We start from the raw sequence: 102,013 nt of genomic DNA on the forward strand, positions 1-102,013 counted from the left end.
TTTATATATCAGAATATACCTAGCTTTAGAGTTTATCACTTTTAAAACTATCATACATAAATTTTTTACTCTAAAAACTAGAGTAAAAAATATATATCTAAATAAAAAATATATCTCTAAATAAAAAATAATAATACACCCCTCTTACTAGTAATACTATTCATACAGATATACCAATAGAAGAATATACTATTACTAATATAAAACTTCTTATAAAAACTGGTGTTAGGGATCTAATTAATGCTATTAGGATAAGACAATACATAATTGGTTTGTCTCGAGATAAAAAATAAGAGTCTGGCAGTTCTTTGTACCAAATAGAATAAATATTATAATTAATTTATGCAAAGTGGATAATGATACAAAGAACCCTCTTATTTTTAACCTTGGACAAACCAATTATAACTTTTGCTAATTTTTCTTATAAATTTTTGCTTATAGTTATATATTCTATAGATTTTTGAAAAAAGAGCGAGATGGAGAGAGGGGGGAGTATAGGGATAAATTTTTTATTAGCTTAAAATGATATTTATTAAAAGAGACAAATTTGCTATGGGGGTATATTTCCCTCCCCACCTTGGTTACCTCTACTCCTAACCAAATCTGGTATATTTTTAGACGATTTTATCAAAATTTATTTTAAAATGGTTTGTTAACCAACATGACTTTGTTCAGTTGAACTTACTTTTCTTTTTAAAAATTATAATACCATATAACAAACTATATACATGCTAATAATTATTATAAAATTTTAAGATAAAGAAAATTTGGATCAAGTAGATTTCAAGATTTCAGAAGATCAATATGAAAATTTAAAATCTGCTATAGGATTTCTAAAGAAATCTGATGTTAATATTACCGAGGCAATAAGCAAAATGCAAAATTTAATGATAAAATTTTAAACCGATAAAGCTTTATACTATTTTATTTAGCATGCTTAACATAGATATCATATTTTTTTATATGTATATTAATTATGATTATTTTTATATTATAATGACTTATTATTCTAAGGCATTTTTCATTTACTTTTTTCTAATATCCTCTCTCTGGTTCTAGTTTTAACCTCCTCGAATGTTTTCTAATCACATTGGCTCATAAGCCTCTTTTCGCTTTCCCGCCATTTTTTTTGCAGTAAGACTGCTTTTCATGTGCAAAACAAGATTTATATGCCCCTCAAGATGTTCTTTGATATTTGAAAATTTAAATTTTCATTTATGTTATCCATTCTTTGGAGTGTAATATATGCATCTAAGGTAGTGCTAAATATTTTATAAAATATTTTACGCAAGCCTGAAGATTTTCTTATATATAACTCAAAGGTTCAGGCATCTATTATCGAAATCTCGATGCGAAGGCAGTATTTTTTAGGTTAAAATATTGAGTTAGCCGTTTTTAAAAATCAGTTCAAATTGAATCGTTTAACAACACTACATCTAGGCATCCTCATTTCCATCATTCAAGGCCATTCTCTCACCTTTAACCTTTGAGGCAGAGCCCTAGCGCAAACCACAAAAGACAAGAATCCTTGTAGGCCCTTCCCATAATTCAAATTTTATTGAGAAAAATTTTATGCAAGTCTAAAGATTATGCTCATAGATATCACAGATGTTTGGGCATTTATGCGAAATCTCGGTGTTTAGGAAATATTTTTCTGGAGTTACCGTTGGCCCAAATTGAGCCGCTTATATCTAAGCATCCTCATTTCCATCATTCAAGGTCATTCTTTTGCTTTAGTCTCTTGACTCATTCTAGCCCTTTTGGGGTCTCTCGAGGTCCTTGTCTCTGCTGCAATTGGGTCCTCCTGCACTGCGGGGTTGTCTATTATGCTACTGTTCTGAGATGAACCATTAAAAAACAGTCATATATTTTTAGATATTTTATTATATTTAGAGGTATTTATTAATCTATCAACACATCCCCCCCCCCTCCCATTCTCCCCTAATCTCCTCTAATGTATTTAATATGCTTTCTTTTTCAAATCTCCTCGAATGCTACCGAATGCAACACCGAGACAAAATACTTATACGTTTATACCGATTTAGTTTCCTAGTCTCACAACTGCAAAACATCATGCATGCCCCCCCCTCTCTCATAGTTAGATTAACATAAGACTGATTTTCACACCCTCCACATAATCTATGAATACCGTTATCATAAACTTCATACATCGCGATTAGGGTTATCAGGTTCACTATATTATTAAGCATAATTATATTCCTGATTATATGAATTATGAGTAAACAAATGGAAAGATACTAAATAATAAATAAATATATTAATCAGGGATAGGTATAGGGGAATGAATGAGGGTGGTCTAAATGTCTTATTTTTAAGAACCTAGCAACAATAATCGCGGTAATTCATTGATTGCTTCAAGAAAAATTTAGTTAGTCCCTGATAAACTGATTATCACAAAAATTTTCTAGATATTCCCTAATCAGTGGAACATTATTTACATGTATAGCTATTACTTTAAATATGTAATAATTCCTAATTACAATTAAAATTGTGATTAATTATAATTACTAATTCCTTTCCTAAAAACGGTAATTAGTTACTATTTATATGTTATTGATTCTACAATTTCTTCTTAATTCATAAGAAAAAATGAGATTAGGGTTTGATTATAAAATCATAAAATATAATGAGTAACTTTATTAATGGGATAAATATATTATTTTACTCTTTATTATAATTTGTATATTTATTTTTGAAAATTATAAAGGTTACAACATAAACTACAATTTTAAATAATTTGTAATCTATAACATCAGCTATAAATTTAATATTTGTATCTAATAGGTTGACCAGATATCCAGGATTTTCTTATGAGGTGGAAAATTTTTGTAGGACTTCTTCCCTCCCCCCTAACCCACTTTAGATGGCCTTCGATCATCTTTTACCTAGCGTTCGGCCAGGTAACAGGTTTAATATATTTGGGGCACAAATAATAGCACTTCAAAGATCAAATCGGGGTATAAGACCTATCGCATTTTATTCAGGAGAATAATCTCCAAAATAATTTACAAACGATTGATATCTGATATTTTAGCACCAAATCAATTAAGATTCTGAATTGAAGGTGGATGAGAAACCGAAAGCCATGAAGCTAGAATCACTCTGCAGAATTACCTTCAGATTATATATTTATCAAGTTTGATATATTAAATACTTTCAACTCATTAAACCGCAGCAATATTATAATCCTAAATTTTTATGAAAATATTCCAGAATTCTTTAATTACACACAATCTGGAACACCATCAATAATTACGTTACCAAAAACAAAATTTCGTCAGCGAAAGGACTTCAGCGGGGTTCCCTAGGTCCACCCCTGTTCTGCTTAGCAATAAATAAAACAATTTACGATATTAAGATAAATTGTGATTTCAAACTAAATGTTTAGTATTTGGATAGTGCTATACTCTCATACCCTATAAACAAAATAAATTAAGCACTCATTTTCACTCTTAGCGTTTAAAAACTAAATTTATTATAAAATTATAAATTTATTCAAGAATAAAATACACTTCTTCCATCATAGACCTTATTACTCTTATGACCATAACGAAATCTGTATTTATGAGTAGGCGGCTCAGATGTATCCAAACATTTCTAGAAAGTGTAACTCTATAATTTAACATCGAAGCAAAATATTCATAAATCTTGCCTTCACCCTTTTATAAGATAAAAAAACTTCAAAATTTCCAAAATTTTTACTGCTTCAGAAAATCAGGGATATTCCTATTTTTAAAATCCCACGAAATTACAATCAAATCTATTTTGGAGAATATTTAATCTAAAATTTTGTCAGAAAGCATGTCCACAAATTATTCTTCCTGCAAAATCTGGGGGACTAAAGCTATTATCCCTACTAATCGTATCATTCATATCTTCCATTCGTAACCATGAACTTATTCTATCTAACAAATTACCCAATATATTGTTACTTTCTTGCGTTACCTAGTTAATCAACAAACATAACAGAGGAGATATCCCACAAGCTCACAAAAGGATAGGAATGCGGCTATCGTGTAACGCTCCGTTGATTATTTACTTTCTAACAATGACACAGACACGGGCGCAGCCAGGATTTTCATAGGGGGGGATTAATAAATTTCTGGTGGACTTCGCCCTCATGATCTCCTCTTTGCCCTGCTTTTTCCCTAGCATCGACCTAGTTCCTTAGACCATGTAGGGCTAGAAAATACTTTTATAGAGTAGGAGTTTAATTTTGATAAAACAACTTATATTATCATTATTTAAAATGTACGAAATTGGTTACCAATAGATGGAATCTAAAATAAGCTGTCTAGAACAAATAGGAAATATATTTTTATTAGTTTGTATAAAATATAATGAAATCCATATATATAATATATACATTAATACAAAACATTTTCCTAAATAATATTTTGGTTTATATTTTTTTTTGTTTTTTTTCCAAAAAAAAAGAATTATGTCATTAATTTTAGTTTAAAAAATTATTAACTATTACATTCTTTCTTTAAAATTATTGTTTAAGATATATGTTAACATTTTTGATGGACCAGGGGTGAAGAGGGGGCTAAAATGGATATTTTTTATTAGCTTAAAATAAAATAATATATATTCACAAAAAGTGGCATATTTCAGAAGGGGGATTTCCCTTGCCCCCTGCCACGCCTAGAGAAGCTTGAAAATCTTCATTGAGTTAGGACAAGTCCAATGTTAGAGGCCTTTCCAATCAAAACTACAATATCGCTTCTTACAGACACCGACTTGGTTATACAGGGGCTATCAGGTTAGGGGAATGCCAAAGATGGTAAGCACATGTAGATTAAAAAACAAGACATCCCCATTGTCTTTTTTAAAACATTAGGAATAAAATAATTCAAGATTCATAATCTAAAGGAATTCTTTCACTAGAACCGCGAAATACCTTAGTTATCAATAATTCACGGCCTGATGGCCATACTTTAATTCACTGGGATATTAGGAAACACGTGTTTTGGTACCTGCATAGAGCCCCCTCTAATAATAATCAAGAAAAGAAAACCACAAAATTATTAACAACTATTCGAAAAACAATTTATTCATACCAATCATATCAATAAACTCTTTATCCGGAAAACAGGCTAAATCCCTTGTCAAACAAAACAATCAGAAGAGCTTTTTTAAATTATACTTTTTTTAATGTAAGTTAAGAAAATTTTATATGTTTAAATTATATTTCTAATATGGTTTTTTAATACATAGTTTACAAGTTATTTTTAATTACTTTATATATTATACAAAAAAATACTTTATGCTCTGCGCTTAACGCCTATTTTTACATATCTTATTTCTCTCAGTATTTATGAAGAATAAATGAAAATATTTTGAATATAAAATTCAATAATACAACATGGGCTCAAGTTTCATTATCCACCAAAAGTGGTTGTTTAAGGGTTAGATCTCCCATCGATATTGCTCTCACTGCCTTTATTTCAAGCATTCCTACTTTCAAACCCCATAATCAGGTCCCACAAAATGACTTTTCCTTAGATGATGCTATCCTGCTATGAAGGACACACGTTGACGATGACCCATCCCGAATCCAATAGTCAAAAAGATTGGGACAGGACAGTTGTAGTATGCTGCATTAAATTCCTATTATCTAGCACCCAAAAGTCCGTTCTCTCTTTACTTCTTTACTTAATAGAATCAGGCATTAATTTTTGGAAGTCATTCCTTCCAAAAATATTCAATTCCTACTAACAATTAGCTAACCCACGTAAAAGGAATCCTCCTAAATTGTACAATAACCTTTCCTCACTTCTGCTCTGGCTGCAGAATCACCATAGACTGCAAGGGAAGACACAGCTTACATTGCAGATCGAGCAAAGAACGAATCCTCAGGCACACTCAATGCAATTCTTGATCCTGCGAGCAATGAAATCCCCGCTATACTCGAACCACCAGGACTTTTTAGATCATGGAAGTAGCCTGACAGAATTACCCTGATCCCATGGAAACGGGGCCAATTTCTGGTTTGGGACTATTCTTGTATAGAACCATTAGATTTATCCAACCAAACTCCAAACCTACTTGAGCAAAAAGAACACATAAAATTGAAATATCAGAAGATCACATCTTTATCGCAATAATATCCGACACCTTAACCTCCTTTGGTAAGCTTGATTTATCCTTCTTCAAGAATTTAAGATCTCACATCCGCAAGCATATTGGCTGTAACATTTTGAAAAATTAAAATAAGAATTGGAAGATTATAATCGTTGTTAAATAAGAAAGGTTAGAATAAAAGATACTAAATCTTTATTAAATAATAAGTTAAAAATATAATCAAACTAAATTAATTAAAAAAAATTAAAATAATAAAAAATTAAAATTAAAAATTATAATTAAATTCGTAAAATCATGATCTATTATTTATACAAATATCCTCGAATATATATATACTTTTCTATAATTCATTTACATAATGTTTTACAAACAAACTGAAAAAAATCTTGAACTTTCTTTAATTTGAATAATCATTCTTTTTTATTCCTCTTTCTTTAAATCATTTGCATTCGAAATTTAATTCTTTTTTCTTGAGTAGATTTGAATATCCTTCGGCTTTGTAATTTGGTTTAACAATTACAACACTGGCAATCCGCGAGCCTCAGTCAGAGATTGGCTCTAGCTATCCTTAAAACGAATTATCAGAGTTTCAATCGCAGACTACCTTTTTCTCCCTTTCATTTTTTTCAAAAAATTTCGTTTACAATATTCGATTAGTACAATAAAACCTAAGTGTTAATCATATAGTGTAATTCTCATGTTTATTTATTAATTAATATCCAAATTTTATTGACATATATAATACACCAACGAATTTTGACAAAAGGATAAAAATATAATATTAAAACTGAAATTAAAATAATAAGTTGGTTATATATAATAAATTATGAATATAGAGGTATATTCAAGTTAACGACTCAAGTTCATAGAATTATTCGTCCTCTATGTATATAGATGTGAGTTCACGACTCGAGTCGACTTAAGTTCACGATCCGAGTTTACGACTTGAGTTAGTTGACTAATTCGACTAAAGACTAGAGAATCTGACGGAGTCGGGTGAACTCGACTTTTTAACAAAATTAGTTATATGTATAGATTCATGAATATATACATTTAAATGGTATAGATTATTAAGCTAACTAAGATTATTTAGTTTTTATATGAAATAAGTCGATACATTATATTTATTTGGTTAATTCGTGTGTAAAGGCATTTATTAATACCTATTTCAAAATATGTTTTGGAGAAGTAATAGCCATCTCCATAGTTCATATTTTAATCTACCAACTCCATCATCGATCTCTTTATCTATGTGTCATTTAGCTTGTATATTTTCGTTATCGTATCCCTATTTCCATGATAAACATGGAAAGTTAATTTTGATATATAAAAAAAAATATAACAACTCATCCAATAATTTTACTAGACGTTAATTCCCAATCCTTAAAAAAATATCTGACTAAATCAATGTAATCTTTGTCAGGTTTAAAAATCTTATTAATTATTAGGGGGAGTGGGAGTATCCTAAACAATATCTGTGCTATAATATATAGTTTATTTCGGCATCTTTAATTTCTAAACATATAAAAAAGAAAAAGAAAGGTGCCGTAATTTTATATCATATTTATTTTAACTTTATTTTATTAATCCAAAATATAACAATATTAAATATTTTCACCAATAAATTTTAATATTCTACATTAATTTTTAGTGTTAATATTTGTTTTGGTATCGGCCCAAAAAATGAAATTGGCCTATGTAACCATAAATAATCTATTGCTTTAAAGGATTTCAGTTGTAATATTATATTTATTATTCTTTTGTCGAAATTCATTGGTGTATTTAATATATTATCAATAAAATTTGGTTATTGATAAATAACATGAGAATTACACTATATGATTTACACTTGCGTTTTTATTACAATTATCCTATTTAATCAGTTTAATATTCTTATATTGTTAATTAAAAATCACCATATAAGAATATGATGGAAATAATATTTATTTTTAAAGAGCCTGTTGTCTAAATATCTCAGTATTTAGCAAAGATAGAAGCCTTAATTATTAAATATAAAAGGATTACTGCGTTATATAAATTTAATATTATTAATTTTATTAATTTTGTAGATTTTTAAATTTTTATACATTAAATTATTTAATTTAAGGAAATAACCTATTTGTGATTTTGACATATATATTTATTAAAAATAGCCCTATTTTAGCTAAGATTATCGAAAAAAATTCTTTCATTCATTCTATCGGCTATATATTGCAACTCTGTAATTATATGCTACAATTTATCGGCTGCAAAATTAAAATATATCCAAGATAGAAAATACTAATCTTAATTTTTCCTCATTTTAATACGCTTATTTTATCTAAACTTTAAGTGAGTTATTTCATCTATTTCTAAAAATATCTGTAATATCTATAAAGAAAATATTTAAAAAAAATAATTATGAAAACCTAAATAAAAATAGAGATATATATTAATTATCAAACTACAAATTTTACTGCACAAATATATTTTTAATTAATTTTTTTTTAAACTATAATACATATCGATATGTCCAGCATTAGATTGCAAATTTTACGGTCTTAAAATCTTTATAAATATTTTCTTAATTAATCAGAAATTTTTTTTAAAAACTAATTATTATATATCGATATATACAACATTAAAGTGCAAATTTGATGGTGATTCTGCTGAATATATATATAAATTAATCTATAAAAAATTTTAAAAAATAAATATTATATATGGGCATATCAATTTAATGAGGATTCTAAATATGTAAATATATATACCTTTATTAATTAATTAAATATGTTTAATAATATAATTTCGATCTTTGCTCAGAAACTGGAAGTTATCAACAATATATATTTTTTAATTTTCGTTGGCCAAGTATTTTCTATAATTCTTTTTTCATTTTATTGTTTTTGGCCAAATATTTTCTATATTTTTTTTTATATTTACGTAATTTTCTCCATTTTCGTGATTTCCAAAAGTATTTTTTTACATTTTCGTGATTTTGGTCAAAACGTTAATCATCAATTTTCGATTTTGGGCAACACGCTTAATTACACCTAATAATGATAATTTTGTAATTCCTCATTTTCTTGCTAACACAATACGGATTTAATCTAGAGAACATTTTTCTATGATTTCTAAATTTTTCTACAAAAAAAGAAGAGAATACATTTATAATATTTAATTTATTAAATCAGTATAGGATTGGCGACTATTTTTGCTAAAAAAAATAAATAATTTTTATTATCATACCACTATACTATTATTTATAAAATCATTGACGATGTATAATTATAGTATAAATATCATTATGAAGTATTCTACTATAATCATCTATTAAATAATAATTATTAGAGAAAATTATATAAATTATATCATTTATCACATCACATCACATTATTACCTATTTATTACCTCTTTAAAACATTTAGTTATAATATATCGATGTATAAAAAAATTACGTTTTAAACGCTGATAGTAAAAGGTAGCCAAAAAAAATAAATAAACATAAGGTCGTTTTATAACATTAGATTATATATCCAAAAAAATATTTTTTTTCAGAATATTTTAATTTATTGCATAAATTTTAGAAAATCCAAAATCAAGCTCTTCAAACAGAAAATAAATATTGTAATTGTAATAATAACAAGGGGTTTTAAGAGCATCATATAATGTTACGTTCCGCTAAAAAAAAAATTCGTATAAAATTTTATGTCTATTATTATTTATCATCATTATGATACCATCCATACTACATAACAGAAATATTATAAATTAATAATTATCGCTACGCTATTATATTGTAAGATAGACAATGATGAACCTTTATATCATCTTTCTCCTTCGCTTTATGCATAAATTTAATTGGCAGGTGCAAAAAGTTATCAAACTTATATATACCTATGTTTTTTTTAAATAGTTCATTTTTTTTTAATTATCAAGTTAAAACCAAAATTATAATTATGTCCAAAATAATATCTGCTAAAGATAATATTTATTTCATTTTTTTTAAATTAGGGATTTTTAAGGGGGTTGTATCTGTTTAGTTATATATATTTAATTTATTCTTTGATACTCGGAGAACAATATAATTTTCTTTATTTTAATAAAAAAAATTAAGTGTATATAATGACGCGTGTCGGTTCACAGCTCAAAAGGTGTTTTAAAAATGTGTTTTTCCATTGTTAAAAATTTTAATTTTTAATTCGTTTTTAACTTATATTCTTTCAATATTGATGATGTTAATGATTTATTTTTAAAAAAAGAATATATTTTATTATATAAGTATATGATTTTTTGATTTATGAATAATTTCATAATTTCTACAATTATATTAATCTAGGGTCAAGATATTAATGACTAATGGGCATCACTATCAACTCATCTTTCTACTTAAAATTATTATTTTTTTAAATTAATATTTATTTTAATTAATATATATTTTAATTTTTGGAAAATAAATTTATTTGCCAAATATTTAAATTAAATCGAAAGAAAAAAGGAATATACAACTTACATTATTATTATAATTAACCTGGGAAAGTTTTTAAAAAAGTAATAGAATTCATTTAGGTGACTTATTTTTTTTTTTACTTACACAATAATTTGTTCATCTTTATCATGTTATATAATATTTATTTAATTTAATGTGGCCTAAACGATTGGAATTCAAATAATCATTTATTTACTCTTCACACACACAAAAAAAAGATGTCATAAGAAAATTTACTTATAAAACAAAATTTAATATTATTATTGATTTTCACTTCTTCTAAAAATACATATTCCTATTACTTTAAAGAATGTGAGAATTTTATTTTTAAATGTAAAAGATGTAATTACCCACGATATCATAACAACTTAGAAATTTTTAGGCAAGGAAACAATTTTGTGTAATAATTTTATATAATATAATATGTAATAATTTGACATTATGACATTATTATTACCCCCTCTTTTTTTTAAACTTCTTCTTACTACAATTTATGGTGGTGAAATAAGACAAATATAAAACAGAGATTTATGCTTCTGTATAATATAAAAAAAATTGTTATGACTATTATAATTACACGTCAATCTAATGTTAGATTAGAATAAGTAAATAATAGTCAATAAAAAATTTTAAAGTTGTTTTTACTTTAATATGACAAATAAGTTTATTGTGCTCAATTAGCGAGTTTCTAAATATTAGTGATGGTAATTCCATCGTTTAGAATGAGAAAAACGCCCATTCAGCAGTCCAGAGCACCTAAAATAATATATATTATAATATATTTGGCAAAAAAAATTTTTTTGAGCTCTTTTAAATAAAAGTTGTGGATTCAATAAAATGAAAATAACGCAATTTTATCACACCTTCAAAATGATCTTGTCCTTTTTATTAACGATTATATAAAAAAAATTCCTAGCTCACTGAAATTGATTGCTGAAGGATTTGTAATGTTGAATTGATAGAATAAGCTAACCAAGAAACACCAACCATAATATAATATAACTCATGAATTTTATTGGGTGAAAAATATAATATATATATATATACTCAGTTATTGGGATATAGATATTTGAATTCATTTTATTAAAATCAATATTTTTGAGTTATATTGATGATCAGGCGCTTACGCAGATGGAAGGAGAGAAGCAAATCCCCTCCTAAGCCAAAAAATTTAGATAATGGCTAAAATATTTTTCAAAGATATTTTTCAAAGATATTATTGTTTTATGATTGTTAATTTGTGTTTTATAATAATTACTTTTACTTCTTATCGCATAAATATTCTAATTTACAATCATATCTATTTGAAATTTTCCTTGGCAATATATTATCTACTATTTTAAAATTTCCCATCAATTCATTTGAAACTCTTTCCTGAAAAATTAAAAATATTTTAAAAAAATAACATCGATTTGATTAAGGCTATGAGAACTGTAAGCATTATATTGAAACTAAATTTGGGCGAATTTTGATGACGAATTTTATAAATTATATGCCACTTATGGAGTCATAAACAGATCTCTTTGAATTGATATTTTATCTCGACTCGCTTCAAGGTAAGCCTTAAAATATTAATATAGGTTCAGTCGAAAAATAGTATAAAATATATATCTTTACCCCCCCCCCCCACCCTCTTGGATACATTTTAATTTAAGCTCAAATGAATGAAAGGTTCTTAAATAATTAGTAGATATATCTGCAAATATTATGTCGTAGAATCCTTCGAATACAATTTCCATCTTTTTAAAACCTAAATGAATGTTACATTTTGTTCTTTGAATGGTATTTATAATTTGCATCTATGTCGTAAGTAAACAGGTTTTTGGCTAGTGGCCTTTTACCACATATGTCTCCCTCCTGGTATTTATTACTGGGATTGAAAATAATGAAAACTTAACATATACGTTGATTATGCCAAATAGAATCGTTGGGCTTATAATTTAAATCACATAATTGAGTTTTTAACCCGTTAAAACGATAGAAGTTCTAAGCTCTTCATTTATGCTATTTTAATAGCTTCTGAGTATGTTTAGTAATTTTATCATTTAATAAAATTGAATAAATTATCAAGCAAAAATTAATAACACAAATATTATACTAATATTAGTTATATATGTTTTAGCATAGTTTAAGTGTATATGTAACTTGTAAAGATGTGAAGGTGTCTAGAATTATCGTGTTATTATATTATTGTTAGCCTCAGCGCACGAATAATAACTAATATAACATTAATGATACCATGTATAAACTATACAATAAATAATGACTTGATGAAATTGAATAAAAAATTTCCTAAATCAGATATAATATATTATAATATGATTTAACCAATCCATGTCAAAATTCTTAATATAATATAAATATATATTTTATAAAATGTATTTTTTAATATATTATATACTATATTACATATAATAAAAATATTGTTCCATTTTGTATTATCTTGAATTAAAACAAAGAACAAAATTTTGCCAGATAATCGAGTCACGGAAAGGAATCGCGTGTTTAATTTTATCATTTTTATACAAAAGAACTAGGAAGAATTAAAATTCAATTCGTTGGCAAGATTTATTATCAATTTTTTAGAGATTCTATAAAGATTTATTTTAAAATAATATCATCAATTAAATAGATTTGGAATATATTTTTTTAGAATAGATATTATATAATTGGGACAAAAGTTATTCTTAAAAAAAAACTAGAAATATAGAGTATAAATGTTTAGTAAATTGGCTAAACCCATCATTTTATACTTAGTCTTATCATCTTTAAAAGATTATTAATATATTATATATATATATATATCAATTTTCATGTTCAAAATATATTTCAAATTTAAAATATAAAAGCATATAACAAAGTAGTATAAATTATAATATCTAACTATTTTTCATAATTATTTATTAAAACATAAAGCCAGCACTGTTAAAAAGGCAGATCCGAGTCGATCTTGCCCGATTAAGATTATAACCAAAATAAAATTATGTAGAATTTGACATAATGTCAAAGATTTTGTTCATAGCTGGCAGAAATGTTTGGACATTTATTTGCCAAATCTCGATGGTGGCATAATTTAGCTAAAAATCTTAGTCGGACCGTTTTGAAAAATCGACCAAAATTGGGCTTTTTAACAACAATAGTCAGCTCATAATTTATATAAGGGAAAAAAGCAAATTCCTAGATAAATAATATAAAGGTGAATATAGTGTAAAATGATAAGAATAAGGAAGATATGTTGAGAGAAGACTGTCATTGAAACTTTGATAAAAAATTATGAACTTTTTTGAAATATTAATATTTTAATTATGGGAGCGGATTCGAGCTAATTCGGAATAAATTTACTTCTATAAGAATGTTTCTCATTTATTAATCAATACATTAACGATAATATTTATTAAACAATATATTATTAAGAATAAGAAAAGATATTTTTTGAAAAATAACAGTTCTTCATATCTTAACTATCGGTTAATATATTTTTCAACTTTGTTGTTCGTATTATTCTAGATTCCCTTTTCCATTTATCAGTAGAAAAATACTCTTTTAATGTCAAGGAAACCGGAACCTGAACTGAACCAACATTTGATAAAGTTCTGATCCCTCAACAATCCCCTAGCCACAAGGGGGGCATACCCTCCTGCCCAACGTTAAAATTTTTGCTCCCACAAATAGTCCCAAATAGTTCCAGCCCTCAAATTTAAAAAAAATATTAGTTATTGAAACTCGCCATTAACAATGAAATCTAAATGAAAAAACAAAATTCTTAGGAAAATTTTAGTTACTAAAATTTTATCTCGCCATATTATTTGGATAAACAAGAAAATACCTATAAAGGAATTAGTTATAAAATATTCGTTCCATTCATTTATTAACCATTAAATGAAAAGGCAAACAAGCAATATCCGCCTCTTTTTATTCCCCGGCAAAAATACAATAGTGTCGGTGAATTCGTCAGTGCCCGTGGTGATCTCAACCTCTATTGTGGTTAATCAATCGAGGTTAGCGTGATTTAATTAATTAAACAATTGAGATAAATTATAGATATTGCAAACTATTTCCTGCTTATCACACGATGATATTTAAACGTTATTTAGAATAGAACATAACAATTCTGGGGAATTCCGTGAAGGCTTTTCTTAAGGCAGAGGATAGAAATGGCCATACTTATGGAAATTATATTTGCTTCATTAATTCGGTCTCTCCTGATAATTAGGGTTTTTTTCTACTCCTAAAGACGACGTCGCACCTTTTAAATATCTTTGTGCTATCAATTTCTTAAATTAAACTGTATTTTATTATTTCTGTGATACATAATACTTTGATGAATATTATAATTTATTGTAAATTATTTTTTCACAAATTTCAATATTAATATAATATTTTTTTTTTTTAAAAAAGGACAAATATTTTTACATGAAGAATACGGATACTTTTTCTAAGTATATATTTTCATAGTGGAGCTTAAGATATCAAAAAATAGCAAACTACTTTCTGCATATCACCCGATCATCCTTAAATGTTAATTATAGATCAATACATATATTTAAATAATATGTAAAAAATTTAAAGAGGACGAAGATTTTTATAAAGTTAACGAATCTTTAAAATGCCAATTTTTGAAGTGAAGCAAAACTGAACACCGAGCGGTACGGCACACACCTTATATTATAATTACTATTTACATAATATTTGAATATAACGTAAGTTATTCGATATTTTCATTTTTAACATTGTACTTCAAATTGTTTAGAGAGTCAATAAAAGATAGACAAAAATAAATTTAGTTTTAATGGCATATGAAAAAAAATAACCCAAAATTGAACTTTTATTTCATTTATGTTAAAATTTAAGAATCAAAATCGTTGCATTATATTTCCAATAAAATAACAAAAAATTTCTGAGTGCCTAATTATTTATTTTATTTCAAAAAAATACCGGCTCTCCCAAATAAAAAATCCTTCCCACTGAAAATTCCTGGCTACGAGCCTGCCCCTGCATGCAACAGTAACCTAAACTTTTAACTATAAAAAAAGAAATACCATATACATTTCAGATAAATGCAATTTTCAATTTTTTTTGTAATTATTTATTATTACCAAAAATTTATGGGTGGAAAAAAAACTTAAAAATATATTATAAATTATTAATCAATAACTCGTATAAGGTTCGGTTTACTTTACAATATAATTTTATATTTATAATGAATTAAATTTGCAATTTTTATTATTTTTCTCTAATAAATATAAAAATATATAATATAATTGGCAAGTCATTTTTATTAAAAAAAAAAAATAATTATACAATTAAAATTTTTTTTGATTTCATATTATAGTATATTAATAACGAATTGATCATTTATATAATTATATATAAATTATATATTAAATATAATAATTTTTTTAAAAAATGAGATGGGATCATATGATTTTTATGATTCAAAAAAAAACTATAAATTTAAAAATCTATTACCCCAATGATAACATTAGCTTAGTACGAGTTTCATTCAGATAGTATTTATCCTGTGTTCTATCTACTCACCTCTAGTTCATTTTACGAAGGCTCGAAAAAGGATAATTTTGATTTTCGATAAATATGAGATTATTAATTAAATAATGAATAGTATTATACTATACCAATTACTTATATAATATAGGGTCTATAAAAATTCGGTTGCTAAAGTAGAAAATTTAAAAGCTATGTGTATTGAGAATCGGACAATCGTTATAATAAATTATTTATGTGCAATTTTTTTTTACATCTTGTTATAATCATAAATTATTAAAATAAAATGGTTCAGAATAAATTAAAGCATTTCTAAAAAAAATACTTTTTTGGCAGGAATTGACCAATCTTGGACATTTTGTAGAGGTGGCCTTATTTTTTGAACTTTCATTGTGTACATTTGTTTTAAGGAAACAACGGTTCCGTATTAATTTATTTTTTTAAATTTGATTCTCATTTTGAAGTGTAAGATAAAAAGAATAAGATTGATGATTTTTAAATAACACGATTTTTTTTAAAAAAAAATCATTTATTTAAAATTTTAGTCTCATTAGCATAATAGGCAAAATGATAGTTTAAATATAATTTTGTAAAAAAAATTTATAAATATCTAAAAATGAATTATGTCTATCAAATCCCATTTTGTCACACTGCCTCCATTGACCATAATACGAACATTGATACATTTTTGGTATGAATTGTGTAAGATCGTATCAGATAAATACTCATGATCAGAACTAATGAAATATTCGATTAGAGCCAAATTTCCTAAAATATAAAATTAAATTAACATTCTTATAAAAGATCCATAAAAAAATCTGAATTCGTTGCGAGTTTTGAAAAGGCCAAAATTTATAATTTATTCATTTTATAATGCTTATAAATATATTAAAACCCCCCCCCCCCCTCAAATAAAAATATTTAGGGTATCAATTCTGATGGATTTTTTTCAAAGTATCTATTGATTTAATTTAAAATACCTTAAACAAAATAGAAAAGATGAGCTTTACCCTAGGTAATGTTGAGCATGGGCCTCCAGAAAATAGAATAAAAAAATATCCGCGATTAGAAATAGTTAGTATTAAACGAGTCAAATACTTGTATATTAGTATTTGTATTATTTGATATACAACATGTAAGAAAAAATTTAAACATTATAATAAATAAAAATTACATACGTTAAATAATTTTGTAAAAAAAATGCAAAATTTCAGCTTTGGTTTTCCTATGTTTCTCCAGAAACATAAAATTTTTGATATTCACATTTGAACCTATATAAATAATATTTATATTTGGTTTTTGGACATTTTAAACAAAAACCATCACAATAAAAAAATTAAAACTGCAAATGCCAGAAAAAAAGATGTTTAACTTATAGTGGCTTTAATTTTAAAAGAAATTATAATTTAATTACGAGTATTTGCATATGATTCATAAATTGACGGAGAGGGGAAACCGGGGTAAAACGATAAATATTTTGCATTTTTGCATTAAAAATTTAAAACAAAAGCAAAACAGAACAGATTATAAATCTATGTGTATCCCTCACCTATAAAAAAAATAAAGTGTAGCTATCAACCTATGAATCTTTAGGAACTATGATTAAAATTTAAAGTGTGTCATTTTTGCTATTTTCCTCAAACCCAGGGCAAACTGGATAAGAACCAAGTTAAAGTTGTTAAAATAAAATTGAACACAATTTTATTGTTTTATTGGACGAAATATTAGTAATTTTGGCCTCTGATTATTACTTTTCATTATAATAACTAATCAATGCAATTAAGGGAATTTATAGAAATTTATAGAAATTATCAAAATTAGCATATTTTGAGTGAGTTATTTTAGGCTCATCGTACATTTCAATTATTCTTCATCTTTGCGAAAATTTTTCTTTATAACATTCAAACTCTTTATTACTTTTCCTTTTGATCAAATATTTCTTTTTATATGATCTAGACGTTAATATTTTATAATTCTTTCTTACTACTTTAATTAGATTGAAAATTTAAACCATTTTAACCATATAGAATATTGCACAAAAATATTATTAAGAATTATTGCATGTATATAAGCTTACAAAGTTTGAATTCATGAAAAGAATATGATGAATTTTAAAAAAAACGGGGAAAAATATAATTAAGGAGCATATTATGAATATATATTGTAAAATTCATCTCTAGAATTTAGTTAATTAGAATTTAGTTAATTTTTTAATGATTTCATCAGCGCTTGGTGTCAACTACCTATGCAAATTAAAATGACCCATTCAATCGATTTTCAGAAGTGGTGCTTCTCAGTTATGTTTCTATACTTCTTAAAGAAGAAAATGTTCTTTCATTGGTAGAAGTACTAATAGATAACATTGGCAAAATATATAATAATTTTAATATTATTAGTAAAATAGTCTAAATGTGTTTGAAATTATGCCAAGCATATCTAATAGCATTTTTTAATAAATTATCACCTTAGTTGACCTTTTATACCATAGTTTGCATTCAGCTAGTAATGCAGCATTACATTTACCCTAATTTCCTTGAGTACCTATATAATGCTTTCAGCTTTTCTCATAGTCTCAAGCAAATCGATTTCATTTTAAAATATACATTAGAAACATGTGTAATTCAATAATATATTAATACATTCGAATGTAAAAAAAATTTGCCTATAGTATTATATCCAAATATCAGTCCTTCTTCAGAGTGCATAGAATAATTAACTATGAAATGCTATAAATATGTTCAACAGGTTAAGCTTCAAAAAACTTATTAAAGATATGTATATTGTTGAATAAATACTGTAAAGAGTGAACATAAGAAATGGTTATCATAAGCCCTTGAAGAGAAACCTTTTATATTATATTATCCTCCAATTTTAAAAATATATTATAAGATGAATTAGTCGAAGCATGATAATAAACTTATTGGAAATAATGGAAGATATGATAAGCAAAATTTCCTTACATGTTCTCATATGAAACAAAGTCAAGAATTTAAAAAAAAATATCCAGATATTAATTTTCAGAAATAATGATTTATTCTAATAAAATAATGAATTAATTTTTCAATTCTCTAAGCCTTAAACAATAATGAATACATATTACTAAGTCTTCATCAAATGCATTTAAAAGTGACCATGCATCGGAGTCAGCTGTTATCGCCCTTTTATGTTTTGCACGTTGATTTAATGACATTAATATGCATTTACATAATGAAATTAAAAATAATTATTTGAAAAACAAATAGCAAAATTACTCAGCAGCAGACTCTTGTGTATGAACACTTGTAATTAATAAATCGCTAATCTGAAGTATATATGCATCATTGGCCTAAATTATAAAACTATGTAATTTTTTAGACCTAAGGTGCCATTAATGTCATCATGAAAAATAAAATTGGCCTTACCATTCAATGTATTTAAGACCAAATTAATGATCAAACGAATTTAAACATGACCTACCTGGAGTCATGAAATTAAGTTCCAAAAATGTAATTGTTAAATAAAATAGATCATGTAACAAAAATTTTTAAAATTTTGATTTGAAAAAGAAGGGCTAGGGGAGACCGGGGAGCATGCGAACCCTAAAAGGCAAACAATAAAATTATAACCAACTTGATAATATTAAATAAATAATATCTCATTTTATTCCACATATTCACTATTATGGTAATTCAAAAAATTATTTTTTTAAAAAATATACTTTTTCAACAATATTAATTTTTCCACAAAAAAATATTTAGGAAAGGATGAGCTTTCCTAAGAGGCGCTTTTGAACTGCTAATATTGATTATTTTTTAAAATAATTATGATATATATATTATTGCAACTCTTTATTAATAAAAATAATCCATAATGAAAAATAATCATAAAATTAGTGAAAAAAATGGATTAAAATTGTAAGAGAATCCATTAACCCAAAAGATCATTTACTAATATATTTTCTTTTACTTACTTGAATATTTGTATTGATGTAGACAATTTTAAATCTTGTTTCATTTATCTCGTTTATTAATGACTTAATTATATATTAGTTGTTTCTTCTTTCTAATATGATTTCTCACTAAACCTATGAAAAGTAGCCCCAGACCTTCAATATCTTTTAAATGTAATCTTATGGATCAAACATATTTTTTGTTCAAATAAATAATAATATATATGATAGTTATTGGCTAATTAAAACCTTTATTATTTTTTATTTTTGATAAATTGCAGCATTCAAAAAATTACTTTTGAGGGTATAAATCAAATATTGTGTTATAAAAATTATATATGTGATCCGATATTTAAAAAAAATTATAGGCTGTCTGGTTAAAAAAAGTAACCATTAGAGTTGAATATTCTAGAGGAACACCTCAAGGTATGCAAGCTCATAAGATCCCGGTCTCCCCTATTAATGAAATGAAAATTGCTAAATTTGTAATTTATGATTAAAAATTTTAATAAAATTGGATAAATTTACAATTTTTTGGCATAAACATGCTATATAAAATGTGACAACGTTTGCCCCATGTAGTCCTGCTTTTTAACAGTCTTTAAAAATATCGTGAAATAGCTTATAGAATATGGAAGGCCTACCTGTGATATCAGTCATAATTTTGTATAATTACTTTGGCATAATCATGATCTCCTGGTTGGAATCGAGGATGATTAGTTAGATTCGTTTATTTTATTCATTCATTTTGCACGCTGTACGACCAGTTTTTTAAGAATTTAGTTTTTGTAACCCAGGTAAGAATAATAATAGGGAGGGTATTAAAAAATCATTTACTAGTTGCTTAAATTTTTATAAAAATTGAATTTAATATTGTATAAAATGTAAAGAAAAAATAACTTGACTTCTAAAATGGAATATTTAGAAATTAATAAAATTTAAAGGAAGACGATAATATAATTTACAAAAATCTCAAAATTTCGAATCGACCAACCTCGATTAAATTTAAACAGGGATGAGTTTTTTTTTCTATTTACGACAAAACGCTCTTATCCACAATGTTTGATTATAAAAAAAATCACGAAAAAAACGTCCATCTTAAAATTGACACAAATGAGGGGAAAAAAATAATTATTGTAAAAATATATCACTTTTTTATAATTTGATTTGATAGAATATAATTGTCATCTTCATATGATATATTTTTTAAACACATTTTTATATAATATTATTTTATTTTTAAAAAAATTTAATAAGCATTTTATGTTTTTGTGTTATTTTTAAAAAATATAAATTTAAAATTTTATTTTTTTAAAAAAGGTTATTTTTATTTTGAGAAATTTTATATTTTAAATTAAAAATAAAAAAAATTTTTGACTTTCAAAAACAAATTTTTTTGAAAAAAAAATGAACAAAATAATAAATTTAATATTTTTAAAGATGTTATATATACTTTTTCCGAAATTAAAATTACATTCGTGCATTATATTCCTCCTGCAAAATAAAAATAATATTTTTAAAATAATTCTTTATACGAGGTTCTAACATTTCGTGTTGAATTAAAAATATTCTTAATATATTATTATACCTAATTTAATCTGAAAACCTGCCTTTATCAAGTCACTGAATAATAGATTATATACACGATATTAGAAAAAAAATTATTGAATTATTTTTATATATTACGATAATTTTTTGAAAATAAAAAATAAAAAAATTAAATATTTAAGACATGCAAACAAAATTAATATTTTATTAGAAAGTGACAAAAAAAATAACTATTTTAATAACCACGAAACCCGACCACGACATTGATTTCATAAATTATGACAATAAAGATTCGTATCAACATTTCCGCTCACAGAAAATTATGATAATGATTAATCATTATTTATAATATTTTTAAAAAAAATTGACTAATTCTGTTTTCTCCAGAGCTGATAGACGTGAGAAAGGATATTCGATGCACGGAAATGTATATATATTTTTTTGGTTTATCCAAATTATATCACGAATATGAAAAGGAACACTATAATAAAATGAGAAAAAAAGTTAGGAAAAAATTATATGAAATTTATATAACCTTTTTTAAATCTGAGTGGGAGTGGGGGGGGGGGGGGATGTGGTGTGTGGTTTATGATATATTTAAAAATCAGCAAAAATGATAAGATTTAATGATTAGAAAATTTAAATAAAATTAATAAGTGATCTTTTTTTAAAATATTAAAATTTTTACATATATAATGATGTAGTGTATATATATAGGGGAGACAGGGGTTAGGTAACCCCCGGGCTTGGCAAACCACTTAATATCATTTTAAAATTAAATAAACTAGAAGGTTTAAATTTTATCCTAATGTAGCTTTTATTAGTAGATATCTATTGGCGAATTGAAATAATTATTAAATTATTTAAGAAATAAAATATTAATGTAATATTCTAAAGATTTTTTTTACATGATTGAATTTTAATTTTTATTAAATTATATAATCATTTATAAATAAATTAAATTTTATAACAAAGTTTTAACCCTCTTTTATGATTGGGAAATTTTATAGCATTTATTTTATCTAGATAATATAATCATGATTAATCAATTTAAAGCTAGCGGGACTTGCTAATTATGGCAGCTAATAATGAAAAAAATTCCAAAATCTTGGAAAGAAAATTTCATGGCTTATATGATTGATATTCTTAAGATCCTTATTTTATGTACAAAATGTTTATTAAATCAACCAAAATTAAGTTTCAAAATTTATATATAATTCGCTTCAATTTAAAAGTATTATAATATTTTGAACAATAAAATGATAAAATTATGGGCGTATCATTATTAATAAAAAAAATGCTATTCAATACTATAGCATAAAAAAAACTAATGGTTGCCTTTGCAGTTGTTCGCCTAACCCTTCTATTGGGCTTATTGTGCAAAATTTCACCTTGTGCAAAAAATAAAATTTGAAAAATATGATTATATTTTTATAAATATTTATAAAGCACCTTTGTAGAGTATAGTTATAGCTATCAATTCATATATTGTTCTTTTTAGTTCTAAAATAGAATTTCTCTACTATATCCGAGTTTACAATACCTAGGTTATATAATAGGTATGACTTGAGACCGGAGTTAGTCCGATACTCTATACACTATTCCTAGAAAACCTAATTATGGTAGTTAAAACTCTTAATCTGACATTAAGAAATATGTACATTATGCACAAAATAAAATAACGTACTAAGCTATAATTGTAAGTTACCATAAAAAACAAGATTGGTCATCTCATTTAAAATTATTTTTTTAGTGGATATAAACTAATAATATTTTTTAAAGTTTATTTATTGTAAATATTGACTGATAATGTAATATTTATTACCATTATAAGCACATGATAACAAAAAATTTTCCTTTACCCAAATATTTGATATGGGATTTTAAGACTTTTTTTTCACCTAATTTTTATATTTTAATTTAAACTTGGGAATTTTTTGTATAGAGATTTTAAAATGAGGAAGTTAAAGTTTTTCTTTATATATTTAGATACTACAAGTTTCATTTTTAAATGTCACAACGATAGTCGACTCTTTAATTTTTCATTTTAAATAAAAAAAATTTATTTAATGTAGGTGAATGTTATTGTGTCAAATCAAACATTAATTAATAATAAGTCAATCTGATTGTTTAAATGTTCAAAGATTTAACACCGTACACATCTATGAAAGTATAAATTGTTCATAGTTGTTTATAATACACTTGCAAAAAATTTAAGCTAATGGAGTAAAATCATATCCAGCATCATCCTCTAAGAGATGTCTGTAGAGTTAGACCCAAAAATTGCGTTAGAAATATGCCACTTTAATGTCGCATGCCTTTCTATTCAATGTTTTCTGCCAGGTTTACTTTATTTTGTCCGATGTTTTCTGCCCAATTTACTTTTTTAATCGGATACGAAGCTTTCTGCTTTCATATTTTTGTCCGATTATTCAATCCAATATTTCATACATTTTTGTTAGATAGTAGCTAATCTGGTAATAAAAGCTTTAAAGATTTGTAAAATTCTAAATTTTAATTTAGCAGAATCATAAATTTATCAATAAATTGTTTGGCCTATATGCTAACAAGTTAATATATAAAAGTTTAATCAATCTAAAAATTCTCTATATTTATAATGGTGGTTAATTTTTAAATCACTATCAATGCTGTTGGATTACACAATTATAATTATGTAGCGTTTTTTCAGGCAATGCGTTATTTTTTCAACTTTTAATCATTCTCGAGTGAGTTTTTTTTTAGTTTTTTTGATTTTACTGATGTTTGAAGCATGTTTATATTAGTCCCAGAAATTTTCTACAATTTTGCTTGTAACAATTTAGTAATTTAAAATTTAAAGATCTATCATAAAAACTAATATAAATTATATTAAATCCAAGATCGAGTATATTTATGGTGAAATAAGATTTTAAAATTAGAAAACTGCTTAAAAAATGATTTGAAGGAAAAAAAAATACACATTGATTGAAAAATACATATTGACGCTAGCTAACATATATATTAACCTTTACAGTTAAGGAAACCATTTGTTAGCAATTGTAATACAATCATTCTGCCAGATTGTATTACTAATACTATTCATTCTGCCAGATTGTATTACTAATACTATTTGGTGTATTTGTCAAGAAATTATATATAGTTGATAAGTGTAATTTTTGTGTAACAAAACCATCCCCATAATTGGCCATTATTACTTATGTGGACAGTTACTTGATATGTTTTTATCTTATAAATTTGTAATTTCCTGTAATATAAACTCTTTAAGATACTATTATTTATGAATATAGGAAATTCTATTCGGGAAGGGGGGGCGGGTGGTTAGACCTAAAATTATCGCTGAGATTGAAATGGGATCACTGCTGTATAAGTAGGGAACACCAAGGTACATTGGTTGGATCTAGGAGCAAGGATCCTAATTATCAGTCTCAAATTTTAATCCTCTGATAGATTTTTATTTGCCTTATGTCAACTCATTATAATTTTATATTAATTTTATATCCTAAAATAACTTTATTTATTTTCTAACTTTTCTCACCTATAATTTTAATAATTATCTCAAGTATACCATTATCATTATATCAAATCCAAGCTTAAACCTAATTCTCTCAGATGTGTGAGTTTTAGACAAAATTAGCCAGTATATTCAGACTGAGGCACGTAGAACCATTTATATAAATAAAAATATAACTTTTAACCCTTTAAAGTCCTCCGAGCTAATTTGACATCCTAAGAAAGCTTAATGATTTAATTTGACATTACAATATAATTATATAATAATTTCAATTTTATTTTATTAATTCTCAGGCTAATAATATAAGCTTTTGCTTGTATATTTTATTACGTTTTAACTTTTCCTCATTTTTATGTTCCGATTTTGAACAAATGATAAACATTCTATTTCTTTTAGTTTTTATGATATACCTTCTATTGCTAATGGATTACACATAGAATCTGACAAAATTTATAAGCTAGCATTTTTATATTCTTAAGAATATAATTTTTGTACTTAGACGCCCATAGATGCTATATGGAATCATTATTTTTTTTATAAATATATTTAAATTAGAAATATAAAAAAATTTTTTTTACTCATTAATAGAAGTCGGACTAAATTATTAGGTCATAAAATTTTAGATTTTAATATTATTTCATTACTGAAGTATAATTTTTAAAAATGGGGTTCTAATACCCCGCAACTATATCCTCTATGTCTTACCGTGTAACTATGTCCTATCCTTATTTTTTTAGAAAATTGAAATATATTAAAAACCCTAATTTATATTATAAAAAAATATTATAGTTTAAGATATTAAGTATTTTATAAAATCAGGATTAGAAAGTAATAATTACCCAATGATCATATATAATTGATTATTTTCAGCATACAATATAATAAATTTCTATGTATTTTTGACCCCCCCCCCCTTCCTTAACTCGCAGAAATAAATGAAATTTAATAAGGAACATCCTAGCAACTATATACCTCCTATATATTCGCTTTCTACAATAGCAAAATCAAATAGCACAAATCCAAGTAAACGCCACCGGGAAAGATTAAACACCGAATTGGATCGACTGTCAATTATTCTACCCTTCGATACAACCATCATATCCAAATTAGATAAATTGTCAATTTTACGATTAGCTGTTAGTTACATCAGGATCAAGGCATATTTTCATGGTGTTTTATTATTTCTATTCGATAATATTTACTTTGATTTACTATTTTTTAATTCTTCTTCTTCTGAATACAGATATAATATAATAAACCTTATACAGCATTTTATCGGTAAAATAAAATCTACCAGCCGGTAGTAGAATTTTAAAAATGTTTGTATGAAGTAAAGAAAAATGTAGTGTAACCAATGCTTTTATCAAGAACATATTTTAAAATAGCAATAACTATATTTACATGAAAAAAAACGTAGTAGATATTTATAAAGGGATTATAATAAAGCCGTGTATAAGAAAATAATGTATATTTATACTACTTACTAGGTTAGCGATTCGTTAATTAAAAGTGTCCATATATAAGAACTAGCTGAATCGCTATTTTGTGATTTGCACTGTTACTAATTTTATTTATTCATTATCTTAGGCTGAACGGAATCCGAATTTTAGCATTTCGATTTTTAAGCAGTGGAAAAAGATTCGGACAGATTTGTCGACCTATAAAAACTTTTGGACCGGATTTATCAAAATAAATTTTGATGCAAGGCTCTAGATTTATATTTTATAGATTCATTTTTTAATTTGATAAATTAATTTCAGGTATTTATTTTCTGGTATTATGATACATTCCGCAAATTAATATAATGTAATTCTCCTTCATTGTTATTAACGTCGCCGACTGTTATGCAAAATTTAAAGATACCCTTTTAAATTTTAATAGTTATACAATAGCAAAATAATAAGTCCCAATCAATAACATATGATATTTACCTAGACTGAAAATAATTCATTAAAATATAAATCAGCTGGTGACATGCCATTTTAATTTTGTTTCCAATATAATTTAATTTAGTTTATTATAAAATAAAACTATTTTTTCTATAAAAAAAGGATTAAGTTTTCTTAAATAAAAGTAAATTATTTATTACGAGATTTCAAAATGACGTGTCTACCAGTAGATTTGTATTGATACTCATTTAAATGAGTAAATTTGCCAGGCTTGGTATTATGACATTGGTCCCAATATAAATACATTGTATCTTAAAGACTGGGGCAAAAGAGCTTTTATTATAGGATTTATTAGGTCATTAATAAGTTCCACTATGCACAATTATTTTAGGTAATAATAGAGAGTAAAAATATAATATATTATGAAAATAAGACCTCCTCCTTTCTAAAATATGTACTAGTTAGCATTGCTTAATAATTAGTAAGGTTCTTATATAAGTATGATTTAGTAGATTCATGGCTATAATTTCATTTGGCGCAAAATTTTTAATCATTCATTGTCGCTCCTTTTTTTTTAATTTTGAAAGATCTGATTTTGCCAGCTATATTGCCATAGATTTTTGCATATTAATTAATAAGATGAATTCCTGAAATTCCTAGGTCCAGGCCTGGATAAAAAGATTTTCGGGTCGGATAACTTGGGAAATAATATTTTTCGGACGGGTCAAATTCTAATAAAAAAAATTATATGAGACCGGTGCAAAATTTCTTTTTTATGCCTTAGAATAGAATTAGGCAAATGTATATCTTCCTTTCTTCATAAAATAAATTATCATGCGCCGGGCTGGAAAACTTCTACATAAATATTTAAGGGGCCGGGCCTGGCTAATATTGCCTTCTAAAAATCTTCACGAGCCAATTGGGGTCGGCGCCTTCCTCTGGACATACTGTACATATATTGAAAAATTCTTGCATCATCAGGCCCGTTCAATATTTTTAAAGCGTGCGCTATGAATGGCTTATTAAAAATTAGACCCGGGTTTGTGGATACATATACATGAAATCACTTAAACTTTAGGAACATATTTTATACTAGTTAGTTATATGATTTTAATTGTTAAAAAGTAGAGATAATTATCAACTAAGTTCCAATAACCTATTACAACTTCGATTGACTAAAAACTCCATCTTCCATCATTTTCTAGGTGTCCAGATAAATCAAGCGCTCAAACACAATAATACTAAACTATACAATAACTACGAACTTTACAGCGGTTATAAGGAAAATATGGGATTGTTTTTAAATAATACTATGGAGACCGAAAAAGATTTATTAAATCAAGTAATATAAAGATTTTTTGTTTTTTGGCATAGTAATAGCAATTATTATGATTTTATATACACCCTGCCCTAATAAATATTTTTTTTTTGATTAAGTTTGATCAAATAAAACTTAACCAATTTTTGAAAAATGTAGCATGACTGAATAATATTTTATAAATGTCCATATTATATATGTGAAATGCGAATTCCCAATTTTAAGTCATTTTTATTATTTTTTATATATAATAATTAAGCGTGATAAAGAAGAAAAAAAAGGCATATTTTGTCTATTTTAGTAAAACGTTTTATTTTTGAGCAAGACAAATCAAAAAAAAGTTAAACTATTTTACAGATACCTGCAGGCCCAGGTACACGGGCCGAGCCGTATTTTAATTTTTTAAATATACCCGGGCAGGGCCTAAAAAAAATTTTTTAATATCCGGGCCGGGTTGTATATTTTAAAATCGAATATTTTAAATCGCCCATTATTAGCTATAAAAATAAATGAAATATATTTTTTAAAAATCCAGGCCGAGCCGATAAATGTTTTTCAAAAAAAATACAGGCTGGGCCGAAAAATATTTTTTTTTAATCAAGTGCAAGTGGTACATCTGCATGCCCTTGCTATTTTAAATTGTTTTTATGCTAATTAATTTTCTCGGATACTGTTGTTGTAGGATGTTCTTTATAAATGTAGGGATATAGTACCAAATTAAAAATAAATATATTGTTAAAATGAAAGGTATACGTCTCATTATCATGAGAATTAGGGGGGGGGGGGTATATTATCAGGAAGGGGGCTTCCGTCCCATTGGATTCTGTAAAGCGTTATATTGAAAGGTTTAAAACTATAACAATTAATCTTTTTTAAATTAAGGCGATGAATGGTTTCATACTAGTATTAAATTGTCGTGGTGATATATTTTACGTGTCCGATATTGTCGAAAATTTTTTGGGATTTCATCAAGTAATATTATTATATAATATAATTTTTTCTGCTTTTCTATTTGTATTAAATTTAGTTATTTAAAATATACAAATTATAAATTAAATTAGTCAGATATTCTTCATCAATCAATATACGAATTAATTCATTCTGAAGATAGGGAAGTCTTAAAAAAACATCTGAACGCCGCTCATCAGCTTAATATAAATCGATTTAAAGGTTAGTGTTTGGAAATAATAATCATTTAATAAATATCTCGTCGTTCGATTGTTAGAGCGCTCCATATGCGTTGTTGTCTATATTGAGATAACCGTATAAATAGATATCTCGAACCACAACTAACCTTTATTCAATTACTACTCACTATATATTTTTTAAATAATCAATTAACTATAATGTGAGCCATAAAAAATAAAATAATAATAATATAAACAATTAATTTTATCCAAACAATTTATATTTAAAAATCATATTTTTAAACACAACACCTTTTTACCATCTAACCATGATATCTCTCTTATTCGAGAGGAATATCGCTTTTTCTGCGCTTCTGTCTCCACCATCGATGTCATGTCAATCAGATGTTCTGGGTCTTGTGAGGGTTCATTATGTTTTTTTGAGTTATGTTTTCTATAATAATCGGTTTTTAGTTAATTTATGCTCTACCGAATCTGCAGGTTTCGTTATCTCAGTTAGGTATCCAATAATCTGAATTATTTTTTTAAAAATTTAGAATAAAAAGAGTAAGATTTACTAAAAATTAAGATGCATAGATTATTTTTAGCTGTTATTATTAAGCATTTTCTAAACGCCTTTGGCAAATAATAATGATTGAATAATTAAATAAAAAACACTAATATTAAAAAAAAGGTTTAATTTATGTATAAATAAGCAAAGTATAATTAGATATAACACTGCCCAGAACTTAATATTCTTATCTAAATTTTGGTTTGTGCCATAACACCACATATGAATAAGCTAACCCAGTATTTTCAAAGATATCTATTAGAACACTCCAATAATAAGGCGACAAAGCATGGATAAGACTCTTTTTAGAATATTTTTTAGGTTCAAATTTCCATTTTGGTTTTATGATCTTGACTCCCGTTGGTTCCTTAAGGCGGGATAGCCCTAAAAGGACACTCCCCACATATCTATATGTAAAATTGATATGGGAGTTAGGCTCACTCATATTATTTTATCGGGAGGGTTTAGTGGTAAATTGTAAATTGCACCTATTCTGAGGTCCTAATATTCTATATGAAGATATCGGTCTCATTTAGTCTTTTAATGATAGAATTATATTTTATGAATTAAAAATTTGCACTCAACCATTAGAAGATTTTAATGAAAATTAACATTTTTTTAAAAAAAAATGGACAAATATTTCATAAATTTGTTTTAAAAAAACTAACAAAAAATTTTAAATTATTAAATAAAGAAACAAAGGAAATTATTGAAGAAAATTTCGAAAGAATATTGTCAATCAGATTCCGTTGCTTACTGGATAATACTTCAGGATTTGTGGTAAAAAATTGTTATTTTGATAAAACTCTTTTGTAACGTTTCTTGGGTATAAGAAACTTAAAGCGTTAAAAGCGTGAAACATTCTTGTACATTATAAGGCTGCCCTCAACGCTCGGATTATTTTAAAAATTTTTAGCCTAGGCTATTCAGTTTTTGTGCAATGACACCCTATTTTGGTTTGTATTTAAGTTTGTTATTTATATGCTTTTTCGGTATACATACAAATAAAACAAAGATGAGGTAAATCAAAATGGCTTCTTTATGAAAACCTGAACATTCTTTCTGCAGAAGGCATAAAAATAACACCGAATTTAGCTTTTAATTTATTTATGTTAAAATTTAAAATCCTCTTTTACAAATTTTAATAAAAATAGCAAAAATTGATATAAGTGCCTAACTATTCGTTTCATCCAAAAAAAATATTGGCGCCTAAGTAAACAATTCCCCCCCCCCAGTTGAAAATGTCTGGCTACGGCCATGTATAGACGTCTAAACTGACTGCTGTTTAGAAGCACTTCACGCGTTGACACGAACCTAAGATTCAGAAGTGAATCTCGAAATATTTAAACAATCAAAAATGTAAATATATATAATATTTATAATTATAAATAAGAATTAAATCAAAAAAAATAAATAAGAGACTTGATTTGAGGGGAAGATTGAGAAAATTGCATGGCATTAGACAAGGAACAACCGTGGATTCTTTAGAATCTACAAAGGAAGATTACTATGAGCCCGTTATAAATTTCCGAAATCTACGAAAAATGAAAGCGGCATATAACAATAATTTAAACGACGCAAATGCCTCGAAGACAAACGCTCATAATAATTGTGTCTGGGGGTTGTTCACTTTGTGCACGCCTAGTAATGGCACAGAATACCAAATAGTCGATTCGATAATGTGCTCCAAAGATATAAACTTTAAAACGAAACATAAACTCGATTTAAAACTGATATCGATTGAACAAAGGTAATGTATTTTTTGGTAATTGAAATAAAATATCTATATATAATTCACCATAATTAATAGGGGCAAGAGCTTAATGGGGTTAAATGATATCGATTCTAATGGACTCAATTTTTACTCGTTAATTCATCCAGAAGATTTAAACTACGTTACATTGGCACATCAGGAATGTGAGTTTCTATTATTTTTATATAAAATAGTATATAGGGGATAGTTTCAGCCCATAGTATATTGTCTGATAATTTAACCCGGTAATATTGGATGAACCTATTATTTTATTTAATATAAATTATATAGTCATGTTTATATTTATACAACTTATATTAATAGCTTATGAATATATTTAAAACAATTATTATTTCTAGCAAAACAAAAATATGTTACACCATTCATATTTAACTCTTGTCAAAAAGTGACATCTTACATCATCTTTTTTTAGAAAATTGTATTTTGGCCAGCGTGCGTAAGATATCGCCTTATTCCCTTTTAAGAAATGGTATATGTGTTGCTTCTAGTTTTGCATTTATATTAAAATCTACCCCCCCCCCTCCATTTTTATCATAACAAAATAGATTGTTCTCTTATTGAATCTTTATTCCATAAGATTACATTTATTACCAGCTATTTAAATTTATTATTTTAATCTAATTTTATATTACGCCACTTAGGGATTTAAATGTTTACGTAAATTAATTATTTTTAAGGATTTCTTTTAGTTTTTTACAATTAAACCTATTTATACATTTTTATTTTTATGTTTTCTGTAAATATTGCAAATGTTGTTGTTTTTTAGGTTTACATAAATTCTTCTGCTAAAAATAAATTTTTATAATATTATTATCTTTTATGATTTTTAATTTCTAAAAGGCCTCGTAAAAAATATTCAAATAATAAGATGCATTTCATACTTTTATTCGGATGATTCGAATGATTCTTTGTACAAATACAAATAAAATAACTTATTACTCATATTCGTTGACCGAATAATGAATAATTAGATTGAATAAAAATTAAAAAATCAAATAAGCTTAGACAAGCGTGTATGCAGCGGGGGAGGGCGAACCCCCTCCCCCTCCTCAATTCCAAAAAATTCAGATACAGGCCATTTTTTTTTAGAAATATTACTCTTTTAAGATTATCATTTTACATTTTTGTTATCATTCCTACCTTTTATCACATATATATCAATCTAACATTCACAGCAGAAATAATTCGCTACTAATTTATTCTATGAAAAATTAATATTAAAATTCATAATTTATTTAAAGAACATTTTACCAGTATTGAGGAGAATCAAAATCCACGTCAGTCGAGGGCAATTATTGCGCTTACTGAAATAACACAAAAGAATTATTTCAGAAGAAGACGGATTATTGGACACTATACTACAACCAAATTTTCTTTTTTTCATTAGAGTGTACTAACAAATTATTTAATTAGATTATTTTATGTAATATATTTGAAAAAATGTCATCGATTTGATTGAGACTATGAAAATAGCCTAAAGCAATATATCGGAATTTAAGAAAATTAGGACAAATGCAGATGCCGAATTCATAAATTATAATTAATTGTTGATTCAATAACATATGAAATGTTTGTCTACGTGAATTCGCAACAACGCAAACCCATCCTTCCAATATTTATATAGGGTGAGTCTGAAGAATATTATAAAATAAACATATTTATCCCCCTCTTCAATATTGCTCTGATAGGTTCTTGATTTATCAGGAAGCACTTAACTCTGCACATATTATAACCATAGAATCCATCCGAATCTATTTTAAATTTTGATAAAAAAAATTAAAAAATATTTGACTAATTTTTAAAGGTTAACTATGATTGATAATAATCCAAAAAATGTTATAGACGGCTTACATAATTTTAAATATTTTAGACTATTTTCCTAATAAATTTAAATTATTATATATTTTGGACTCTGCTCATTAGTTTAGTACTTATGCCAAAGAAAGAGCAATTTCTTCTTTAACAAGAAAAAAAAGATTTCTAAGTGAGAAATACTACCTCTGGAAACAGATTGAGTGAGTTAGCACTCCTTAATAAATATGGAGTCAAGCATTGATGAAATTAATGAAAAATGAGCTCGATTCCAAAGAAGATTAAATTTTGCATTATAAATTAATAATATGCTTCTTAATTAGACTTTTTCCTATTTTTTAATACACTATATTTTTTCCGTGAATACTTTGTAAGTTTATATACATGCAACAATGCTTAGGAATATTTTTGTAGATTAATCTGAATTTCCAACATCTAATCTTTTTAAATATATATCTCAATTTTTAAATACTAAAAAAAATTCTAATTTTTGCAAAGTTCTTTTTCAAGACATATATTTTAATAGTTATACTTCGATTATATTACATTCAATATTTTATCATTTATTTATATTTGAGCATAAGAAATTGCCAATATTTTATAGTCACTAATCCAAATTAATTTCTGAAATTTAAGATGTTCTTGAACTCCTGAGTTTTTTAATTACCCTCCCCCCCTCCCTCCCTTCTATAGTAAATTTCTGCATTCGCGCCTGAGCTTAGATATTGTTTGCAAACGAAGAAAGTTGAAAAATTATATCAGTTCCTATCTTTGAATTTTTAGGCGGGGGGGGGGGGGGGAGGATTCTGGTTTCGTGGCAGTTTTAAGAGAATTTTGATTCTTAGATTCAAACAAGCTCTAGAAAATAATTAATAATTTTTACATATTTTATCTTCAACTTTAGGAAGTTCTAAAAAATTAAAATTTCGTGGAATAAAAGTTAGACGATATAATAATTAATTTTTTTGCTTAACCTTCTAATTAATCGTGGTGAAGAATACAAAAATACAGTGTAATTTGTACAATTCTCTGTGAATTCGCGCTAACTATATTTGAAGGGTTTTGCAAACTTTTTTTTTAAAGTGGTTTCCTAGGCATGTTTCGAACAATTTTTTATTTATTTCTAAACAAAGGATGATAATTAGTCCAACTACCAAGTTTTTAAAAATTATTATTCGATAAATATCCTTTGTTTGGAAAGAAATTTATAAAAAATTGCTGGAAACGTGCCTAGGAAAATGCTTTGTAAAAAACGTTGTTTAAAAATGACAAAAAATACATCTTATTATTTAAATATATCTCGTTGAAAATTCGCGCTAACTGTGAATGCAGAGTAGTTGGGAATTTTCAATTTAAAAAAAAAGATAGGTATACAATTAAATATAGAAAATATTTTTTTAAATAAACATTGTTTTAATATAATAATTTCTTTAAAAATAACGTAATATTATTCTATTAATGTATTTATTCCCCCCCCCCACCCTTTACTAAATTAGCCATTTATATTTTTTTAACCGAAGTATTAAACTGGCTAAGTATAATTATAATACAATTTAATGCTTAGTTAATATAATTTATTTTCTATTTTAAAATAATTTTAATCATTTTTAATTATATTTAATTATTCAAATAATAAAGTATTGAAATCGGGAAATGCCAGTTTAAATGCGTACAGGATATCATCTGTGTTGGGAAATAATTGGCAATGGATACAAACAAGTTTCCGAATCATTTACAAGAACGGAACATCGGATTATGTACTATGTTCCCACAAGCCATTATTGTAAAATATTTAATGTATAATTTCATGATATAAAAGTTTTTTCCCTATTAAGAGAAGAGGAAGGAAGGGATTTGTACGGAAAACGCAAAATGGAATTTCCTTTAACTTTATTCTATCCCGTGAATGATGATATTCGGAAAAACAAAAGAATGCATTCCTCGTCTTCCTTAGAAAAAACGAGTCACAAAGATTCAGTATATATTTTAAGGAATGATAAAATGCGCAGGGAAAAAGATAAATCCCAAAATACATTATTCCATAAATCAAAACAACTTTATCACAAAAAAGAAAAAATTGATAAAAATAATAGCATTCATAACAACGGCAGAGAAGATAAGAAAAAAGTATTCTTTCAGAACGATGTATTTAAATACGATTCATTGCTAAAACATCATGAGACAAAGCATAATAACATTAATAGTTATAATAGTAGTAGTAACTTCTCCCTTCTTAATACGAATAACACAGAATTTAAGATAAAAAAAGCTGAATTCTTTGAAAATGACTCTATACAAATAATCAAAAAGGGAAGAGGACGTCCTCCTGGTACCAAAAAAATTAAATTGAACGATGGTTCCAGTGCGCCGACAAATAATTCAAGCGCGTTGTTAGCACAATCATCAAAAAATATATCGTGCGATATATACAATACGGATATCAATTCATATAATCAATATCGAATATTAGAAACTCAACATGAGAATCATATATATTATCCCTTCGATCCAGTTTACCACAATCCCAGTTCGATATTCAACGAGTTCAATTTCAATAACAACTATCTTTTTAATCCGTATCCTACGCATCACAATCACCCATACCCCTTAGAATATGATCTGCATAATTATAATATTAATATGGCAAATAATAGTTTTATGTTTGAAAATCCGGTACAAATACCATCAAGTTCATATTTTAAAAATTCCACCTTTTTGCCACAATATATGGAGAGTCAAGAAATACTAAACTTATCACAAAAGGGCTCAATGCAATCAAATTATTTATGTCTTTATAAGAATTTAAAAAATCAAATTAGTGATAAAATCTCCACGTCTATTTAATTATTCATTATAATTTCAATCCTATATAAATTTCGAATTTTGATATGAAGAAATATTAATATAAAATGACTCTATATGCAACAAAATTGTTAAAATAACATTTTTTAGTTTGGTGAATGATTGGTTAAGTATCTGTAAAGTTCAGTGTGCATTGAGGTAAGCAGTCCGCCCTGTCCAAATCGATAATTTAAAAAAAGTGAGTTAAAAATAAGCTATAAGTATTATTTTAAAAAAACTGAATTCCTAATAGTTGTGCGCAAGTCCCAGGATTTTAGAAGGAATTGCCTCCAAAAATATGACCTAAAACGTGTTTAAAGTAGAAAAAAATGAACGACATATTCTAAGTTGGTGTAAAGATAATCAACGGTACTTACAATCATGGGAGCATCCCAATTCTGCTTGGTAGAAGTGGGAAGAGGAGTGTCAGGTGTGTTTGTGTTTCGCTCGGCAGGAGATCGTCTTATCTAGTAAATAGCCTGTTGAAAAAGAATCAGAGGAAAGGTACTCGCAAGCATAGAAGAGATAAATCGCTAATTGTTAAAGCGATTGGAGATGGAATTCATATTCTTCCATTGAAAGTGGTTTGAGCTATGAGAGGTCATTAAAACCAAGATTGGCAATTTTTTTTATTTCTTTTATATTTAGGCCTTAAGTTTTGAATTTTTTAGTAAATTTAAAGATAGCAGTGTATCTTAAGGCATAAAAAATTTTGACAATATTGAAAAAGTTTTTTATTAGGAATACCTTATGAGCAGGAAGTAATAAACTTTATGCAAGCCTAAAGATTTCTCTCATAGCTGGCAGAAATGCTTGGACATCTAATGGCAAAATCTCGATGCTTACATATTATTATTTTAACTACTAGAATCTTAATCGGGCCGTTTTGAAAAATCGACCTAAATCGGGCTTTTTTAACAATATTAGCTCGAAGAGAATATAGGAGTTCCTCGACTAGTTACTGATTTTTAAAAATATTGTAGGATCGCTCCCGCGCCACCGATAGGGAGATTTCATCTTATTTTATTCTTGACTATAATTATTTTCAACGCCCAGGGTATAATTCGGTTTTGTTTGTATTTAACCGCAGACCAATAGACTCCTACATTTTTTATTATTCTGCAAACCTTAGCAATCGCCAAAGGTGAAACACATTATACCGTTATCAATGTACCAAATATGAAGATCGAGTTTGCAGTTACTTTAAATTCAGTTATATAATTAAGACCTAAACAAAATAAAAATGAACCTTTGATTGTCTTTAGCAAAAGATAGTTTGGTCCCCAAATTGAAGAAGGGAAGGATCTTGGTAATAACAAATTATGCAGTTAACAGTTTGGATAATGCTTGATGATGTATTATGGATTTTCCTGAACACCAATGAGTCCGCAAAGTCTGGTTCACTATTGGCTTTAGAATGATTTGTGTGAATATCTTATAAACCACCGAATTTATTGAGATCCCCCTCCAGTCTTCAAGATATTTGGGGTCTTTATTTTTTGTGAAGTTAATTAGGATGCCCGCTAGCCAATCTAATAAACATATCCCTTCTTGCCATAATAGGGGAAAAAATCTCCCCATACAACAATGGATCGGTGTTTGGAAACTCACTATGTATAACATCCTGGCCATAAGCCTTGTAATTTTTTAATTATATTTATTATCTCACGAACAGTCTAACACTGTTAACACTCCGTGTAGTGGAGTAAATGAATGTATGAAGGGGATGGAGCCTCAATGCTTGATATTTGTGTCGGTTTATAAGGCCAAAATCTAAAAGTAGAAGGTAGTTGATAGGGTTTGAAAGGATAATAAGACACAAGAGTAGAGCGATAAGATGACGGTAGTGTAGTCAGTCGACACGTCATTTAGATAAGAGATATTATACGAATATCTTCTCACTTTATTTTTCACAAGTGCGTTGCGAAAGAACTTTCAGCAAATTAAAAATAGACTGCGAGCATATATTGGACAGGATTATCTATAAGTTTCTAATGATGTCAGTAGAAAGAAAATTATTTAAAGTAATCGAATTAAGTGGATTCCCTAAAGACAACTTTGGAGGAAATTCAACCTTAGGCACAACTTTTGTAAATTACTTTCTTTCCAATTGTACAAATGCATGTAAAAAGAAAACGTTTAATAGATTCTTATAACATTAATTTTATATTATTTATAAATTTTAATCTATGACTGATATGTGAAATAAGACATACATACAGTGATAAATTATAATTCTGCTTTTCCTATTTTGGAAATGCACGATTATATGTTAGACTACTAAACGCAAGTACATAAAAATAAATCAGAAATAAATTTTAAATACGATTACCATTCATAATTTTAGATTAAGCAATATAAAAAGATTATACTCGTTTTGTCTCACTCTTTTACTCCATTTTCAAGGTCAAACCTTGTTCGGTAGATGTAAGTCTATCTAGTCCTGTTCAACGATATATTATTATTGGATCAAGCACACAATTGCATTAAGAATGATATACTTATTTTACTTCCATTGAAAATATTATATTTTTTATTTCGTTTTTTATTTTAATATTTTAGTAATATTTCTTATCATTAGTATGTACTGATGGGTATTATTAAAAAAATTAAATGCAGCCTATCATCTAAAAAAAATTTTTTTTTATAATCCATTAAAAACTTTAATTAAAGGATCTTGGCTGCCACCTTACTTTGATTTTCTGTATCATATAATTTAAAAAATACAAATAGCATGAACAAAAATAATGATAAATTTCAACATCAATATACAAGATTATTTATATTACCAATGTGTGCTAAAGATCTTAATAAAATCTATTACTTGCCCTCCCCCCTCCAATAAGTTCTCCTTAAAAAAATTAGTCATTATTTCCTTTTTAAATTTTTTCTTCGATGAGTAAATAAGTGAAAAAAATTTCGAGTTCACTTTATTAATCATGAATAAAAATATCATATTGCGTGAAAATTTTCATCATGAATTTGAAGTATGATAATTAGCATTTAATAAAATATTTATCTTCCCTTAGCAAAAAGACTTGTTTTCGTAAATATTATCTTAAACTGACAAATATAATTCCTTCTACTCTCCCCCGATTTCCCTTAAAAATGAGTAAAATATGTCAAAGCAATATTTTCAAAAAAAAATGATATAAAAAAAAGTTAATAATTTCTTTAAGATAATGGTTATAATAAATTTTGAGAAAAAAATTATATAATATAACCAAAGGTCTTTCAAAGAAGGGACCTAAAACTATCATATAAAATTGATGGCAAAAAAGCCCCACAAAAGTCCCACCCTTACTTAAATTCTGGAATATGCCTATGAAGTGAGCATTTATAAAATCGTTCCGGTAGTGGAACTGTCATGTCTTAATCGGGATGCTGAGACTCTTTAGTCAAAATGTATTCATCTAATATGAAAAATGGCAGTATTGTAGTCATTCCAATCCAAACCACATCAAGGAGAAAGAAATAGGGAAATTCAAATTTCTTGTTTCTTTATTTTGAGACAGAAAATTAAAATGGATATTACAATATGGATAAACGTTTTTATAAAAATGTAATAATGCGACCTTAATATCTATAATGTAATAAAATTATGCCATTTCTTCTTCGTCGTCTGTGTCGCGTAATGATTCCTTTTGAAGTTTTTGTTTAAAATAAACATGCACAATAAATTATAGTATTATTAAATAACTTACTTTTGCATAAGTTAAAGCATTGTGATAAATATCCTCTGGAACTGTGTGATGAAGACCCTTGGTTTCTTTAAATTAATAAAAAATAATAATAATATTAAACTTCTGTTAAAAAATTTAGCTTGACAAAATTCCTTTTACCAGGAATAATTTTTAAATGAATCGTTTACAACAAAAAAGTTTGATCATTGCATTTAGGGTTATGAAATTCAGAATATAAGATGAAATCATTATCATTGCTAAGTAGTTTTTAAACTTGATTTCCCCATTTATAAAATTATTCATAAATATTCAGCATGTTCTACTCCTTTTATATCTATAAACATTACTTGCACATTTATTATTTTAATAATTCATTTTTTAATTTTCAAATATTCAAAGTTGTAAGTCTAATGCACAAATATTTGACTATTTATTTGTCATTATAAATAATTAGGGCTGTGCCGAAATTAAATATAGGATCTGCACCGATATTTAGCGTTTTCCAAAAATATCGGATCGGGCCGATCCTGTAAAACCCCGATCCGATCTTTTTTTGTTATTTTATTTTGTGTATATTTATTTTACATTATTATAATTTTTGTTATTTTATGTTATGTATATTTATTTTCATTATTATTATATTCTAAATAATTTTTTTTAAAACAATGCTAATGCACAACACCTCCTAAATTTTATTTATTTTTTTAATATAGATTTATAGTATTTTTAAAGTTTTTTTATAAAAATAAAAAGGAACACCCAGAGTTTTATTTATTTTAAATCTTTTTAAATAACAACGCCAATTTTATTATTTATACTTTAAATAAAAGAATTTTTTTTAAATATGGTATTGAATTATGGAAATATTTTACAAAAGACATAGATAATTTTGCAAAATGCGTTCTGCGGAATTTTAATTTCATGAGGAGAAATTATTTATTTTAAAAAATCTAATATATTATAATTTTATATATTAAATATTACAATTTTATAATTCATACCAACATAAATTGATATATTATTAAATATATATTTTTTATCTATTATAATATTATTTTTTTTTAATTCTAGTCTTAATTTTAAGAAATAAAAAAATTAAATATAATGCATAATTCGATTTTTTGCATAAAAATATTGATTTTTTAATTACATTTGGTTCAAAGGGGGGTTGTGAAAAATCAGTATAAATATTGGATCTTTGAACCAATATCAGAAAATATCGGATTGGTGAAAAATATGTGGATAAATAATCAATCTGTGTATAAACATAATAAAAATTTCTAACCTTTTCCTGCCCATCCCATTTCCAAAATGAAATTATCTTTATCTTTAGCTTCATCGTGAATGGTCATCAATCTGTTTTTTTAAATTAAATAAATAAGTTTCAACATTACATATTAGCTTATTTACAACTTACATCTTTGATAATTCTTTGACACTATCTTTCATCAATAAATCTTTGTTCTTATTTAAGACATTTTAGATTAAGAAAAATATGTAAAGAAATAACAATACCTTGAGCTTTTCGAATTCCGTTTTAGCTGCCTGTTTAGCTTTGCCAATTGCACATGAAAAATAGCCCTTGATTTATCAAATTATATAAATACAATTTTAAAACTTAAAAAAAATATTGGCACTTCTAGATTATGAAAAAGGGAGGGGGGGGGGGCTAATTTTAATTTCATCCAGTGTAAAATAAAGTTTTGCTCAAATAAAAAAATTTATCAGACATGCTCTAATTAAGCGGTAATTGGAAAAAAACCTGACAAAAAAAACCAACCAAAAAAACTAAGGAAAACCCCTGTCAACTTGAAATTTAGTCCTTTTATCTTTCATTGAATGAATAAATCTATATAAAAATATACATTTACCATTTGAATAGTGTTTAATAATGATTTTACATATTTTTTAATTCCACAAAAAAAAAACAGTTATTTCCCAGACTTTTATTCCAGGATTCAATTAAACAAATCCACCCAAAAATTTTCTGACAGGGTCTAACCAGGCCAGTCAACAAATTATCATTTTAAAAAAAATTAGGTTCAATCCCCTATCTAAGTTTACAAAAACAAGTTTAACATGATTACTTAATAAAATGGATGTAAAATAAAGAAAGTGCCTATAAGTTTGATTTTGAAAAATGAAAAGATAATATTTATGAGCTAATTTTTTTACACAAATCAAAATTTATTAATCCATCTAATATGGCCCAAAAATCACAATTTAAATATAACAACTTCATCTAGTCTGACTTAGGGAAATTGTTAGATAGGTTTGGGATCTACAGTCCCCTAGTTTAAAATTAGGATTTAACACTAAAGTTATTTAAAAAATTGTAAAATATTTTACTAAAGATACTCCTGAAGGCTCAATCATATACAATTCAGGACCACTCTCATCTGTAGAACTTCCTAATATAACACTACATGCAAATGGTCTAACAGCACTATATAGAGTGTAAGCATGAAAATACATTGAGAGTCGTTTAACTAAATACTGTAATGCATTTTTAAAAATATTTTTTAATGTAAATTATGTTAAACAAAAAATTAAATATATCAATTTTTTTAGAAAAAATTATTTTTAAATGTAATTATTTATTTAAATAAAATGGGCAAAAATTAAGAATAAGAATAAACTAATCACACTTTCAAAGGAATTGCAGACCCAAGTTTACGTCTGTGATTCAGAGCTTCATCTCGTGCAACTTCTACAATCATATTGGCATCTGCTAAAAGACCAGCAACAACCTTTGCAATATTATTTAATAGGATTTAAAACATTCAAAAGACATTATAAGATTTAAAATATATACTAATATTTTATAAGTAATTTAAAAGTTACCATTCCTATATGAATATCAATGTTAAAAAGTCTTGAATTAGATGAATCTTCATACAATTTAGAAAGAAGAGGTTTTTCAACTCCTAAAATGATACCATCCTTTACACGTATACCTATAGCAGTGCTTTATAATTTATAAAATGAGGGAAAAAATTAATATTTAAATTGTAATTTAATTAGACAAATAGAAACAAAAAAATAATATATACCAAAATTAATATTTATATTAAAGGTATAATTTTTAATTAAAATAAATTATAAGTTCAATAAATAATTTAAATTAGAAGTAAAATACCTGCTATTTTCCACAGCTTTTAAAGCATATTCCACTTGAAATATCCTACCATCAGGAGAAAATTGAGATGCAGAAAGATCGTACTTATAAAATATTATAGGTTTAAACAATGTATAAATAATTTACGCCTGTCCCAATCGAGCTCATGACAACCAAATATTATAAATATCACAAATAGATGTTAGGCAATAATTTATTAAGCCTGTGCTATACCATACTTATTTTAAATGGAGAAAGATATTTGTTCTTTTATAAAAGAGAAAAATAAAAATTAATTAGCTTAAATAGTCTGAGTAATTCAGTCGTTAGACGTTTGCTAGTATATTCTAGCAACACTATATTTAAGTCACAAACGGTAACACAGTAATCATTAGGCCTTATATAATATTATAAACTAACCCCTCTTAGCATTAAAATTATAGGTCTTGGCTCATATCTAAATAAATATAACCTTAAAGCTCCGAGAAATAGTTTGAAATATTTTTCGATTTTATTTTCCTTATCCCAGTGTCTACATGAGGGGGGGGGGGGGGGGAGAACATTTTGACACAAAATATTTTGAGAGGGTGAGGGAGCATCAATCTAAGAGAGGTAGGCTAGGGGGTAGGCAAGAGGTGGAGTAAATTAAATGGAGGGAGGGGGAGGTTATTAATAAAATATTTAGTTGAAATATGACAAAGTATATTTCTTTCTTAATTTCACCTATTGATATATATGATAAACATAAGTTTATATATTGTATATAATTATAGTCATTATTAATTAAAACTATTTCTGGATATTTTTCTGCTATATTTCTAAAACTAATAAAGGGTTAGATATTCTATCAGCATGCTCATATTCATGCTTCAATTAGTTTTTGATAATTTGTAGTAGAGTATTGATAATTAATTATTTATAAAATATATGAAAGGATTGATTACCATTAGAGGTGGGCGCGGGCCATGAAATTACCTGTCCATCAGTGGCGTAGCTAGGAATTTTTCTTAGAGGGGGTCCATACATATAAAAGCCTGGGGGGCTTCGTCCCCCAGACCCCCTTTAACGGGCCTTCGGCCCTTTCACCCGGCCTTCGGCCGGGTTAATCTTACAAATCATAACCATATTTTCTATAATATATAATATATATTTTTTAAATGCATCAATAATATGTTATTATAATTTAGTAGATTATTCTCAATGACTTTATAATAGTACTATCCAGAATAATTTCAATAGTAATATAGAATCCTTCTACAAACAGCAAAACCAGAAAAATATAAATACTAATGGCATATTTTTGATATAAAGTCACTTTTAAGTCTTTTGAACGTATAATCTAGAAAAAAGATTTAGCTCTGGGAAGGGTCCAAACCCGAAAACCACCCCCGTAGCTACGCCACTGGTGTCCATAGTGTCACGGTGGGTCACTGGATGAGTGTGAATAAATTTTAAATTATTAGGCATAACTGGTACTCCCAAAAATTATTATCGGACGTTAACATAGATTTTCCGTGAATCACGAAAATTTTAATTTTTAAAATTGTTTTTTTTATAAATATAATTTTTCAATTTATAAATTTATAATTATATAATTAAAAATAAAACTCTTAAAGACAAACAAATACAAAAATTTTAAAAACTTCATATTCACTTCAGTAGTGACTTCTGCTAACGGGCATTTTTCACCTTCAACATTTATGTATTTAAAAATCTGGGTACTTTTCACAAATGAACCCAGAGAATTCCTTTTTATTCGACAAAAAATTCAAATAGAAATTTTTAGACACAATTATGGTTTCTTTTTGGGGACTCAATTATAGAATTTTATTTTTAATTATATAATTATAAATTATAATTTTTTTTAAATAAATAACAGGATTTTTTTTTTTAAAAAAAAAAAAAATTTTATAAATATAATATAGATTTTCTAATTTAATTTAATTATTTTTTTGAAAAAGAATAATTTTTGAAAACAAAAAATCTTCCACATTTTAAAAAATATGTAACTTTCTTTTTAAGCTTAGGTGTTTTGCAGTGAGATTTTTTTGCTAAATTTTGCTTAAACAGTCAATTATATTTTATTTGTAAAGATCTTCGACCTTTAAATGCAATAGAAAGGGAAGGATTTTTCAAGCTAGGCCAAGAGTTAATAAATGTTGATGTTCAATATGGACAACATTATATAAAAGATATACTTGTGAGCCGAAAAACTCTCATGACTACTATAGCTCCAAAAATATATTATGTATTAAAAGCATGATCAAAATAATTACTTGTCCATAACAATTGATTTTTGGACGAATGACTATTAGAAGTTTTTTTAACCATTAAAAGACTTATTATCATTAAGGATTTTGAATTAAAATCATTTACTTTGGCCACAAGGGAAATGGATGAAAAAAAACAGGCATCAATATTAAAAGTGTAGTCAATTTAATTTTAAAAGAATACACAGAAGTAGAAAATTATTTAAATAAATGTATAGTTGTGGTGATAAATGAGAAAATCTTATAAGTACATTCAAAGATGACGAAAGATTAGCATGTATATGCCATATATATAGAAATAGTCTTAAATATAAATGGTGCAAAAAAAATACAATATTTCAAATAATCTACAGTTAATAGCAAACTAAGCTTCGCCCTTGAACAAGATGTAATAACGAGATGGAACTCTCTCTTTATATATATATATCATGATAAGAGTTTCTGAAAATCGTATTCTGAGATACAGGTGTACTTGTTCAAGCAAGAATTAAATAGATTAGCCACAATTGATATCAACATCATACGCGAGTTCGATAAATTTTTATCAATATTTAAAGAATGCTCGGATTTATCCTACGATAAATGAAGTTTATCCAGGAAACAAAAATTAGTAAAATTTCAACCTTCTTAAAGTGATACAATAATAATCAAAACCTTAAAAAACAGGATAAGATTTCTTTTAAAAGAAAGATTTATCATGAAACCATTACATAAAGCAGGCTTAATTCTAGATCCGAATTTTAGACTTAAGTAAAAGGGAAGATATATAAAACAACCTTAAATATGCTAAATGATATAAAAGTAGGTGATATGCATAAGTCATTGCTAACTATCATTTATTCTACACTTATAAAATACCTTTAATTCTAAATTAAAAATTTAGAGAATTTCTAGATGATTCTGATGAAGCATCAACATCTACCGATGAAAGCTGTGAGGATGAACTTAAAAGATTCATTGCATATAAGACAAATAACAATGACAATATTTTGAAGTTTTGGAAGCATGAAAATCCTTTTTTGAGAAAATTATCCAGTAAACTTTGTCAGCCCTTGCAAGATCGACTTCTAGTGAAAGGTTATTTTCTATAGCCAATCCCCTATTAGAGGAAGGACACAATTCAAATAAAAAAACATGGGCATTCTCCTTTTTCTAAATAAAAATTTCAATTTATAAATTTTATTTATTCTTTTGTTATTAATATGGATCATGAATTAGAGAAATAAATATAACAAAAGTGTAAAATTATAGCAATAAAGTTTTAAAAATTTTAAAACAAAGTGAATTTTCTGGTGTGACGGGTGTGAATCAAAATATAGACTTTCGTAAGCGGGCGGGTCGGGTCAAAAAAATTTTAGACCTAAGCGTAAATTTTTTTATTGCTAGCGTGTCCGAGCGGGTCGTGAATAAAAAATCAGGCCCGCGCCCATTTCTAATTACCATTATAATTTGAAATTCTTGACGTAAGAATTTCGCTACCGAAGGCGGCTGAATTTTTTTAGTATAGGCATAGATCTTTGAGGTAGGTTTGTATCCAGTGAGTATTCTGTTATGTAGACGCTGCCTTATCCCTATGATCTTCGAAAAGATTTATTTTCCAGGAGAGAACGCGTGATTCTAGATTTTTTATTTTACTGAGGTGTGAGGTTTTGTTCCCTTAATTTTTTCGTTAGGGGGAGGGGGTTGTTTGGAGCAATTTATCCTAAGGACTCTCCATGGGCTTTATCCATAACCGATGATATATTATTGTTATAAAAATTATAGAGTAGAAAAAAATCATTATATTTAATCTTTAAATTCTGCAAAAAAACAGAAAATAGGCGAAGAAAATAAATATTATTACTCATAAAAGCAAGTATTTAAAAAGTCACGATCAAATATTAGTGGACTGAATTAAAAGTAAAGGTGACAAACGAGTAAATGATTGGCTTAAGGCTAAAAAAATCTCGATTCGGGTTGATTTTAAAAACGGCCCGATTAAGATTATAACCAAAATTATATTGTGTAAGCCTGGTGATTTTGCTTATAGATGGCAGAGAGGTTTAGGATTCTACGTGGTAAATCTTGAAACTTAGGCAATATAATTTTAACTAAAATGTTAATAGGGCCATTTTTAAAAATCGGCCCATATCGGGTTTTTTAACAACACTACTTAAGACCCATGCGCTAAATAATTTATAAATTATACGAGGGCAACATTTGAGGAAAATGGCATCTCCTGTATAGGATATTATGAAGAAATATCTAGAATAAAAATTCCTAGAGATTTAAATATTCACAATTTATATATAAGTCAAGACATAACATAACGGTATTATAATGGTAATATATAGGGAATTAAAAATCAAGTTGCCAAAAATTCAACATATTCACATTCAGAGAATCTTACGAAATATTATCTTAGATCAGGATAACTCCAATATAATTTACATTATGAATAGTTATTATAGTATATTTTTGCAACGAATACATACCTTAGTAGATTATTTTTAAAGTATACTTGTCTTTCTATAAATTAAAAATATTGTGATTTTAAATCTTTATTATTTTTGTATTAATCCCAAATTTAACTGAACAAACATAATTTTATCTAGGAAGGATAAGCATTGGATGGGAAATCCTATGAGGTTGGGAAATAGGGATTTAAGGATTTCGTAAACGTAAATTATATATATCCATAAAATATAATATTCATCCAAAATAAATAGAATTTATCATCCTTCAGGTTATGAAGGAATATTTAAACAATTTTAAAATGTTGCATATAATTTCAAAGTTAATTTTTGTTTGATCGAGGTCCTTAAAATTGTTGTTTAAGGATTTTTTTTATATAAGTTTATTGGGGATTTCATAATTTTCAAAAGAACAGCATGTTAATCACAATGGGTGTGAATATATTATTTTCAGCTAAGTGCGAATCTTTATGAAATTGTGTTTATCAGGAATCCTAGTGAATCATAATTCCTAAAAAAATTCATCTCGTAAATTTTCAAAACAAGAACCAAGAGGCATTTAATTTTAAAACTCAAATTTTGGGGAAGGTAATATAAGCATTTTAGTTTTATTCGATAACTCTAGTGCGAATTTGTGATCCGCCTTTAATGTTTATATTGAATTTTATATGCTATTTTCTTATATGTATAAAAGTAAAATATATTATAATTTTGAATCGAAATTTTATCTTGAATAATTTCTTGAAAGGAGAGATACCACCTTTATATTTTGGAAAGGACAGACTGCCAAAATAATCCGATGTAAGGCCTTGTTTATAGTAAGTGCGAAATACCGCGATACCAATCAAGCAATGCATAATTTACATAATACATGTTAAATTATATAGATATACTATAGTTTAGCATTGAATAACGCATCGCTTCAGTGACACAACGAAATTGGAGGGTAATTTTTAATTTTGAAAATTTGATTTGCATGAAAATGTGTAGTGTATAATAGTACGCTATAAATTTAGGACAATTTTTGCCATTAACTTGTGTGTATTTTTTTAAAAATTTACAAATTACTATTAAATATAAAATAGGACCCTCAGTTAATGGTATTGAATGATTTCGATTCCCCATGGATTACAGATGATCTCAGTTAGGACATATCTACCATATTTATCTAAAAAGTAAAATAATTCTATTTTTCAATTTAAAATTTAACATAAAAACATTCTTTATAAATAACAGTTCAATTGTCTAACAATAATATTTCGCTCGAACATGCACAATCATATAGTAAAATAAAATGACAAAAGGTTATAAATATAATATAAAATAAATTATGGTTGTTGTTATCATATTGCTTGCCTTTATTAATATTTTTGACATAAAATATATTGCATTGATCGCATTATAAGGTAAAATAATAACCGCTACAAAAATTAGCTTTGACTTTTCTTTCTTGAAATGTATATCAAAGCTAAATTTCTATTTAGAAGGGAGAAGGAAGAATCATTAGGATTGCTTATGGCATCGTCCAAGGAAACACAAATATTATTTTTCCTTGAGGTAAATTCTTTTCCTATGATAAATTAAATAAATAAAAATTATTATGCGTGGTGATTTATGTTTAAAAATAAATAGACAAAATCGAATAATTGAAATTAATAAAATTGGAAAAATTAGTGTTATTTACAAATATATTAACATTATTAATTAAATTATGTTATTAAAATGTTTACATGTAATAAATGATACTAAAATAGTTTAAGAATAAATTAAATCTACTATATACAGTATCCTTATAAAAATTCAAATTAATTCTTTAGCTTATAAATTTATTTAAAAAATATAAGAATTATGATATTTTCGATTTATTGATTCATAATTTTATAGGGTTTGAAATATAGATATAAAAGTAAAATCAGAAAACAAATTTTACTAAGTGCATAAATGTCAATTTTCGCGGGAAGAATGTTATGAAAGTCAATAAAGATAAAGTCATAAAAATTAGTTTAAAACTTTTATTTAAAATTATGCACCATTTATTGATATTTGAAACCAATGATTATAATTATTCGAATAAGTTTATTTGAATCCAATAATTGTTTCATTTATTTGAACGAATAGAATATTTCAATATTCGTATTTGTTACAATCGTTTTCGAAAAAATTTGTTTGATATATCCTAATATCAAGCCATTTGTTATACTATAAATAAACTTATAGGCAGAGCCATAAAAGACAAGTTTGAAGGCTTTTTTGATCAAACAGATAAAAATAAATTCAGTTGAAATCATACTCCATAATTTTAAAAAATGTTAAGATTACTAGCCATTACATGCAAAGGAGGACTATTATTAATTTTGATAAATTTGTATATAATTGCCGTTTAGGGCTCTGTTACGTATATTAATTATTTAATTATATACCTTCACTTAAATTTGGATTTAATAAAAAGTTACACTTTAAAATATATATATGTATATAAAAACGTCTAGTCATAGCTTCCTCCTCGGTTTGGTTAACATTTAATTTCTGAGAATGAAGAGGAATGCTCTCTCGCCTGGTAAGATTGTTGATTTTGGCCATCATAGTAGATGAAAAGTAGAGCGGGTTTGTGAGCAACGAATAGCGCCTGTTGCTAGCGCAAAGAGTGTTGATCGCATCCGAGCCGTCGTACGACATCAGAGCGCTTTTATCAAGCAAGATGGCATCCATTGTGGCTCGACGGCGTGATTCTAGGCTAGCTCGTCTCCCACTTAAAATTCCGCGGTTTAACCCAGTTTCATCCTCGAAAATAGTGTGCCATTTTACCTTTTGAAAGCGTGGGAAGCTATCGCGACGGGGCTCGGAATCCATCCCTTCAGAGGGCTACGTGATTTGTTTTTTCAAAAATTATAACAGGGTCAGAAGGGGTACAAATTTTCAATTAAGCATATAATATAAATAGAAAACCGTTTGGATAAAAAAAGAAAAGAATCTTAAATATGATTAGCTTATCAATAAGTTGTATTCTACTCTATCTTATATAATAAATGGGATAATAATAATATATAAAAGACATTGACGTATGATGCATTCATTTCTTTTTTAAATATTAAAAACACCGAGCATGTAGACATTTTTTTTTTGATAATGTTTTCAATGATAGCGAAACTATTTTTTGGCCTGGATTAAAAAATGGGAAGTTAGTAAAATAAATGGACTGAACTACTATCATTATTTTTATTATGACCCTACCCCCCCCCCCTCCCCCTTATATTAATTTTCCTGCTATATAGTGGCGTGTCACAAGGGCCCACAGTAGTGCTCCTAAAAGAAAAAAAATGTCGATTTCTAAGCATATCTTTAATTATAAGCATTACCCAAGACATAATATTTATTTATTATAAAACTAATAATATAATTCTAATAAAATGAGTTCTCATCATATTTATCAATTTGGTTGTTTGGGAATTTATATTTGTTTTATTATCATAATACGTGAATTAATATGTATATTTTATTTTATAAATAATAAGATATACTATATTCTTTGATTTAAAAAACAAGATTAATATTAATACAGTGAAATAATATACTTGATACGTGAACATAGTGTTGTTAAAAATCCAGATTTGAGTCAATTTTTAAAAAAGGATTGATTAATAATTAGCCATAATATTATGTAAACCATGAGATGTAGTAAATAGATGTCCAAACCTTTCTGCCACAAAAAGGTAAAAAAAAACTTCCGAAAATTACCTTTAGAGTTGTTAACCCCCTTTTTAAAAGAAGCGAGCTCCTAGCTTTTGCCATTTGAAAAGGAGCTAGCATAAGTTCCCGTTAATGAGTTTTTTTTTTAAAAAAGCGCACTTCTACTTTTAATTTAAAAAAGGGAATGCCATTTCTTAGCCGCTAGTTCCTTTGATTTTAATTTGTAATATGAAATATACATAACAAAATTATATTTTTTTTATCTATAAATATATTGTTTTAGCCATAAGTTTGATTTATTTATACATAATAAACAGGGCTTAATATTTGCTTTATTTAATTCACCTCTTTGAGAAAAAAAAATTTCCCTGTAGGATAGGAATGAAAATTTTATTTCATCCATTTCTATATCTTTAGTAGCACTTAATAACAAGATATTATCTCCCATGGCTTTTATGTAAAGTTTCATAATTTGAATTTTAAAAATAGCGCAAATAAAAAAAAATTGATATAAATAACAACTTGGCTAAACATTTAATATTTATATAGTTTCTTAAATTTAAATATATATATTATTTTTATTGTATTTAACATAATTAATTACTACGATTATTTTTTACAATTTATGCAATAAAATTAAAGAAACGGAAGAGCCAAAAAAAGCTAGCTCCTGCTCCCGAGTTGCGTTAAAAATGTCGCTTTTTAACAATGATTTATTTAAAAGTAGTTTTTTTTTTCATGAAATATTTTATAATTATATTTCTTAAGTTAAAATTTAGAAATCTTTAATAATAATTCATTATGTTCCAATAATATTGGAGAAGAACTCAATCTTAATGGCAATAAACATAAATGATACTAATATAAACTTCAATATATGTTAAGTGAATGTGAGTGTTCAAAAAAGAAAGTATTCTATAATCAGAATGTGAACTTTTTTCAAAAAATATTCCCTTAGGTCTGACAAGACCAATTTTTCTATTACCGAACTAGTGAAAATAATTTAAGAAGATTCTTACAATGAAACCTTTTCAACCTAATGGACCATATTTCCTAATAATAATAATAAAAAAAGAAAACCTATAGAAAAATTTATATTATTATTATTATTTATAGTTTAAAATCAAAACTGGTGTAATGATCAAAAGAAAGTTGGTTAACGCAATTCCATTAAATAAAATATTACCTATTGTGATGACAAGACCAATATAAAAATAATTTTTTTTTAATTATAAAAAAATTTGTTGTAAATAATCGATACTAATATATATTAACTTTAGGCAATGATAGTGGGACGGAGTATCTTCTCCAAAGGATAAGATCTACACCTATGTTCTCGTAATCCGCCATCAATCGAGCAGTTGACTGCGACAACGGCAAATTATCTACGTCTTGATCTTCATTCCTTATAATATAATACATATTTAGATGAATTTTTAATAACCTAAGTGTGTGCGATATAATTTTTAAAAACATTTTCTACCTTTATAAAACAGTATTTCTAATATTAGAGATCTGCACTATCTGGCCCGCTCCCGCCCAGAAAGAATTTTTGTCACGAGTTACTCGGCCGGTTATAGTTCTATGCACTAATCGCATGTCCATTTTTTATATTTTTCAATTTTTCCCATCCCATTTAAAAAATCCTTTTTATAGTCAATCATGTTTTCACTCTTGTCTTATGTAAAAACTTAGAGCGGACTAATGTGTTCTGTCTAGAACTTGCCACTGTTTCCCTTTATGTTTAGGATCTTATTATAATTATAAAAATCCTGGAAGGAAAGTAAAATAGAACATAAAAATTATAGTAAAAACAAATATTTAGTTTCGTTGATTTGATTGAAAAAATTAATTGGATAATTGGGAGATAAAGCCAGTGACCCCTACAACGGGGGGGAGGGTCCGAAGCAACTGCTTTTATAAATTTCTATGGGGATATTCTTTTTTTTAAAAATTTTTAAAAAAAATTTTTATGGTCGATGTTTAGCAAATTAGTTTGTTATCCGATATTTCTTATCATAAAATTATTTTTCCACTTTCAAGATTTGGCGCAAAATTAAAATTTTATCAAAGGGAATAGTAAAAATTTAAATATTAAATCTTTTATATAATCATTTATAATTTTTAGATCATTGTCAAAATATGCCCAAAAATATTAACCAAAAAAAATATAAATGCTTGATTAAAAATTGTACATAACATAATATAAGAGATGATAAATGGACAGATCATATTAGAAAAAGACATGGTGGGCTTAATTTTCACGATATAAAGAAAAGCTTTGAAATAGTGGCTTTTAAGAATATTTCTCAAAATTGGACAAATAGCAAAGTAATTTTTTTTATTAAATATTTAATTGTTTATATAAAGGGTATTAAAACACAATTTAAAGAAAAAGAAGTAAAAATTGGCAAATCAATGCTGTTGGTATAATAAATATTTTTATTAATATGATTATTTTTTTAAAAGTGTACTAATAATGAAAATATGTTAGAAGAAAATATTATATCTGACTCTGATAATGATCATAAAATTGGTGAACCAGAAGTTATTTTATTATTCTTATTTTTTATCTACTCTAATATTTTTTATAGGCAGACATAGAGCAGAGATTTGACAATGATGAAGAACAAGTAATACCTATTATCTCTCTACTGGTAATAAATATTAATTTATCTTTAAATTTTAATGAATACAACAGGAAGAAAAAGAACTTACACCCATTAAGATTAATCTGAGTATGGCTATGGAACAAGAACAAGGTGAAGAACCACAACCAAAATTTTTATTAAAACACAAAAGTAATACCATAAAGAATTATTTTCAAGTACAACATTTAAAAAAATATTAATTATTAGATTATATTTGTTTTAAAATTAATTTTGAAAGATACTTCAATGTCAATGTCTCAGCTAAAGAAAAATTTCAAGAAAAACAAGTTATATAATATTTAAATAAATATAAATTTATAATTATTATCATGTCAAAGATAAATATTATGGACACTACTACAGTTACAGAAAAGGATCAACATCAAGAAGAGATGCCATCTGGATCTGGTGTTGTGGGATTGATAATAATGGAGAATAATGAGTTATCAAGATCAGCAAAAGAAGTTAAACCTCGATTTAATGTGAAATATGTTATGTTTATTTTATCTTCCCTCCCCCTCCCTTTTCTTAGGAATCAAATGATCCCATCAATATTGTTGGAAAAAGAATTGACAAATTTATAATTAATAAATATCTAGAATTAGGAGCTCTCCAACCTAAACATTATTTATTCCCCAAAGATATTAATAATAGAAACAGATCCTTTAATGAAAGTTTATGAGAAAACTAATATTGACAAGAGCAAAGTTGCTAGAAATTGGATTACATATAGTATTAAAATGAATAAAGTTTTTTGCTTAACATGTCTATTATTTAGAGGTCCACACTCAAATTCAAAATGGACATGTGAAGGTCTTAATATATGGCAAAATATTAATCGTGATATTATTGTGCATGAATCTTCACAGGCACATATGATGGCCGATTATGGAAGGCTTTCTCACAATAAAAATTCCATATTACAATTTATAATACCCCAAAAGAAATGTGTCGATAATAACCGTTATATCGTTAGAATAATAATAAGATGCCTAGGATATTTAATATCTCGCAATCAAGCCTTCTGGGGGAACAGGCAACAAGATGGCAATATGATGAGCCTTATTAAACTTATTGCAGATTCTGAGCCTGTTCTTAAAATGTGTATACAAGATAATGAAGAAAGAAGAAGTGAGAAAAAAACTAAGGGATTAAAATCTAAACATAAATATTCTTATTGAAACCATGAAAAATATGGTTAAAAAAAATTCAAAAGGAGATTGAATTCAACAGGTGCTATTCAATTATAGTTGATGGCACATATGATGTATCGAAATCAGAAGCAATAGCTTTGATAGTGAGATATGTTGAAAATAGCGAGACACCTAAGCCCGTTGAAAGGCTGATAGACATTTATTGTACGGGATATACAACGGGCCTCGATATTAAAAAGAATATAATATCCGAGCTTGGCTCCATGAATCTACCCCTCGAATTCCTAGTGAGGCAAAGCTATGATGGCGCCTCAAACATGAGTGGAAGAATTAATGGAGTGCAGGCTTTGATTAGAGCGGAGGCGCCAAAGGCAGCTTTTATTTGGTGCTATTGTCATCGATTAAATTTAATAGTTGTTCAATTATGCCAATCAGTAAAAGAGCTGCGAAATGTCTTGGGAATATTAGACGAAATTTACGTATATTTTAATAGTGTTAAAAGATATGAAGTGCTCAAAACATGTCAGAGTGATTTACTGACAAAATCACATAGATTTTTACGCATCAAGAATCCCACTCGGTAATATTATCTTAATTGTTTCGATATATAATGTTTATTTTATATTTATAGAAGCTGGCTAACATCATATAAGGCGATTGTAAATTTTTTCCTACTTTATGATGCTTTGAGGGCAGCTTTGGCAAATTTAAAGGATTCTGAAGAGCCTGCCACTTCCACTATGGCTAGTGCTATAGTCTATAGAATAGAAAAATTTGATTTTATTTTATCACTATGTGTTTTGGATAAAATATTGTTGATAACAAGCTTGGCTTGTACAAAATTGCAAACCATTTCGAAGGATATAGGGTTTGCAATAAATCAAATTCAATTGGCAAAAGATTGACTGATTAATATGAGAAGTATAATTTAAATTATTATCTTTTATTATTTTATAATCCTAAAATAGATAATAACACTGAATTTTTGGATGTCTTTTCAAAGGCCCAAGATTTTATGAAGAAGAGAAATTTACCTTTTGATTTTGAAAGTTCAAGACTTCAAACATTACAATCCAAAAAGGAGAGGTATATATATATACTTTCATCATTAAATATAATATTTTATTTTAGCTTTAAAATCAGTGTTTTATGCTGCACTTGATTTAATTATTATGCAGTTTAGTGAAAGATTTAACGATGAATCGATAAAATTTTTGAGTCAAACATCATTTTTTTACCCCAAAGGGAATGGCGGAAAAGGCAATTGTTAAAGATGATCAAGGATATTTGTGAATTTTATCAATTAAATACAAGTCAAGTTTTTGAGGAAATGTTGATGTTTAGAAATATTTATAAAATGGCTAAAACGGGGGACGTAATTATTACTCGTGACCTAGAGGTTAAAGAAGATTTGTCAGATTCTGAGAATTGTAAATTTATTTAATTAAAAATTTTTACTAATACATTATTTAGCTTCTTCTGATGATGATAATAATTCTGAGATGAATGATTCAGACTGGAGAAACTATTCATTTATTTTACCTTATCGTCTGCTTATAAATTTTTCTGCTTTCCCAAATTTAACAATTTTATATAAATATTTATTAACTATTCCTACTACATCATGTACTGCCGAAAGGGTCATGAGTAAAATTAAACTAATTAAAACAAGACTTCGTAGTGTCATGAAAGATCCATTTCTTAATAATTTAACCATTTTATCAATGGAAAATAATTTATTTAAACAATTAAATATTGATGAAATTATAAATTCCTTTGCTTTCTCTTCCCCTTATTTATCTAAATTATTAATTTAAAAATAATATTTTTAAAGCATATATTTTTTACATTATATTTATATTATAATAAATATTGATGCAATAAAAATTATTTTTGAAATTTATTGGTGTCAAAAAATAATTTACAATGGGGGGGGGGGGGGGGTATTCTGCTTCTATCCCTCAAAAAGTGTAGGGGTCACTGGATAAAGCTAAAGGTAACTCTACCTAAACCCAAGTGTAAGTGATGTTGAATTTATTTAGCTATCAAAATTTTATCAAGTCAAGTCAGTTAGAAGAAAAGGATGAGAGTCTGGAGCTAACCACAAACTGTTTTTACACGGATTCCGAAATGAAATCTTAGATACGTCATTGATCTATATTAATTTATACTAAATGTTCATTAATTATATCTAGAGATTGATTAATTGATGAAATGGTTCCCCAAATCGTACAATCATCTAGATACCAAACGTGCAGATTGGTTTGCACGAAAGAGCAATGCCACTAAAAAGATGCTTAAGAGTGTAAGAAAAAAGCAAGGGTCCTAATGGATCTCACTGCTGAAGACCTTTCGTCGATTTAATTAGCAAATCATTGAAGGATTTCGTAGCTGAGATGAATATAATTGTGATAACCAGGTTACGTTTTTTAAGAAAGTATCGATAACATTATTCTAATTAATAGAATTGGATAAGTAAGGTCATATAACAAATTCCTCTGGTTTGAGGCTGGATAAAACTAATCGGCTGCAGTGAATAGCGGTTTTACATCCTCCTTTCACTCCAAACCCAACTTGATACGGACTAAACTTGAAAAATAATTTTTGAAGTAGCTCGGCGGTAGAAAATTCATATAGCTATTGGACGTACTTGGTTTTCAGATTTTCTAAGTGCAATTAATCCATCACCAAAAATTACTGGGGCAAGATTATGTGGCAATTCAATTTAAGCACGAGATACCAACTTTTAGATAAACACCCAGAATCAAAATATCCACCATAAATACTGCCCTAATAAATACAAGTTTGAATATATCTTCAGGAGAAGTTTTAACAGGTATCAAAACCGATCTCTTGGATTTAGATATTCTGAATTCTTATTCAATTCATTACAAAATTTTTAATTTAATTATCAATGGAAAATTGCCATATAATCTTGTCCTAGTAATCTTTGATGCTCGATTAATTGCACTTGAAAAATCTAACCAAATACGTGCAATAGCTATAGAACATTAATAACGTCTAACTATTTCAAAAATTATTTGTAATGGCCTTTAATTAACCATATTTTTTTAGCTCTGTACCAAGTTGGGTTCGGAGTGAAAGGAGGCTGTGAAGCCGTAATTCCCTGCCATCGAATAGTTTTATCCAACTTTAAATCAGAGGAATCTATTGTAAAACTTGACATATCCGATGCTTTTAATTCAAATAATAGAAATAATATGAATGATGCCTTCTTAAAAACGTTCCCTGACTATCACAATTGCATCCATCTCAGCTATGGAACCATTCCTTACTTAAATTCAATGATTTGCTTATTAAATCGGCGAAGGATCTTCAGCAGTGAGATCCAGGGCACTTGCTTCTTTGTTACACTCTTAAAACACCTTTTTAGTGGCATTGCTCTTTCGTGCAAACTCAATCTGCACGTCTGGTACCTAGATGATTGTATGATTTGGGGACCATTTTTCAGCAATACCTTCATATAATTAAAAACATTTTAATCAACTCGACTATCAAAAAATGAGAAATTAATTCATCCCCACCCTCTACTAACTCCTTATTAGATAATTTTCGACAAACACCCCTGAGGAGCCCCGTTGAGAGGTACAGAAGGAAATTTTTAAATAATAGCCTGCAATCATTATTCCTCAAACTACCAGTTTTAAATAAATTACCCATTTTTCAAGCTTATTTTATCCTCAAAAATGCCTTTTTAATTCCGCAAATGCAATATTGTTTAAAAACCTCAAGTGATTACGCGTTTGAAATTCTTTTAAAAAAAATATGAACAAACATTTTTATAATGATGCAAGAGTTACGAAATATTAAATTCGATTCTAACTCCTGGCTTCAGGCAACTCTTCCTTGCAAATCGGGAAGCTTAAGACTTAGAACTGCTATACTATTTCCATCCTTTCTTTATATACTTCTACGAAATTTGTGAAACATATCATTTCCCAAATCATTTCAACTGATATTGATAGTTTGATGAAGGAAGCCTTAAATTGGTGGATCAGCATTGCCCAAAATACACCTCAACCAGAGTCATCAAAGCAAAAAGACTGTGATCTAGGATTGGTATCTCGTTCCTTCGCCTACCTCAACTTAATCGATGTCATCAATACCCTCCTCAGGAGGCTTAATTTTAACAATTCTGACCATGAGCTTGATTCCTACCCCAGTATTTTAAACAGTCAACTAATAGATAACGACTCTTTTCGTTATGCAATCAGTTTGCGCCTGGGCATACCATTTTAAACCAATCGCTTTCAATAAATGTAATCAGGTTGCAGACTGTTTTGGACACAATGCGCTCCATTGTAAATTCATATCTAAAACTAATCGACATAACAAAATTACACTTATTGCAACATTTCTCAATAAGGCAAATCTCTCGTGCATTCTTGAACCCACGTTCAACATAAATAAAAAACGCTCTGACGACAAAACTATATTCCCCTTTGTATCTAGCAAACCCTTGGTATGGAATTTTACAAGCAAAGACCCCCTTGCCCGTACATGACCCTCTACTCAGGGTGGAGTTATTAGAATGTCAAAAATATTCTTCCCTTTGTTCCCATCATACCTACATCATCCTGCTCATTTGGGCAAGCCACTTTTTCAAAAAGGTTTCCAAATCCATAAGGAAAAAAACATATATATCTCCCGCGAATTATTCACTTAGCATTTTTCATTTTAATTTTTCTATAAATATTTGTTCGTTTTTTAAATATTTTTCATTTTCCTTTTTAACATAGATTTATGTAAATTTATAATGTATATTAATAAAAAAAAGATTAAATTTTATATAAAAATTATTATTTTTTTAATATTATACTTAATTGAATAATCGTTTATGATATCTTCACTTTCCTCGGGTATCGCGGGTATAAAATTTGTAGTCTCTATCTCTTTAATAATTGTGTCCCATCTTTTTTGATTAGATAATATGTTAGACATTATAATGTCAGATAATGGGCTATTAACGAATCGATGCCATTCGGCGTATATAGGTAGCACGACGTATTCTAAAAAACCTTTTTATAAAAAGAGTTATCAAGTACTTTGTTATGGATAAAATATATTTACAATTTTTATCGAGGTTGAACCCTTTACTAGACTGTATTTGTCATTTCATAATATTTTATAATCCTTTATTATCAGAGGCCTGCAAAAAAAGGTATGCTTATTTTCAGACTAGGCCTGGGTTTTTAAAATAAATATTTAAGCCCAGCTTATTTTGTGGTTTTTTTTTTAATTTGATGACTCAAAGAGCCGGTCGATTTTTTAAAAAGATTTTTATGATTTTTTGATAGAGAGTCTAGAAAATACGAGAAACAAAGGGGGCCTTTATGAAAGGTTTAAAAAAAATCGTCCCAGAGATTTTTAAAGTATTAAATGGGACAATGGCTTTTTGTTGATATACAGTTCGATTTTTAAAAACGCCAATCCAATATTTTAGTCATAAAAACATTAGATAAATCTGGAGATTTTGTTCATAGATAGCATAAAGGTTTGAGCATCTATTACCGAAATCTTGAAGCTTGCATAATATAATTTTGGCTAAAATCTTAATTTAAATTTGGCTGAATAGAGCCCTTTAATAGCATCAAAGTGAAGTCACTAGATTTTCCAAAGGAACAAGGGAGCCCATGTTTAAATTATCCAAAAAATTGAAGGTGAATGGAAATTTTTTAAAGTTGCTGGGGGTCTAAAAAAAATCTACCTTCCCAGGTTTCTCCTATTTTACTATATTTTGATATTGAATCCTAAAGCATGCATGCATAGTCGTTCTGCTGAGTATTTTATTAAATGAAATGAAGTTATTATTGGAATAATTTAGTTTGTTAAAGGGTTCGATTTATGTCGATTTTCAAAAACGGTTAACTCATTATTTTAGCCAAGAAAAATATTGCCTACGTCTAAAGATTTAGGTAATAAGGTGTCCAAACCTTTGTGTCATTTATGAGATCTTTAGACCTGCGTAATACTTTTCTGGATAAAATATTGAGTTCGCCGTTTTTAAAAGTCGGCTCAAAGAAATAAAATTTCGCAAAAAAAAATACTTACATCGATTATTTATTTATATAATAAGATTTGGAAAGTCTAATTTTAAATTCCAGTATATGTAGAGTAACTAACCCTGTGAATATTAGATTATTTTTGCCATTAGATTTTTGTGAATATTTTCAATTTATATAGAAAATCTAAATAAAAATGTCAATAAATTAAATGTAGTTCAAAAGTTAATGGCAAAATTGTCTGAAATTCACAGCGTTGGTACTCTCTATGTTGATAGATTCCAAATCCATATGGATTTCATATCCCAATACGATATGACATATATAATTTAAAAAAATAAGCTGCGTATATCTTTAAAAACCTTCTTGCATTTGAGCAATTGTGGTGCGAGTGCGATCACAGAAGGCGGTAACTGGTATTTTAATAAGTCGTTCTATATCTCCTTGATTGAAAAATTCTTGACAAATCATGCGACTCCATCTTTGGCTGATAGTCCACTGTCTAGCGGGGTTGCTTACATCCGAACATTTCAGGGCTATCTGCAACAAAAAATGTCGATCTGGAAGACGATTTAAATCGAAATGGCTTTTATCGGCCTTAAGTAGCAGGCTTAATCTTTTAGGATCCAATTTACTAGGCTCGTTAATTAAGTTTTGATTGTTCGGAGTTGAGATCACGTGGCTGCATAAGATATCTCCTTCGTTTATATCTATTTTTGAGCGAAATTTGACTATATAATCTTGATGTAGTTTGATGTTAGTTGCCAAAATGAACGATTTTATTTGAGATAAAATATTTTGCCTGTAAAAATTTTAATTTAAAAATAAATTAAGTGTAAGTTAGGTTGATATGATTACTTAAAAGCATTAATTAATTATACATTCAAAAAAATCATTTACAATCTTAGTGTATTACAATAACATTTACGTGTCAGTTGCATGAAAATATATTAGTGCATAACGAAGAGTTAAAAACAGATTTGGACGTAACTGTCATTTGAACAAGTATAACATCTAAGCAAGGTTAATCAGGAATAAATTTTATATTCATTCATTCAGAAAAAAAAGCAATTTTTAATTAAAGCTACATTCTAATTTCGAAATCAAATTTTTTTCTCGATTCCTTTCAAGTGTTAAAAGTCAACCAGGCCGATATCAGATCATGCCTAGGGCAGATTAAATAATTAGATTTCATTTGGTTTTCCATCCATATGCTTAAATGAAATACAGCTGAGTACTTTTAAAAAAATCAGACTGCAAAAATTTAACATGAATTATTAGTATTATTATTTATTGTAAAACCTCAAATCAATGGACAAATGATCTAACAATTTGGATTGGTTGAGTAAACTAAGTGTCATACTCCAATGATGATTTTCGAGGATAGGCTCTTCCTAAAATAAATATAGTACATAGTTTCGCGCTACTTATTGGTAAAAATAATTTTTTTTTTAAACTTTCTGAATAAGAGAGAGTAGATCGCGAGTTTCGAGCAAAAAATGTTGGTTTAACCCGGGATGATTGATATCGTGACACATCGCTGCTATAATGACGGAAAATATATCTTCCGGCTTTAAATACTCGTACCACTATACATTTTGTGAGTAATTTATTATATAATATAACATAAATAAAGTTTATTACCTTTTCTTCTTGTATTAAGCAATGTAAAGCTTGGGTAACATCTGCGGCGTGTAAAGAATTATGATAAGGATTGGCTTCCAGATAATTTTCGAACACTGAATCTAAAGGGGAGGGAGTAATTTTTGAACTTTTATTATGGAAGAGGCTAATTTTAAAGGAACTTACAAGTTACAATAAAGTTAAAGGATCGATAGTATAAAAATAAAATTCTAAAAAAATTTCAAGCAATTTCTCAATAAGCGGGCGTTAAGGCTATAAAGTGTTAATAAGGGTGATTGTTATCCTATATTTTCACAAATAAATGTTTTATAATGTGTCCTAACTAATTTTTTTTGTCATACGATTTCGCGACTTATTGCTGAGTCGCACGATAATATTAAATAATTTAAATATTAATTTTGAGTCACGCTACAAAGTATTATCGGATTTTATTTTCCTAGATATCTCTATCCTCAATATTATGTATTATTTAATTAACTTATATGACAAAGTCGCGCTCAAAATAGCTGGCTAGAAACATAGCCAACCCCGCAAATTAAAATTATTTAGAAAAAAGAAGAATTAACCTTAATATAAAATTAAAAGGTTTATGTGAATTAAGAAAGCCTTTTTTAAAAAAAAACAAAATACGTGATTTAGATTATATCGGATTCTAGAAAGTGTCTATTTTGCAAATAGAAAATTCCCACATCACTCCCTCATTTATAACAATTCATATCTGATTGGTTGTTGTTGTTATACAACTCTTTAATTATTAGAAGAAGAAAAATTATCATTATAATTTTAAACAATTCTTCATTATTTTTTAAATTAGGAACTCTAATAAAAAAAATATATTATAGTAAAATTTTATGACCGGACATATACATACACAAAAATAATGTAAGTATATCTGTTTGATAAAATAGAGCAAGTCATATCAGTTTTGATTTTACAAAAGGGAAACTTTTGTATCTAATATCATGATTTGAATTCGTTAGACTTATTTAAATATATATATATAAACTAGTGTTGTACGAAGTTCGTTTTTTTTGAAAAAAATTATGAACGGCGTTCCTTTTATTTTTGACGAACTTAGAACGTAAACGCGTTCCTTTTTTATGACGAACGCGTTCCTTTTTTATGACGAACGCGTTCCTTTTTTATGATGAACGCGTTCGAATTTAACGTTCGTTCAATTTTAAAAATATTTTTATTTTTATTTATTTGAAAAATTTAATATTTCCGAATTATTTTAAAAAATGTATTATTTATATTTTTTTAATCGACTGTGTATTTCCTTTTCACATTAAAATTTTTTTAACACAGAGTTTATTAATTTGAATATTGTTGTTTATATTTTAATTTAATAGATTAGCATAAGCATGGATATTATTATTTAATCCTCATCATCTGATTCTGAAAATCCAAAATCAGATGAATAATCATTATGTCCAAATATGATAAATGTTTTACATTAACATCCTATATTGAAGGAACTAATCCAATGCTTACCAAGTGTAAAATGTGGCCAAAAAGTATTATATTGTCAAAATCTTCAGGTTCCAATTTAAAACGACTTTTGATTTTAATATTAATTATTTGATTTTATATGATATAACTAAGTTAAATCATTAAATTTGAAGATATAATGCATTTGGGATATTTGACCCCAACAATAACGATAGTTATTTTAAAATTAAAAAAATTAATGGCCTCAAATATGGTCAACCATTGATAGACGCCGTATTAAATGGGATTAATAAAAGGTATTAAACCTATCACTCTCAATTAATTACATATATTTTATTTATTTAAAGATTTGAACATATATATAAGAATCAATATGTTCTTTCTGCAATTATACATCCAGCATTTAAAGTTCAATGGCCATAGATTAAACTTCCACAGAACGAACCAAAAAAAACTTATAGCGTTATATTGAAAAAAATGCTTTGAAAACCCTAGAGAACTGTTAATTTCGAGATATCCTTTTTTTTGTCGAGAGTAGAGAATGGATTGGAGGAGGATAACTTATATCAATTTTTTGCAAATAACAAAACAATATGTTTTTAATTAATTCTCCACGTTAAAAGAGCTGTTTATTAAGAATAATACCGCAATTCCCTCATCTGCCCCTGTATTAGGCTAATGCCGTATTAACTGCCAAGTGTTCCTGTCTATCAGATAAATATTTTGAAAACAATTGTTATTAAATTTAATAAGAAAAATTTTTTATAAATAAAAATATCTCTTTATTCGCTATATTATATTATATTTTATTTATAATTATATTATCAAAATAAAACTATATTATTTTTTAACATGGCTAAAATATATTGTATTAAATAAGTTTATTTATATTAAATTAAATTTGTGAATGCGTTCCTTTTTTTTAAACATGAACTTGAACGTAAACGCGTTCGATTTTTGTCAATGAACGTTGAACGCGTTCGATTTTTTTAGAAATGTTTACAGCACTAATATAAACTGATTATTAAGGACATATTAAAAAGTAAGGCAGTGCCGATATTAAATATCAAATCGAATCGGCACCGATATTTAGCTTTTTCAAAAAAAAATGGAACCGATATTTTTAAAACCGTACCGATATTTGTTATTGTTTTTGATTGTATATATAATCATATAATTTATTTATTTTATAAATAATTACATAATAATAAAATTTGTTGTAATGTTTAAAAAAATAGTTCAAAATTTAAACTATTTTTTGTTAAATTATCTGCAACAAGAAAAATAACGAGTCACATTCAGCTAGTGTTGTTAAACGGCTTGATTTAGCCAATTTCTAAAAACGTTTAGCTCAATTTTGACCAAAAGTAAATTACTCAAGCTTATTGATTTTGCCCATAGATGGAGAAAGGTTTGGATTTCTATAGGCAAAATTTCGAGGCTTAGGTAACATTAAAACAATGAAAATATTATAAATGAGAATATTCATTTTGGAGAATAAAAAAAATACATTTAATCATTCGTTAAAGTTAGTTGGTTTTTAAAATAGAAAATATTGATATTTTTATGACATTGATACAAATATAAATGGTAAATAAAAATCAATATAAATATCGGATAGGTGTCGGATCGGTTTTTTAGCAATAGAAAATATCGGATCGGATGGGTAAAAAATTTGTGGATCGGCATAGCCCTATTAAAAAGCAAAAAATATTTGAATTAATTTGATGCCATTATAGTTTTCCCCAATTTATGCTTATTGTTATTGGAAATCGGGAAGCGATCAATTTTTATCGAATTAAAAAATGTTATAAAGACCAGCGATATTTTTTTATTAAAATATAAAAATATAATTCCAAATTATCATTTTTTTGCCTTAGTATATATATATATATATGTTTTATAATTAAATTACGATTTGATATGATGCGAAGCAGATGCCTTAACTATAGAACTTCCCTGTCTTTTAAAAAAATATCTTTATATAAACTATTACGTAAATTAGAAGTCGGCTTAACCCGCCTTAAATGTATATTATCAATTTTTTCTGGCCGGTTATGGTTTAGCTTAAGCCACTTAAACTTTGAAATATCTAGAACATAAATAAATATGTTACTCAAAAATTGGTGGACATTTATGGGCTGTAAATTAAATTTCTTCCAAAAATCGTAACTTTCAAACAAATGCAACGCTAATATCACGAATCCTTTACCTATATTATTTATTCAAAAAAAATAAATTACAATTTGATGTTGCGGAAAGTTAAACGCGTAAAAATTACACACAACTTTAAGGTATTACATTTACACTTATTGTGTTGTATTAAATTTAGAGATATTTACATTTTTTATTTTACAATAAGTAATTCATTTAAATTATTGATGAATATAATTTGATTGCTTTAGTTTTTTTTAAAAAAAAGGAGGCTTTCTCAAAGAAAAATTATGTCTTCAAATTAAGGTAGTAAAGTTTTTATAAAAATTATAAAGGGGAATCAGATAATACCGATTAACCTAACAACCGAAACTTCTAATAATTTTAGTTTTTTAAAAAAACATATTTCCATAATTGTAATTTAAGGCCATTTTATTTGAACACTAAGGCATAAAATATTTTGTGACAGCCCAAAATTTTTTTGACCGGTTAGCGGGCTGCACAGATCCCTGATTAGGATTCCTTTTTTTGTTGAGACTGTTATTAAATTTGAATTTTGGTTCAAATCAAAATTTATTTTTAAAAATTGAGATTACGTATTGATTTTAATTTTTTTTTTTTTAAAAAGGAGAAATTTACCTCCGCAAATCTGATCAAAAAAGAATATGTTGAAATCCCAATTATTCACTTTTTCGAGAAGCGTCTAAAAATGAAATATAAAAATTGTATAAATCATTTTTTTTAAGTATATAATCAATTGGAGATTTATGAGTTTGCGGGGAAAAATAAAAATGTTTATTTGTAGATAGAACAATTGAATGTTATAGTTTTGATTCTGATTTGGGAGTGAAGACAAAAGTGCAATTCTAAATAAGGGATTTGTCTAACTCCCAAGTAGAGTTGTGCCGATATTAAATATCGTATCAGAGCCAATATTTGGTGTTTTTTGGATCAGGCCAATATTTTTTTTAAAAAAAACAATCCGAAATAAATTAATATTAATATCGGTTATCGGGTTTGTAGTAATATTGGGAAATAAAAAACCGGATCGTATCGGTTAAAATTTGTGATCGGCATAACCCTACTTCCAAGTGATTGTGGATAATCCTTTAAATGTGTTTTTCCGTCAGTTGTAATGTTTCGATATTATGATTTGAGCGCTTTAAAAAATTTAATATGATTTTGCCGGAAGTCCCAATGAATCTTAGACAATATATGCCATTAACTTTTGAAATCTTTTTTAAAAAAAACTAATATAAATTAAAAGAAGCTCAAAGGTTCATGATTTCTTCTCAAACGCGAGAATAGTTATTTTAAACTGCTGTAATACATTTCAAGTAAAATGACATTTTTTTCAAATTGACAAATAACATATTGACGTAAAAAAAATTTAAAACTAATAAATATTGGTTTTGAGTTATATTTTACTTTTTGATACATAAGATTACTCAACGATTTTTTTTTTAAATCCTTACTTTTAGTAAGATCTGAATGAAGATAACGAAAGAGTAAAAAGAAAATAGCTTTAGATTTTTAGGGTTATAATAAATATAAAAGAATATTAAATTAGCAATAAAGACCTTTTTATAGCTCAAACCAGGGATGCGAACCCGACTAAATTTTTGCCCGGGTTCGGTTCGGGGTATAAAAAAAAGGTGGGTTCGGTTCGGGTTCGTTCAGGGAAATATTTTTGAACCCGGGTTTGGTTCGGGTTCGGGTTCAAGAATTTTTGAGTTGATAAAAAAAATTCTATATTTAAATCATAATAAAAAACTAGACATAAATTTGATATAAAAAATAAATTTTTTATTTTATTTATAGGCAAATATAGTTAAAAATACAAAGCATATAGTCATGTATCAATTTTAAAAATTTTATTTAGACGTATTAGCATAATATCTTCCAAGAGTTGTTCACTCATCCTCGATCTATGTGGTGAAAGAATGAATTTCAAATGTGAAAAAGATCTTTCAACGCTAACCTATGTTAAATGTATATTTATATGTGAAAATATGATAAATTAACTTGGGTTGCAGGAACAGCAAATAAGATTTTAGATAAAATATATAATTCAGGATGTTCCAGCTTAGCAGACTCCCAAAAATGCAAAATATTTTCTTTTTTATCTAATCTTTTATAATCGCTAAATCCAGTAATTATTGTAAGGATTTATATTGTTTATATTTAAATATTCCATAAAATAACAATTTTAATATAAATCTAAAATAATTAATTTACTAAGCTTTTAATTAACCTTGTATCTTGGGTCCAGGTATATGGCACCTAAGAGAATTTCGTTCTTTATAAACCTTTCTTCTCTGTTCTTAAGACAAGAATATAGTAATTGAGCAAAATGGTATGGATTTTTTTCCAGTTCGATGCAGCATCTTAACCATGCTGCATAAAAATCTGTCAGTGTTAACTGTTCAGATTGGAATTGTTTGGTTGCGATTTTTAGCGGTTTTAAAATTTCAACAATCGTTATTATCTCTTTCCAATCTTCAGTCAATAAATAATCAGATTGCTCTGAAAAAAAATCTTCGATATTGGGTTTTAGTAAAATCAGCCTTTCTAACATATCATGGGTTGAATGCCATCTGTGGCAATCTAACACAGGCTTAGGGAGTTTCATATTTTTTAATAACTTTTGGTAAGTGGGATGTCTTAATTTTAAATTTAGGCTCCTAGCTTTGGTGATAATTTTATAGCATCTTGAAGTGCCAGCTGAAGTGTGTGAGCTGCACACCGTACCGGATAGGATATAATAGTTGATAAAAAAGTATTTTGTATATCATCAATATCATATTTATATACATTTACATTCATATTTTCCTCATCTGCTGATTCACTCCTTATATCATAATCAGTTTCAAGTTGCAGTAGCTTTATAGCTCTTAAAAAATTACAACCATTATCAGAAGTAATTGTGTATATTTGTTCAATATTAATTTTAAATTTTAGTAAAGTTTTTAATATATTCTCTTTTATATATTCTCCTGTACATCTCTCTTTCAGCTCTACAATTCCAAGAGTCCTCAAATTTATAATGAACTTTGATATAAATTGAAAATTTACACCAAGAATTGACCTATCTAGTCGTTGAACTGCATCAACTTTTAAACTTATTAATTTTCCTTCTATCTCTCTCGATATTTTGTCTCTAATTGATTGGGCTGTTTTATTAATAGTTCTGGATAAATTTTCTTTGTTTATAACCAAATTGAGCCCAGATAGGAGTGGATTTATAATTCTTTGAAATCCCGAATCTTCAATAATTGATAAAGGCCGGCCATTTACAGTAACAAGTTCTAGTATAGAACTCATCAAATCATTAGATGATATATTTATACTTATATGCTTTTTTGGAAAAAAGGTTTCTATATTAATTTTAGGTTTTTTTGCCAATAAAAATTCCTGATATTTGGTTTTTTCATTTAAATAATTTAAATATTCATTGTTGTGATTTCTTTCCAGGTGTCTTTCTAAATTTGACAAGTGATTACCAGACATTTTTACTTTGCAATATGAACATATTATTTTTTTTCTATTGTATTAAGGGTAAAATGCTTATCAAATATGACTTTATCTTTAATCTTAAATCTATAAAAAGAGAACAATTTTTTTAAATAGCAATGATTTCAGAATTAAAAAAGAGATATTTATAAATTTAATTTCATTTATAATATGCACTTCATTAATATCTTGTAAAAATTAATCTGAACCAAAAATAAATGATTAGCATATATAAATTTTAAAATCATTTTAATAAGTTCACAAAAACTGCCCTACATTTAACAATTTTTAAGTTAGATGTTTAGAATTTTTTAAATTAACAATATAATAATTTTTACTTTGATTTGTTAACCATTTTCTTCTAATTAATAATCTTTAAGAATAATAAGATAAAAATTTAAAAATAAATGGCGTAAATTAATTCAATTGTTTAATTTTTTAACACTCCAATAGGAATCGAGAATAAATTAAAAAATGGCATAAATGAATTAAGTTGTTTAAAATTTATTAACACTTCATTTAATTGGAAATTTTAAAATATAATATTTGTATTTACATATATTAATATATGATTTTAAATAATACACTGAACCCGGTTGAACCCGGGTTCAAATAAAATTCTTGGGTTCGGTTCGGGGTTTTGAAAATTTTATAAATGGGGTTCAGGTTCGGTTCGGGTTCAGAGTTTTTTTCTAAAAACCCGGGTTCACTTCTCCGGGTTCGGGTTCGGTTCGAATCCCTGGCTCAAACTATATTTTATTAATAATTTTTTTTTCAAAAATAAAATAATTATATAAGAATATACGTACAATTAAAAAAAAAATCTAAATAATTTTTATTTAATATTAATTAATTTGTAATAAGAAATTACAAAAATGTTTCGGAAATCGATTTTATTGAGAAATCAAAATATTGATTAAAAGTTTATTTTTGCTTTTTTGAGATTCTAGACTTAACCCCTATTTTGTTCGAAATTTAGCTAGGGATCCCTTATGTCCTTGTTAAACGGCTCAAAATAACCTCTTTCTTTCTTTTACGCTCTTAAATTCTCATAAGTTAGTAAAGCAAAGATCATCCTTGGGACTCCTTATCTTAATGATGTAGTCATATTTTAACCATTCCTTTTAAACATATATGACCTCTCCTCTTTCTCGACATTGATAGGAAAAGGAAGTACAAATAATTTATATATATGATTCTTAAAAAAATTTCCGTTGCCTTGCTTTTAACAATGTTTGGAACAGGAAGCAGAATTTGGAATTCTTGGAACTTAAAATCTGAGAACTAGATCCTTTTTTTTAGAAAATATTGAACCAAAACTATTTCTAGTTCAAATTCCAAACTCTGATCTTAATAAAGCGGATAAAATATTTTTTTATTACCCACAAAATAATTCTTAAAAAAAAACATTCACCTTCATTACAATGATAATACACAATAGGCTAATAATTAAAATTAATCAAATTCAATTCAAAATGTTTGAATTGAATCAGATTGAATATATTTTTTAAATTGCAAGAAAAATAATTGATAAAATAAATAATTAATTATCATCAATATTTTTTTTTAAAATAAAGTTTGAATATTTATCATTAAAAAAATAGATCCTTCATAGTATAAATTACTATTTAACTGATGACATGCGGTATATTGGTAGATAGAATTACGATCATCAGTAAAAAGGTCAATAATATCGAATCGAACACTTCAATATTCGTTTTAAATGATGGTGACTAATAATTTATTATTCGTATCCGCCGAGTAAAAAAGTGGAATACGAATATCAATTAATTCGTATCAAATATTTATTTTGAGGTCTAGAAACTACATATTGTATTAATATAAATTATAAACACATCATTGTCCATAATATAATTTATATTTATTCGATTAGTCCTTCAATATTTACTGCCACTTAATTAATATCGCAATGTTCGGCCATTATGTGAATTTTTAAATTAAAAAATTTAGCATATCTTTCAAAACCATGTTTAAATCATTAGAAGGAACAAAGATCCTCGAAATTTTTCACAATAGATTTTTAGATTAATACTTGGCAAAAAATTTACTATAAAAATGAAAGTCTCCTACCACCTTAAATGAGGCTCATTGTGTTGTGAGAACCTCGGTTATCCCCCTCCTTAAAATTAAAAATAAAATCAATTTTAAATATATTATGTAATAAAATAGTTATAATGATAGCCCGTCAATGATGGTATAATAATTTATAAAATAGCTATCCTTACAAAAATTAATGAACGAAATTTGAGATTATAAAATAAACTCTGAAATAATGAAACGATCGATGATACCAAATTTAAGGCTATAAATACTAACTCAGATAACTTTTCTTTACGCTTTTATTTGGCTGCTGTCAGCTAAACTGAATTATCGGTTGAATCTTTGAAGCATGGATAAAACCCGATCGTGATCGTTAATCGATAAATAGATAGTAACGTGATTATTTACCGAACCCAAACCTAACCTGAACTATTAAAATGTTTCACCCTAACCTCTAAAAAGGAGTTCGTGATCCGGGGGACAACCTTATGATATCCTAATTATTTTAAAAGTTATCTATCAATCAATTGATTGATCAGTTTCAGCCGCCATTTTTATATATCTTTGCAAATTTTTATATGAGTGCCTGCTATCTAAGTTACATATATTATATATGATAATAAGTTTGTAGGTAAAAGTATTCGAACCGAATTTTAAAGGTTCGAATTAGTTGAAAAGTTTGGAAAACAAGCCAAATGTTGCGTCTTAATATGAGGTTCAGTATATAAAATTTTCGAAAGGACAGTCGTGTAGTCAGCAGAAGGGGGGATGAGAGAGGGGGAGAAATCCCCACCCGATATGAAGATTTTTAAAAAAAAAATAAAAGGGATACATGAATTGTGAAAAGTAATCTATTTTAAAAGGTTATATTCTATTCTAAATATTAACAAAAAGTGAAAATTAATATAAATATTTATATCTTGTACATTTTATCTCAAGAAAAAAAAAATTTAAAGTTAATTTTCTTACATTTTTAGAACCTTAAACACTAATGTTTATAAAAAAAATTTATCAACTAAAAAAATTATATTTAATTTACCTCTTTTAAACTATGATTATAAAATATCTAGAGTGTATGAAATGTTCAGATATCCAAATAGACAACATTTGCTGAATATAATTATTACGGAATACGGAATAAAGCGCATACGCCCTCTCAATGTTGTAGGTACAACAGAGCTACGCTAGGTTTTCCTCATTTCCATCTAATTGGAAGATTTAAGTTAGGTATAAAGTAAAATATGAGGAGCCCTTCACACGTTTGTGGGCAAGCCGCACGTACTTGTACGCATAATAGTTCATAAACTATTATTTAAACGTCTGTGGGCTGGAACAGATAGGGAGGACCAAGAGAACAGCCCACACCCAAAACCTACGGCCCTATTAAAAAAAGGGACGGGGAAGGTACTCTAGAAATATAATTTAAAACCTAAAATAAGAAATAAATATATGATTAAATTAAATTCAAAGTACAAATACAATCACTTATCAGTATATATCCATCCTTGAAGATAATATCCATATTCATCACTCGTACCAGGCCTTGTGCTACAGGAAAAAAGAAACTGCAAAAAGCCACAAGATGGAACCTACGACATCAAGCTGTTACATCATTTTTTGGTAGAAGAGCCTATTTTGTATACCTTTGAAGAAATATCAGAATCTTCTAATATTTCATCTGAAGCTGGTACATTATTAAATTTAATATTGCCGATTTTTTTCATTGAAATGTATTAATAAATTATTTATTATACAACTTATTTTTCAAAAAAGGATTTGGCTGAAGTTATGAGAATCGCGAATGTTATTTATTATATTACAACAGCAGCTCGAGATTTATGTGATTGTTGAGGTGAAAGCGAAATTATATGATTTTGAGATTCACAAGCCTCGACTTTACCGATAAACAAATCTTTCATTATTAACGTATGGTCCAATTAAGGATCATTATAAAATATCTGCTTTATTCCACTTTTGGATTTAATTTTGACTCAAATCTGTGATTTATCAAAGGTCTCTATCTAATTTACAAATACTAAATCTCATAACTCCCTCTGATCTGAGGGTATATGAAATCTTAATATTGAAAAATTAAATATTTATGTAAATTATATTCAGAGAATATAATTGTATCTAAATGCTAATTAGTTTCAGAATCTAAATTATATGAAGGATTCATTTTTGTAGATAATCCTACAAAAGATACAGTGGAAGCATTGCATATTTTAAAATATATTTTATAAGTTTTTCAAATATATTAAAATTACTGTACATTTTGGCAATGATACCAATTAGTACAAGCTCAAATGAGACGAACTTTTATTCAAGAGAATAACCTATATTAAAAGTATGCCATCTTAAAATTGATTGAATAGACTAGCTTTACTCATCAAGATCTAAGCCTCAACACAAACAAATAAAATATTGGCGCAATCGCAAAAATTAGATTTTCATTTATGAACGATATTTTGACCAAATTTTTAAATCATTATAAAATATTTATTTTATATTTTATTTTGAATTACATACCGGTTTAAGGCCATAATATTTTTTTAAACGTATATTCACTCTTAATATTTTGTATTTTCTTATTTGTGTTGGAAATTATCATATTTTCAAATATGATTGGTTCAAATAAATTTTATATAAGATTAAACTTAGCGGTTATGATAAAAAAGGGTATTGTTACATATTTTTTTAAAGTAAAATAAAATAAAGGGGTAAATAAGAAATACTTCAAACAAAAATACCTGTTATGAATTTCCCGCAGAAGGGACTCGACGAAAGGCCGAACAAATAGAGATTTGGGGGAGACCCCCTCCTACTTGGAAAGGATATAAAATGATGGTCATCATCAGGCATATTAAATAAAATATAATAATAACAATAATCACAATGATCAGCTGCTAACCCCCACCGAAGAAAAATAGCATTCATCTATAAGAGCATAGGATTTAATCCTTTGTTGAGGTACAGCGATAAAATTGTTAATTGAGCCCTCTGGCATTCCTGATAATTTAGATCCATATACCATTCGGACAAAGGGATTTAGAGAACTTGAATTGCGTATTGAATCATGGAAGTTATTGAAATCTATGGCACCTTATGTTTATACGTTACAAAAAAATAATGCATTATATAGAGTTAATATTTATTATATATAATTTAAGAGGTGGGCGCGGGCCGTGAAATTACGTGTATTGAAATGGGTCAAGGCGTGATTGTGAATAAATTTTAAATTATTTGGTGTGATTGGGCGTGATGGATCCCCCCCCCCCATTTTTCCCAGGCGTGATTAGGCATATGCATAAATTTCCCGTGAATCACGGAAATTTTAATTTTTAAAATTGTTTTTTATCTATATTATAGTATATATTTTCTAATTTAATTCTTTTTGATGGAATAATTTTTTAAAATATTACGCATTTAATAAATAACATTTTATCCCCGTCCTATAAAATTTCATTGAATGGAAAATAATTTAAAGTCCCTCAACTAACGTTCAGCAATATAAATTTGGTAATAAATTTAATTTAAATATGTTCTATTTTCATCTATCTTACTGTATACTAATCATTTGCACTAAAATTATAATCAGTCAAAATTAAAAGGAAAATTAAATGACTTATTGTTTAAATTTTCTCATATTTATCTAAAAACCTAAAAGATAATTGATATAATTGAAGTATACATGCTGTTTAAAATGTAATGAATATAAGTGCATTTAAAGATGGTGAAAGGATATCATTTTTATTCCATATATTAAATCACATAATGCATAACATTTTTGATAATTGCTTACCTGAAATAGCTTTAAGTATAAATGATGAAAAAAAAAGTGCAATATTTTAAGCAATCTGTAGCAAACTGCAAGCTAAGCCATTTCATCAAACAGGATATAAAAGCGAGAAGGAACTCTGTATATTATATTTTGGTCTGCAAAAAAATTTTGAGAAAATTGGTCCAAATCGGGCGCTGAACCCAGGGGAATGTCTTTTCGAGTCAACCAACATGTGCTAGGACAGGTCAAATTGGTCCGCGCCGGACTCATAAAAATATACTGCATAAATGATATTACTTTTATCCTTAAATTTATTATTTTCCTTATCACGTTTAGCGAGATAATTTTTGTGAGCGCTCGAAGATTTTCTCCGTTGATTAGAAATTAGAGTAGTGGTGTACCTAAAATTATTAACGATACGCATATCATTATCCTTTGAATCGTTAGTCTTAGTTTCCGAAAACTTAACCTCCTTCGACGATAGAATAGAACTTTCTTCCCTGTTAGGATCAGAAGATTTCTGCGAGAAGGGGATCGAAGTGGCGGAATCGATGTGATGATGAGGTACATTTTTGATATTATTTTTATTGTCCATCATACGTACACTCTAACAAGTTATTTTCATCGCCTCTAGATGCCGATTTTAGAGTGTCGTTCATTTCCTGCTTTCAAACTTAATATTTTCGATCAATTTCATTTTTTCTATTTAAAAAGGAGAAGAAAAAATAAAAAGTTTTTTTTTAATAATTATTTTGTCTAATGTTATTTAGAAAAAAAAATGAAGTATATTAAAGTTATAATAAAACATTATCTTTTTTACAATCATGGGTTATTAAATAATCATAATTTGATTTAGAAAAAAAAATAATAATCGATATTAAAAATTATTAAATAAAATAAAAATCAATTGTATAAAATATCTACTTTGTTAATATATATCAAAATCGATTTCAATTGGTCAAAGGGTAAGTAAAATGAGGATGTTTTAATTAATTTATGTAATTGAATTCAAAAATTATTTTTTTAAAAATAATTAATAAACATTCACTACAAAGAAAAAAAACAAAATTGTAAAAATATTTTTGCCATACTTTTTTCAAGAATATTAATTTTTTAGAATAAAAAAAAGTCAGGGAAGAATAAGCTATATCCGAGGAAGTTTGAACAGAACTAACATTTTTAATCATTTTAGCTCAAATAAAATTAGAAATTATCTGATGTTGCAATCGGTCAAAGGATAATAAAATGAGACGTGCGCTTTAACTACTTTATGTAATTGAATTCAAATTACTTTTTTTTATAATTAATAAAAATTTTACCGCAAAGAAGAAAAACATTAATTAAAAAAAAAATGAAAGTTTGCTATAATACTTTTTTCAGCAATATTTATTTTTCCGAATATAAAAATTTAATAAAGAATGAGCTATGTCAAGGGAAGATTGAGCCTCTATACATAGATTCTTGTGAAATTAATCATTTTTGCTTTTACAAATTAGAAATTATTTGATTTATATTAATATCGGTGCCTGGTGGCCCAAACCCTCTCCATCATTATGTTATAATGTTTTTAAAGTTGTCTACCCTTTTTTGTAACATTCTGTTTTATTTTTAATATTTAAAAATAATTGTAATCGGTATCTAGTAGTAATTAACAATCAATTTTCTGTAATTAATTTATAAATATGTAGGTAATAATCAATTTTCTAACCAACAAATATTTTTAACAGGCCGGAGGGAGGACATTTTTTTTAAAAAAAATTTGAGATTATTAGGAAGAGTTAAAAAAATTACACATTTATCAAAATTAATCTTAGTAAATGTGAGAAGGGTCTAAAGAGTTAACCTACCCCCCCCCCCCCAATAATAAGATAGACTATAAATTGGTGCTCTAGGTCGGGCCAATTTTTCAAACTCATCCCGAACGATTTATTTTATTTGTCCCGAAAAGCCCGACCCGAAATAAAAATCCTTGTACGCCCGGCCAAATTTATTTAAAATATAAAAATCAATTTATTTTTTTCTTCAATATAGTTTTACACTTTTATGAACAAAATCGTGATTGGCGCCTTATTTCTTTGCAAAAATTTTAAAATATATCAATTTCATTTCAAAATTTAAGCCCGACCAGGCCAGAACTTTTTAAAAAATATAATTAAGTCCAACTCCAACCCAGCTTTGATCATTTTTTTTTAATAAGCCAGGGTTCGGCCGGGCCCACTTTTGCAGATCTCTACTATAAATCATCTAAGGGTGAATTTTTCCGGGAAAATGATTAATTTTCCCTAGGAATATGGCCCATTTAGTGGTCCTTAAATCAAGAGATAAAAGTAAAAAATCAAAACGAAGAACATATAATCCGTTTAGGTATCTATTTTCCAACGAGTTAGTTGTTATTTATTACTATATAGTTCAAAGTAATGTATTGTATTTTATATCAGACAGGAAAAAAAATATGTCCAAAGTTAAACAGTTCGATTTATCCGATTATTTAGAAAAATCAAAAAAATATTACCTAATCCCCGAGATTTCAATAAAATTTCCCTCTCTGTTATATATGAGAAAAATCTTTGAGTTTGCGCAATATATTTTTTGACAAAAATATCGAGTTTGACTTTTTTAAAAAAATCAAACAAATCAAGCCGTTCAAAACACTACAAATTTGGGTTAATATAATATATTATAATAAAAATGGATAACTTAAACAAAAAAGATTAAAAAATCCTATGAATGAGATAGTTGGCAAGGTTAATCATTTCAAATAAAACTCCTTTTTTTCTCGACCATATCAATAAATATTACAAACCAGTAATTATTAAAATGATATATGACGTAAATTTACCAAAGCCCAAATTTAGTGTTTTGTAATGAATAGATTTTTTAAAAAGGGCTAATCCAAGTTTTTGGCAACAAAAATTTACTTACTCAAGTTTGGAGATTTTTTACTCATATATGGTAAGAAAAGTTTGCTCGAGGTTTACATAATATTATTTTGGCTAAAATCTAAATTTATAAATCCGCGAAATCGAGCTGTTTAACGGGTTATAATATATATACAATTTATTAAATTAACACTTCCACTAAAAATTCCAAGCGCACACCACACATAATTTAGAACAAAGATAATTATTTTAGATTCATCTAGTCGAAAAAATGTTGACAAATCTTCAATATATAATAAACAAAACTTCAATTACAACAATACTGCCCAAATTTTAGTAAAATGCAATAATATAATACCCATTTCTAATATATTATTAACAAGGGGCTAAGTTAATGCAACAAGTCTGAAATATCACATGATTAGAAGGGGGGGGGGGGGTGATTACCAGAGGGACTCATATTCTTAGTATCCTTTTTTTCTGAAATCAACCAACACGAGAAGTTATATAAGGGTTAGAGGGATGATGGAAAAGTTAGAAAATTACGGAGGTAGAGTTAATATACGAATCGCTAAAATAAAAAAAATATATTATCGCCTCTATATTATAATAGTAAAAAATCATAAACATAATTATATCACAAACATAAATATATCACATGACATACTATTTTTTTTTATATTTAATATCTGGCAAAAATATGTAGCTAGTTAAATTAAAATTTTTTTAAAAAATCAAAACAGAGATTAATTCATAATCGATAATAGAGTAAGAGGAAATAAATAAAAAGATTCCTAAGGTTGGTTCAGTGTCAGTCTTTTGTCACCGATCCCTATATCTTCAGGAAAAAATTAGTGACTTTGCTATAAAAACGTAGGTATGCTATGAAGATGATTTGGTTAAATAAGTATATTTATATCTTATATCGATTGATTTAATGTTAAAAGGTAGGGTAGGATATAGCATACTGCAAACAATAATTAATTTTTTTCTTCTCTTAAATCCAATTTCCTGGTTTTCAAATTACTTTATTAATTCATTGTTATTTTTAAAAAAATTCAATTGAAAAGCAAATTCGAAGTAATCCGCATTCTGTGGTAAGAGTTATTTGACAATACCGTAAAATAAATTAAAGAAATTATAGAAATTTTAATAAAATATATATAATATATTTGTTAGTATCTAATAATGTTGTTAAAGGGCTCGTTTTGAGCCGATTTAAAACGGCTAACTCAATATTTTATCCAGAAAAGTATTTACGTAAGCCTGAAGATCTTTCTCATATATAGCACAAAGGTTTGGACATCTATTAGCGAAATCTCGAGGCTAACGCAATATTATTCTGGCTAAAATATTGAGTTGAACCGTTTAACAACACTAGTATCTACCTTATTCTGTTAAATCGATATTTTATTGAATGGAATGGAGCGATAGATTAGGGGAAGAAAATTGAATCCAAAAAATTTAATTTGATAAATGAAAACTTTACAGTCCTCTGAATGTCAAAATTGTAAATTTCCCAGACCTCGACCAATAAAAAAAATCGTTTTTTTAAAGTTCATTCAATCTTATTTTTAATACTAACACTTTTTTAAATATAATTTATAATAAATAAAGAAATACATCATTGGACTCAAATAAAAAAAATTCATGATTAAATATGTTATAGGAAATGTTGATTAAATTTTTTTAAAACTATAAAAGAGGTTGGAAATTTAAATTCACAACATTTACAGATGAAGGCGCAAATTGTTCTGAATTTAGAAATTGGCGGTAGTAAACAATTTTATTTTTATGGGTTCTCTCTTCTTTCTTTTTTCTTTCTCTTTCCTTCTTGATCTCTGGCTTTAAGGAAATAACAGAGATTTCCAAATATGTAGAATATTAAAAATGATTTCGGATTCGAGAAGGTCACAATTCGAAATTAAATTTTTTGTTTTGTTATAACGCTCCGGTTCGTTCCTAGCATGAATTAGTTCTGCTTGAGGTTAAAGAAATTATAGTGATTATACAGATGTTACAGTTCTTTATAAGTCCTTGATTTAAAAAATAATTTTTTTTTTTGAAAATTATCAGAATTAGGAAACGTTTATTTATTCAAAAGATAATTATAATAGTAACCTAATAATTAATTTATTCTAATGATATAATAAAACAATATCGATTTTTAAAAACATAAAAAATTTAAATAATTTTATTAGCTTTGTAGTGGTATAGTTGTAATGTAATAACCTTATCAAAATAAAGAAGAAAAAAATTGTACATATTTATTATTATACAGTAAAATAAGCAAAACATTTAAAATCTAATTTTGCGTTACCCTTAATATAATATTTAAATACCCAATTAAATTTAACTGTTTCAAACCCATCTTCTTTCTTTTTAACGCCCATAAGCGTTTAATCATAGAGCTAATCAATATGTTCGCAGAGGTAACTGCAGCCTGCCCAAAAAATCATGCTTAGCTTTGTTGTTTTTAACAACATGAAAGGGGGATGCGCTTAAGGAATGTCGAGAATGATGACATAACCAGAAATTTTTAATTAAAGTGTCATCGAGGAAGGAGGGAGGGCATATTTTTTGAAAATATCTGTATTATTATTTAATATGAATATGTTCTGGACCAAATTCGGGTTAAAGAATTTTAAACTATATTTAGTTTGATAACAGGAATTAAAAGAGGTCGGACCCGCCCCGGATCCAACCCTGGGTTCGATGGGTTGTTAATTATAAAAATTCTTAAGATTAATAATAAAAAACTTGACAACCTAAAATTAGGGGGAAAAGAAAAGATTTAGAAGAAATTATTAATGTTAAAAATTTTGAAATTTATTCGATTTCAATGTAGAGGGCTGGTCATCGTTCAATCGATTAACAATTTTATAGTTGGTTTTTTTCTTCTTCATGATAAAATGGAAAAGAAGATGATATAGCTAATATTGTTAAACATCTCGATTTTTAAAAATGGCTAACCCAATAAAAAATATAGCGCAAGCCTGGAGATTTTGCTCATAAATGGCCGAAAGATTTGGACATCTATTAACTAAATCTCGTGACTTACGTAATATATATTTTGGCTAAAATCTTAATTTAAACCCTACAATAAAAATACTACAGCAATCAAATCCATGAGGAAAAAATTGAAGTTTAAAAAAATTTAATTAGCTCTTCAGCAAGTATTATATTTTAAAAAAATTAAAACAACTTTATAACTTTCGCAATAGAATTACAATATTGAATCAAAAGTGTCATAAGATTTGAAATATATTTGTCATTTAACCCATTTCCCCAAATAAATCAAAATAATTTTTAATAATATCCTTGAAAAAATAATTAATTTGACATTTTTTTAAATAATGTATTTATAAATTGTAGTGTTGCAAGATCTGTAATGGAAAAAATAAAAGTTTTTAATTTGACGTGAAAAAACAGATCTCAATTTAAGTATAAAGTGCAAACAATAATTCGAATCTATGACAGAAGAGAGAGAGGAGAGATGAAAATGCATATTTAAGAATGTAGACAAAATAAATGGATTTAAATTGTGGAGGGGGGGGGGGTTCGTTAGATAATATGCCTATTCAGAACTCTGAGACTCCTATCCCCCATTCTGATAAATAATTTAATATTTAACTATAAAATTACTCCCAACCTCTCCCCCGTGTTAACTCCTTGTAATTTTAATGAAACAATTGTCTCGAATAACATATCCTATATTTGATGAATTGAAAGAATCGAGGAATTAATAAAGCGGCGGTAGATAAAGAACAATAAGTTTCAATAAAGTTTAAGATAATGGATAAATGATGACGACCACTGGGTAGCAATAAAAATTTGTGTCGAATCTTGAGAAAAAAAAATTAACATAAGCCAATTTTTTAATTTGGTATGCTGAAATAAGTACAAAATATTTTAGACGTACATATATATATATGATTAATTCATTGGCGTACGCAGCGGGGGGGGGGCGGGGGGACAAATCCCCCCACCCCCAAAGCCAAAAAATGCAGATGCCGGATATATTTTTCAAAAATATTATTGTTTATATTAATTTATATTTGTTAATATTTATTCGTATCTCATATTAAATATATATTTTATTACATTTATTATCACATTCATAAGTTATTTTATCAATTAATTTCGATTTCAAGTTTTCCGGCGTAATATTTACTTATTATTTTCAAATTTTTAGTGGCGTAATATTTATCTACCATTTTCAAATTTCTAGTCAAATAATAATTATTTCTGAAACTTCTGGTCGGGAAAAAGAAATTGCAACCTTGTCCAACGAGATAGAGCCTCTTCCATCAAGCACTAACAGCTATTAAGGAGTTAGAAGAGCCAATTATTTGCTATTATTGAAATATTACAATGGCCTGAAAGAAATATTTCCTCAGAAGCAAGAAAATTATTGGATTCAATGCTTATTCCAAATTTTATTTCTCATTAGAATGTATTATTTAATTATACAACTATTTTAAGTATTACTTTTCAAAAACATGACATTAATTTGATTAAGAAGATGAGAATAGCGGAGAGCATTTTATCAGAACTCAAGGAAATTAGGGATAATGTTGATGAAGAATTTCACATTTTATATTTTTGTTGAGTCAAAAGCAGAGCTATACGTGTTTAATATTTGTCTCCTTCGACTTGTAGCAAGGCAAGCTCATCGTTAAAACATTAATATAGGATCAGTAGAAGAGTATATCTTAGATGCAGATACATTTATAACCCAAATAAATGAATTTTTAATATATCATGCAGCACTTACATCTGCAAATATTACTTCCACAAAAGACTTCCCAACCTTTTTCAGATGGTGATAGAAAAAAAAATATTTGTTAGATTTTTATTATGAAGATGTTAAAGTATCTTATGATGCCTTATTAGGAATAACTATGTTTATAAGATTAACTATAGTTGATATAGTCCCCAAAAATGCTATGGATGCTCTGCATTATTTCAAACACATTTTAGATTAAATTCCCAATGTATTAAAAGGGTTTATAAACTCTTCCCATTAGTAAACTAATGAGAGAACTCTTTTTAAAGAAGAATAACAGAGGCCTGCAGAAGTACCATTTGCAGGGCACGACCCGGATTTTTTTAAAGATTTTTTACGCTTTTTTTAAAAAAATTTTTAGGCCGCTCGGCTTTTTTTTAAAATTTACAGGCTCAGCCTGGCTTTTTTTAAAATAAAATTTTCAGGCCCGGCCCGGATTTTTTAAAAATAAATTATATTTATTTTTGATTTTTATAGCTAATAATAACGATTTCAAATATAGGCTGTTTTAAAAAATACAGCCCGGCTTGAGTGTTTTTTTTTAAAAAATTCAGGTCCGGCCGGGGTGTATTTTTAAAAAAATTTAGGGCTCGGCCCGGGTATAATTAAAAAAATTAAAATACTGTCCGGCCCAGGGGCCGGGCCTACAGCTCTCTGAAAAACATACCAAGAAGTACAACATGTGAAAGTAGATTGAAAGGTTTGGATTTTTTTAATATTCATAGGCATTTGACGACAAGCAAGGATGAGATAATTGAAAAATTAGCTCAATTCCAACGAAGATTGGATTTTACATTGTAAATATATAACATACAAAATACAATTATTCCTAAGAAACTTTTTGTGTAAAGGCTCAAAAAATTCAAATTTCTATTTTGGGTCATTTAAGTGATTCTTTACATATAATTTTTTTAAATTTCACATTAATTTAAAATTGTGTATTAGGAATAGTTATTAGTCCTAATAAATTTATGCTTGATATTTTTAAAAAACAATAATATTTCCAAAAAAATTTATTATCCCCCCCCCCAGACCAAATTCCTGCGTACGCGCCTGGATTAATTATCTTTATTAAATTCCAAATATATGAAATGATACACAGTAGTAAAATATATCATAACACAGTATAATTAAGTAAATGAATAATTAATTTTTACCCATCATCGGAGAATACTGCTATTCTTTGTCTCAGGTAAAAGTCTTCATTTAAATTTTAGGTATTCTATGTAATGTGATGCCCTTGATCCTTGAAGAAGACTAGGGCGTAAGTGCCTAAAGAAGTTAGCGTTGTATCAATTATTGGTAGAATAAATGGTTGAGAAGTAAAACAGGAGAATATTTGCAGATTTACTTTGTTGTCAACAATAGCGTCATTGCTTAAGTTGGAGAATGCGAGTGGGTCTAAAAATCCTAATTTAAAAATTTGCCATTCTTCCATGATTTTGGATAAACCATCGAGACGTTTATCATCTACATTACAAAGTTTAGGATCGACTAGGGCAGAGGACTTCCAAAGATCTATGGCCTGAAGGAGTAAAGGATCTGAGTGAGTCGTTAATTTGGTGATGATTAGATCACATGATAAACGCAAAAATATGAAGGCATTAACGGAGAGTAGAGAAGGTGATCGTATTGCTTTGGTGGGTAAGGTAGCCTGTAGCCAAGATAATTGTCCAAGCTTAAGATTGATTATTTATTCGGTCAATATTTTGATCTCTTGTTCGTAGGTATGTAGGTAGAAAGAATGAGGATATTGAAAAATAGTAATTGATAGTAGGGTGCAAAGTATCTTTGAAATTACAAGGTAGTTCTTTAGCAGGAAAAATAACTGGTAAGCCGGGAGATACAGTAAAATACCATGCATTTGTTTAAGTTTATTTGAGGTATCTGCAAAAAATTTAGTGAAGGAGTCTACATTACCTAAGGGTGACCTTAGATAAGTAACGTACTCTTTCTCAGTACGATTAAACCCGAAATAATTTTGAAAATTATTGTTTAGGGGATAGTATTCACTCTTAAAGGATTTATTGTTATGCCCATATTTTCATAGGATTTTAATATGCCAATTACCATATTAACTTGGTCGGGTGAGCCAGCTAGTATATCATCAATATACCAGGTAAAATTGCTTGCATTGGGTGTTGATGTCTCTTATCATTTTAGGTGAAATCGATTTTGACAAGGATGTCATTAGAGGGATTGGTATCTAGATATATTCAAGCCATGTGAAGGGCTGCTTCGCACCCGCAAAGGAAGAAGGGGGAATACAATGCCATGAATACTAAAGAATTCCTTTATTAAAAGGTAGCATGGTTTCGAACCGAACCGCCAAACCGGAATGAACTGTTATAATTTTCTGAACCTAACCGAACCGTTATAAAGAAAATATAAAAAGAGCGAACCGAACTGTTATAAATATTTTAAACCGGTTCAAAACGGTTTCAAAAAATAATTAATTTTAATTAACCTAAATTTGAAATTTGAATTTTCCTTGTGGTATTTTTGAAGAAGGGCCAAGTATGTATCATTATCGCAAGGAGCCAGATTATCTTTGGATCTGGCAAGTCGTATGGCAGATCGAATATTTAAGTTAACTTGTTTGTTAAATAAAAGACTTACTCTCGTTTTAAGGGCGTTATGACTTTCCTTTTTGAAGCAATTTTTGTCATTTTTTAAGGACGTGGGCCATCGATCTAAAGAAAGAGGATTTTCAAATGCATCTTTAACTTGTTGAGATTTTTAACTAAGAGGTCAGGTGTTTGTAAGGTGCGGAAAGAGTACTATAAAAATTAAAGCCAGTAACTGACTGACGAGAAATTATTTAGCAAAGATGTTGGATTCTTTGAATAAGATCTTTCTATTTGAAGCCTTGCACCTTTGGGTATGCGAGATATGGCGTGAGGTTTGGGGGCAATGAAAAATGACTAAAGCATTGGAGTCAGAGTTTACTAGGTTTGTTATCATTGTTGTATATATAAAACAATGAATATCCAAATAGGGCATAAATAAAGTTTGAAAATAAATTTTAAAACAATAACCTTTCATTCTAAATTGCAAAAAAAAAATATTCATTTGAGGTAAAAATCAATAATCAAAAATATAAAAAAAGGACAAATAAAATATTATAAATAAAACACGTGTTTAACATAAAAACAGCTAAATAATAATATAAAGGCTTACAAACATAAGAAAATAATATTGATACCCGTCACTGACAGATACAATCATGAAGAATTAAACGAGTTTTAATGGTGCGCATGAAGACTGTAAAGTAGTAGAGGGATCATGCGGGGCTGTGAGCGCTATGTATGAAATGGGTGTAGGTGGGATAGATACATACATTCTCTATTGGTGTCATTTAATTTTTCTAATATTGTGGGATGGCAGGAGGCCGGCTTTGGTTATTTGAACAATTTTATTGCACAATGGGTAACTCTGTTGAATGGGCATATGATATATGTATATGTATTATTTTATTTTTTTTAAGAATGACCGATGCAAAACTGAAAAATATATGAGGCGATATGAAAGCATAAAAATTGAGAATGGAAAACATGAATTATTAATATGCGATGGAGACATATTTAATTTTGCGTCAATTAATGAGTAAATCTTTCATAATATAGCGAGAATAAATCAAAATATGTAAAGGCGCGATAATAAATAAATCGGAAACTGATGCGAGATAAATAAAATATTAAAAAAACCCAAGCAAAGTGAGTAAATAAAATTGAGAGCGAAAGGCACGATTTATTGAAATGGGACAAATAAATGATTAATTTTGCGAGAATTTAATAGATAATTAAAATTTTTGATATTTGGAACTTGAAAGCTTGTAATATTTTATTGTTCTCATCTCATCATTTTTTTTATTCATATTCATTCAAAATTTATCCAATAATTTTTTTAAAAAAATGCTATAAAATAAATCACTCATATCAAAATTCTTTAAAATTTATTGCTGCAGTTTTTACTTTTCTTAATATTTTTTTAAAACGTTTGAATGAAAGCTGTGTTTCCTTTATAGGAATCTCAAGGATATATTAAGATAATAAAAATATTTCAATTGCATTTACAAATTTTAAGATAAATTTTAGCAACAACTACCTAAGTGGTAATATAATTTATATTTTTATTTAATTTTTTTTTAAAAAGTACTAACATAACAAACAATAGTATAATATAATAACAGTTACAATATAACAAAACTGTAGAAAGATGTGTTGCTTATTTTATCATAACCATGATATTTTAAGTCCACATATAGTTTAAATAATTTTACTTTGATTATTTTCAAATATTTACAGAAATGTCATGCGATAATATTTATATTGGAATTGGACAAATTCTACTATAATATAAATATTAATTTATAGAACAGGATTTTATTAAAGAAGGTTTGGTATCAACAAACTGGTAACCTTTATAATTATTTTATAAAGGAATCTGAAGCCAAATTAAGCTAAACAGAGATCAGGGGGCATGGAAGATGCTTTCTGCGCTTTTTTTATTGTCAAGCAAGGGCAAATAATTTTTTAATATTAATTGTGGTCAAAATTTTCTTCAAAATCCAGTAGCATAAGAGCAATTCTCCGGGCCTGGTTTCAAACTTTTTGTCCAAGCTTATAGATTTTAAAAAATATTGTGACATTTGGAGGTATTTTTTGAGAATGAAGATTTTTTTTTCTCGCTTTTCCTAATTCCTTAAAATTGTGTATTTCGATAAAAATTAGTTATTATTTTGCAAATATATACCCTTATAATTATTTATCTCACCTCTCCCTAAAAAAAAGTAAATCAGAATAACAAGCACCAATGTTTTTAAAAAATAGATATATAATTAAAAATTTTCAGAAAACAAGCATTTAAAAAAATTAATATTTTAATATAATCCCACCAAAGGCAAGCAAAAATGTGCCTAAAGGTTCTCCACTAATATATGGGGATCCATATAGCCCACCCCCTCTAGGAAATTCCTGGCAATGTCTATGGGATATTATATCAATTAATATTTCATATAATTTCTTACTTGACATTTCTAAAACAAAAATCCCAGGCAAATATTTATCCAAAGAGCCAAGCCTAGAGCCCTGCTGTGCAAGTTTGCCTGCATACTCAGACACAAAAATATTTAAAAATTCAGCTGGTAAAATTTTTTAAAAATTAATAATTTCTCTGGGATTGACAAAGCAATTGTAATTTTTATTTTACCTAACTTAAAATTAATTTATACTTTCAAATAAAATTTTTGGTCCTGACTCTAAAAATTTTGACATGAAAAAAATTAAATGTACTAATCTATAATGATCACATACCCCCTCCCCCTCATTATGGAGTATCTTAGTGAATCTAGTACAACTACACATGCAATTGGAAGGCCAAAAATAAGTTTTAAAGACTACTATAACTCCAGTTATACATAAGTTATATTTTATGACTATTATTATCTACAAATGAGGTTTTATTTTCTGATGATTTCATTAAATTGAGAGCTATTATAATAGCCTTTTCAGAGGTGTAACAGACACACCAGTAGGATGTTCAAGTTAAATTTTACAGATTAGTGTGCCTGAATAAGCCTCAAATTATGGATAGAGGAAAGGAGTGGGGGAAGATTTTTGCATTATGAGCACAATCAATTTTTGATGAGATTTTTTTGTTTTTTTAATTTTGTTAAAAGCATAGTGTTGATCTATAGCCTTCCTATTTTCCTGGTCCATCCTTTGAGTCTGATCCAAAAAAATTATATTTTGATTGATAAATTTTTTTTAAAATGATCTCTCTTATTATAAATTTAAGTAAACAAGAGATGTTATTATTAAATTAAAATAGCAATATATCATATGTCATATTATTAGAATAAAATTATTCTGCAAATCATCTAATAATAAAAAATAAATAAATTACTATAAGAAATAAAAATATATCTACAAAAATATAAAAATATATCATTTTTGAATAATTTAATAGCAAATAAACGGCAATAAAATGCTTAAAATTATTTTAATCTTACCTTATATATATATCATCATATCATATCAATCAAAATTTATCCAATGAAAAAAAATTTTTTAAATTTTAAGCACAGATGTTTATATAATGAATGCATGAGATATATTTTATAGAAAGTTTTGAAAATAACAGTAAAAAGCTATTTTATAAAAGTGATCTATTAATTATTATATAAAAAAGGATATCTAATTTTAAGAATATACTAACATAAATCTATTTTAATAATAATAATAATATAACATATAAAGAATATTATAACTTTTTTTTTTCAATTTTAATAAATATTAAAAACAAAATCATAACTAATTATAAATGTAAAATCAGGGGTGTAGTTACGTGGGCGGTGTTACAGGAACCAAGTCAACCCCCATATCCCGCTTATTTTTATTTTTAGCTCTCCTTCTAAATTTTGAGAAGCGGTTTTTTTATTGGAATCTAATAAATCATTTACACAAATAATATTAATCACAATTAATCCAACAACAACATAATAATACAATCACAACAATATAAACATTGTCATCCCATTTCATAATCCCCAACACTCATGCTAGAACTTTCCTTCATCTCCAAAACCCAGCGTCTACATGACAGGATTTTCACTGGATGCAAACCCCCTTCGAAAACCTTTGCCTACCCCCCTAAAAAATCGCCGCCTTCGGCGGCGGTGACTCTTTATCATTATTTTTACCTATTTATTTATTGATACTCTTTTCAAAGAATTTATAAAGGATAACCTAAATTAATCTATATCTACTACCAACTATCTATATTTTGTGATTATAAATAATTTATTTTTTAGATAATAAATTTAATTAAAACCTCCATTATTTACAATTAGTTATCATGACATTATGAGCTTGCTAAAATATCTAAACCTTTTAAATTACATTAAAAAGGATAGTTTATTTGGAAAACAATGTATATGATTGTTTGCAATATATAGATTTGGTCGATGAATTGTATTATAATAATACTATAATAAAGTAAAATTTTTACAGCAGAAAATTTTGTCCTATTTCATCTCAAAATTTAATAGATAACCCCCCCCCCCCAAAAAAAAATTTATCCTACCCCCAATAAAGCAGCTTACCTCCTACCCCCTCAAAATAATAGGATGCAAACTGCTCCTACCCCTCCCGCTCATGTAGACGTTGCCAAAACCATATGATGCGGATTCATTATTCTAGTCTGTCAATCCCCGTAGTTAGTTGCTAATCACTACATCTCTCCTCCACTTCCTTTATAATCCAAAACATCCACTTACAGTCGCAAACCTTGGGTGGTCTCAATGGTGTTAAACATTGTACAGTTCTCTAGGATCCGGTTATCGCTTGAACGAGAACTTGGTTACCATCAATTCTGCACTCACCATTATCACCAATCGCACTCACGTGGAAAGTTCCTGGATCGATGGGCCTCATTAATGGACTATCCCCTTTTTACTTGAATCTTGGGCAAATATCACAAGCAGTAACGTCGCTAGGGGTGAAGGCGCAGGGGCTCGAGCCCCCTGAAAAATTTGAATAGCCCCCTCAAGCAAAAAATTTTTTTTTAATGACTTAATATCCCCTTGAACTAAAAATAAATTTTTTTAATTGCTCCCTGAACTATTTCTTTTATAATTCTATTGAGTAATATATAGATTTCATTTTATTATCTAAAAATTAATAAGACTATCTTAATTTTTATTAAATGAGTACTATTTTAATTATTAGATTAGATTAATTCATATAAATTATATTTTCACTATGTTAGCTTGCGATCAAATTCTATGTTAAAAATATATCAATATCATTCACTAAATATTAATTTAGCATTAACAGTTGAATCTTAATTGACCTTTATTATTTTAATTATTATATAACTATAATCATTTATTAATTGAAAATTAATAAATTTAATTTTAGCCGAGTATAACAACACTAATCAACTATATTATTGATTTTTAAATTTAATTATTCCGGTCCGACCGGTCTTATCAGACTTTTCGGTCCTAGGGACGGTCCCGTCCAACAAGACGGTCCCACGGTCCGGTCCGGTCCGAACGAAGACCGATTTAAGAATATAAAAGTTTACTATAAATTGCTTTATAGTTAATGTGTATGTACATGAACATATAAAATATGATTATTTAATGCCTAACACTTATAATATCTAATTCATCGTTTACTTTTTATATTCTTCCGTTTCATTAAATTCAATATTCATAGTTTACTTTTTATATTCTCTCGTTTCATTCAATTAAATTCAATCGCCTTCAAGTATTTTAATTTAGTAGGGTAGGTAGTATTATATTTTATTTTTAGAAATGTATATTGAAATCATAGAAGTTGATATTGAAATGCCACACTCTTCAAGGGGTGAAAGAATGACTATTATTGATGAAAATCAAAAAAATTCATCAAATTCTTTAAAAGATGTTAAAGAATTATACAATTATAAAAAAGAGACTGGTCATAAGATTTGTAAAATCTGTTTACAATCATTTTCAAATACATCTAACACAAGTAAATTAAGCATATATACTATTAGCTGGGAACCAATATTAAAAACCCAATATAAACAAAATATTATATTGATATTGGTTTAAACAATATTTTCTATTTCTTGTATCTTGTATTGGTTTATATTAAATTGGTTCAAATTCAAATAACTAATTAAAAAAATAGAAATAAATAGTGATTATAAAACCCTTTCATTATCAATATAATGAATTGTTATTATGCCCATAAAGGGTATTATATTTGGAGAGGACCAAATGTCCATTGTTAAGGAAAATTTAGATGTAATGTTAGAACGTACAGTTAAATTGATAAAGGAACTATGTTAATATTTCATAATTTCTATTTTTAATCTTTTTCTAGAAAGTAATTTTAGTGAGGGGTTAGAATATCCTATTAAATTTTTAAAAGTGATATTCTCAACCATTGAAAAGGCTGTTATTTTGTATTTTAATATTCTTTTGACTAGGCCTTTGTGTATAATATAATAAAAATGAATTGATGATATAATTGAAATATTAATAGGGAGTTTAACTATTCATTTTTAATAAATTTAAATGCAGAATAAAACTTTTGTAGCTTTATAGAAAATTTTTTTTAGACGGTCCCATGGTTCGGTCTCAGACTTAACGGTCTATCGGTCCGGCCCCATTTTAGAGAAAAAAGACCGGACCGGACCGTTGCAAACACTATTAATTATCATGTTTCTTTCTAAAATTATTTTCAAGGCCAAATCCAAATAAGTATAAGAGATTTATTTATAAATATGTAGTCATATAGGTTATAATCCTCTATTATATATAATTATTTATAAAATATTAAATAAAATGCCACTTTTGCAGACGTATTTGACAGTTATATAATATATTACAGTTAATATTTTTAAAATTTTACTAATCAATGCTTTTGATAATAAATATAAGTAACAATTTGCATTCAACTATTTAAAGCCATTTATTTATTTAAAATATTATTATAATTAAACATCATATTATTCATTCCACAATGGATGTAATAAATTCGATATCTTTTCATCTCTTTTTTTACGTGTTTATATTTCTTCTTTGAAAAACAGTTTTGAGTTAAATTTTTAATACGAATATATTTTAATACTATTATTTTAAGATATAATATACCAACTAGAGATGGTGCGACAATAATATATAAAATTTTAATTGCTTTCATGATATCACTCTGGTTCTTATTTTATAGTTACAAAATGTTTCATTTCTGATATGTCATCCTTGCCGTGTAAATAACTCAAGGCTTCAATATATTTGCATAATTTCTTCTAAAGATTTTTAGTGTTTTTGTTTCATCAATTCTAACATAATAAATTTTGATATGGGTTACCATAATGAGTGTCATGGCTATGACTGTAAATTAACCAGCATCTATTATTTGTGTGGGTATGTAATTTAAGATTATAACTACAGCTGCTGAGAGCATATGATTGCATATTTTAGATATGCAATAATGGTCTGTAGTCGTTTATATACCATTAAAAATGGAAGATAATCTTTTAAAAATTTTATATATAATTTTCCCGATTACTTATCTAGCTTCCATCATGTCATCTAAGAGGAAACTCTAACTACCATATAGTTTTATGATTTGGATTGGTCGTTTATATTCTATTCTTCAAGAATTGTTAATTTGGTAAGGCCTATAAATTTTTTCTTATTAGTCCATTCTATAAAACATTGTCTAAAATGGTAACAGAGAGTTATATTAGTTTCATGACATTTTGTCAATGTAAGTTGATAAGAATTATATAGCCTTATGTGGTTTTTAAAAACCATTATCAATTGAGGCATATATATGAATTAATTAACCTTTTTTTCATTTGCAATTCTTTAAACGCAAATTTGGTTTATATCAACCATCGAAAATATTTTATACTGTAATAAATAGATTTTGTATTAAAAAATATTATTTTTAGATAAGTCTTGTATTGTTTTAATTATTTATATATTTGTTTATTTTGTATGCAAAATATAATAAATGACATAATATGAAATTCAGAATAATTGTTTAGAGTTAGCAAATTTTTAAAAAGTATAATATATTAATATAAAAGCAAATTGGGGGTACGGACGCCTCTGACTGCAAGTATCTTCGATGAACAAAATCGATTCTAATTATATTCCGAATAGAAGGTAGGGACTATGATTGCGAATTCATAGCCCCACTCATCCTCATATTTAACCTCTATATGATGACTATGGCTGATAACCCAGAGTCTTTTGTAATTTTTATAATTAGGTCTAATTTGGCAGATTCTTCTATCAGTAACCTTTTTTGAATGTTCAAATTAGCCAGGTTCTTTTATCAGAAACCTTTTTTCCAATAGCCAAATTAGCCAGGGTCTTCTGTCTTGTCAGTAACCATCCCAATGTTTAAATTAGCCAGAATCTTTTATCAGTAAACTTTTACCATGTGTCTAAATTACCACAGATCCATAATCCATAAACCAAATTACCATGCAAATGTCACTATTATTAGTATTTATGTTTTCAAAATATTATTTCCCAAAATGTTCCATTTTTTTACTGTCATCAATTCCCCAAAATTAATTTATCACTATTTAAACTAAATCCCCAAATCAATTATCATAAATTATTCATAATCTCAAATTATATTTTAATCCATTTACCACTTTGTTCATGCCAGATGGCTCTTCATATTTGATAAATATTTTTAATAATTAATAAACCCAATCATTACCCAAACTTAATAATTATTCAATTCATTCATCATTTGTACCAAATTAACTATTTCTTATTTTATCATTTTCTTCTTTTGTCAATACATTCATCACCCAATTTTTATTGGTCAGCAATTATAATAATTTATTCGTTATCAGAACCATTGCATAATCATAATTCATTTCTTACAATATTCCATAATCTATTCATTGTCTAAATTCTGATTCACAATTATATCTTTATTCCAAATTTAATTCATGAAATATCCAATACATTGATATTGCGCAGCCTAATATCGCATGTATAAAATAGTTCATGTTGTATATGCAAATTCGAATGTTAATTTTGAAAAGTGATTATTCATAAATAAATGGTAGACGAAGATAATATTTTTGGGGTAATTTGTCTATGTAAATAATCTTAAATTGAACATAATATTTTTCTATAAATTTTATATATATATTCAAATATGCAAATTTTATATATTTAATTCTTCGAAAATTGTTTAATTTTTGTATATATATATATATACATTGTTAATTCAAAAAAGTTCAGTTTTTGGATAATTTGGATTCTTCGAAAATTATTTTATTTTTTATTGACCGATGATTTTTTTGATTATTAATTTACAGACGATATTTTGATTATTATTTTGGATTTGATAGAAGTTGAATAAAGAGTAAAAGTAGTGAATTAGTATTAGAAATTATTAATAATTATATATTTATTTATTTATTATTAGTTCCATAGATATTCAGTCTCTCTCACTAGCCTCAGCAATAAATATCAATCCCATATTGGTACAGTGGTGCCTTACAGCGATTGATCCAGGCTTTAGAAGATCAAAAGTCAGTCTAATTATGCATTGGAACAAGGTAAAAAAAATAATAAAAAATATATATAAATTTTTGATAATTTCGGTTCTCTTATTGATGTTATATAAATTTTGGATCTTGGTATTGGTTTTATTCGTATGTTTATATTTATTTAATTGTTTAAGATAAGTTAAAATTATTTTAATCAAGTGGTTATTGAGTACACTTTAATGTATATTACGCAAATAAATTTATTAAGTTTAATACTTGAAAATATAAGTATAATTATATTTTTGGTGCTAATTTTAAGTTTCACGTTAGGTTTAATTATAGGAAGAAATACGACTTACGTTAAGATAGAGATTAAAGAGTTAGAAAATATTAAGAATATATTAAGAGAGGAAGATAAGAAAAGAAATATAAACAACTTCATACGAACGGATAATTACAGACAAATAATTTGCTATAGTTGTGGTCAGCCGGGCCACATGTCGCGCCAGTGTGAGATAACGAAGAATCTAAGATGCGCGAGGTGTGGCAAGAATGGCCATGTGGCTATAAGTTGCAGAGTAAACAATTCAATTGTAAGGTGCAATAATTGTGCCCAAGAAGGACACACACAAGAAAATTGCAATAAATGACTAAGAGAGAAATATTTTAATTTTAATGATAAATTTTGTAATGATAATAATTTTTCTAAGGTTGATAATTTTAATTCAGTTAAGAATAAATATTTTAATTTTAATGATAAATTTTGTAATGATAATAATTTTTCTAAGGTTGATAATTTTAATTCAGTTAAGAATAAATATTTTAATTTTAATGATAAATTTTGTAATGATAATAATTTTTCTAAGGTTGATAATTTTAATTCAGTTAAGAATAAATATTGTAATTTTAATGATAAATTTTGTAATGATAATAATTTTTCTAATGTTAATAGTTTTAATTCAGGTAAGAATAAATATGTTAATTATAATGATAAATTTGGTAATGATAATAATTTTTTTAACGTTGATAATTTAGTAGAAAATAAGAATAAAGATTTTAATTTTAATAATGATAATTTGGATAATGTTGATAATGCTAGTGCAAGTAAGAATAATTATGGTAATAAGAACGAGAAATTTTGCGATGATAAAAAGTGCTTTAACGTTGATAATTATAATTCAAGCGATATTAATAGAAGTGATATAAAGATAAAAAGTAGAGATTTTGAAATATATAGAATTAAAAAGGCAACTAGGGTAGACGTACTAAAGATGGAATTAGAGAATTTTTTAATGAAAAATAGATGCCCTAGAGTAAAGATAAACATGGAGGAAGCAGAAATTTGTTTTTTATTAGATACAGGAGCAGAAATTAGTTTAATAAGTATAAAGGATTTTATGAGATTTTGGCCAGAGAAAGAGTTTGTTACTAAAAAGATAAGAGCCAAACAACTGGATGGTAGCATGGTGAAAATTTTAGGGTATTATAGGGTAAGGTTACCAAGAGTTAATAAAAGTATAAATTTGTGGATAACGACGTTGAAGATTGAACCGATTTTAGGATGGGATGATATAAAAACGTTAGGTCCAGTTTATAATTGGTGGAAATTTTTCGATACTATCCCTGTAAGTAATGATGAAAATAGTGAAAGGATAGATTTCGATAGATTTAAGTTACCTATTATAGAGGATAAACAAGAATTAGTTCTCGATAAACTTAGAAATCGAACACCAGAATTTTTGATTAAATATAGAAGCAACTTAGAAGAAGATAAGAAAACAAGAGATACAAAGACAATAGAGGTAAATTCAGTCGAAATTAAACAAGAAATTAATAATATGGTAGACCAGAATGTTGTTGAAGAAATTGTTGACAAAGAAATAAAGATTATTTTGAATAGGTATAATGAAGTCTTTAAAGAAGAATTAGGTACTCTGAAAAATTTTGAAGTAGATATACGATTAGAAGAAAATTATAGGCCTAAGTTTTGTGGCATAAGAAGATTACCGTTTTCCTGGATAGAAGAGATAGATAAAGAATTAGATAAATGGTTAAAAGACGGAATAATAAAACCAATAGTGCATAGTGAATGGGCAACACCTTTAGTGCCCATAAGAAAACCAGATAACAGTTTAAGATTGTGTATAGACTATAGAGTAACAGTTAATAAGTGCGTAATAAATGAAAAGTATCCACTACCTAGAATAGAACAACTGCTAGCGAATTTAAGAGGAGACACCCTGTTTTCAAAGATTGATTTTTCGAATGCTTATTTGCAAATTAAGGTGAGTGAAAAGACAAGTAAGATACTAACGATTACAACTCATAGAGGTTTGTTTGCATTCTGCCGATTACCTTTTGGTTTGAAAATATCAGCGCCAATATTTCAAAGAACGATGACGGCGTTATTTCAAGGAATAAAAGGAATAATGTATTATTTAGATGATGTTTTGATATCTGGTAGAACAGAAGAAGAACACAATTCGAGATTAGTTAAAGTGTTAGATATTATATTAGAAAATGGTTTAAAAGCTAATTTGAAGAAGAGCGTTTTTGGAGTAAAAGAAATAAAGTATTTAGGACATGTTATAAAGGGAAATGAGATTACGCCAATTGTAAAGAATATAGATAAGATCATGAATATGAGAGCCCCGAATAATAAAGCGGAGGTACAAGCGTTTTTAGGAGCAACAAATTATTATCATCGGTTTGTTCAAAATTTTGCAGAAATTGCTACACCGTTGTATGATTTATTAAAGAAAAATAAAAAGTTTGAATGGGGAGAAGCACAGGAGAAAAGTTTCGAAAAGTTAAAAATAAAGATGGTAGAGAAGCCTATTTTAAGTTGTTTTAATGAGAAATTAAATATTATTTTAGCAGTAGATGCTTCTAATGAAGGTATAGGAGGAGTTTTGTTGCAGATGATAGATAATGTGGAGAAACCTGTTTTATTTTTATCGAGACGATTTAATAGCACTGAGAAAAATTACTCAACGATAGAAAGAGAGGCTCTAGCAGTGAAATTCGGGCTTACGAAATGTAAGGAATATCTGATAGGAAAAAGGTTTTTATTGTATACGGACCATAAGCCGTTGGTAGATTTATTTAAAAAAGAGAATAAGGAACTTATGATTTCACCCAGGTTGCAAAAATGGCTAATTTTAGTTGGTAATTTCGATTTTGAAATAAAATTCAGAGAAGGTAAACAAAATTGCTTACCGGACATTTTATCAAGATTGTTTAATAAAGACATTGAAGACAAAGAACCAGTAATCAATAGTTTAGAATATATAGAAGAAGAAGAAAATGTAAATGGTAATATTATAAGAGCGGTGAGAATAGATACAAGAGAAAAACCTATAACATTTGATATAGTAGATAAGATATCCCAAAAGGATGAAGAATTAATAAGAATTAAAGCTTGTTTAAAAGGAGATATAGAATGGAAAAATGAAGATAAAGCGTTTAAAAAAGTTAAGAGTGAATTAATAGAAGACAATTGTTTATTGAGAGGATATAGATTAGTGATACCGAATAAATTAAGAAAGGAAACCTTAAATGTAATACATTCAGGTCATCAAGGCATAGAAAGAATGAAAAATAAAGCGCCTAAGATGAATAAGGAAATAGAAGAGTTAACAAGGAGCTGTGAAACCTGTAACATGTGGGCTAATGTTCCAGCAAAGAATAAGGAAGATAAATGGCCAAAGACAGAAATTCCATGCGAAAGAATACATGTAGATTTTTTAGAATATGAGAAGAAAAGATTTTTTATCATGGTAGATGCAGGTTCAAAATGGATAGATTGTCAGCAAGTTTCAGGTTTATCAACAAGAGTAGCTTTAGACAAGATAAAGGATTTTGTAGGCAAATATGGTTTGATGAAGACGATAGTATCAGATGGAGGTCCAGCGTTTAAAGGTAGAGCATTTGATAAATTTTGTGATAGGTGGAATATTAGACATTTATTATCACCACCTTATTACCCAAGAAGCAATGGACAAGCTGAACGAATGGTAGCTTTAGTAAAGAGTTGGTTGAAAAAGGCAAAATATGGAGAAGGTCAATGGTGGTTATCATTGTTAGCATACAACAGTACGGAAACAGCAAAAGGAAAGTCACCAGCTGAAATATTTTTAGGAAGAAAGACGAGATCAGAATTAGATTTTTTAAAGGAAAAAGTGATAAGGAGAGAACAAGCAGAGAGTGAAAGATTTCCAGTAGGAAGTTTGGTGTGGGTATTGTTGTTTGATGGTCCTATTAAATGGGGGAAGGGGGTAATAAGCAAAAATATAGGAAAGAAAAAAGTAGAAGTAAAGATTGAAGGACAAGAAGGAACCTTTACAAGGCACCTGAAGCAAGTAAGGTGTAGAAGCTTAAGGCCTTAGAGAGAAATGAGAAATATACGAAGAATTAGAAAGGAATAAATTGATGATAGACATAGTAGGAGAATCATAATTTAGAAAGGAATAAATTGATGATAGACATAGTAGGAGAATCATAATTAGAAAGGAATAAATTGATGATAGACATAGTAGGAGAATCATAATTTGGAAAGGAATAACGTGATGATAGACGTAGTAGGAGAATCATACGTTGTAGGAAATAAAAGGGATGTTAGACTTAATTAGGAGAGTTATATTTTATAAAGAGTTAGAGAAGAAAGTCGAAGAATATATATATATGTGTATAAAGTATTTGATTTAGATGGCCTCCTATGTTAGAGTGGGTAACAAAATAATGAAGATAGAGATCCGAGAGGTTGACGGTTCAGAAGAGTCCAACAGATGGGTAGAAGCCGCTAGGAACGAAGCAAAACAAAGATATGGAGATTGGCTACAAGAGACGCCAACGAGAGGGGTTCACAGGATAGCACCATATAACACAAGAAGGAAAGTGGAATGTTGGGCTTGTGGGGGAGGACACAAGTTACGATATTGTCCCAGTGTAGAGTTGACAGCGAACAATAATACGAATTTACCGATGCGAAATATGGTTGAATCAGCGAACACTTCGGGGGCAAGGGAGATCTAAAGGAAGGAGGTGTTGTATATGCAAATTCGAATGTTAATTTTGAAAAGTGATTATTCATAAATAAATGGTAGACGAAGATAATATTTTTGGGGTAATTTGTCTATGTAAATAATCTTAAATTGAACATAATATTTTTCTATAAATTTTATATATATATTCAAATATGCAAATTTTATATATTTAATTCTTCGAAAATTGTTTAATTTTTGTATATATATATATATACATTGTTAATTCAAAAAAGTTCAGTTTTTGGATAATTTGGATTCTTCGAAAATTATTTTATTTTTTATTGACCGATGATTTTTTTGATTATTAATTTACAGACGATATTTTGATTATTATTTTGGATTTGATAGAAGTTGAATAAAGAGTAAAAGTAGTGAATTAGTATTAGAAATTATTAATAATTATATATTTATTTATTTATTATTAGTTCCATAGATATTCAGTCTCTCCCACTAGCCTCAGCAATAAATATCAATCCCATATTGGTACAGTTCATACTTCAATATGATTTACTTTTGATTTGATCAGGTTAAACCCATGACGTCGCCAATCTATATCAATTCATATATATATATATATAATAACTTGGATTTGCAATTATTCTTTATTGTAATCTAATAAACCATTTATATAAATAATTCCATAATCCCTGACAATCATTCTCGAACTTTCCTTCATCTCCTAAACCCTATTGTCCTGATTGGTGTTTTTTTAAATATTATTTTGATATATATTTTTGTTTGTAAATTCATTATATTTTTACGCGCAATAATCTGGTTTGATAAAATTGGCGCATTTGTTTGACTTTAGATTGTAAGACTCAGGATGAGTTGCATATTTTATAGAATTATTTTTTATTTATTGAATTGTAAAGTATAAAAAAGGCCGTTTTACTTTTCTTTTTTATTTTGGATTTAATAAAATCTATTTTCCACAAACTGTTTGATTCTCAAAATCATTATTAGATTATTATTGGAGTCATAATGCAATACTTATGAAATGATGTGGATTGATCATTCTTGTCTGCCAATCCCCGTGTTAGATAGCTAATCACTACAGGTAGTATGTATGTCTATGTAATTATTTCCTAAAAAATAAATAATAAATTGGGATATTTTTTTTATCAGGTTCTTAGAAACCATTTTTTTTATAGATTGATTATAATATAATATAAAAATTATTAGGAATATTTTCACTATAATAAAATATTATTAGGCAGCGTCTACATGAC

The 102,013-nt window shown here is 27.0% G+C and overlaps 3 protein-coding genes and 1 long non-coding RNA gene across 6 annotated transcripts; 2 read left to right on the forward strand and 2 right to left on the reverse strand.

Moving 5' to 3' along the window:
• The first annotated feature begins 21,724 nt into the window (after positions 1-21,724).
• On the forward strand, positions 21,725-36,400 carry LOC135930772 (aryl hydrocarbon receptor protein 1-like). The gene is made up of 10 exons (XM_065467559.1): positions 21,725-21,981; positions 25,995-26,235; positions 28,160-28,296; positions 29,155-29,244; positions 29,334-29,442; positions 30,665-30,750; positions 31,389-31,720; positions 31,781-31,887; positions 35,195-35,339; positions 35,392-36,400. Exons 2-10 carry the CDS (start codon positions 26,001-26,003, stop codon positions 36,398-36,400), a joined length of 2,250 nt encoding a protein of 749 aa, XP_065323631.1. The 5' UTR covers positions 21,725-21,981; positions 25,995-26,000.
• Positions 36,401-39,893: 3,493 nt separating this feature from the next.
• Positions 39,894-43,452, reverse strand: LOC135922600 (proteasome subunit alpha type-3-like). Its single transcript, XM_065457005.1, has 10 exons — positions 43,346-43,452; positions 43,220-43,302; positions 42,925-43,048; positions 42,729-42,830; positions 42,430-42,576; positions 41,596-41,661; positions 41,498-41,544; positions 41,366-41,436; positions 40,102-40,166; positions 39,894-40,038 (listed from the first exon to the last, which is right to left on the reverse strand). The coding sequence occupies exons 1-10, from the start codon at positions 43,364-43,366 to the stop codon at positions 39,997-39,999; spliced, it is 768 nt and encodes a 255-aa protein (XP_065313077.1). The 5' UTR covers positions 43,367-43,452; the 3' UTR covers positions 39,894-39,996.
• Positions 43,453-48,862: 5,410 nt separating this feature from the next.
• Positions 48,863-89,803, reverse strand: LOC135922865 (high affinity 3',5'-cyclic-AMP phosphodiesterase 7A-like). 3 transcript variants are annotated; one of them, XM_065457372.1, is made up of 14 exons: positions 89,723-89,739; positions 84,867-86,071; positions 76,339-76,743; positions 75,172-75,362; positions 67,326-67,389; positions 66,649-66,744; positions 63,081-63,181; positions 62,894-63,025; positions 62,739-62,830; positions 61,799-62,238; positions 60,254-60,452; positions 52,884-53,013; positions 50,405-50,783; positions 48,863-49,491 (listed from the first exon to the last, which is right to left on the reverse strand). In XM_065457372.1, the coding sequence occupies exons 3-14, from the start codon at positions 76,637-76,639 to the stop codon at positions 49,352-49,354; spliced, it is 2,265 nt and encodes a 754-aa protein (XP_065313444.1). In that variant the 5' UTR covers positions 76,640-76,743; positions 84,867-86,071; positions 89,723-89,739; the 3' UTR covers positions 48,863-49,351. The 3 variants fall into 3 exon arrangements, with proteins under 3 accessions (XP_065313444.1, XP_065313445.1, XP_065313446.1); XM_065457373.1 differs by lacking the exon at positions 84,867-86,071 and having other exon boundaries at positions 89,723-89,803; XM_065457374.1 differs by lacking the exon at positions 76,339-76,743 and having other exon boundaries at positions 48,870-49,491; positions 89,723-89,737.
• On the forward strand, positions 54,123-54,403 carry LOC135931131 (uncharacterized). Its single transcript, XR_010572949.1, has 3 exons — positions 54,123-54,155; positions 54,203-54,265; positions 54,310-54,403. It is a non-coding gene; the product is annotated as an uncharacterized LOC135931131 (long non-coding RNA).
• Positions 89,804-102,013: the final 12,210 nt, after the last annotated feature.

Source organism: Gordionus sp. m RMFG-2023, chromosome 1 (assembly GCF_954871325.1).
Source record: "Gordionus sp. m RMFG-2023 chromosome 1, tfGorSpeb1-WG-v2, whole genome shotgun sequence".
In the NCBI taxonomy this organism is placed as follows: domain Eukaryota; kingdom Metazoa; phylum Nematomorpha; class Gordioida; order Chordodea; family Parachordodidae; genus Gordionus; species Gordionus sp. m RMFG-2023.

Coding starts and splice junctions, on each gene's coding strand:
- LOC135930772 (XM_065467559.1), top strand. CDS start 26,001: ATGAAATTTAATAAGGAACATCCTAGCAACTATATACCTCCTATATAT. Junction 26,236..28,159: donor GATCAAGGCATATTTTCATG/GTGTTTTATTAT, acceptor ATCATTTTCTAG/GTGTCCAGATAAATCAAGCG. Junction 28,297..29,154: donor AAAAAGATTTATTAAATCAA/GTAATATAAAGA, acceptor TTTTAAATTAAG/GCGATGAATGGTTTCATACT.
- LOC135922600 (XM_065457005.1), bottom strand. CDS start 43,366: ATGAGCTCGATTGGGACAGGC. Junction 43,303..43,345: donor TGAGCTCGATTGGGACAGGC/GTAAATTATTTA, acceptor ATATTTTATAAG/TACGATCTTTCTGCATCTCA. Junction 41,437..41,497: donor GTCAAAGAATTATCAAAGAT/GTAAGTTGTAAA, acceptor TTAAAAAAACAG/ATTGATGACCATTCACGATG.
- LOC135922865 (XM_065457373.1), bottom strand. CDS start 76,639: ATGATGGACAATAAAAATAATATCAAAAATGTACCTCATCATCACATC. Junction 60,453..61,798: donor AATTGCTCAAATGCAAGAAG/GTTTTTAAAGAT, acceptor TTTTATAAAAAG/GTTTTTTAGAATACGTCGTG. Junction 53,014..60,253: donor ATAAACGATTATTCAATTAA/GTATAATATTAA, acceptor TTATATTATAAG/GAATGAAGATCAAGACGTAG.